The 144,179-nt window shown below is 37.4% G+C and overlaps 3 protein-coding genes across 3 annotated transcripts; 1 reads left to right on the plus strand and 2 right to left on the minus strand.

Annotated features, from left to right (window-relative positions):
- Positions 1 to 12,519: 12,519 nt before the first annotated feature.
- On the minus strand, positions 12,520 to 14,268 carry LOC149821120 (Pentatricopeptide repeat (PPR) superfamily protein). Its single transcript, XM_089981903.1, has one exon. It carries the CDS (start codon positions 14,266 to 14,268, stop codon positions 12,520 to 12,522), a length of 1,749 nt encoding a protein of 582 aa, XP_089838029.1.
- Positions 14,269 to 18,636: 4,368 nt separating this feature from the next.
- LOC149821121 (uncharacterized) lies at positions 18,637 to 34,857 on the minus strand. The gene is made up of 3 exons (XM_089981904.1): positions 34,746 to 34,857; positions 30,688 to 31,343; positions 18,637 to 18,698 (listed from the first exon to the last, which is right to left on the minus strand). The coding sequence occupies exons 1-2, from the start codon at positions 34,855 to 34,857 to the stop codon at positions 30,700 to 30,702; spliced, it is 756 nt and encodes a 251-aa protein (XP_089838030.1). The 3' UTR covers positions 18,637 to 18,698; positions 30,688 to 30,699.
- Positions 34,858 to 46,262: 11,405 nt separating this feature from the next.
- Positions 46,263 to 100,144, plus strand: ABC1 (ABC transporter 1). The gene is made up of 8 exons (XM_089982568.1): positions 46,263 to 47,029; positions 48,609 to 48,834; positions 49,560 to 49,712; positions 76,678 to 76,836; positions 89,766 to 89,925; positions 96,558 to 96,667; positions 98,673 to 98,789; positions 99,358 to 100,144. Exons 1-8 carry the CDS (start codon positions 46,416 to 46,418, stop codon positions 99,760 to 99,762), a joined length of 1,944 nt encoding a protein of 647 aa, XP_089838694.1. The 5' UTR covers positions 46,263 to 46,415; the 3' UTR covers positions 99,763 to 100,144.
- The last annotated feature ends 44,035 nt before the right edge of the window (positions 100,145 to 144,179 follow it).

Consider the following 144,179-nt stretch of genomic DNA (forward strand, 5'->3'; position numbering starts at 1 on the left):
TTGAACAAATTGATTATGAAGAACAAGTATCTACTTTATTTGATCTTTAACTTATTTAATCAACTAGGTAAAGCTTGTGTTTTCTCGAAGTTGGATCTGCGATCAAGCTATTGACACGTTAGAATTATTGAAGGGGATGAAGCCAAGACCACTTGTGTAATACGATATGGAGCATTCGAGTTCCTTATGTCATTCTGCTTAACGAACGCCCCTACAACCTAGTGACTTGACCAAGTCAATCAAAATTTGGACAGATCCAATACCTAGGCGACCTATATATCTGAATAGAGCAGATCTAGTACCAATTAACATTAATTCTGCTCTTTAGACCAACTTGGTTTTCAAACCATGAAACTAGAGCCTCCAGTTCAATCTGAGAATATGGCATATGATGAGCATCTATCATATGCCAATCCTGACCATTCTTACCAATTCCCAAAGTGAGCCATGTGGACTTCACTCTTGGAAATTTTGTAACATGGCAAAATAGGCATGTGGTGTGTGATGGGGGCTTTGATACTGACGAATCAGAATTAGCATATGCCATATGCCCTGCCGGCACAATGCACCTCCCAAATGATAGAGCGCAAATCAGGTGATGCCCCACTGCACATTCCAAAGTGAGTCTCATATTGTATATAATCGATCGTTGGTAATATTTAATCCCAGTTCAAACAGTGAGAGTGGGGCCCACACACATCTCCATCGGGTGTAGGAGTGTCAACGGGTTGGGTTGGGTTCGGACCTAGGTGGAACCAGACTTGGACCAGATTTTTGGGTATGGCATTGGTTTGGGACCCGAGTCTAATCAGGTCCACTATAAGAAAAGCCATACCCGAACCCGATAAGAACTACATGAACCAAATCCATACCATACCTGGTAAAACCATATTTTTTTATCATTTTTATATTGAAAATTTGTGGCTCTTAATTGGAACTCGGGTCAAGTCCAAGTCTGGTATAAAATTTTACAAACTATACCTAGATCCATATATTAATCGGACCTTGAAGTTCGGACCTAAGTCTTAATCGAGTCTTCTTATTTATCACCATATCCGGACCCTATAGGGTTTGGTTTGGATTGGGTCCGGGTAAACCAGGCCCATTGACACCCCTAATCGGGTGGAATATGTGGTGGGAATTGAATATAATTGATGAATTGATTATGTACAATATGACATGACCCTGCTTTCAAGTGAGCTGCACAATATGACTTTTTTTACAGGCAAGGTAAGGGATAGAACCCCCCATGGCATTCGAACCCGAAGCCGCTCAAACATGATAGTGTCACCCAACCATCCAGCTATCTTAGTGAGGTGCATAATATAATCTGATCTGCAATAAACAATCCAATTTACTTTCCACCCTCATAGAATGGGTGACGATCGAATTGTTTTGCCACCCAGAAAAGATGTTTGTTGTTCAGTTTAAGTTAAGATAAATCATGAGCAAGGGTTGTGTTTCGGACCGCCAAGCTTTTTGCTTTTGTTGCTTCATTTAGTTCCTCTTTTGTTTTCTTTAAGTGCATGTAATAGCTTTTGGCCTAAGAACCTTTGGGTACAAGGTAATTTCAGAGTTCCTCTGTACTCATTAACTTGCTAATAGAAGTCTTTGCTTTTTTGCCTTCTAGTATGCTCTCTTGCCTCCCACTCTCTTTATGTGATTGTGTGTGCGCATGCATGTGCTATTGCGCTCATGTGCTTCATAAGCAACATTTATCTCAATTTTCGGTGTACGCTTGAAAGGTCATTCTGGCATTGGTGTACACCAAGGCACGACACAAGAGCCTTCTCTTTTAGCCCATCACAAGTTGGTACCAGAGCCTTGTTGAAGTTTGGGACAAGGATTCAACATTCTTCATTGAGAATGCCTTTGAAGAAGCATAAGGATATTCATTCGGGTAGTCAGTTTTCTCTTGAAGACGAGTTCATGGCTGATGACCGTGTGACAACTCTCATGCGGGATGTCGTCGAGTTGACAAAGACTGTGACCAACGTGAAAAGGTTGGTTAATGATACTAATATATGGTCCAGGGAATTGAGATAACCACGAGCCTAGAGCTGCGAATGTCGTCCAAGCTGAAGTCGGGCATGCCACCACAAAGCAGTCGATTGTTGGGGCTTTAAAGATGAACATAGTGAACGTGACACCTGTGAGCAAAGAGTTGATGTACTTGGAAGTCTTTCTAAACCGGTGACTCACCAAAGCATTGGTTGACATGGGCGCCACACCCAACTTCATTTCTCTTGAAGAGGCAGAGCGATTGCGCCTACAATGGTAAAAGAAATAGATTTGGATGAAGGTGGTCAACTACAAAGCCAAGCCTATTTGTGAGGTTGTTTGCGATGCACCAGTGAGAATCCTAAGCTGGTCTAGAAGGGCCACATTTTATGTAGCACCAATGGATGATTTCAGGGTCATCCTAGGTATAGAATTCCTTTCAACCAATAAGGTTATATCGATGCCTCATTTGAATGTTGTTAGTTTTTAAGACAAGAAGCAGTGTTGCACGATTATCGCACTACTTGTGGTGAAGCCTTGAGAGTGCTTGGTTTCCGCGCTTCAATTGAAAAAGGGTCTCAAGAAAGGGGATGAGATCTTCCTCCTGACGATCTGCCAGATTGAGAAAGAGGTGAGCATTGTTGACGTCCCAATTGCCTTAGGGTCAATATTGAAAGAGTTTAGTGATGTTATGCAAGGCCACCTACTATAGCACCATACCGCGTGACGACTGTTGAGCTAGTAGAGTTGCAAAAATAGTTAGAAGGCATATTAGAAGTTAGGATCATTCGACCATCCAAAGTACCCTTTGGAGAGCGTGTGTTATTCCAGGCAAATGGGTTGAAGTGCTTGTGTGTAGATTATTGTGCTTTGAACAAATTGATTATGAAGAACAAGTATCTACTTTATTTGATCTTTAACTTATTTAATCAACTAGGTAAAGCTTGTGTTTTCTCGAAGTTGGATCTGCGATCAAGCTATTGACACGTTAGAATTATTGAAGGGGATGAAGCCAAGACCACTTGTGTAATACGATATGGAGCATTCGAGTTCCTTATGTCATTCTGCTTAACGAACGCCCCTACAACCTAGTGACTTGACCAAGTCAATCAAAATTTGGACAGATCCAATACCTAGGCGACCTATATATCTGAATAGAGCAGATCTAGTACCAATTAACATTAATTCTGCTCTTTAGACCAACTTGGTTTTCAAACCATGAAACTAGAGCCTCCAGTTCAATCTGAGAATATGGCATATGATGAGCATCTATCATATGCCAATCCTGACCATTCTTACCAATTCCCAAAGTGAGCCATGTGGACTTCACTCTTGGAAATTTTGTAACATGGCAAAATAGGCATGTGGTGTGTGATGGGGGCTTTGATACTGACGAATCAGAATTAGCATATGCCATATGCCCTGCCGGCACAATGCACCTCCCAAATGATAGAGCGCAAATCAGGTGATGCCCCACTGCACATTCCAAAGTGAGTCTCATATTGTATATAATCGATCGTTGGTAATATTTAATCCCAGTTCAAACAGTGAGAGTGGGGCCCACACACATCTCCATCGGGTGTAGGAGTGTCAACGGGTTGGGTTGGGTTCGGACCTAGGTGGAACCAGACTTGGACCAGATTTTTGGGTATGGCATTGGTTTGGGACCCGAGTCTAATCAGGTCCACTATAAGAAAAGCCATACCCGAACCCGATAAGAACTACATGAACCAAATCCATACCATACCTGGTAAAACCATATTTTTTTATCATTTTTATATTGAAAATTTGTGGCTCTTAATTGGAACTCGGGTCAAGTCCAAGTCTGGTATAAAATTTTACAAACTATACCTAGATCCATATATTAATCGGACCTTGAAGTTCGGACCTAAGTCTTAATCGAGTCTTCTTATTTATCACCATATCCGGACCCTATAGGGTTTGGTTTGGATTGGGTCCGGGTAAACCAGGCCCATTGACACCCCTAATCGGGTGGAATATGTGGTGGGAATTGAATATAATTGATGAATTGATTATGTACAATATGACATGACCCTGCTTTCAAGTGAGCTGCACAATATGACTTTTTTTACAGGCAAGGTAAGGGATAGAACCCCCCATGGCATTCGAACCCGAAGCCGCTCAAACATGATAGTGTCACCCAACCATCCAGCTATCTTAGTGAGGTGCATAATATAATCTGATCTGCAATAAACAATCCAATTTACTTTCCACCCTCATAGAATGGGTGACGATCGAATTGTTTTGCCACCCAGAAAAGATGTTTGTTGTTCAGTTTAAGTTAAGATAAATCATGAGCAAGGGTTGTGTTTCGGACCGCCAAGCTTTTTGCTTTTGTTGCTTCATTTAGTTCCTCTTTTGTTTTCTTTAAGTGCATGTAATAGCTTTTGGCCTAAGAACCTTTGGGTACAAGGTAATTTCAGAGTTCCTCTGTACTCATTAACTTGCTAATAGAAGTCTTTGCTTTTTTGCCTTCTAGTATGCTCTCTTGCCTCCCACTCTCTTTATGTGATTGTGTGTGCGCATGCATGTGCTATTGCGCTCATGTGCTTCATAAGCAACATTTATCTCAATTTTCGGTGTACGCTTGAAAGGTCATTCTGGCATTGGTGTACACCAAGGCACGACACAAGAGCCTTCTCTTTTAGCCCATCACAAGTTGGTACCAGAGCCTTGTTGAAGTTTGGGACAAGGATTCAACATTCTTCATTGAGAATGCCTTTGAAGAAGCATAAGGATATTCATTCGGGTAGTCAGTTTTCTCTTGAAGACGAGTTCATGGCTGATGACCGTGTGACAACTCTCATGCGGGATGTCGTCGAGTTGACAAAGACTGTGACCAACGTGAAAAGGTTGGTTAATGATACTAATATATGGTCCAGGGAATTGAGATAACCACGAGCCTAGAGCTGCGAATGTCGTCCAAGCTGAAGTCGGGCATGCCACCACAAAGCAGTCGATTGTTGGGGCTTTAAAGATGAACATAGTGAACGTGACACCTGTGAGCAAAGAGTTGATGTACTTGGAAGTCTTTCTAAACCGGTGACTCACCAAAGCATTGGTTGACATGGGCGCCACACCCAACTTCATTTCTCTTGAAGAGGCAGAGCGATTGCGCCTACAATGGTAAAAGAAATAGATTTGGATGAAGGTGGTCAACTACAAAGCCAAGCCTATTTGTGAGGTTGTTTGCGATGCACCAGTGAGAATCCTAAGCTGGTCTAGAAGGGCCACATTTTATGTAGCACCAATGGATGATTTCAGGGTCATCCTAGGTATAGAATTCCTTTCAACCAATAAGGTTATATCGATGCCTCATTTGAATGTTGTTAGTTTTTAAGACAAAAAGCAGTGTTGCACGATTATCGCACTACTTGTGGTGAAGCCTTGTGAGTGCTTGGTTTCCGCGCTTCAATTGAAAAAGGGTCTCAAGAAAGGGGATGAGATCTTCCTCCTGACGATCTGCCAGATTGAGAAAGAGGTGAGCATTGTTGACGTCCCAATTGCCTTAGGGTCAATATTGAAAGAGTTTAGTGATGTTATGCAAGGCCACCTACTATAGCACCATACCGCGTGACGACTGTTGAGCTAGTAGAGTTGCAAAAATAGTTAGAAGGCATATTAGAAGTTAGGATCATTCGACCATCCAAAGTACCCTTTGGAGAGCGTGTGTTATTCCAGGCAAATGGGTTGAAGTGCTTGTGTGTAGATTATTGTGCTTTGAACAAATTGATTATGAAGAACAAGTATCTACTTTATTTGATCTTTAACTTATTTAATCAACTAGGTAAAGCTTGTGTTTTCTCGAAGTTGGATCTGCGATCAAGCTATTGACACGTTAGAATTATTGAAGGGGATGAAGCCAAGACCACTTGTGTAATACGATATGGAGCATTCGAGTTCCTTATGTCATTCTGCTTAACGAACGCCCCTACAACCTAGTGACTTGACCAAGTCAATCAAAATTTGGACAGATCCAATACCTAGGCGACCTATATATCTGAATAGAGCAGATCTAGTACCAATTAACATTAATTCTGCTCTTTAGACCAACTTGGTTTTCAAACCATGAAACTAGAGCCTCCAGTTCAATCTGAGAATATGGCATATGATGAGCATCTATCATATGCCAATCCTGACCATTCTTACCAATTCCCAAAGTGAGCCATGTGGACTTCACTCTTGGAAATTTTGTAACATGGCAAAATAGGCATGTGGTGTGTGATGGGGGCTTTGATACTGACGAATCAGAATTAGCATATGCCATATGCCCTGCCGGCACAATGCACCTCCCAAATGATAGAGCGCAAATCAGGTGATGCCCCACTGCACATTCCAAAGTGAGTCTCATATTGTATATAATCGATCGTTGGTAATATTTAATCCCAGTTCAAACAGTGAGAGTGGGGCCCACACACATCTCCATCGGGTGTAGGAGTGTCAACGGGTTGGGTTGGGTTCGGACCTAGGTGGAACCAGACTTGGACCAGATTTTTGGGTATGGCATTGGTTTGGGACCCGAGTCTAATCAGGTCCACTATAAGAAAAGCCATACCCAAACCCGATAAGAACTACATGAACCAAATCCATACCATACCTGGTAAAACCATATTTTTTTATCATTTTTATATTGAAAATTTGTGGCTCTTAATTGGAACTCGGGTCAAGTCCAAGTCTGGTATAAAATTTTACAAACTATACCTAGATCCATATATTAATCGGACCTTGAAGTTCGGACCTAAGTCTTAATCGAGTCTTCTTATTTATCACCATACCCGGACCCTATAGGGTTTGGTTTGGATTGGGTCCGAGTAAACCAGGCCCATTGACACCCCTAATCGGGTGGAATATGTGGTGGGAATTGAATATAATTGATGAATTGATTATGTACAATATGACATGACCCTGCTTTCAAGTGAGCTGCACAATATGACTTTTTTTACAGGCAAGGTAAGGGATAGAACCCCCCATGGCATTCGAACCCGAAGCCGCTCAAACATGATAGTGTCACCCAACCATCCAGCTATCTTAGTGAGGTGCATAATATAATCTGATCTGCAATAAACAATCCAATTTACTTTCCACCCTCATAGAATGGGTGACGATCGAATTGTTTTGCCACCTAGAAAAGATGTTTGTTGTTCAGTTTAAGTTAAGATAAATCATGAGCAAGGGTTGTGTTTCGGACTGCCAAGCTTTTTGCTTTTGTTGCTTCATTTAGTTCCTCTTTTGTTTTCTTTAAGTGCATGTAATAGCTTTTGGCCTAAGAACCTTTGGGTACAAGGTAATTTCAGAGTTCCTCTGTACTCATTAACTTGCTAATAGAAGTCTTTGCTTTTTTGCCTTCTAGTATGCTCTCTTGCCTCCCACTCTCTTTATGTGATTGTGTGTGTGCATGCATGTGCTATTGCGCTCATGTGCTTCATAAGCAACATTTATCTCAATTTTCGGTGTACGCTTGAAAGGTCATTCTGGCATTGGTGTACACCAAGGCACGACACAAGAGCCTTCCCTTTTAGCCCATCACAAGTTGGTACCAGAGCCTTGTTGAAGTTTGGGACAAGGATTCAACGTTCTTCATTGAGAATGCCTTTGAAGAAGCATAAGGATATTCATTCGGGTAGTCAGTTTTCTCTTGAAGACGAGTTCATGGCTGATGACCGTGTGACAACTCTCATGCGGGATGTCGTCGAGTTGACAAAGACTGTGACCAACGTGAAAAGGTTGGTTAATGATACTAATATATGGTCCAGGGAATTGAGATAACCACGAGCCTAGAGCTGCGAATGTCGTCCAAGCTGAAGTCGGGCATGCCACCACAAAGCAGTCGATTGTTGGGGCTTTAAAGATGAACATAGTGAACGTGACACCTGTGAGCAAAGAGTTGATGTACTTGGAAGTCTTTCTAAACCGGTGACTCACCAAAGCATTGGTTGACATGGGCGCCACACCCAACTTCATTTCTCTTGAAGAGGCAGAGCGATTGCGCCTACAATGGTAAAAGAAATAGATTTGGATGAAGGTGGTCAACTACGAAGCCAAGCCTATTTGTGAGGTTGTTTGCGATGCACCAGTGAGAATCCTAAGCTGGTCTAGAAGGGCCACATTTTATGTAGCACCAATGGATGATTTCAGGGTCATCCTAGGTATAGAATTCCTTTCAACCAATAAGGTTATATCGATGCCTCATTTGAATGTTGTTAGTTTTTAAGACAAGAAGCAGTGTTGCACGATTATCGCACTACTTGTGGTGAAGCCTTGTGAGTGCTTGGTTTCCGCGCTTCAATTGAAAAAGGGTCTCAAGAAAGGGGATGAGATCTTCCTCCTGACGATCTGCCAGATTGAGAAAGAGGTGAGCATTGTTGACGTCCCAATTGCCTTAGGGTCAATATTGAAAGAGTTTAGTGATGTTATGCAAGGCCACCTACTATAGCACCATACCGCGTGACGACTGTTGAGCTAGTAGAGTTGCAAAAATAGTTAGAAGGCAGATTAGAAGTTAGGATCATTCGACCATCCAAAGTACCCTTTGGAGAGCGTGTGTTATTCCAGGCAAATGGGTTGAAGTGCTTGTGTGTAGATTATTGTGCTTTGAACAAATTGATTATGAAGAACAAGTATCTACTTTATTTGATCTTTAACTTATTTAATCAACTAGGTAAAGCTTGTGTTTTCTCGAAGTTGGATATGCGATCAAGCTATTGACACGTTAGAATTATTGAAGGGGATGAAGCCAAGACCACTTGTGTAATACGATATGGAGCATTCGAGTTCCTTATGTCATTCTGCTTAACGAACGCCCCTACAACTTTCTCTATACTGATGAGTAAGATATTCTACCTGCACCATGACAAGTTCATCATGGTTTACCTAGACGACATAGTGGTGTACAATAATTCTATGAAAGAGCATGTTCAACACCTTCAGGTTGTGTTACAAATTCTTAAGGATAATGAGTTGTGTATGAAATAGGAGAAGTGCATATATATTTGGTTAGAAGAAAGTGCATTTTTTTTGCCATATTGTGGCAGGAGGTATGTTGAGGATGGTTCACTAGAAGGTTAGGGAAATTCAAGAATGGGAGCCACCTGCCAAAGCCCCGGAGTTGTGTTCTTTCTTGGGACTTGTCAATTATTATCGCCAATTCATTCAGGGATATTCTTTGATCGCCATGCTGCTCACTGATCTGCTAAAGAAGAATAGGCCATGGGGTGTGGTTTTATTCTTGTCAAGAAGCTTTTGACAAGCTACATCGTGTATTAACTAAGGAGCCTGTACTGAAGTTGTCTGACTGTCACTAGTCGTACGAAGTGTAGACCGATGTATCTAATTTCGCGATTAGAGGGATGTTACTGCAAGAAGGATATCCTATTGTCTTTGAGAGCTGTAAGCTAAAGGATGTCGAGCAACACCATATTGTGCACGAGCAGGAAATGTTGGCTATTATACATTGCCTCCGTGTGTGGAGACATTATCTTATGGTGTCATAGTTCGTTATTTCTAGACTCAGAAGAAGTTGAGTATGAAGCAAGCTCATTGGAAAGAATTTCTTGCAGAATTTGACATAGTCCATGAGTATAAGCCTGACAGGACCAATGTCGTTGTTGATGTCCTAAGTCGGATGGCAGAACTCGCAACATTGCACGAGGAAGAAGGTAGCGTCAGTCAACCGACAAGTGATTTTCTCGAGCAGGTTCAAGAAGGATTAAAGAATGATCTAATGACCCAACAAGTTATCACGTTGGCAAAGGAAGGGAAGACTCAGAGATTTTGGTTCGAGGATGATTTGCTTTGCACCACTGGGGATCATCTGTATATCCCACGGTTGGGAACTCTACGAAGGCGCTTGATGCAAGAGTGCCATGATACTTGTTGGGTTGGTCACCTAGGGCAGCAGAGGACATTGGCATTGCTGGAGTGTGCGTATTATTGACCACAGATGCAGAACAATGTAGATGCCTATGTGCAGACCTGCTTGATTTGCTAGCAGGATAAAGCTGTGAACCAGAGACTAGGAGGATTGTTGGAGCATTTGCCTGTGTCGAGCCATTCACAGGAGTGTATCTCCATGGACTTCATTGTTAGTCTGCCAAAGGCACTAGGTTGCATTTTAATTCTTATGGTTGTGGACAGGTTCTCAAAGTATGTTATCTTCGTACTTTCTCCTACCACTTGTTCAACTGTCGACACTACAAAGTTGTTCATGCAAAATATGATGAAATATTGGGGAATCCTAGAGAGCATTATCAGTGATCGAGATGCTTGCTTCACTGGGAAGTTCTGGTGTGAGGTATTTTGATTGTTGGGGACGGATTTGCATTTCAACACTAGTTTTCATCCCCAGACTAATGGGCAGACAGAGTGAATCAATGGCATCCTTGAGAAGTATCTTTGGCACTTTGTGAGTGCTAACCAGAGGGATTGGGTGGACTTGCTTAATGTCACCCAATTCTACTATAACCTCCAGAAGAATAAGTCATCCGACCATAGTCTATTTGAAGTTGTAATGAGGCAACAGTCGCAGACTCCTCATTCTCTTGTTGCACGTGGACGTGAAAAAATGTCATATGCATACCAATTTGTTAGAAACTGACAGGACCAAGCGGAGTTGACGAAGGTCTATCTGAAAAAGGTTGTGAAGCGTACGAAGAAATGGGCAGATAAGAAGCGTCAATCTGCAAAGTTTAACGTTGCAGATAAGGTGTTAGTAAAGCTCTACCCTGAGTGCACTGCTATCTTTCGGGGTCACCACTGAGGCCTCATTCATAAATATGATGGCTCCTTTACCATCACGAGGTGAGTTGGGAGCTTGGCTTATAATTTAGATTTGCCAATAGACTTTCAAGTGCATCCAGTCTTCCATGTGTCCAACTTGAAGTTGTTCCAAGAAGATGAAGGAGATCCGCAACATAACACATCTCAGCGTGCTCCGATCCCGCAGCGCACACCTTCAACAGTCAATATCCCAAGTAGAAAACCAGAAATCATCCCCAACCACTCTAACAATTATCTTGGCAATATGAAAAAGTACTTGGTACAGTGGAAAGGTCTCTCAGAGAGTTAAGCTACTTGGGAGAAAGCAATCAGTATATGGAATCACCATCAACTTGTGGAGGAGTACCACTCATGTTTGTTGCCGATGACTGCACCAACGTAGGCGGAGAGAGTGTTCCAGACCACCAAGCTTTTTGTTTTTGTTGCTTGATATAGTTTCTTTTTTGCTTTCTTTAAGTGCATGTAATGGTCTTTGGCCTAAGAAGCCCCAGGTACAAGGTGATTTTGGAGTCCCTCCGTACTCGTTGACTTGCTAATAGAAGTCTTTACTTTCTTGCCTTCTTCTATGCTCTCTTGCTTCTCCGCTCTCTGTATATGATTGTCTGCATGCAAGATTGTTCTATTGCGCCCACGTGCTTGATGAGCGATGCTTAGCCTGATTTCCTTTGTGCGCTTGAAAGGTTTTTCTGGTGTTGGGGTATACCGGGGCACGTCACGTGGGTCTTTGCTTTTAGCCTGTGATAGGTTGTACCATGGAAGAGCTGGATGTCCCTGAACTCTCTTACTTGCAGGCAGTCATGAAAAAGACCATGAGATTACACCCATCGGCTCCACCTTTGCTCCCAAAAAGAAGAGATGCAACCATAGAGGTTGGCATGAATTTCCAGGGCAAGGATTTCCAGTTCATCCCATTCGGGGCGGGGAGGAGAATCTGTCCTAGCATGCCTTTGGCCATCCTCATGGTTTATCTCATTCTAGCCTCTCTCATCCACCCTTTTGCATGGAAGCTACCCGACAGAATGGCACCAGAGCAACTCGATTTGAAAAAAAAGTTTGGCATAACTATGCATAAAGCAATGCTTTCACGACCAACTCGGGCTCCGGTTGTCTGGTAGGAGTAGATAGTGCACGTCACCCTGCATTGGGACGTTGCAGGTTCAAAACCCAATGGTACAGTTGTATAACTGGTAAAGGTCTGCCTAACCCCAGCTTGCCTTCAAAAAAAAAAGCAGTACCTTTGTGAGTGGTTCCCCTCTCCTTTATTGGAGATGTAAAATATATTTTGGTGCAAGGAGAAACTAGTCATCTATGCCCATGGATTCAATGTATATCATTCAATGTAACAACTTTGTTTTTATCAAAAAATATTAACTTTGTTTAAATACAATTCATACATCACCACTCTCTAACACAAAATTTAGACTTTCAAATGTGTAGCTACAAACTCAAATCTGTTGGTAAGGGTCTGCCTAACCCCAGCTTGCCTTTCAAAAAACGAAAAAGCAGTGCGTGCAAGGAGAAACTACAGTCATCTATGCCCATGGATTCAATGTATATTATTCAATGTAATAACTTTGTTTTATCAAAAAAATATTAACTTTTTTTAAATACAATTCATACATCTCCACCACTCTCTAACACAAAATTTAGATTTTCAAATGTGTAGCTACAAACTCAAATGTGTTGGTCATGTGCTACAAACTACAACAATTTCAAGCATTTTCACCAGTAATCATTACAAGAACATAATCCATCACTGAAGTGATGAAATCTGAGCCTATCCCTTACTATTATTTCTCTATTGTAAGCACTGGAGATGAGCTTTGTCTTGGAGTGGCATTCCCTACAGACCCTCAAATTCTTCACTATTCGAAGTGTCATGTTTCCTGGTGTCTTTAACAAACCAAAGGCAATGGCCAACATCTCACTGTGATAATAGCCCATACTTCCTAACCATTCTTCGGAGTCCAACAATGAAGCAGAATATTTTTGTTCACTATAGCCTATTGTGTTCATGATCTCCTTCGCTTTCTCATGGATCTCCTTATAATCAGTGTGTGAATGATCCCCCACCACAAATTTGTGAACACCACCATCAGCTTCTATCCAACTCCAGCCAGGTTTTGTCTTGATCCCCTGGTCTTTAATCATTTTCCGCATTTTAACTACACCCGGCATGTTCCCGGTATCAGTGTAGATTCCGGCAAGGAGCATGTAGTCACCTGCATTATACTCACCCAACTGCACTAGATTTTGCATTGCAATTTCACCGAATTTCGAATTTTTGTGGGTCTTGCAGGCACCAAGCAAAGTCCTCCAGATTATTGAATCAGCACCAACCAGAATCCCTTGAGCAACCTCAAATGCCTTTTCCAGTTCACCTGCACGGCCATAGAGATCCACCATGCATCCATAATGCTTAGCATCAGGTTGTACATAAAATTCACTGCTCATCCTCATAAAATACTCCTTCCCTTCACTAACTAAGCCTTGGTGGCTGCATCCACACAACACCCCAACAAAAGTAATGGAATTAGGCTTGAATCCAGCCATGCACATCTGCCTAAAGACTGCAATTGCCTCATCACCACGACCATGAATACCCAAACAAGCAATCAGGGAGTTCCATGTATAAATGTCTCGGTACCACATGCTTCCGAAAACATGTTTAGCTCCATCAATGCACCCGCATTTAGCATACATGTCAATCAAAGCATTGCCCACATAAACATTGTCAAGAAACCCATTTCGCCGGGCAAAGTGATGAAGTCGTTCACCAAGCCCCAGAGCTCCAACATGAGCACATGACGAAAGCAAGCTGACGAGCGTAAATTCATCGACACCCACATCAGAGTTGATCATCCGAGCATAAATCTGCAACGTTTCTTCATGAAGTCCAGCCTGAGAATAGCAGGCCAGCATGGCGTTCCAACAAATCATGTCCCTGTGAGTCATTTCATCAAACAGTTGGCGACAACATTGTATAAGAGAATTTCCAGCATAAGCACGGAGCACATTCGTCTGAACGATGATGTCGGAGGCGAACCCACGTTTCAGGATCGATGCGTGGACCTCCTTGCACTTCTGCTGCACCAACCCAGCTCTCGTGCAAGCTTTCAGCAAAAAGGAGAAGGTGTACGTATCTGGTGGAAACGAGGCTGCCACCATTGTGTTGTAATAAAAGATTGCTTTCAAGGGGAAGGATGGGCTCTGGGAGAAGGCTCGGATGATGGTATTCCAAATGTGGACGCTTGGCTTGCGGATGTGGTGCAGAACCAAGCAAGCCCAGTGAAGGTTACCGAAGACAGAGAGGGCGTAGAAGTTTACCAACACGGTTGCTATGGATACATTGTGCTGGTAGCCGTTCAAGAGAACTTGGGCATGGATTTTCTGAAGAGTTTGGAAGGTGGTGCATCTTTTGAGGAGAGAGAGAATAGTGTTGATTCGATGCAGGGGAACCACAACACCCATTGTTGGTCTGGTAGCTACTATGCCTTTTTACTCACTAGTAATGTGCTGGTGCTCTGCACCAAAACAAAAAAAAGTTGAGAGAGATGTTCATGTTCAAATTGACAACTCACAGGAGGATTAAGAGTCACAAAACACCAAAAATAAAAATCTGTTAATTAACTATGTTTTGTAATATATCAGTGGAAAGGTTTTACATCCTTATATTAGTTTATAACCCAAATCCATTTGTTAGTTTACGTGAAGAGTACCAACAAAATAACAAGCCCTTCCACCAAATATTACCTTTCTTTAAATCACATTGGTTCACAACAACTCAAATATTTGTCAAAACAAAATTTGGAAATCCCATATAAGAAAGGAACTTCGTTTTCTTCAAGTTGTCCAAAAAGCATAGCAGGAACTTTTCTTATTCTCACACTTTTGAAAACCTGAATAAAAAAGGTATGTACATGTCAAAAATATGTTACATATGAAACGTATTTACGAAGTCAACATGAATAGAAGAGATTAAGAGAAGGCGAAACAGAGAAAAACAGGTAAAACAACATAAATGAATGAATTAATAACGTGGATAATGGGAAGTGAAAGAGATGGAAGCAACTTCTTTGGGGATAATGAGAGAGAGAGTGGGGGAATGGTTTCAAAGAGGGAGGAGGGGAATTAAATGTCCACGTTGGAGAGAGAGAGAGAGAGAGGTGGTTTTGATAAATACATTTTTGAAAAGGTTTGTGAACTATGGAGATTATTGCCATATTTAGTGGGAGGATGGGGAAAAGGGTCAAAAGAGATAGTTAAGAAGATAAGGGGGAAAGAATTGGGTGAAAAAGTTTAGAGAGAGAGAAAGGTTTAAAATAATGGTAATAAAATTAGTGTATTGGTAAATAAAATCTTAAAAGTTGATGTAGCAACTGTTTTAGCAAGGTTGTAAGTATGGTATCCCTAATGGTCAGGCCCAAAATAAGATATGCATCATATTGTATCTTAAAATTCATATTTTTTAATAAAAAATTCAAAAAAATTAAAAAATCAAAAATCAAAATAATAACAAAAATTCTAAAAAAATCATAACACATGAAACAATAATGAATTGCGCAAAACATAACCATAAAATCATATATGAAGCATTTATGTCTCTATGAGCTGCATAAGACATGATCAAACATCAATTATCTCACAAAAACAATGCAAAATATTAAATATCTTACAATTAAAAATATATCGTAAGACTCATATTTTTATATTACATAAACAAAAATATTATGAAAATAGTTGCACTCATTTTTCAATCGATTTTCACTCATTACTTGAGTGCCCCATTGCCATGTAGGGATGGCAGAGGACCGGGGCAGAGAAGGGATACAAGGTCTCCACCCTCGCCCTGTCTCAAAATTTCGCCCTCCATCCCCACATAGGTTTTGATTTTAACCTCTATCTTTGTTTCATGTCTTCCATCCCCAATCCAAATGAGGTGAGGCGAGGCGAGGATCCGATTTCTCTCTGGGTCACTGTCATCCCTAAAGGTATTTTAGTTATTTTACTAACGAGAATCAGGGATGGGGCGGGGTAGGGGAAAGTGTAAGTTCATCCCCCCTTTCATCCCTATATGGGTTTTGATTTTAACCTTCATCCCCGCCTTCATCCCTGTTTCATGTCCTCCATCCTCGGTCCAAATGGGAAGAGGTGGGGCGAAACCTTATTTTTCCCCGGTGACTGTCATCCTTATTGTCATGCTGGATCATCTAATGTCATCTTTGTTGGAGGAGTGTAGAGCCTAATTTCTACCTTAATATAAATCTCTAATTTCTCCCGTAAGATGGAGGCTTTGGGGCATCAGACTCTAAGACAAAAAAAAAATTTAAGGTTAGTTTTATAATTTTACTCATAATAAAGATTTTTTATTTTAACCCACTTTTTTTAGTGAAAAAATGATGAAAATGCACTCTTACTTGAGCAAACCGTAAAAACCTTTTATTTGCGTACGGATCGACCCTCAAATCGCTCTCACGATTCTTAAGGTGCGTGAATACTCCTCTAATGACCTCTACACAAATGAAGAAGTCGACCTTCAAGAGGCCTTTAAAACCTAAAAAAATAAAAACAAGTTTCGACATTTTTTAAAGTGTGTCAAAGGTGTATTGTATGATACACCCTATATCGTACGATATGGCACGATACAAGGTTGTATCATACGATACAGATACGATAAATGTTCATATCGCGATATAAGTGTTTATCGTATCTTTTTTTCCCATAGTAACAATATGTATCATACTGTATCTTACGATACTTATAAACATTGTGGTTTAGAGAGAACATGAAATGAGGCATCTCTAGGAAAAGAGAGAGAGTGAGAGAGAGTAGAATGTTCCCATTTTTTAGGGGGCTTGTCTGAATCAGTTTATGGTGCTTTCTTCTTCTTGTGATAAAAAGCACAACAAAAATGACATCCATGGTGAAAATGGCATGTGATCTGCAAAAAGTAGTAATGAGAAATGTCACATCTGATCTAAGATCTCAACAAAAATGTACATAGCTGATCACAAGATTAACTTCATGGAGCTTTTTAAATATAGTTTGGTTATTTGACACTCAGTAGACCAATTTCCTTTGTTTCTGTGAACAATTCTGAGTGCACTTTTAATTTGAAGATGAAAGACACTACTGTCAATGGCTTACCATGAGATTTTTCTTGAGTTGTCTATTATTGTTATATCACTAGTATTTTAATAAATTTCTGGTATGCTTCGAGAATGGCTACTGTCAATTGTTTTTTCCATTGTAGAATTGCACGCCATGGATGGAACACCACAATTTGTCTATGTCAAATGCTTAAGAGGTTGATCATGTTTTATGTTTGTGTTGCACCTCAGTGCTTACAAATGTTGAATGGTTTTGTATCTACCTGAAAATTTATGCCTTTTATGAAATGACCACATGCAACAGGAATAGCCTATTGATTGAGGAGAATTTGAAAACTTAGAACTTCAGGTTTCAACAGTTGGTAAGCTTTTCTATATACCATTTAGCAAAGAAGTTATGCAAACTCTTTTGCAGGTAAGTGTGTTTGAATCACTTAAAACATCACACAAAAATATTTTGAAATATTGCTACATTGGTTATTTATTTGTACAAGTGCGCAACGAGCATGTTTTCAAATCCCTATAGAATCTGTCAAAGTTAAAGAGCACATGTACTTTAGCGTAATATTCAGGAAATCTGTCAACTAACTGCTCATGTTGTTTACTATAGCTATGCGCCTATCCATTTGTTAGAGGCATTTCAGGCATGCCACAAGAAAATAGTAGGTATGACAAAGAGGACCATTTTTCTTCTAAAAAAGAAGTAAAGCATAAGACCCTTTTTTTTATGATCAAGCTGAGGGATTAAGGCCCTTCTCCTTCCCAGTAGACAAGCCCTACTGGTGGCTATACAACCATCCATACCAGTGGGGTTCAAACTTGCAACGTCCCATCACATGGTGACTTGCACAAACTGCTCCTACCAAACAGATGGAGCCCACGTAAGACCATTTAAAAATGCAAACAGTTTCATATAGAAATGCCTAGACTTGTTTCTTAACTTTTAAATCTTTTAATTGATCAGTTCAGGATTAAACTTTGTTACACAGTCAGAACTTTAAAATAAGACACTAACTTGCTATATCTATGAGCTACTCGATGCTTCTCAATATTCAATTTACAGAACTATTAAAAAGTAAATATCAAGGAAACATTATGCTTTTTCAGTTTTTTCTAAAAATCAAAAAATAATTTCTCAGTTTTTTCATGCTCTTGTCTTGTTAGTAATATAATTACACCAAGTCTCAAACGAAGGAAGAAAACTTCAAATCTTTCACCATAGTTCAGAATGACCACAAAAAATCCCACTTTGCCTGTTTTCATAGGTGAACAAAGAGAATACATACTATATAGATAATAGTACATATATTAACTCAATAATCACAATGGATGAATTCACAAGCAGTTACCAGCCGCAAATATCATCAAACAGTTGTCAGGTGCTTTATTTTGCAACAAATATTGAAAATCAAGCATCGGAATTGCTAAATTTGTAAGAATTTGTCACACAACCGAGAGTGATCTTATTCCTACTCATTATTTAGATGCAGCTTTTTTAGTGTAACGACCCAAACAGGGGCCTCTCGAGCACGGGTTCATGTACATTAGTTTTTAAAGAAAAAATATCAAAATAACTTCAAATCATGGCAAAATTTTATTTATTTATTTATTTTTATAATAAGGTCCATATATCCATCAATAGTAATAATTATTATCCTAATAAAAGTATTCAAATTACATATTTTGAATTAAAAAATGCAAAGATTAAAAATACTTCAAGTACTTAGATGTCTGATAGTAGCCGAGTCTGAGTCCAAGGTCAAATTCTTCAGTCGACAGCAGTCCTTCAACCTACAGTTGTAACCAAGAGAAGGGGTGAGTCTACAACTCAATAAGTTTACATTTATAAATAAGACATCACCGTTACAATTGTAGTGAGATTTAAACTCTTAATCTTAGTTTAGTTTGCTAACTAAACACATGTAAATTATGGATTTTACCTCATTTTATTGTTTTTCTTTCATCATTCTCAAAGTAGACATTTAAATTCTACTCTAATCAGCTATTCTGGAAATAACCTCCTTGAGCATAGCAACCCATGTAAACAACTTAAGAGTCTATGATGTTAGCCAGACATATGAACCACTCATAACAACATAGTTCTAACTGACCCAAACTATAGACTCACAATCGTTGCAGCTTGCTCATCAACTTTAATGCATGAGCCTCAAAATGCTCATCGGTAGCTAGCCGAAAAGCCTGAGAGGCTATACCTGCCTTCAAGGTGTTCAGGGAGATATACCTGCCCCCAAGGTTTATGGTTCATATTGCATCCTACATGTTTCTATTAGGCAATGTTTTTAACTCTTAATGATTAACTAGGAATTTTTGAGCAAATTTGAAGGTACTAATGAGGTGCACATACCTCAACCAATGTCTTAAACCATGTCTCGCCTAGTAGAGTTCATTATCATGCTCTGTATTGTTGTACATTATTCTTTCAACTTTCATTTTTTGGCATTAGTGCATTATACAACCATCGAGGTATTTTCACTAACTACTCTTAACATATATTAATAGACACATGTCACATTTCTAAGGATAACAACCCGTCATAGACTCAACTCATTACATTACAATGTTCCTCCCAAGGCATAAGTGTGACATTCTTAGGACAAATCCTATCCTGAAACTCTAAAACTCTGAAAGTCTACTCTCATTTCTCAAAGACAAAAATCTTCATTTAGCAACATTTTACATGCATTAATGTCATGATTTTCTTCATACAGGATACATTCATAATCTAAATCATGTCATAAGTTAAAGAATATATAATATGTGTCAACATTTTTAAGCATCATATTGAACATCAAAATTATAGATTCTTAAGCACGCTACTCGATTATTCTATTCAAAACATGATAACATTATCTTATTTATAACACATGGAATCACATTGCAAGATGCATAAACTAATCATAATGTATTTTATTTAACTAAGGAGGAATTTGCAAATGTTCAATTATCTAGAATGCTTAAATTCCAAATTTAAGGAATAACCTTAGTTTTCTAGTAAATTATGATATGAAATTAACATAAAATCCCATATCATCATTTAGAGTCTCGTCTTTATAAAAATTATAAAAATACCCCTAACTTTCATACCAAACTCTGACTCTATTTTTTTAGAATTTGTCATTATGTCTCTTGCCATGGATCATACTATAAAAAAAGAATCCAAGGATCTAAAAATCACTTTGAATTTGATGTCGAGGTGAAAAGTTATGCCTAATCTACTAATCGAACATAACAAGGGTAAAATGATCTTTTTACTTTTTGACTATCCTTGAACTTATAGAACTTTATCCCAGACTCATTCTGGGCTAAGTCCAGCATTTCCTGTATACTACACCTAGTTCACACTCATTCTGGTTCAGATTTAGTTCAACTGGATCTGTTGATTGAGTATCAGATCTAGATCTAATGTTACTCTAATGTAAGTTAAGTTTTCAAACATAAACCCGACAGGATCTAGTATGATCGATTCAAACCTTGTTCATAATGGGTTTGGTACAAGTGTGGTGTCAATGATGGAATGAGTTTGGGTTTGAATTCAACTCAACTGGATCCAAATTTGTTTTGGATCTACTGTATGTGGAAGAGATTCGATCTGAGTTTAGATCCAAACCCATATCTGACTCGTATTGGAAACTGAAACTTTCATAGTCTCATGTTTCACCCTGTTCAATATATATTCATATATATATATATATATATATATATATATATATATATATATATATATATATATATATATATATATATATATATATATATATATTATTTTTATTTTATTTGTTTTTTTTAAGCTTGGCCGACTCGGTCTGGAGTACATCTAGACCTAATCGGTCTAGTATATATATTCTTTATTTATTTATTTATTTTATTTTTATTTATTTTTTAACTTGATTAGCTTGGTCTAGACCGAGTCGGTTGGCCGACATGCTTTGACTCAGTCTCGAACTCGCCCAGACTGAGTCAATCTGGGTTAATACCGATCGAGTCGGTCCGTTGTTAACCCGAGACCCATGCAGTCTCTTTTTTTTTCTTTTTGGGTTGAAATAGTGAGTAAAAACTTTGTCTCCCCCCCCCCCCCCCCCCTCTTTGTTATTGTAGCCTCTGGCAACCATACTGTTGTTTGCAACTGAGGCAGAGCAACCCCCTTGCCTCCTTCCATTAACATGGCAGCACCACCGACAATTGTCTACCCCCTCCACCTTTCATTTTTTTTTGCAATAGCAGGCCGTCGGCAACGCAATTGCCGACAGTGAGGGCAGAGGAACTATCCCTTCTATGCCTCTCCAACGAGAGCGTCAAGGATAGGTTTGATCTCTATCCCCACCTCTCTCTCTCTTTTATATGGGAGAAAGAAAATTGACTTACCTCACTCTGTCAATGGTGACGCTTTCCTCGTGCCCTCTTCTTCTTCTCCTCTCCTCCTCTTCCCTCACTATCTCAGTCCCTCAATTCCTCTTTCTTTCTCACGAAAATGAAATTGAGAGAGAGAAAGAGGGCCCATGGCTTTTATAGCCATGGGTGAGGGGTGTTACCCCTCTCCCATTTTCTCTCATCTTTAAGAGGAGCTTCCCCCTCTCTCCCCACTATCCATGTGTGGGAGAGAGAGAGTGGGGTTACTCTCATTATTTGAGAAGGTTTGGCCCTTCCTCTTTCCCGTTACCCATTTAATAGGAGAGAGAGAGAGGGGTCCTTCCCTCTCTACTTCCTATAACTGAACTGAATGGGTTTAATCCTAATTGGTGGCATTACATTTAGGAAATAATCCAACTTTATAGGTAAATGCTAAATTCCAATAATTTTTTTATTTCGCTCAGCAAGTGCTTAAGACTAATGTAGTATGATTATAGAGTTCTCAATCATGTCCAGATGATCAGGAAACCGTAGAGAACTTATAAACTTTCTTTACAAGTTAAGAGGCATAAGGAAATGCATGAATACTAAAATGTCACATATGTAGATGACAGTGTTCTACATACTGATTTATATACATCTCCTCAGATGTCAATAAACTTATATTAATTATTTTAACTCAAAAGGATATGAGAAATAGACAAAGATACCATTAAGAGATGCTTGAGATCTGAAATCACTTCAAAAAAGCACGACAAGCACAATTTCACTAGAATCAACCAAGGATAAATCTAAAAAAAATCAACATCTAACAAAACCACTGCATTCATTTAGAAACCCTATGAATTTCCCATCCAAAAAGCCAAGACTCAGTTGTTGCATTACTTCTCTCCCAAAAACCAGAAGCAACTAAAGAAAAGAAAAAAAACTAAGAAATTACAACTTACCTACTTTTGCTTGTACATCCGAATATCCACTCCATAATCCACCTTCCCTTCTAGCAAACACGAGCGATAAGGCATAGAGTCTCATAAAATGAAGGAGAGGAAGAAGACGGGGAAGAGAGGATAAGAAGAAGAACATCATCGATGGTGTGAACAAAAGCGGTATGCCTAGAACCCAACCCGAGTCTCCCTCCCTAAAAAAATTTAAGGAAAGAAATAAACTACACCCATTAAATGAATAGGTTGGGTACTTTGATACAAGTTCAAATATGGTTGTCAATTCGTGCCTAAACATTTCTTGTTTGATTCTCATGCGGACCCTATAAAAATACTTGAACCAGATCTGGCCCATAGCCCCTCTAAAATAATGTTTTTTAATGGAAACTTTGTTTGGACTTGGGTCTGATATGAAATTTCACAAACTATATAACTCATATACTAATAGGACCCTTTAGACCAGAGGCAGACTCTAATCGAACCTCAATTTTTATCATCATACCCTAACCCTATAGGGTCCATGTAAAACCTGAGATTTTTTCTTGATAATTAAAATAAATAAATTATGAATTATTGGTGTATTCATGACTATAATCATGAATTCTTGATTTTCTTGAAATTTTTGGTTTTCTTGATTTTCTTGATTTGCTTGATTTTCTTGATTTGCTTGATTTCGATTAATCATGAACCTTTGTCTCAAGTTATGAATATTATTTCAAGAATAATTGAAAAAGCTAAAATATGTGGACTAAACAAGAAAGTAAATGATTTGTATATTTTTAGGTTATAGATTTTGGAATTGAATTTGAATTTGAATTTAATAAATATGTCTAAAATGTTATAATGAGATTTGAGTTTGATTCAAATCTAAATTAAGACTTAATTGAGTGTTAAATTAAGGTTGAAAAAAATATAATAAATTATATTTTTTTTAAAATTAAATCTATAATTTTAAATTTAGTTCAAAAGTCATACATGTGATTCTTTAGGGCATTTCTAATAAATAAATAATATTTTTTATAAGAAAGAAGCTTAAAAATATAAATTAGCCAATGGATTTAACTAATGATATTTAAATCAAACTCAATTAAGTTGAATATAATCCATAATATTTAGATTAATTAAAGGATAGATTATATAAGATATAACTCAGGATATCTTGAATCATATATCATTGGATTTGACCCATAGAGTTAGATGCTCTAAAAAAATGTTATTATTGTTTTGGACAAAAAAAATTTAACTAATCAGTGACTCATTTATTAAATAAAAGTTGACCTTAATGTTCCTCATTTTAAGGGCATTGAAATCTATCATTTATATGCCCAAATTGGTGTTGATTTGAGCATTTTATCAGTGACCGAAGTTCGTGCCTAATTATAAGTTAAAAAATAACGTTTTTCGATGTCGACTAAATTTTCTTGCCAATCTATATATGTATGATTAAATCTAATACCACCTTAATGACCTACATTTCAAGGGCTATCAAATCGACTATTTAAACGTCCAATTCTGATGAGTCTTTGGGTTTGTAGGCCTCTCGAAAGGTTACCTTGTCACTAGAGCCCAAAACAGGGTAAAAAGTCTTTAATTTCTGTTTTTAGGTTAAGTAATTTTGAAATTTATTGAATTAGGTATTATAATTTATTGTCTTATTTTATTAATAAAATAAATTAATAAATATTAACTTCTTATATTAAAGATGAGACTCTTGTCTAAGTTCATCTATAAATAGAAGTCCTCATGAGAATGATTAATAAGGTTAGTTTTCTCTTCTTTCTTCCTCTCTTTCCCACGCCTCTTAGAGCTTTCCTTCTTCTTTCTTAGGTTTAAGAAAGGTCTTCACGTGATTATAGAGGATGTCTAAGGCCCTTATCTAGCTGGTAGAAGGTATGGATCGATCAGATCGTGCAAAAAGAATCGTCGGATCCTATAAAAAATGTTGTTGCGATAAGAGGTAGGTGATTTATGCTTTTCTTTCAAGAACGGAATTCTTGGCATAAATTTTAATAACTTTTCATGAGTTTAGACCATGATCAGACCCTTCTAACCATGAGTTTGACTCATATCTAAATATCCATGAAAAAAGAATGTTTTCCTCCAAAAGAAAACCCTCTTTGAAATAGGGTTTTTCATAAAAACCAGTTTCTCAGAAAAGAAATCTATAAAATTCATAAATATTCAATTTATACCATAATTTTTTTACAAGTATCAATTTGTATTTGTATAATATGTTATTGTAGATCTGATGTAAAAAACTTAAGAATTTTTATGGTCAAAATCTTAAGATATTGCGATTTTAGCAATATCGGGTTTCTCAGAAAAGAAATCGGTAAATTTAGAAAGAAAGTGGATTTCGTTGTTGGATTCATAAAAGATTTGATGGTTTTTGATAGATTATGATTTTTTAGATATTTTATAAATTTTGTGGATTTTCTAAATTTTATTTCATGAATATTACATATTTTAGTTAATTTATTGTGTATTCTTCTGAATTAATTTTTGAGAAAATAAAGCATATGCGAGATGGGCATAATTTTCTGGCTAAAAGGCTGAGAAAAAATATAATTTATCTCAGATAGAATATGTCAGATCTACCTGTGTATTTTATTATAGTTTTTATTTAAAATAAACAAGAAAAATCACGGGTGTACAGATTTTGGTCACTCAGTTTGGTCCAACCTGAATGCATAGACCCAGAATTTCAGGTTTTCGGCTTGACCTCCAACCAGTAAAACATTTGTATCTCCCTCATCCATAGAAGTTTTGATGAACGATTTATTGTGTTGGAAAGCTAACAAAATTTTGTATCTACTGTGAAATTTTGGGCTTTGTTCATTGTTTGAGCATGACCCTGTAACAGTCGAAACAAAATATAGTATGTCTACAATAAAACGTTCATAACTCCCTCATACGGAAGAATTTTCATGAACGGTTTACAGCTACAAAAAGCTAATGAAATTTTCTTTATACTGTGAAAATATTATCTTTGTTCACTAAACATAAAAAATTTTGTGTTCTCTGTAACAGTCTGGCAAAGTTATTAGTTTCATAAATCAAGACCGGTCTTTAGACTGATGGTCGACCTATGCATAATTCACATATCTTTGTGTAAATTTATTCATTTTGAATATCATGCAATATGTAAATAAGTATGCAGGTCTGATCTTATGCAAAAGCTTATATGAATATGCCTATGACCTGAATAGTTAATAAAGCCTTCACATTAAGATCAAGGATCAAAGGGTCCAATGAATGCAAGTTTATATTTTAAATTCTAAATATGTGTTAACTGCAAGTATGCTTGTGTTATAATGATGATATGAATGTTTCACTGAAATGGATGCTCATATTCATATTCTTTATTTCATTGGCCATGAACATGCATATGTGTTAGTTGAAGTATGAAAATGAATAAGATTTTTATTTACGCATATGTTCAATTTTATGCTACAAGTATGATTAAGTGAAATTTTCAATGCTTTATAAGAATGCATCCATTGCCCGTAAAGTAGCCAAAAGTTTTGGTATTGCATAAAAAAATAAGTATGTAATCAAGTAATCATGTGACATTAGAACTCAAGATACTTGCTCAGAGAGTAGCAGGTGGTACAAAACTTCGTGTGGTAAGTCTGTTTCGAGTACGAAGGGTTGCTCCTCCTCTCCCACGATTTTATAGAGAAACCTCTGCATTAGACTGCAGCGTAGAGAATATAAGGTACTCATAAGAAAAACTAATGCATCAGGTTGAAAGGTGTTGGGAATCTCTCTCATATTAACGTTCATCACCCCGTCCTGGTATGTAAAACACGTCCTGAGCCATAGTTCTAATATGAAACTATAAGCTTGTGTCATATCAGCAGAGATAAGAAGTGATAATTTAAGATGTATGTACATTAGTTGTGCATTGCATGCATCATTTAAGAAAGAAAATATAATTAAATATAAGAATATATAACCGCATTGAAGAGTTTCTGCATATGATAAGTCATGCATATTAACTGCTCATGTATTTTATTTCTTAAATGTATGAATTGATGCTCTCTTGTTAAATTTGTAAATTTTGAACATGCAGGATTATTTGTATAATTGTTTCAATTAATTTCAAATGCTAAACTATGAAATTTCTATTGAAATTTCTGCTTTAAATTTTTGTTTTACAAACTTAGCATATTTCACTCTACTGAGACATGTTTTGTTTGACCCTATATGGTTTACATATTGCAGGATAGAGGTACAACTGAATGAGAATCATATTGTGCCACTGTGGATGAAGCTACCTAACTTGTTTATAGAACTATGGAATGAGAAATTCTTCTACAAATTAGCCAAGCATGTGGGAGCCTATTGAGGGGAGTGGACACCCATACACACACTTAGAATTTTGCCCACTCCATTGATTGAGGTGCTAATTGAGAAAGGAAGGTCCTCTCAAGAAATTATCTACAAGGAGTGAATCCAACATTACACCTTATGTGGCTCAATCCACCACTCTCAACACGCATGCCCTTCTAAGCAAATGAGTCTCCAAATGTAGAGAACGGGTGGACGAGGGTCAAGGTTGCTCGTCGAACAGGTAAACCAAAGTCAAAAGCCACTTCTCAAGTTCTGACCGATCATTTGTAATGCCTTACAAGCAAAACAATCTCCCAATAGTGTAAGAATCTCTATACCAAGTAATCTAGGTATCCCTGCTAGTCAACCTCACAAGGAACAAGCCCTCTTACCCAATTTTTCCTTCATCAGCTACCCATCTCACCTTAAGGCCTTCCCTCTAACAAAACCCCCTTCCGTGCACATCCCAACCACATGAACATGTTCTAACAGACTCTAGTGTTATTGTGCCTCACCAAGAATTGGAATCTAGTAGCCTATCCCTAGGACCGAGTCTCACCACCCCCACTAGTGAATCTTCTCAACCTAGCTTCATCTCTCTAATTACTCCTTCAATTGTTTAGGAGACAATACAGACCTTTCCTTTTTCAGAAGTTCAAAGTCCATCCACCTTGAGCCTGATTAAGATTGATATTTCTCTGGGATTTGAATTTGCAGCTTCAAAGTCATTTTCCTTATAACCTCATAACAAAGGAGGACTGATGCAATCCGAGTCTCTATCAAAGTCTAAAGAAGACCCAATGGATCTCTTTGGCATGGTAGGGGGAGGTATGGCTCATCCTAAAACCAAAAAAAAAAAAACCAAGAGTCATAAACCTCTTATGCCGCGATCCCCATTGAGGGACATCTCGAATTGACAACCTAAACTAAGTTATCCTCAACCTTACAAAGTCACAAAATGAGAAGAAACGAGACTTTGGAACAATGCCAGTTGCCTGTAGTGTGAGAGAACCTTCATCAGGCTCTCAAGATGGGGAAGGTCCTTCAATTCCTCAATGAGAATCCTAGTGTAGAACACGTGTGGCTTGGGCCATGCCTGGGCTAGACGTAAGATCAGTGTGCCCACCTAGCAGGCATGGACCCCTCACACTACAGTTAGGGCTGTCAAGTTAGTGTCATCTAAACCCGCATGTATAACTAATAACTGAATTGGGGTAGGGTTTTGTCTGATCAAGAAAATGAAATCTTAAATCGAACCTACATAATTTTAGAAATTTATTTTTATTATATATATGAGTAATGTGTAGGTGCTAAATGAAATATGCTAAATGATGTGTTAAATGGGGTTTTTTGCTCTTTCAGTAATTTTTTCCGCAGTTTCAACCCCATAAATGTGTTGGGCATGGTCGATTTATAAGGAATCCACACCTGCAGCATGTGTTTAGATAAAGAAAATAATATTTGGAGCTTTGAAAATTTACAAAGATTTTTTACCGTTGATTTTTTGAACCTTATAAAAACCCACTCATGTGTCAGAATCGAACACTTGAAGAACTGATCCCTATAAAATCAAGTACATAGATCACATTTGTATGGTCAAAATTTAAAAAAAAAAATCTTGAAAACCCATTTAACACGCATCATTTAGCATATTTCATTTAGTACCAACCCATTACTCTCTCTCTCTCTCTCTCTCTATATATATATATATATATATATATATATATATATATATATATATATATATATATATATATATATATATATATATATAAGAAAATGGGAAGCTACCCAATGCCATCCATGCCCGACCCATAATAGATGGTATTTTTTTTTTAATGTTTGTTTTTTTTAAATTCTAAACTTACAGATGTGTTCTAGATACTTGTTTTCATAAAAATCGGGTCTTGGATCATTTGATTTCGATTATGGATAGCAGTGGATTGGGGAAATGAGGCCCCACCCCACCTCGCTCTGTTTGGACCAAGGGTGGAGGACATAAAACGAGGATGGAGGTTAACATCAAAACCTGTGTAGAGATGAAGGCAGGGGTGGAGTTACGCTTTCACTCATCCTGCCCCATCCTCGATCCTCGCCTTGCCCTGCCCCTGCCCATCCCCGATCCTTCTTTAGAGATGGCAGTGTACCAAGGGAAAACAGGGCCTTTCCCCGTTTGGACCAGGGATGGAGGACATGAAACGATGATGGAGGTTAAAATCAAAACATGTGCAAGAATGGAAGGTAGGATTTTGAGATGGGTAGGGGGTGGAGACCTTGTCCCCCGTCCCCGCCTCAGTTCAGTGTCATCTCTAATTTCAATGCATGGATAGGTTTTTATAAGGTTTCAAAATCAGCTATCTATACAAAAATTTTAACTTTTGATGCTTCAAAAACCATTTTTCATCCAAAATGCATGATCTAAGAGTCAATTAAATCGATCATGCATAACACATTCCTAAGTTCATATTCTAAAATAAACCTATTTGGTATGGGTGGGTTATATATATAGTGATGTGTAGGTGCCTAATGCTTGTTTGTGCCTACTGAGCTTTGGAATTTTGTTTCTATTTTTTTTTAAATCTGACCATACAAATGTGATCTACATGCTTGATTTTATGGTAATCAGCTTTTGGATCGTCCGGTTCCAACACCAAGTTAGGTTTTCATAAGATTCAAAAATCAAAGACTTCCCATTTTAAAAAATATTTAATGCTTAGAAATAAAAAAATTTCTCAAAAAACATGATCCAAGTGTGATTTTCTTGTAAATAGATCATGCCGTTGTAGGGTCAGATTTTTTAAAAACAACCTGAAAACCCTTATCCAAGCTCGGTAGTCATGGCATTAGCATAAAAAGCGTTTATTTATATATATATATATATATATATATATATATATATATATATATATATATATATATATATATATATATATATATATATATATATATATATATATATGTGAGTAGGTGCTGCTAAATGGGTTTTTCTACCCTTTTGATATTTTTTTTGCTGTTTTGACCACATAAATGTGTTGGGCATGGTCGATTTACCAGGAATCCACACATGTGTTTTTTATGCAAAAATAATATTTGGAGCCTAAAAATTTTACAAAGATTTTGGACCATTGATTTTTTTTTAACCTTATAAAAACTCACTCATGTGTGGGAAAAGAACACTTCAAGAGCTAATACGTATAAAATCAAGTACATAGATCACATTTGTGCGACAAGAATTTAAAAATAAAACAAAAAACCCTAAAAAACTCATTTAACATGTATCATTTAGCACCTCATATAAAATCAAGTACATACATCATATATGTGCGATCAGAATTTAAAAGTAAAACAAAAAAACCCTGAAAAACTCATTTAGCACCTGCCCATTACTCTATATAATATATATAGTATAGCGTAGGTGCTTAATGATATGTGCTTAATAGGGTTTTTTGCTGTTTCGGAATTTTGTTGTTTCGACCCCATCAAGGGCATGGTCAATTTATGAGGAATTCATACTTGGATCATGTGTTTTTTATGAAAATTTGACATTTGGAGCTTTGAAAATTTACAAAGATTTTGTATTGTTGTTTTCTGGAATCCTATAAAAACTCACCCATATGTCCAATCGAATACTTCAAGAGCTTATCCTTATAAAACAGTAGTTCACATTTGTACAGTCAAAATTTAAAAATAAAATAATAAAACTTGAAAAAACCCATTAAGCATGTATCATTAGGCATCTAGGCTATACTATGTATATATAAAGAGAGTAGAATGTAAGTGCTTTGCTTGATGGGTTTTTTTAGTTTTTATTTATTTATTTTTAAATTTAGATCATATAGACGTGATTTTAGGGATTAGCTCGATTTCAACACATGGGTCAGTTTTTACAAGGTTTGAAAAATCAACTGTGTAAAATCTTTATAAATTTTTGAGACTTTAAATATCATTTTTTTTCATCGAAAATACATGATCGACTATGCCCAACACATTTACAGGATGAGAATTAAAAAAAAACACTGAAAGAAAAACCCATCAAGTACCTTTTTATAAATATATATATATATAACGCTAACATAACGTTTTTTACCCTTGAATCCAAATAAGATCTAATGGCCAGGAAAAAGGCCCTTTCATACCCGGCCACGACCTCATTTGTGAATCCCTCCCCCGCTCTCCCTCTCCTTCCCTGCAACGAGCGAACCGCCGCCGTCTCCCTTGACCTCCTCCTCGCCACTGGTTCTCCACCGTCTTATCCGGTGGCGGCAACCGGCAACACTGATAGCACCAACTGAAGCAATGGGAGGGCAGCCCTCGCTTCTTCCCCTGGCATCCTGACTAGAGCTCCGGCGACGGAGCTGATCCTCTGCCGTCGGGCCCTTCGGGCTGACCGCCGCCCCTGGTGGCGTTGGCGGGAAGGCGGAGGAGCAGCTCTCGTTGAGGCACATCATGTTCGGGATCGCCGGCACCGCGCAGCTGTTGAGCAAGAGGAAGGAGTTCGTGAGGCGGTGTGGCGGCCCGGCGAGATGATCTGCCACGTCTGGCTGGAGGAGGAACTCTCCTCCGATGAGGGTTTGCTGCTGTTTAAGGTCTCGGAGGACATCTCCAGGTTGAGCTACACAAATCTGACAGGCCACCCTTCTGGTCTGAGGATCTCGCGGATTGTCAAGGAGAGCTTCTGGCTCGGGTTGCCCGGAGTCAGATGGTTCGTGTTCGGGGACGACGATACGATCTTCAATCCGGATAATTTGGTTAGGGTTCTGGCAAAGTATGAGCACAGAGAGATGTTCTACATCTGGGGACCATCAGAGAATCATTCGTCGAACACCTACTTCAGCCATTTGATGGTTTTTGGGGGTGGTGGGATTGCCATCAGCAACCCGTTGTTTGACCTGATTCATGGCTATGCGAGCTAAACCAAGAGCGTTATGAGGTCAGGGAGAAGAAGACTTTCAAGAAGGTAAATGATAGAACCTTAGTAGGGAGATGGTTGGGAGTCTGCATGAAAGAAAATTGGGAAAACATCAATACGAATCAAGTTCTCTAATGGTGTTCTGCTGCATAACATTGCATAAAGGGTGTGGAATAGCAATGGCTAGTAGAGGTGTTTTTTTCTTAAAATGCTTGCTTTTTGCTGCGTGTGGCAGGGCAATCAGCATTTTTGTGATAAATACTTAGATAAAATGATAACAGATCCATGAAACTGATGCCCATGTATGATTTCAAGTAGCTCAGAGAGGAAGAGAAAAGAAATAACATTAGCCTTTCAACATTTTTTGAAAATGCAAAGATGTTGACATTTCAACAGTTTTTTTTTTAAAGAAATTAGTTTTCCCCAGTATGACAGATAAATTAAATGATGAACCCTGCAACCTCACGAAGCCAAGGTCTATGTTTATAATGCTTGTCAACAAACAATCTAGACCTTTACAATAGGCTTTTGCAAAAAAACTTGATATTGCAGCAGTAGAATCACCAAAAGAAAACTGTTCTTTCACTAGACAAGGGAATTGAGTCTGCAATAAAACAGATGTAAATAACGTAACGAGCCTATACAAGTGCCTGTAAGATAGATGATTTCAATATCAGTGAACAATTCCAGACCTTTTCTTAAAAGGAAGATTGAGATGATGGTTGTTATGAATCTCATAAAAGTAACATGGCAATTTATGCCTATGATGCCATATCAACCAGCAATTGAAGCTTTGAAGTGGAACCTCTACACATGCTTTCTCACTTTCTCTCATCTGTTCTTATCCTTCATGAAATTGGAGTAGCAAGATAATCTTAGCAACCATTTTCTTGCAATCTGCATTTTATGTCTATGCACGTCATACTCATGCTGCTTTTCCATATCGATAATCTACCATACATTTGGTTGGAGGTTTGCATGTACACAGGTCAAGTATTCACCCAATACACTTGCTTTTGTCAGCTTGCCTACTAAACCAGTGGCATCGACATTTACTACCATCGGATAAATACCTACAGTTGGCTTTCTTCTTTGTTTCCTCCCATGATACCCATCAGGTGACAAGTTGAAATAGTAACCTTTCAATCCTATTTGTCACTTTTTCCCACAACTAAAAGGAATTATCATCGAACTAAGATTTTTTTTGCCACAGCGAAAATGTATGATTATGCCAACATCTGCTGTATTCTGAAAAATGACGTTGAACCATATGTACTGTATAAAAATGATGTTGAACCACTGCTTGCAGGTTCTGGATATGTATTTTTGAAAATGATGTTGAACCAGAGCTTCTGAAAATGTATGATAGGTTTTGTATGATTATGCCAACATTTAATTATTGATTTGGATTTGGATTTTATTTTAGGGCATTGGGAGGAATTTATGCTATGCACATTTTCGGTTGGATAAGATACCATAAAACACTTTGGTTTTTGTTTGTTGGAAGTGCAGATGTTTTCCCAGGACTACTCTATGGCAACTGCTGATGTTGTTGATCATAGGTCAGGGAGCTCGTGGACCCATTTAGACATTCTTCACAAACTTACACCACTTTTAATAGAAAAAGAGATGGTTGATAGGGAGGAATTCATGAGCCTCTTCATTAATGGCATTAAGGGAACAAACATCCTCGTCTATACATTCTTTCAGAAATTTAATTTCCAATGACAATATGGCTGATAATTGCAAAATGATAAGTTACACTGGAGCGGAAAGAGAAACAATGGTTATTGCTGTTGGCTACGTGAACTTCTACTCTTTTCTAGGCCATCAGCTTCATTGAGCATATCTACTGCATCTTCAAATCTTTTCTAGGCCATCTGCTTCATTGAGCATATCTACTGCATCCTTGTACATAAGGGAACTGCTTACATGTAGAAAGCAGTGGGCCACTATGGGTATTGCACCCTGGAGAGAAGCATTAGGGTTTTGTTGCCAAGATAAACGTTTTAGCAATGTGTAATCTTGCAAGTTATTTGGCAAGCTCTAGTGAGTGGATGTCACTAGATGCTCGAAAACACATCACCTGAAAAAGCCATGTGTTCTACTGCATCATCATGTGCTGCAAGAAGTGCCAACTTGTTGTCAAATATTTGGCCACAATTGAGAATGTTCCTGCTATAATGACTGGAAGACTAAAGGCAAAAAAGCCAAAGCTTGCTCAAAGTGTTCTGGTTGCATCATTCAAGTGGCATACTGTCCATTTTATTTGTAAAGGATATGGATTTTTTTTTAATCAAATTTCAGATAAATAGTACATGAATTAGATTACCTCTTACTATAATTTTAAATAACAGAGCAATTAAGCTTTCTTTTAAAAATGAATTTTACAACCTTACAAAGAAAAAAGAATTTAGCCCTTAGGCTCCGTTAAATACTAATGCCACTCAAATACTCGAACATGAGGGTAAAAAGAAGTCAATCTACAATCAAAATGGCTTCTTATATTCTGTATACAGAAATAACTGCGGACACTGTGACCAACTGGGCCTAAAAAAGGAAAAAAAAGAAAGATATTGATGGCATTAATCAAAACCTCTCACAATCTAATATGAACACCTCTTTTGGGAAGAGCTTCTATGATGCCGACCCAAACTGTCATTTAGAGATTGCCTCACGAGGGAAACGTGAAACATCTCGATAAACATGCATGATCTGGCCCTGTTGCATGTTTAGCAGAGGAACCACAAATCCAGCTTTCCATTTAAATATGGTGCAGTTCTAAAAACTCACCATCACATGCAAAAATAAGATCACATGAAAAGATAATTCAATCAAATTTGTTTGGTTTCAGATTCCCTTTGGGTATTTTGCTCAGAACACCTACATCCAACTTCTTGTAATTGCGCTGAAGCTCTCCCAATGCACTGTAAACAAACCTATCAACTTGATCTTCATATCTTTCATACAGCACCGGCAAGGAGCAGCAACAAACCCTGCTCAATTCACGACATGGTTTAATTGTTGGGATAAGCCACCGTGAGTGGCAGTTACCCGTGACCTCCCACAAAAGGTGTTCCTTCTGGTATACATGTGCAGACAGGGGGGAACGGTTATGCAAAACGTTCATTTTTTGTGCCTTTAAAGGGGGTATCATGGGCGACCCCAAATATAGAGAAATACAGAAAATCAAAGGAAAAAATAGGAAAGAGAGAGGATAGTAATCCTTCCCTTTCCATCCAGTGTTTTTCCCATTCAGAGGGAACGTTGATCCTACTCACTAACTGGGTTTAGTAGCCTGCGCTCGTGGAGGGCAGCAGTCCGACTGAGGAGTGAAGCTTTCTCCTGCACCAGCCACCACCTGCAGCTTTCCCCTGCTCCAACCACTGCCAGCCATCGAACACAGCTCTCTGATGGCGGCCTCAGGTATACCCTGCAATTGCATGTTTGTTTTTTTGCATTTGTTGTTTGTTGTCTTTGTACGCAGGCCGTCGATCCCAACATTGGGTTATGGGCCCACGCCTTAGCCGTTGCGCCTATGCTCGTCATACCGGAAATTTTTTTGGCAAGATCGCCAGCTGAAAGCTACCCGACAATCCCTTTTTTCTTCCCCTTTTTTGTCGACCTTGACAGGGTCGATTTTTAAGGGCTGAAAGGGGGCAATGCCTCCGGATGGGTCCAGGCCGACGATCTGCCGCCTTTCTCTCTGGTGATGCCGGTTGTTCCTTCCTTCTTTTCTCCGTCAAGGCACTATAGAGACGTCGAGGCGGTCGTCGACGACTGTCGAGTCGCCGAACCTTTGCAGCGGGCCGGTCGCGGTTGTTGTCGCCCCACCGTCGAAAGCAGGTGACCATTGGGCCACTGACGGTGGTGGTTACCACCTCCTTGCCGTCGGGGTCGCCGGCGATCATCTGATTGCCGGACCACCAGAGCCGACGACGGCGACCAACATCAAGGGAGAAAACGAGAAGAGGCGAAATAGGGTTTTTGAAAACTCTATTTCGCGATTTGGGTTCTTTTAAACTGATTCGGGTTGGGTCTAAGTTTGGATCCGAACCCACTCCACCCGAACCGATCCGTAAAGCTATCTGGATCGGATCCAGGATTCAGGTGGGGACCCAGTTTTGTAAGAATCCATGACCCGCAGTGATTTGGGTCCAGATCGGGTCCATAACTGGATTTTATCCATATTACTCGTTTTGATCCATAAAAGTCATTTTGGATCGGATCTGGCTCTCAGATAATGGATCCAAGCCGGACTCGATTCTTTCAATGGCAGATCCAGAATCTGGTTAAAACCATATTATACAGTTCTGGATCCGTCAGCCAGACAGAACCAGATCTGAATGGTCTATAACAGTGCCCGAACCGTCTCAGTCGGTTCGCCTTGTTTCTGAACCGATTTGGGTATCTCTAGAACCGGTTCTCAGACAACTGAGACCAGTTCACTGTAACAGAGACCAGTTCAGACGGTTACAGACCCGGTTCAGTGAATTCTGAACTGATTCAGAGCTTGTTTTGACTGATTTATCCAGTGTTGGGATCGTTTTGGGAGTCATTTGACTGGTTTATCCATTTTTGGGACTGGTTTGAGGATTATTTGACCAGTTCATCCATTTTGGGGACCGGTTTATCCATTTTTTGGACTGGTTGAGGGGTCCTTTTGATCGATTCTTTGTGTTTTGAGACCGGTTCAAGGGATTATGTCACCAGTTCAGAGGTTTTATCATCGATTCATAAGGTTTGAGAACCGATTCAATAAATTGGTGACCATTTTAAGGTTTTATTTCATCGGTTTATCAATTTTTTTTATATGGATATTGATTTTTTCTTTGGTCTATGGGCATAAGCATTAAGTTATAGCATGATTAAAGCATTATTTCATTGTTTTATGAATATTCAATATTGACATTAAGGATAGTTAGATGATTTAGTGTATTTGCGTCACCAAAGTGATTGAATACACGTATGTTGTCAAAAATTTTAATACTATCATACAACTTTAGCTAATATAAACATTGTACTTAGATTCGTGAAACGATAAACGACTCAAAGAAAGTTTTATCATATTTGAAATTTAGGTAGGGTAAAATAAAGTAAATATATTGAGATACATTACATATGTGTATCCAAAGGTACCTTGTGTTGATGGTCTAACTTCACACGAACCTTAGTTTTATCAAATATGGTCGGTAGGCGAAGTGGTTTCGCGTGTTGGAGCTCTTACCAAAGTAAGGCTTCAATGACCCCCTACACTCGCCTGGAAATAAGCATATTAAGAGCCTTCATTCAATTGTTTTTTTTCATTAAGTTTTGTCTTGTACGAATGCCTTTTGATATATGTCTTTGTCGTGCAGTTTCTAGTCCTGTGATTCTAGATGGCTCTAGTTGTATTTTCTTTTTAGATGGATCAAACTTTAGTGATTGGAAAGAGACTCTTCTTTTTACATTAGGGTATATGAATTTAGATATGGCCCTAAGGATAGATGAACTCGCTGCCCTGACTGATCAAAGCACTGCTGAACAAAAAAGTGCTTTTAAGAAGTGGGAGCACTCGAATAGACTTAGCTTATTGCTTCTGCAATTTAAGGTGGCTAAGAATATTCGCAGTGTTATCCCGCAATGTAGGACAGTGAGAGAATTTCTGAGTGCTATTGAAGCAAAATTCGTGAGTTCAAATAAGGCCAGAGCCAGTACCCTGATGTCAAAGCTCATATTTATGAAATATACTATAGGAGAAAACATTTGTCAGCACATTTTAGAAATGAGGAACATAGTGTCTCAGCTGAATGACATGAAGCTGACAATTTTTTATTCTTTCCTAGTGCATTTAGTTTTAGTATCCTTACCCTTGGAATACGGACCTTTCAAAATCTCTTACAATACGCATAGTGATGAATGGATATTCAATAAACTTATGTCCAAGTGTGTTGAAGAATAAAAGAGATTGAAATGAGAGAATGTGCAAAGTGCACATATGACTTCTTATGGACCCAAGATAGGACCTAAGAAGAATGCATTCAAGAAAAATGCTAGGAAGAAGCCAATAGGAGATAAGATATCTCAAGGCAAGCAATCTGACTCTGCTCCCATAAAGTATTTTTTTTGCAAGAAGAAGGGACATAGGAAGGCAAATTACATAAAGTACAAGAAGTGATTAAAAAAGAAAGGTAATTTGTCATTTGTTTCTCATGAATGTAATTTATTACAAATTCCTGAAAATAGTTGGTGGATTGATTCTAGTGCTACTGTTCATATTGCCAACTATCTACAATTGTTCCTGAGCAAAAGGAAACCAACAATGCATGAGAAGAGCATTTATTCAAGAAACAAGATGTGTTCGCATGTGAATGATGTTGAGACCTGCAGGATCACTTTAGATACAGGCATAGATTTGGATCTTCGTAATGTCTTTTATGTTTCATCATATAGTAGAAACTTAATTTCAATTTCAATATTGGATAAATTTGGATATTGTTTTGCGTTTAAAAATTTTAAATTGTTCATTTATAGAAATTCAATTGAAATTAGTTTTGCATCAGTTTATGATGGTTTGTATAAATTAAATGTGAATATCTAAACTCATGAGTCTTTGACTTCTGAATACACATTGGTTGGAAATAAACGTAGCTTGATAAATGATAAATTCTACATGCTTTGACATTGAAGGTTGGGTCATATATCTAAAAAGACAATAAAGAGACTTGTAAATGAAGAGATCTTGAAATCTCTAGATTTTACCGACAATGACCCATGTGTTGATTGCATAAAGGCTAAGCATACAAACACATATAAAGAAGGTTTCAAACGTAGTAGTGAGATATTAGAGATAGTCATACAAAAATATATGGACCTTTTACCCTTGTTACACAAGCAAAAAATATTTTGTCACCTTTATTGATGACTATTCATGGTATATATATCTCTACTTGATCTTTGAAAAATCTGATATTTTTCATATATTCAAGAAATTTAAGAAAGAAGTAGAGAAGCAAATCGATAAAGTTATTAAAATAGTCATGTCTGATAGAGGTGACAAATATTATGGTAGGTTTACTGAGATGAGACAAAGGGAAGGACCATTAACGCAATTTCTCAAAGAATAAGGCATTGTGCATCAATATACTATGCCTAGTAGTGCCTATCAGAATGATGTAGCTGAAAGGAGAAATCAAATGCTTAAAGAAATGGTCAAAGCTATGTTGAATTATTCAACACCTCCCATTAAGTTGTAGGGTGAAACCTTACTGACAACTGTGCATATTTTAAATAAGGTACCCACAAAATTTGTGCCTAAAACTTTCTACAAGTTGTGGACAGGTAGGATACCATCTTTATCTTATATGCACATATGGGGATGTCTTGCAGAGGCTAAGTTGTATAATCTCTACATTAAAGCCTTTGATGCAAGAACAATCAGTGGATATTTCATTGGTTATCCAGAAAGATCAAAATGATACAAGTTTTATTGTCCATCTCACTCACCATAGGTTGTTGAAACGGATAAGGCAAAATTCCTTGACGATGATTCAGTAGGATTAAGTGCACTTCAAAACCTTGGTTTTTAGAAAGTACATGATTCAATTTCACCACCTATTAAAGAAAATACCGATAGATACCATATTATTATTCCTAATAATGATGTGGTTGATCCCCCTGTTGTTGATGCACAAATTCAAAGTGAACCTATTGTAGACAATACAGAAGAGCATGAATAGGATGTTCAGGTTCAATTTGAGCCTGAAGAACGACCTGTTTAAAGATCCACAAGAATTAGGAGATCTGCCATACATCCTGATTATGTAGTGTACCTTTCGGAGCTTGATGATTTCATAGATATAGACGATGAGTCGTTAACCTTTATGAAAGCTGTGAAAAGCAAACAATCTTCACACTTGATAGAAGTCATAAAAGAAGAGTTAGACTCTATGGCTAAGAATCAAGTATGGGATCTTGTCAAGTTACCTAAAGGAGTAAAACCCATAAGGTGTAAATGGGTCTTTAAGACCAAAATGGACTTCAAAGGTGTCATAGAGAGACATAAGACAAGATTGGTTGCTAAATGATTCACCTAGATGAAGGGCATTGACTATAATGTGATATTTTCTTCTGTCTCAACTAAGGAGTCAATGAGGATAATTTTAGCCTTCGTAGCTCATTATGACTTAAAGCTATATCAGATGGATGTGAAAACAATGTTCCTCAACGGGGATTTTAATGAAGAGGTATACATGGAATAACCTCTTGGTTTCTCTGAAGATGATCATTTGGTTTTCAAGCTTAACAAATCAATATATGGACTTAAACAGACCTCTCAACAGTGATATATTAAATTTTCCCAAGTCATTATAACTTTTGGGTTTACAGAAAATATTATTGATCAATATATATACCTTAAGGAAAGTGTGAGTAAGTTCATTATATTGATGTTGTATGCGGATGACATTTTGCTTGCAACCAACAATATAAAGTTACTTTCAGAGACAAAACCCTTTCTTGCATCATATTTTGATATGAAAAATATGGGTGAGGTTGCTTATGTACTTGGCATTGAGATCCGTCGAGACAGAGCAAAAGGTTTTCTAGACCTCTCCCAAAGATTCTATATAAATAAGGTGTTAAAGCGATATGAGATGGAGAATTGTTCTCCTAGTTCAACACCCGTATCAAAAGGTGACAAGCTGAGTTTAAAGGATTATCCACATGATGATATTGACAAAGCACAAATGAGTGTTTATCCATATGCATCAGTTGTTGGCAGCTTTCAATACGTGCAGACTTGTTCTCGTGCAGATATCTCTTTTGCAGTGGGGGTACTTGGCAAATTTCAGTCTAACCCAAGCATACCCCATTAGAAAACTGTCAAGAAAGTCTTGCGGTATTTACAAGGAACAAAAGATTATATGTTGACGTATCATAAAGTTGATCACCTCGAGGTCATTGGCTACTCAGATGTAGACTTAGGAGGATGCTTTTATAGTAGAGAGTCTACTACTGGGTACGTCTTCTTACTTGATGGGGGCGCGATCTCTTGGAGGAGTGAGAAGCATACGACCACTATTGCTCACATCATGAAGGCAGAATTCATAGCATTGTACGAGACTACCTCGCATGCCATATGGTTGAAGAACTTCATATCACAGTTAAAGGTGGTCGATTCCATTGAGAAGCCACTAAAGGACTACTGTGATAATGAAGCTGCAATATCCTTTTCGAACAACAATAAAAGTACTACGTCATGCAAGCATATAGAGCTAAAATATTTTGTTGTTAAAAAAAGGACAGAGAATCATCTAGTGCATATTGCTAATATTGGTTCCAAATAGACGATTGTTGATCCTCTTACTAAAGGGCTAGCACCGGGATTATATTTCAAACATGTATTGAGGATGAGCTTGTTAAACTCTTTTTGACATATGCATATAAAGATAAAGTGATCACATTTAGTTCATTGATTCTCGTTATTACTTGTTTGTTGTTAATCTCATAAGGATTAGCGATTCAACTAAGGATCCATAAAATAGATTATAAAGGCCAATCTATTCATCAAGTTATTCCCATAAAGTTTTCTAGTTAAAGGTTTGTCGTCGGAACAAGTGGGAGAATGTAATATCTACGAATTTTAAGGTTTTGGGTTTGGGATTCGTTATCCGGTTCGAAAAGGATATATAATAAAAGTTTTGGTTTATTTGGGTTTGGGCCCACATTGGAGCCAAATGGACCCAGCCAGTGGATCCTACAGTTCAATGCCGACCCGGATCCACTTGGATCCCTCATTTTAGGCTGACCCGAATCCATATTTTTAAACATACGGATCCAGATCACTCGGATCCAGCGTCGTGGGTCACGGGACCCAGACCCGGACCCGGACCCGACATCTTTTTATTTTAAGGGACTCGATTACAAGAATCGTGCAGAGCTTCAAGAAGGGAAGGGGAGGGGGTTACAGAGGAGAGAGAAGGTGGGGTTCGGTTCGACAAAGGGAGAAGGAGGGTGAGGTCTTACCCACTCACTTCTCATCTCTCTCTCATCGTCGCTTGTAAATGGCGTACAGTGCTCCTCTCGAATCTAGGTGAGGGATCGAACATGGGTTCGATCCCGTGTAATCTTTTAAGATGAGGGTCCCTGGGAACCCTCTGGATGGCCAATTTCTGCAAGAACCATGGGGGCGAACCATGAATCGTTTCCCCATGGCTCGATTTTTGTTCTTGCTCGTTTGTCTACCTTCGCCTTTATCTTTTCTTGAAAAAAAAGAAGGAAATTCTATGTATAATAACAAATCTAAAAGAACTGATTTATTGGGATCTTAGTTTCTGTGTAGATTAATTTCATAGTTCAATTTGGGCATTGTGTCTTGGGTCAGATTCTCACGTTCTTGGTTTGGATTCGTGTTCTTGGACTGGACTTACGTCAGGGCACAAATCTTTAGTCGTGGGGGTTCATGCTGATTTTTTTTGTTTTCCCCAAGTAACGGGTGAACATGTACCTGAGTTGGACTGCCATTACACAGTCCAACTCGTGTTCTGTGTAAGATGTAAACGGGGTATATCTGCCTGCATGTTTCTTTGTTTTCTCGGGCTAAGATCACACTGGACTGATAGTTATAGTCTGTGTCCTTTTCATAATAAAGTTTCACATTGAGTGAAGCTTGATTCGGGTGGAACGACAACCATGATCATAATAAGACTGTTTTACACATCATCGATGGTCATAATAAGATTGATGTACACATTAAGAAGCGACACTACAATTGAGACTAATTCTGTGTAACTGCTTTTCTTAACAAAATTGACTTCTCTGTCCAGAATTAAGAAAAGGGAAATCAGTTCCGGAATGGAAAATAAAATTTCCTGTTATAAAACTGTGTGTGCGTGGGCTGTTTCAGTGCGGAACAAAAAATAAATCTTTTGTTATAAAACTATGTACGTGGGTTGTATTGACGCTGTAATCGTGAGATAAACAGCTTGAATGCATGTTGGGACACGTGCATTAAGCTAACTATGTTTGTGATGGTTAGTGCTGTCCATAATGCTAATTCTATTCATACATGATAGATTAAAATATTTGCTTATGCATGAGATTTATCAGTTCTGTCTCTGTAGCATGTATGTTGTTGATTCTGTTAGACAGGTTTATCATATAAGTTATGCACAAGTCCCATATAAAGGCTACTTGAAATCATATGCTCTGGGTCATGATTAGTCGATCCTTGTGTTTTCAAATGGGAATGTTGTTCGTGGTACCGGTTTTTGGTATTATGTAAACTACATTCTTCTTTCATGGAAGTCCATGTAAATTCATATGATTGGGTGATACGTAGTTGGCTGAATTGAATGGACTGTTTAGTTAGGAGGATGGGGTTCCGGGATTTGTAAGCCCGACCATCTTACCTAGAATATGTCAAAGCTTACACTTCTGCCTGGTAATTTTGTAAATATTGTTTTTTTTGCATTTCACGATACTGGTTGTGTAGTCATGAATGTGAGTGTGCTTCAGTTATCGATAATTCTTTTGGAGCATGTGTGCTTTATGGATATGTGAAATTTTACATGTACACTCACACACTCAAATGAGATATGCATCGGTTAATATTCGTATGTGATGTAAGTAACACACATAATGAAGATGCATTTGATTGAGAAATGACATGCTTATAATTGGGTTTATTTTTGCATGACTACACATGCTTTTGGCACTTTGGCCTAGTGTTATGAATGAAATACTGCTTTGGTTTGGTTATGTGATGCATCGATGGCCTAAATGGACCATCATCGGCCTGGAGAGCCGTAGGTTGATTCCTTTTCACATATGTTTGGATTTCATCACTTAAACCATACAAGTTGTTATAACACATTACTACATTGTTCTAGTTGTTTATATAGGTTGGAGTCCCGTAAGGGTCCCCGCAAGGGAGGATGCGGGTTTTCACTTTACCTTTGCATATGGTGTTGCAAACTTAAAGAATTGACTTTAATAAAAAAAAATTATAAGAAATAAGAACAGTGTAATATATGTTCTGGGATCTTCCATTTGGAGAATGGAGATCTTAGAGATACGGTCTTGGAGAGACTCTGAGGATACAAAAACTTCGTGTGCTGTAATTTTGTCCCCTGAACCCGATATTGAGGTTCCTTCTCCTGGCCACGGTTTTAGGGAGAGTCCTCCACTTTACCCGGGAGTGGTGTGTTGGTCATAGTTGTGAGTTTGTTTAGTACCAAAGAAGTGACATTTGTGGGCGTGGGGTGTCCCTTGTATCTCCGACATTAGATGTACAGGTCTAATGTTCTGAAGGTGATTCGGTCGAGGGCTAAGTTTGAAACCCAATAATAAAATACAAATTGTGTGTTAAGCTACCCTGGGAACCTAACTTGACCTCGGGCTTTGTACCCGTTTGGTGTATCCGCGGACAACGATAATTAAAAAGATGAACTTAAATTATATGCATTTAATAGAGCATGCATATGGAAAGGAAAACTTAAGGAAAGATAATAAGAAGATTCATGCATTACACATAAGTCATGCATTTTCCTGCTATGCATTAGAATATGCATATGTTATTTGTTTCCTTAATTGTTATATGTTTGGTGGATGCGTGATGTTTAACTTTCAATGTATGTTAAATGTCTTGTTGTACTAACATTATGCATCATGGTATGGTTTAATGTTTCTTTATGCATAATGGATGTACCTTGTGGTATGAATGCGTACCTGAATTATGAATTGTCATAAATGCATTTTTCTGAATAATTGTGTGGATTTATATTGTGGTTGTGAAATATATAAATGCTGCTATTAATGTTACGTGCCAGTTAACTTCTGATAAATTGTTGATAGTTGTAGCATAGATCTTTACCTATCCTTATATGTGCCAAAAATCATACATGACACCCATATCACATACTGAATTCATGATATACCACATTAAAAGTTACAGATTTCCTACTTAGACAGTTGTAGTCTAATTCCTATAAATTTTCAGGTGAAGAATTAGAGTTAGGAGCGGATGCAGGATGAGGCTTTGATCGAGATTTTGGATTTGCTCTTCCAAGGATAGTGTGAGAACTCTGATCTTAATTTTCATTGATATTGAAATGAAAAGAATGTTTTGGTCTTGCTCCACCTGTAATGTTCTGGAATGCTTAGCCTTATGGTATGATTGGTTTCCGCTGTATTAAAAAAAAATCTTCAAAAATTTGGGTTAAGATTTTGGGGCGTTATAGAGAATGTTAGGATCAGCCACCGTGAGTGGCAGTTACCGACGTTGTGGATAACCTCCCGCAGAAGGTGTTCCTTTCGATATACATGCGCAGAATCAGAGGGAACAATTACGCAAAACGTTCTTTTTCTATGCCTTTAAAAGGGGTATCATGGGCGACCCCAAATATAGAGAAATACAGAAAATCAAAGAAAAAAACAGGAAAGAGAGAGGATCGTGATCCTTACCTTTCCATCTGACATTTTTCCCATTTAGAGGGAACAATGATCCTGCTCATCGATTGCATTTAGTAGCTTGCACTCGTGGAGGGCAGCAATCTAGTTGAGGAGTGAAGCTTTCCCCTGCTGCAGCCACCACCTGCGGCTTTCCCCTGCTCCAGCCACCGCCAACCATTGATCCCAGCTCTCCGATGGCAGCCTCAGGTATACCCTGCAACTGCATGCTTGTTTTTTGCATTTGTTGTTTGCTGTCTTTGTGTGTAGGCTGCCGATCCCAACATTAATTGGCAGCCAACCCTCCTCGGCGGAGAGCTCCTCCTCTAGACAGACATGGTCGATCATCTTGTCGGGCCTCCACCACAGCCTCACGAATTTCTTCATCTTGCTCTACAGCTGCACATAGACGACAATCCCGAACATGATGTGCCTCAACGAGAGCTCCTCCTCCTTCACCTCTCCGCCACCATCGCTGTGGCCGCCAACACCACCATGGGCGGCAGTCCGCTGGAAGGGCCCGACGGCAGAGGCATTAGCCCCGTTGCTGGAGCCCTCGTCGGGATGCCAAGGGAAGAAGTGAGGGCTGCCCTCCCATTGCTTTAGCTGGTGTCAGTGTCGTCGGTTTCCACCATCAGAGAAGACGAGGGAGAGCCAGGCACCGGTGGCGAGGAGGAGGAGGAGGGCGTGGGAGATGAAGACGACGACAGTCGGCTCATTGCGGGAAGGAGAGGAAGAGGGAGAGGTGGGGAGGGATTAACAAATGAGGTTCTGTCTGGGTACGAAAGTTTTGATTCAAGGGCCAGAAACGTTATGTTAGCCTATATATATATATATATATATATATATGTCAAACACTCGTAGCATTGGGTACTCGACAAAAAAGCCGAGTCAGGTTGGGTATCTGGCAAAAATTATGATCCAAACCTAGCTTGAATATCGCTTAGGTCGACTCAAATGTTATTTGGGTCAACACTTTCTAAGCTCATACTCGAGAATTTGAGTTTGGATCGAATCAGGTACCTTACACTGTTACTAAAACCGAGCTCGTTGACAGCCTTAGTCTACACCAAGCCTCAAGGGCTTAATTCCCTTTTACACTTGACCAAACAGTTATGCGATTTGTGTTCAAATCGATTTAAACCCCGGCCAGTTTACATCCACACTCGTCTCATTTTGGGTCCGAACCTAAACCACCACTTGAATTTATACAAATTACCTAACCTGATATTAACATTAGTAGGCGCATCTCTAACGGGTAAGAGCTGAACCATTAACATGTGACATGTCTACGAAACGAAGCAGGTTCGGTCCATTTGGATTTCGGACCCGCTATGTGCGATAACCATCGCTCCACGACTCTCGTTCCGTTCTGGCGGCCACCGGAGCGTCCACGCCTTCGCACGTCAAACTCCCGCCTCCCAAACGCGCGCGTGAATAAGGCGGACTGGCGGAGAACCACCCCCGTCCTTCTCTCTCTCTCTCTCTGTGTGTGTGTGTGTGTACGGCTCCACCGATCGCACGATCATGGCTCGCTTTCGGGACCTGCAGAGGGTCGTCGATGGCGCAGCGCTCGTCGCCCTCGAGATGGCCAAGCGCTCCCGAGCCTTCGATTCCCTCCGGACCGGCGGCGGCATCGGCGACGCCGTGTCGTCCTCCCTCGCGCGAGCCGTCCTCGCAGCCACCGACCTCGCCGGGCTCACCCGGGGGACCCTCCGCCCCTTCTCCCGGCCAAGGCCGAAAGAGTCCGTCGTCTTCTTCTCCTCCCCCGAACCCTCTCCCGCCGCTGATCCTGCAACTGCAATCATTGAGGATGTCAAAACTCCCGATCCGCCCGATTCTAGTGTTTCAGATGCGGCCAAGCGCCGCGACGAATTGCTGGAAGATGACACTGGACGAGCTTCGGATTCTGGCAATGCTGGTGGATCGGACGCGTTTTGCGGGAGCCAAGACGGAAGGCAGCGGGACGCTGCGGAAATTCAGGGAGTTGGGGTGGTGATCGGCCCTGGGGAAGAGAAATTTGGTCAGGTTTTGGAGACGGTGGCGGTTCGTGGAGGCGGCGGCGAGTCCGGTACGTCGGGGATCAGGCGGAAGGCGCGGGAGAGAAGGGTGCCTTCGACGCCGTTTAGCAGGGCGCTGGGGTGAGCGAAATTCTGCTTGTTTGGATTTTTTTTTTCTTTTTATCTGCTGGATAAACTAGAATCATTATCGAATTTGAATGCGTTATTTCATTATGAGTTTCTAGGCTTATATATGGTTTAGTTTGTGATTGAATTTCACACTGTGTTGGGAATTTCTGCTTTCGCTTTTAGTCATTGAATCTGCATCCTGGAATGGGTTCGATGGGATGCACTTCATAGGAATTACCGGAATTTGCTTCGTGGCTGGAGGCCTATCAGACACCAATCCTCCCAGGCGTAGCTAGGGGGGGGGGGGGGGGGGGGGGCAGGACTGGGCTCGAAACAGTTAATTTTTTTTTTAAAAGCCCAGTCCTAGCCCAGCCCTGATTCCATATGAAATAGATTTTTATCCATTTTTTAGCCCAGACCTGACTGCAGCAAATAGTTTGATTTGTCCATATGAAATAGATTTTTATTAATAATTGTAGCCATTTTTTATTTTATCTCAATTTTTTTTTTTTCGGGGGCGCTGCCACCGAACCCCCGACTATCACACAAATTTTTTTTCTACACCCCTCTTTGCCCCCCCCTCGCATGAATCCTAGCTACGCCCCTGCTCCCACTTGACTCAGGTTTCGGAATGGTATTCGGTGGAGAGGAGTCTGTCTGATGCAGTACGATCACAACGATGGAGAGAATTGATTTGATTAAAATTATTCGCAAGATACTATATGGCTTAATTGATACCTTATATATACGAATTCTGGTTGAGGAGAGAGTAGATGGAAAGAAATTGGTATTCTTCAAGTGTGCTGATTTTGTTGTATTCGTAGTTGCTGCACAGAAATGAGGTTTTTCTTATAACATCTAGCATCCATATTCCACCATAATGAAGCTGTTGTCAACTAACATTGCCCTTCCGTCAGTTATGATTTATGGAACATGGTTTCCACGTTCCATTTAATTCAAAATCAAAACGCAGTTATTGATTCCACGGATGAGCTTTTAAATAGCAAAAATAACATGGTATCAGGAAAGAAAGATAAAGAAAAACAGTTTTCTATTTTTGTTTTGGTTGACTTTTTCCTCATAGGATAGGATAACGATGACCCATGTTGTAGAAACCACTGTCCTGTTGTTTATGAAACACATGCTACTCTGCTTTTGGGGATTGGTTCAGATAGGACCATTAGAATGTTCTTACTACATATAACATATGTCGTCAGTTCTCTTCTCCGACTCAATTACAGGGAATTCATTGCACTTAATGTCCATGGTGATTTTTAGGAGATTCTTATACTTGAAACTGTCATGCTCGAAGTTGTATTGGCTTCTGGTTTCAAAACTCTGTGAATAGTCGTTCTTGTAATTGCTTTTCCAAAGAAAGAAAAAATCTTCAAAGAGTAGAGGGTTATGCTTGTAAAGATGCATTATATAACTCTTACCAAGAACATAAAATAAAATTACTCTTGGCTGTAGTAAGCGGCACTTTGGACTTGGATGAAGCCCTAGTGGAAATGTTGCTCTGACATGTATAGGAAATTCTATCTATCAAGGCTGTCTATCGATTCTCTTTCCATTTTTGTGTGCATTTTTGAAGGTTTGCTGGACTTGGAGCTGGACTTGCATGGGGCACAATGCAAGAATCGGCAAGGAGGATTATATTTGGTAGGCCAAATCCACAAGATGGCCAATCTGCACTTTCACCTTTCTTGTCTGAGCAAAATGCAGAACGTCTGGCCCTTGCATTGTGCAGGATGCGTGGTGCTGCACTCAAACTAGGGCAGATGTTGAGCATCCAGGATGAGACCCTCATACCAGCACCGGTATTTTTTTGCTTATCTAATCTTTTGGCTCAAGTACTTGGTTTTTACTAGAAAAACTGATCAGTTCCCTTGGTGATATGTCATCAGTGTAAGGTTATATTTCCGTTGGGTCCACAAATAACTATAACAATACTACACATGTCAATAATATTGCAGCACATAGCAACTCCATGGAGAACTAACTTCCTCCTTTTCACAAAAAGAATCTTCAATAAAATTCTCATTTTCTTTCCAACCAATATATTTTGCTCATTCAATTCATAATCTATGCAACCAATGGAAAAACATGGCAAGTTTTTTAGAGCAAAAGATTTTTTAGCATGCCTTTAGAAAAAAAACTATGACAAGTGAGTTTGATATATTTGTGGATGAGCTGTATTCTTTGACCTGACAGTTAGACTGATCATCCACTAACGTGGTATTATGGAAAGAATTTTAGCTAGATTTTGGATATTGAAATGTTGGCTTTTATGCATTATATTGAATTTATTTATTGTGATGTTGTGGTTGAAATCTGGCTTAGCATTTTCCCTGAATGGAACATGTTTCTGGCTTTACTTTAGTTTGGAGTTCTCTCTTTTATCCCACACTGGTAAGCAATTGTGTTCATCGCTATAGCCTGTGTTCATTTTCTTGGTTAAACAACATAATACCTACAGGTATTTGCATAAGATGTATCATATCCTTGGAGTGCCAATGTTTTATTGTTTATACCTTTTTTGTAGATTTTATCTGCTCTGGAGATTGTTCGTCAAGGTGCTGATATCATGCCAAGGAGTCAGTTAAACCATGTTCTCGACAGCGAACTAGGACCTGATTGGTCCTCAAAGCTTAGGAGTTTTGATTATGAGCCAATGGCTGCTGCAAGCATAGGCCAGGTAATTTTGCACTTATAGCTAATGCTTCTCCTTTCTCAATATCTAACTGGCACCTCTCATTCTATTTCCCTTCTGTTGGGCACTTTTTACTAGCTAAATGGCAAAGGATGGATATATGATGGCTTTAACTTGCATCCAAATAATCTTACAACAACAACAACAACTACGCCTTCATCCCAAAACAATTGGGGTCGGCGATATGAACCAAAAAAGAAAATCATTCTGGGTCTTCCACATGAATCCTTCTCCTCCAATCATTTCTATCCAATGCCATGTCCTCGGTGAGGTTCAAAGCATTCATATCCTTTCCTATCACCTCCATCCATGTCTTCCTAGGCCTACCCCGACCTCTTTTAACTAATATATTTTCCCATTTCTCCATCCTTCTAACTGGAGCATCATTAGGCCTTCGCCGAATATGTCCAAACCACCGCAAACGATTCTCTCTCATCTTATTTTCAATGGGTGCAACGCCTACCTTCTTACGTATCTCCTCGTTCCAAATCTTATCTTTTATTGTATTTCCACACATCCATCTAAGCATACGCATCTCAGCTACACTCATTTTTTGAATATGATGTCTCTTGGCAGCCCAATATTCCGTACCATATAGTAAAGCGAGCCTAATAGTCGTCCTATAATACTTTCCCTTCAACCGTAATGACATTCTACGATCGCACAACACTCCAGTTGCACTTTTCCATTTCATCCACCCAACCTTTATTCTATAATTTACATCTCCATCAATTTCTCCATACTTTTGAATGATAGATCCCAAATATTTGAAACAATCATGCACCGGTATTTCTTGCTCACCAAGCTTCACTACACTCTCATCACTACTTCGTTGCTTACTAAACCGACATTCCATATATTCTGTCTTACTCTTACTCAACTTAAAACCTCTTGCTTCCAATGTCTGTCTCCATAATTCTAACTTAGCATTAACCCCACTTCTAGACTCATCAATCAAAACAATATCATCAGCAAACAACATACACCATGGCACATTTTCTTGAATTGATCTCGTAAGCTCATCCATCACTATAGCAAATAGGAAAGGGCTTAAAACAGATCCAAATAATCTTAGTTTGCAATATTATGCTGCATGTGCTATCAAGAAATAATGTCACCTGGGTCTGGATATTGGATCCAGATCCAAATCCAGATCTGAATCAGATCCAACATGAATAGGACATCACGTTTCCTAGTTTGTGCGGTATCCTTATTATTGTTGTTTCCTAGTTTGTATAGTTTCCTGATTATTAATAATTCCTTTATTTTTCAGTTTCCTTCTTGTATAAGGAAATATACCTTTGTATTTTAGTTTTCTTATTGTATAAGAAAATAGGTATTGTTGTAAAGAAAGGACTGTATGTCATACTCTATAAATAAGACCATCATATCTCATGGTTCCTTATTGGGAATCGGTTCAGCAGCAGCTTCTTTTCTCTTCTTACTTCTTGAGAATGTTCTGAACATTGAGAGGTGACATATTTATTATGGTATTAGAGCTGGAGATCGATTTGATCTATTGAGGTATGTTCTAAGAGATCTTGGGTTTCATACCTTGTTTCTCCAAGTTTTTATCTCTTTCTTCTTCTTCCTCGTTTTCTTCCATTGTCCTGATTATATTTTGTTTCCAATCTTCTTTATGCTGCTGTCATATGATTAAACATATATTACTAGTTCTTCATTGATGTCAATATATACGTTTACACCAGGAGGGTAAGTTGGAGTATCCATATGACATAGGTTTGTAGGTTATGGTGGTAGGTTTTTTTTATTAGTAGTTTGTTGATGTACCTTTAATTATTTTTCTCTTTGGACAGCCCCTTTGTTCTGTTGGCCTTTAAACGTATCAATCACATCGTTTATGGATAGTCCCTTGCTGTATTTGAAAGAAAGTGATGCATGTGGTACCTGCAACAAGAAATGAGAAAGAGGAGGAAGAAGACGACGTGAGGAATAGAGGAGCAGAGGAGCAGTCCATGATTTCTCTCTTGTTTCGTTACCTTTTAATATGTTTATATTAGGGTATGATAGTTTACTTGAATACCCTTAATACAGAAATATTTTACATATGCAATAATATCAAGATGATATGGAACGGGATTGCGGATCTATCCTGACCCGATCCAAAACAAGGGAAAAAACATCATTTTCTAACAGCCCCCCTCAAGTTGTACACACGGATTAAATCATGGACAACTTGCTCTTTAGGAACCAGAACCTTGTACTTGTAAACCCTTTGGTAAAGATATCAGCAACTTGATTATTGGAGTTAACATATTTCGCTTCAATCTCCTTGTCCTCAATTTTCTCTCGAATAAAGTGTTGATCTATTTGAATATGCTTGGTCCTGTCATGATGTATATGATTCAACGAGATCTTGATGGCACTTTGGCTATTACAATATATAATAGAACATCCAATCCTCTCATTAAGGTCCGATAAAATGTATCTTATCCAATTGACTTCGACAGCAAGAGTAGCCATAGAACGATACTCCTCTTCCACACTCGATTGGGCCATAGTACGTTGCTTCTTGTTGCTACAGGATAATAAGTTGTTTCTCAAAAATACACAATATCCTGAAATGGACCTTCGCATATCTGGATCTCCTGCCCAATCAACATCTGTGAACCCAAAAATGATTAAAGGATCCCACTTATTTAGAATATACCGTAAACCATCATTGAGAGTACCCTTAATGTATCTTAGGATACACTTCACAACCTTCATATGCCCTTCTCTTAGATCATTCATAAATTGTGACACCTGGCCAACTGCATACGCAATATCTGGGCCAGTGAAACTCAAATACTGTAAGGCTCCCACTATACTTCTGTAAGTAGTTCCATCTTGGATGGGCTGACCTTTATCAACTCTCAGTTTCTCATTAACAGACATGGGTGAAAATCTGCTTGCAATCCTTCATTCCAGTCCTATTTACTAAATCTATGGCATATTTTTGTTGAGGAACATTCGGTCTGTTGTTGGATCTACTTCAACACCCAAGAAAAACTTAAGGTCGCCCAAAATCTTTCATCTGAAAACACCCTTTCAAGTATTCTTTCAACTAAGCTATATGTTGGTTGGAACTCCCACTCATCACAATGACATCCACATATATCAACAAAACGGTAATTCCATGCTTAGCAATGCAAGTAAAAAGGGAGTAGTCTTCTACCTAACTTTGTTGAAAGCCATATATGTGAATGTCATCAGAAAACCTTTAGAACCAAGCCCTTAAAGCTTGCTTTAATCCATACAATAATCTCTGTAAAAGACATACCTTAGTCTCTGGATCTCCTTCAGCAAAGCTCGGAGGTTGTTCCATATAGACCTCTTCTTTGAGTTCTTTGTGTAGGAAAGCATTTTTTATATCCATCTGGTGCATTCCCCGATTATGCATCATGGCGAGACAGAACACTAATCGAATAGTTCCCATCAATCTTTTGTCATAATCTAATTCGTATTCCTATGTTATCCCCTTTGCTACAAGACGGGTCTTAAATTGCTCTATGCTGCCATCTGCCTTTTGCTTTATCTTGTATACCCACTTGCTGTTAACAACATTTTTTTCAACAGGTCTCTCTACTATTTTCCATGTCTGTATTCAGTGCATACATTTCATCATTCATGGCCTTAATCCATCGATGACCCTTTGCCACTTATGAGTAATGTTTGGGTTCTTGGATCCCCATCATTACATGAAAGTAAACCTGGTAATCATGACTAAAGGTATTGTAGCTCACCCACTTGTCAATGGGATGACTCTCTTGTGGATCTGCACACTTCAGTTGCTGCCTCTGGTTCCACTGAGTCCTGGCCCGTATCATAAGTCTCCTCAATATTACCACGCTGATTTGTATCCTGTTGGACAACACTGGTCATCTGTTCTTTAGCTCTTCTATGATAAACCTGAACAAACCTTTTATCTTCACCGGTGGGTTCAAATCTTTCATGGCTTATGTCTATGCAGAGACTCTTATCCCTGCATAATCATCATGATGGTTCTGACATTCCACCTCAACATCATGCATCATGGACATATTTATCCAATCTTGCATATCATAATTATAGGAGTATTTTTCCATACTAGGGTCCTTTTCTAGAAAAACAAAAATTTTCTCATAAAAAATGACATGCCTCGATACAAGAATGCAACGCTTTACTAGATTCCAGCAACGATACCCTTTGTGTTCATCATCATACCCAACATACGTGCATATTAAGGCCTTAGGGAGGAACTTGTTACGTTGAGAATCATCAACATGCACATAGCAAACACATCCCCAAACTTTTAGTTTAGCCATATAGGGATCCTTCTTAAAAAGAACTGAATAAGGAGTCTGATTATCCAGAATCTTCATAGTAACCTATTTATAATGTGAACAGCAGTATGAAAAGCCTCACTCCATAAGACCAAACAAGTATGGCTCGCATGAATCCTCATCTTCACACTTTCAATGATGTGTCGATGCTTCCTCTCAACTATACCATTTTGTTCAGGGGTATGAGGGCGTGATTTCTGATGCAATATGCCATGGTTTGGCAAGTACTCTTTGAAAGCATTAGAACTATATTCATCCCCTCCATCACTATGTAGACAGGTAATGGATTGACCAAACTGATTTTCGACAAACTTGTGAAAGCGACAAAACAGGCCGAACACTTCAGATTTTTGTTTCATGAAAAATATCCATGTGTAATGACTATACCCATCTATGAATGTCACATAATATTTGGTTGAAGAGTAAGAAGCAATATGAGCTTGGCCCCAAACATCGGAATAAACAATTTCAAAAGGAAAAAAAGCTCTTTTATTTATAATTGGAAAGGGAAGATGATGACTTTTATAAACATGACAACTAGAACATCGACTCTTTGTCATCAACTTTTTATTACAAAAGGAGCCAGACACTAAACCAAAACTAACTAATGACTGCAAAAAGGGATGACCACAGTGAGCCAGCCGACGGTGCCAAAGATCAATCGATGAGCTTGAAGGAGAGTTTGATTCAGAAAATAGTCGAAAGTTTGTTTAAAAGGAAATGAAATCTAGGAGCGGCCAGAGGTTTGGTGAAGAAATATGCTAATTAGTATTCTGATGTAACATAAGGCAGATCAATGGTCCCATGTAGATACTCTTCTCTGACAAAGTGACAATCCATTTCGATATGTTTGGTGCATTCATGAAATGTTCGGTTGCTTGCAATGTAGATTGCACTCTTGTTGCTACAGCACGTGTGAGACTTTTGTCATTTCAACTCCCATGTCAGCCAACAGTCTTCTGAGCCAGACTACCTCCATTATTTTGGTGGCCATGACTCGGTATTCAGCTTCGGTTGACGAAAGAGAAACCTTCTGCTGCTTCTTGCATCGCTACAAAATCAAGGATTCACCTAAGAAAATGCAAAAACCAGTGGTTGAGTGCATGTTATTGAGATTGTGAAAATATCTCAAAAAGGAGATAAAGTGTGCTACAAGTACACCACCACCAATGTGCACAAATGCACAAGAACACTTAGAACAAATGTACACAAAGGTACAATAAAGAAACGCAAATGCACAAAGGCATACAAAATATAAAGAATTTTTATTGAGAAGAATGGAGAACAAAAGCTCCAAGAAGTGAGAAATACAAAGGGGGATCTCCCCTATTTATAAGAGGAAATGAGCCTTGGAAGGGCTCCAATAGCTGTTGGAGCCCCTCCAACGGTTAGAATTCTAACCGATGGAGGGGCCCAACAGCTAGTGTTGAGCCCCCTCCAAGTTGACCTAAGTCAACGAAAAATAAAAGAACAAAAAAGAAAATGAAAAGAAAAGAAAAACAAAAAATATTACAACATATTCGTAATTATGAATATGCGCAAAAAGGGGGAGAAATAACTATAATACCCTTGTGGGCTTTACAAAAAGATATTTACATATATCTAAAGATGTATATATATATATATATATATATATATATATATATATATATATATAAGAGATACATTTTAACACCCTCCCTCAAACTTAGGACGTAATGACCGAAAGTTTGCCAAGGAGAAAGTTGAATCTGGGTGAGCAAAGTGCTTTGGTGAAGAAATTTGCAATTGATATTCTGAAGTCACATAAGGAAGGTCGATGACTTTTTGTAGATATGCTTCTCTAACATAATGGTAGTCCATCTCAATATGCTTTGTTCGCTCATGAAAATCAATATAGATTGCACTCTTATTATCACAACACAGCTTTGTGGGTCCTTGGATTTGAATTCCCATGTCTTGCAGCAACTGATGAATCCAAACAATCTCCATAGTTGTAGAAGCCATGGCTCGACATTCTGCTTCAGTGGATGATAAAGACACCTTCTGTTGTTTCTTGCATCTCCATGAGACCAGTGATTCTCCTAAAAAAATACAAAAACCTGTGGCGGAGTGACGGTTATTTGGGTCACCTCCCCAATCTTCCTGTGCAGCATTGGCTTGCCCGTCGTCCTTTACGAGGCGCTTTGGGCACTGCCTGACGATATGTCTATCACCGTAAAACCAACATGTCACAACCGCACCCTTGTTGCTGTTGTTATGCTTTGTGAAGTTCTGTTTCTTTTCGGATTGATGGCGTGTCGACGCCTCACCTTTATCATTGCGCTGCTCATCCTTCTTGCCTCCGTGCCGACTTTGGTTGATGGGGTGAAAGGCTTACGCTGAGTGTCAACTAAGCGCTCGGCCGCCACATATATATCTTCCAAAATACGGGGGTTGTTAATTTCCACTTCAGACTGTGCCCATGACTGAAGTCCCACAATGAACCAGTTGGGCATGTCGTCTTTTGGCATGTTAGGTATCTCCAACATAAGCTTCTGGAACGTTCTGACATAGTCTTGCAACGAACCAGAGTGTTTGAGCTCACGAACCATCCGGTATGCCTGTCTCTACGCATTTCTTGGCATGAAGTAGTTGCGCAACTCCATTTTGAAGTCATCAAAGGTGTCTATCACACATTGACCCCTCTCCATGTCATTGCGTTCCGCCTCCACCAAGCGATAGCATCTCCATCAAGTAAGGCCGCTGCAGCCTTAATCCTCAGATCTTCAAGGGTCACATTCTGGATATCCAAGTAGTCTTCTACTTGGAACAAGAAGTTCTCAATGACCTTGCTGTCACGAGAACTATTGAATTTTGCGGGTCTTGACACATCAATCCTTGATGGCCTCTCACCATTTCTGCCATTTAGGGTCACCGTCCGCTGCAACGTACGGTTCTTCAACTGAAGCTCCCCTACTTCAGTCTGCAAGTCAGCCACTGTAGTCGTCAACGAAGTGACCTGCCCCATTAATAAGGTTACCTGCTCTTGCAGGCTCGCCACCACATCATTCAGTCCATTGAATGATTAACATGCGCGTGAAATCGCTTCCTCATGCGAAGTCACCTCTTCCACCAGCTTGTTAACAGTTGCAGCCAACTCTTCTTGGCCCCGAGGTGAACCCATCTCCTCAGCTTCGACAACTGCCTTGCCTTTGGTGTTGCGCAAGTTTTGATAATGCGCCACGATGTCTTGCTCACAAATCGCAGCCTGTCGGCGTGTCTGTCGACACCGACTCCGGAGTCCCTTCTCCAACACGAGAACGGGCTCTGGTACCACTTGTTACAGGCCTATTTCCTTCAATGGGCCAGCGCGGCGCGACGGTCCTTCCCCACCGCCGCAAGCCTATTTGTCAACTCGCTTGCCGATCGCGGAAGCTTGTAATCAGAGTGCAAGAGAGCAAGAGAGCAAGAGAGCAAGAGAGAGAATATAGAGAGAAATTGCTTTCACAAGAAGCAATCACAACGAGGGTGAACAAAAGAAAGCTCATCGCATTTACTTTATTCACAATTTTGCCCGCAGGCTATTACAGTTCAAGTATACGGGCTGCCCCTTTGGGGTATTGATTCACCTGAACCGGGCAACTTACATCAGACTCAACAAAAGCAAAACAGACTCTAAGCGCAACTGTACAATGTAAGTCGCAAGGGAACAATGAGAGTATTTTGTAATTTTTCATTTCCCACTCTTCATGCTTCTTATTGTAATCTTCAAAAGCCTTTTCTCTTTCTTCTCCCTCAAGAACCTTGATCTCCCCTTTCTCAAAGATAGTAAATTTAGGTTTGGGTTCAGGAATAGTTCCTTGAACATATCCCCAAAGACTCTTTCCTTTTATATGGGCCTCCATATTCCCGGCCCATACATGATAATTCACTCCATTTAATTTGAAGCCAAGAGAGAAGTGCGAATCCTTTTCGCCCATTAGAGAGGATACAAAGAGAAATAAATGCGTACCACAATGTGAAATGAGTTCCTACTTGATGTAGGAGGCTTCTAAAATATTGAATAAAGAACCGAGTCTTCACTCCAACCACCACAACTTAATGACATGCTTTTCGAGGTAATCTAACGAAGAGAGAAAAATGCACGATCTTCTTTTCCTTTGAGCCTAGCTTTGCTACCATGTGAAAATATCTCAAAAAGGAGATAAAGTGTGCTACAAGAACACCACCACCAATGTGCACAAATGCACAAGAACACTTAGAACAAATGTACACAAAAGTACAATAAAGAAACGCAAATGCACAAAGGCATACAAAATATAAATAATTTTTATTGAGAAGAATAGAGAATAAAAGCTCCAAGAAGTGAGAAATACAAAGTGGGATCTCCCCTATTTATAAGAGGAAATGAGCCTTGGAGGGGCTCCACTAGCTGTTGGAGCCCCTCCAACGGTTAGAATTCTAACCGTTGGAGGGGCCTAACAGGTAGTGTTGAGCCCCCTTCAAGTTGACTGTGATCATCGCAAATTTTTTTCTCTCGTGATATTCTCTCTTTTCCTTCTCTTTCCTTTCCAGCCTCTATTTCCTCTTTTTTGAAGGGAGAAAACAAAAGGACCGAAAGAAAGAGAGAAGAGAAAAGAAAAGAAAAGAGAAGAGGAATTACTTTGCGGGTCTTACTTGACTTTAATTTTGAAAAAAAAATTGAAATAACTCGCCTCCGTTTTTGAAATATTTGCGGGAAAATTGAAAGACGGGATCCGCTCGTCGGTACGAGGTTCGACCGTTCCTGGCGCCTTTACCAGGGGTAATCGAACCAAGGGTCGAATTCATGCCTTTTGTTTTGCTGAGAATTTATCTAAGAAATTATTCTAAGTCTAAATGCACAAAGAATCATGCTTGTGCAAATGCAAAGATGTATGCTCTTTTTGAAAAATGTTTTGAAGAATTTCCAAGTGTTTCTGAGATGAATCTGATAAAGTGAAGAAATGATTTCTAACTTAGAACTTAAGATTAAAGTTCTAAGTTTTTAGAATAATTAAGAGCTTGGGAAAATAAATCTAGATTTTGGAAAGAGATGATTTTTGAAGTTTGAGATGAAAAGAAGAAGAAAGGAATTTTCAAAGCTATAAATAGACTTTGAATCAGAATAGAAATGAAAATGGAATTGAATCAGAAGGAAAGATAGAATTGGGAAATCTGAATAAAATTGAGAAAATGGAATTGATTTTAAAAGTTGGAATGAAATCTGAATCCAAGATCTGGATTCTGAGTAGAGTTCAAAGTTGAATTTTGAATTTAGGATCTGAAATAAGAACTTGATTTGAAATCTGGAATGAAATGGAATTGGTTTTAAGGATTGGAATTAAAGTGGAATTTGGATTTGAAATTTTGAATGGAATTGGATTCAAGATTTGGAATCCAAGATGGTATTTGGATTTGAAATCTGAGATCCAAGATAGGGTTGGACTCTGGATCTTAAGATGGAATTGGATCTGAAGTCTGTGATCCAAAGTAGAATTGAATTCTGGATCCTAGAATGGATTTGGATCTAAAGTCTAAGATCCGATGTGAATTGGGTTCTGGATCCTAAAGAATGGATTTTTGGATCTGAAATCTGAGATCCAAAAGGGGAATTGAGTTCTGGATCCTAGAATAGAATTGGATCTGAAGTCTGAGATCCAAAGTAGAGTTGGATTCTGGATCCTAAGAATTGGAATTTGGATCTGAATCTGAGACCCAATGTAGAATGGGGATCTAGATCCTAAGTGGAATTTTGGATCTGTAATCCAAGATCCAAAGGTGGATTTGAACTCTGGAACCTAAAATGGAATTGGATCTGAAGTCTGAGATCCAAAGTAGAATTGGATTCTGGATCCTAGAATGGATTTGGATCTAAAGTCTAAGATCCGAGGTGAATTGGGTTCTGGATCCTAAAGAATGAATTTTGGATCTGTAATCTGAGATCCAAAGTGGAGTTGTACTTGGAAATCCGGATCCAAGTTGGGATTTAGGGTCTAATTTTAGATTTGGATTCTGAAGGCCCAAAGTGGGACCTTTAATGATGGATCTGGGTTTTGAAAACCCAGATTTAAAATTTCAAGTCTTGAGATTCAAATCCAAACCTTGATTGAAGATGAGAGGATCAGAAGATAACTTCAAAGTTAAGTTGGACTTTGAAATTGAATTTTGAATTTGGGTTGGAATTTTGGAGTTTGAATATAAAATGATTTTGGAATTTCAAAGTCAAATTGGACTTTGAAATTGAATTTTTGAATCTTGAAATGAGATAGAATTGGATTTGAATAAGATTTGATCTGAGAAAGGAAGAAGAAGAATCACTTGGAATTTTGAAAATGAAATTTTGAAAATATGATGCAATTCTATCTAAATGATGAATGAATTTAAAGAATTTGAAATTGGATTTTTGAAAAGCTATCTTATTCTTTAAATGAATTAAAAATGAGGTTGAAGATATAATATATCCCTGACTATGGTCATTGGATATATTATATAATAACCATATTTAAATTCAAGTGAAGAATAAAATACATTTTTGGTGCTTTTATAGAATTTAAAATGAAATTAACTCTCAATATACCCTGACTATGGCCATTGGTATATATATTGAGTTAATTTTAGGTTAAATTATGATAAAAGAAGAAAATATTTAAGGACATATGATGAATTTTGAAAATGGATCCAGTGTGGATCCAGTGTTATTTTGGAAAAGATAAAAATGCTAAGTTTTGTCCGCACCCTGACTATGGCCATTGATGTGGATCGTCAACTTAGTATCTGTTACCTCCTACGAAATGGTGCACGTGCCATTCGTGTTTTGCCATTGTGAGAATTTTTGAGAAATAAAGAAAAATGCATGAAAACAAACAATTCATGATATTCTACAATGCTCATTCATTCTACCTAAAGCAGGAAATATAAATTTTCATTAAGGTCTAGCTATTACAACAGGTAGAATCAAATTTACGACCCCAAATAATGATTTCTTTCGTACATTTCCTGCAAAACGGAGTTAGTATGAGGCCAAGATGAAGATAATGGAAAATATCAAGAGTCCAAATGCTTATAGTTAGATAGGGTATATACAAGATAATATAGGGATGTGAAGCTAGATAGGGTACCTAAGCAAGAGTAAAATTATATCAAATGTATGAACAAAGTTAGTATTAATGGGAAATGATAGATGCATACAATGAGAAAGCTTTTTATTTTATTTTATTACAACTAATCTATATAAGTGGGTTCACCAATGAGTGATGCTTGCTTACTTAACTGCCTATGGTCTAATTGTCATGAAATGCAATACATGATTTCTAAATATATGGAGGCCCGGCCACCTTGATCCTAAATGTAGGATATTCCCACATTTGAACGCCAAATGATAGGAATACGATACAAGATGTGATGGTAGTGTTGCAGCTGGGCATTACTGCTGCTTAAGACAGTGACATGGTGCCACAATGTGGCTGTATGAAAGTATGAGATGGGGAGCAGAGTGGCGATGGGTGTTGCAACAATGTCACCGAAGAGGTAGCTATGCTGGGATGAATGAGTGGGATATGAATCTGCTGCAAACACAGCAACAGAAAATGCATATGATAGCTGGGCTACCATGTAATATGTTCAAAAGGCTGTAAGTGTACTGTGCATAAAGTATCATGAAGATACAGGGGAGGGTAAATGCAGCAAATGCAAAGGGGGCTCTAGCAAGTGCAAAATAGCGCACAGTTGAAATGAATGAAGGTCTCAGCCTAAATATTGGAGGTGATTAGCACTTCTACAGGTGCCTAGGACAGGATTGCAGCAATGCCAAAACACTGTCGTGAGTATTGACAGGTGAAAACACGATAGTGCAGAGGTTAACTAAGCAGCTGTATGGATATTGCCTTTACTGTAGGCAGGTAAATGGGTGACTGTGTAACAGTGTGGAAGCTGTGCCAAATAATGGATACATGAAGCTGTATGTGCCATTTGAACCACACACGCAGAAAGGAGGTGGTATGCTAAATGGCAGGCCTAACATGTGATGTTACAAAACTGTAGTATTTCTTTAACTACCAAATCAATGAACGTGAATGATTTTGATGCAGGAAAATGTAGCTCTCCTTCGAAATGATGCAGCCATCTATCTCTGTCTAACTTTCATGTTATGCTTCCTGCAACATTTGGTAAAAGGCCATTGGGCAAGGGGCTGTTTGGTTGAACCCAACCTTCATTGTCACCCATGCAACTTCCTGTAACTATCCTGTGTTGTCGACTTGTCCCTCCCTCTAATGAGGGAGCACCTTCAAAATCCCCATGAGAGCTATGAAAGATATAAACCGAGTAAAAAAAATGACTCAACCATAAGATTTTCCTCTTGTAAGAGCTTCTGTCCAGAATTTCAGGCAATGCTCAATCAACTATTAAGCCCATCCATCACATTACATATACACAGTCCCCATTACAACCATTATTAACATATAGCATACAGGAGTCTATCAGAATGAACACTACAGGAATGCACAAATTCTAAACCAAAACCATTGATCCACATTAGTCACAAAAGTTTGTTAGTTTAAAAAAAATGCTGATCATGCCAGCCACAGACAGAGATAATTGGTGATGCTGGTTGAAAGAAGTGAATGAATGCTATTTCATCGACCAATGATGTGATCAAACCTCGGTTTTCACATGCTCCGAATTCAAAGCCTATGTTTTGCACTTTCAACAGGAAATTAACATAAAACTTGATCTTCTTGCTGCAATATCAATACTCAGAACAGTAGACAGATTTCAGCATATACCCTCCAAGGCACATATTTGAATATGTTCATCAAAATGAAACCTTCTTAAGAAAACTTTCCGATTTTATGCATTTCAGGAAGCATTGACGGATGAAAGGTTTAAGCACCAGGCTCAAGACTTATTGAATTCCTGAACATCTTAGATATGCACTGCTGATTTGATCTCAAGGATAAGGACTGTATTGCTATTAAGGATCTCTGGAACCTCCACAGTCTTAAATTACATGGCAGTATGAGAAATGAGATGAACTATCATTATAATGCTGCTATGAGGGAACTAACAGTTGACATCATGAAATGAACCAGCAATGAAATGCTGGTAACAGTTTTTTTTTTTTATGGAACTAGAATTGAACCAGCCACTAAATGGGGATATTCTGATAATAGCAAAAGCATACATAGACCTATGTACGATATATAGACCTTATAAAGACTATCATACAATGATTTATAACCAAAACGTAATGATCATGATGTAAAATGAAAATCAAGATACAACATGGCAAAATTATTCCCTGTTAATATCTGATAGTCTGAGTTTAAGTAGATATGTAAGACTCAATGAAACATTAAAGGAATCAACGAGGGTAAATGTTGGAAAAACTCATGATAAGAAGGTAAGAGGACAGATAACCCAAGTCGAGGGAAAATAAAGAGGGTAAATATGTGTTACAAGCATTGAACCGGAGTAGCCATCCTCGCCAAGCCTCTGATCTTCAGGAGTATATGCTAATAACGGTCCAGGCAAATGACTTCAATAGCAAATGCATAGATGGCAAAAATGATTCGAAATCGAAAATGCTGTGGGAAATGTCATCCCTGAGCAACTGGGTTGCTGAATGACCCAACAAAATACCGAATCCTCTCTTACGAAGATACGATCTTAGGTATAATACAAAAGCTATTTTCATCATTCTCAAACATAAATTGCTGGAGTAACAATAATACGTAGCAAATGATGGACTGCAAAATGTTATGAACAGGAAATAACGAAAGGAGATTAAAAGGGTGAATGAGAAATCGACCAAAGAGCAAATATAAACAGGATCTTACTCATGCATAGAATGAGGAGATCCGATGAAATGAGTCATGAAAATGAGTGTGGGGATTTATGAGATCCCTTTGCTGTTGCACGAGATGGGCCAGAGTTGCTGTAAGCAATCTGACACCATCTATGGTGCGTAAAAGGGAGATTAAAACGGAATAATGAAAATGGTTTAAGGTAACAAATACGAATAATCAAAATAAAGCGATGATGAAGACCAGAAATCTGGCGTAAAAGAAAAGGACATCATATGAAATAGAAAATCAAAAGAAAGGATAACATGGTTACTTGCCTGTAGCTTCGTAGAGATAGCCGTCCTCCTTTGGGTTAAGATGATCGATGGAGAGGATTAACGAATGTCCGGTTGATCCTTTTGATTCCACTTGCAGATGTTGCTTGATGATGAGTTTAATGTATGTCGATAACAGCTCAGAGGGAGGAAATTCGGTGAAGGTCGATTGTAATGGATGCCTCCAGGAAGGACAACTGATGGATGCTCGATGAGAAGAGATATCGATTGAAGACCTGATGCGTGAAGGTAGGGGATCGGCACCAGAGGAGAAAAAGGAGATGATCAAAGTATGCTCAAGAAAAGTTGCTGCGTGAAGATGGGTTGCAGTGGATTTTTGTCGAGAAGCTCGATGATTGGGGTGAAAAGATGCAGATAATGGGTATCAAATGAAACTGGGTGATCAACAATGGTGGGTATTGACTCTCGACCCCTTGAGAGTCGCTGGGAGCCTCTTCTTAAAGGGCTAATGGATGTTTCTAGCGGAGGTTCGTTGCGGATGTGGGGTGAAGAATGGGGGAGTCGGTTTTGAGATCGACGATGGAGAGAGGAGAAGAGGGAAGTGCGGGAAAGGTTTGTTGGAATTTTTGTGATATTTCCTAAAAGAGGCTACCCTTTAAAGAAGCTTTTGTAAGAAAATGTTTTTCAAGTGAGGTTTTCGGCAAAATGGCTTCAAAAAGCTTGAAAACCATTCATTTTCCTTATAGTTTTTTTCTAATTTTTTTTTATGTTATTTTTCAATTTTTTTGTATTTTTAGATTAAAATCCTAAAGTTTTACGAGAAACCAGAGATTAAAACTAATTTTTGTGTTTTTGTAAAATATTTACAAAAGGGAATTTTTCTGAGTTATTTTGAGAAAAATTTCTTCAGAAAATGGATTTGTGTCCGAATTTTGAGAAATATTCGAGGTTTATAACTTCGAACTGAGAAATATAGGGTCGAGGATCCAACAGAGTGCCGGATGAGCTGCCCGAGCCTTTCAAAAACATTTTTTTGGTATTTTTGTGATTTTATTTTGGAAATCGGACAACGGGGCTCAGATTTGAATTTAACATACTAAGTTCAGACCCAGAGTTGAATTTGAATATATCAATGTGGAATTTAATCCAGAAATCTGAAGAAAGACTGAAATTTAGCTTTGAAATCACTTTGATTTTCTCAAAAATAGAGTCAGGGGCAAAAGGGTCATTTTTATAAAACTTTGAAAAATTTGGGATGTTTAGATTGACCTAAGTCAACGAAAAATAAAAGAACAAAAAAGAAAATGAAAAGAAAAGAAAAAGAGTAAAAATATTACAACATATTCATAATTATGAATATGCGCAAAAAGGGGGGAAATGACTATAATACCCTTGTGGGCTTTACAAAAAGATATTTACATATATCTAAAGATGTATACATATACATATACATAACATATATATATGTATATGTATCCCTTTGTAGGTATATATATATATATATAAAAGAGAGATACATTTTAACAGGGATCACCTTCCCAGTTAGAATCAATATAAGCAATCAAGTCTAATAATGATGAAGCAGACAAGAAGAGGCTTTGAGAAAGAGAGGACTTAATGTATCTAATAATATGCAAAACTGCTCCCATGTAACAAAAGTGGGAGCATGCTGAAATTAACTACTTGTGTGTACAACGCGTGCTATATCAGGTCCAGTAATTGAGAGATAAGAAAGTGCTCCAATAAGCTGTATGTAAGGAGTGTGATCTTCAAGAGCTTCTTCATCATCAATTCGCATTTTGGTGTTCACAACCTCTGGAGTATCAACGTTTTTATCATATGTGATTCCGACCTGAAAACAATATCAAAAGCAAACTTAGATTGAGATAATAAATAACCTCGAGGGGAATAAACAACTTCAATTCCTAAAAGATATCTCAATAAATTTAGATTAGTCATTTCAAAATGATTTTTAAGAAGCTTTTTAATGTTTTCAACTCCCCGCCACATAAAGAAGAAAAAAAATAATACCTACATAAGAAATCTTAACAAATAAACCAGTGTCAGTCAGGCAAGTTCTGAATCCAATATCGAGCATAACATAACTAAACCTGTCATCTATGTCACATGGGTGCGGGTGCGACACGGGTGCAACTCAATTTCAAAAAATTTGGACACGGGGACACATGTATATATATATATATATATATATATATATATATAAATATCTAAGACCAAGACTGTACTGAGCACAGTCTGGTAAAGACTGTACTGAGCTTGGTAAAGACAGTCTTGGTAAAGACTGTGCTCAACACAGTATGGTAAAGACACAGTCTTGGTAAAGACTGTGCAGAGCACAGTCTGGTAAAGACTGTGCAGTCTGGGTTCTAAAAGTATATATATTTTTAAAAAAATATATAAAAGATAATTTTTTTAGTTTTTATATATTTTTTGTCCTAAAAAATGGACAAAAATAGACTCGGTCAAAGTTGACCGAGTCCAAAAAGTGGACGGACTCGGCCTCGACTCGTTGACCGAGTCCGACTCAGCGTTGACCGAGTCCGAGCCGAGTCCGAATCCGCACCCGTGTCCGCACCCGTGTCGGGGTGTGTCAACTCGGGTGCGACGCCTCCTTAGCCGAGTCCGTGTGACATAGCCTGTCATACCAGGCTTTTGATGCCTGTTTAAGACCATAAAAAACTTTTTCTAAACGAAGAGCTTTACCCTTAGGAATACTTATACTAGGTGATGCCTCCATATATACTTCTTCAACTAGGTTTTCATTGAGAAAAATATTTTTGACATTAATTTGAAATATAGGTTATTTTCTAACAGAAGTTAAGGCTATTAAGGTCCTAACTGTGGTCATCCGGACAACTGGAGCAAAAGTTTCTTCGTAATCTATACCATACTCTTAGGAATATCCCTTGGTCACTAATCTGACCTTATATTTTTTCAAGAGTTTCATCACTTTTGGTTTTAATCTTATAAACCCACCTACAACCTATAGGTTTCTTTTCTTGTGAAATATCTTGAATAGTCCAAGTGTTAGCTTTTTCTAAAGCTTCTAATTCTGCCTTCATGGCTTCTACCCATTCAATATGTTTTTTGGCTTGAGCATAGGACAAAGGTTCTATATACGAGTGTATTAATGCAATAAATTTCTTATATTTGGGAGAAAAAGATTCGTAGGACATAAATTTACTAGGAGGTTTAGAGTCTCTAGATGACCTGTTTTGTACTTCTAAATATTTTTCTAGTGCACATGGAAGATTGGATTCCCTATGTCTGGAATATTATAAACAATTGATGTCCCTATGGGTTTGCTCTTCATTAATTACATTCTGTTATATATCTATAATATCTTGACCATCATCAAGGTCACATTCATAGTCACAACTATCAGACTTTGAAGTCAAATCTATCAGAAAGGAATACTCGGTAATTTTCTTGGCCTTTTCAAAATAAAAAAAACTTTCCTTTTCCAAGAAGGATACATTTCTTGACACACAATTTTTCATTTTTAATATCAGAACACCTATAGCCTTTTTGGTTATCTACATTAACCTAAGAAAGCACAAGGAATGGCACGGCAAAAGAGTTTATCATTCTGGTTAGTGAAGACAAAACATTTGCATAAAAAAACTCTTAATCTAGAATAATCAAGAGTTAATTTAACAAGTTTTTCAATTGGGGTTATATTTGTCAAAGAAGATGGCATTCGGTTAATGAGATGGGTAGCAGTTAGGGCTTCTTCAGGCCAAAATTCTTTTGGTATTTGGTTTGTTATCAATAAGGTCCTAGTAGTTTCTATAATGTGTCTGTGTTTTCGTTCGGCCAAACCATTTTGTTGTGGTGTGTGAGGGCAAGATCTTTGATGTGTGATGTCATATAAATTGAGATAATTCATAAATTCTTTTGACAAAAATTCTCCCCCTGAGTCTGTGTGGAAAATAGAAATATCATTTTGAAATTTATTTTTAACTATTTTGTGAAATGTTTGAAAATGCAAAAAGACCTCCAATTTATGTTTAAGTAGATCCAAGTATGCCTAGAGAAATCGTCAAAAAAATTACATAATATGTGTATCTGCCTTTTGATATGACTGATGCAAAACCCCAAACATCCGAATGTATTAACTCAAGTGACCTAGATGAAACAAAAGTTCTATCATGAAATGATAATCTCTTTATTTTACCAAGAATACAATCTTTACAAACAAAATTTTCATAATTACAAAATTTTCCTAAATTTAGAAAATGTTGGATTTTGGATATATGAGGATGACCAAGTCTTTTGTGCCACAGATCCAAGTTCAATTTCTGAACACTATAACAAAAAAGATTTTTGGGTAATTCCAAAAAATTCATATAATAGAGTCCTCCTTCTCTATGGCCTTCCCTGACTGGTGATCCTGTACCCATCAATCATGAGAAGAGAAAGAGATGCTACACCCATAATCAGATATTTGAGAGACAGACAAAATGTTTAAATTTAATTTGGGAATATATCTAACTTTTGGGATAAAGAATTTTTTGGGGTTTTGAAAATTTTTGAAATTTCCTATTCCTTTTATTTCAAGAGATGTACCATCGACTGTGAAAACATGACACATTTGAGTTGTTATGACATTCAGACAAACTATTACTATTTGGGGTCATATGAAAAGAAGCACTAGAGTCAAGAAGCCTAGGAGAGTTGTTGAGATTGAAAAAGGATGAAACAATTGCTCTGGCTGAGGCTTTAGTTGAGGAAGATGCTCATTTGAGAAGAGATTGAAGAATTTTCATTACTTGTGCCATAGATACGGGTGCATCTTGATTGCCTTGGTCTTTTGATTCTTGTGATGAACCGACTGATGCAACTTTCTTTTCATCTCTTCTTTTTAATTTGGGGGCATTGAGGCCTATAATGTCCTGGTTTATGACAATAGTGACAAATCACTCTCTTTTTGTTATAATCACTGCCTTGTCTACCGAAATGAAGCGGCATATAAGTGCGCATATAATTTCCCGATATAGATACGGCTAGAACAAAATCCTCTTCATTCTTTAGAGCATGTTTTTTTAGCCTATTCTCCTCCATAGTTAATTTCTCATTCGTGTCGACAATAGAGAGAACTTTTCCTCTATGTAGAATGGCTGATTTAGTGGTTTTAAATTGTGACCTCAAACCATTTACAAATTGGTAAAAATGTTCCATATCAAGTTGTTTTTTGCGAAGCTCGATATCTTCATGACAATGCCACTTTGGCTCAAGAAGAGCCAACTCTTCTCAAAGTTCGGACAATTCATTATAGTATTCTTTAATACTTTTGTCCCTTTGGGTCATAGTTCGCACTTTGTCTTGTAAATTGCACACATGTGCAATATCTTTTAAGAGAATACATATTTCTAAGGTATTCTCAAGCCTTATTGGCATGCTCAAACTTTGCAAGGTTAGAGCATTTCTTGATATTTACGCTATTAATTAGCCAATACATGATCTTGGCATGCCCCTGTTAAATTATGTAATCTATTTCATGTTCTTCAATATATATTATATATATATAAGGTAATACATATACATATATTATATATATATGTATATGTATCTACTTATTATATATATAAAATATATATTTATGTATTAATAGCCATAGGGGTAGTTTTGTTTTTTTCACGCATATTCTTTTTCGTGAATATGCTTGTAATTCTTTTTTTGTTAAATTCTTTATCTTTTTATTAAATAAGTTGTACTTACCTTGGGAGGGGCCAACACACTAGTCGTTGGACCCCTCCAACGGTCACATTTGTGACCGTTGGAGGGGCTCCAACGACTATGTGTGGAGCCCCTTCCAAGGCCCCCTAATGCCCTATAAATAAGGGCCCTCATTCTTGTATTAGGTATGGCTTTGGGTCAAAGCCCAAGCATTCAATAAAAGCTTTTTATTCTTTTAGTGCATTTGTGAGATTGATTTGTGCTTTTGTGCACAAGTGTTCTAAGTGTTCTTATTGTGCATGTGTGCACGTATTTGTTATAAAAAATATTAAGGTCTTGATCTTAGTATCTTGTTGAAGATACTTTCACATGGTATCAGAGCCCCGTTGAAGAAGGAGGATCGTACGTTTCTTCATTTTTTTGAGTGCCTCGAAAAACGTGCCTTCAAGCTATTGGAGTTTGAAGTGGATCATCTTCTTTGGGCAATATTTTAGAAGCCTCTTTTGTTAAGAAAGACTTGAAAATCTCTTGAGGTACGTGTTATTTTTCATCTTCTATCCTCTCTAATGGGCGAAAAGGACTCCCACTTTTCCCTTGGGTTTAAACTTAATGGTTCAAATTATCATGTTTGGGCCGGAAATATGAAAGCCCATATTAAAGGAAAAGGGTTTTGAGGGTATGTTCAAGGTTCGATATCGGAACCCGAACCAAAAATTACAATCGTTGAAAAGGGGGATATTAAGATCCTTGAAGGGGAAGAAAGACAAAGGGCTCTTGAAGATTACTCAAGAAAGCATGACGAATGGGAGATGAAGAACTTCAAGATCTTGTCTTGGATTTTTTCATCCGTTGAAACCAAGATCAATGCCAACATTGTTAAGTTCAAAAAAGCTTCTGAAGCTTGGATATATCTTGAAAAAATGTATACTTCAAGACTTGTCACACAAATATTATCTCCAAAAGAGGGGCATTGACCCTCCGACAAAATGAGATGACTATTCGGGAATACTTTGTCGAGTTATCTTCCATTTGGGACGAGCTTGCTATGATTGAACCAAAGTGGAGTGGTGAAGCGATCGAATTAAGACATAAACAACTTGAGGAAGATCGTTTCTTTAATTTCTTAAATGGACTTAGACCCGAATTTGAACAAATTCGGTCCTCTCTTCTCTCTGCTTTCACATCTCCCTCAATTGAAGATGTTATCATTGAATTAAGTGGGGAGGAAACCCGTATGGGAATTAGTAAGAGTAATCCTAGCGTTCTTGCTACCTCTTCTACTCAAGAAGACTGTGAAGGGGTGAATGCCGTGTCAAGACCAGGGAATAATGTGAAGGCCTACAAACCTCTTCATTTCAAGAATCAAGGTCAATGAGGAAATGATCGTTATGGAAAAAGAGACTATAGCAAGTTAAATTGTCATTTTTGTAAAGAACCAGGGCATATTAAGCCTATTTGTCCAAAATAAAAGAAATTTCTTGCAATGACTATGTTATCTCAACCAGAGGAACGACCATCATCATCAAATGAGTCTCTTTCTCTTCAACAAATCGTAGAAGCTTTATAACCTCTTCTCAAGGGAGGCATTTTTGGAGCCGCTGTCTACCTCCTCACCTCTCGGTAAGACATCTTGGCTTTTAGATTCCGACGCATCTTTTCATATGACCCCAAGTGTTTGTTCTCTTTCTGAATTTTCTAAAAAACTCTCTTCCATTTTTTGTCTCAACGGTGGATGAAACACCTCTTGAAATTAAAGGAATAGGCGATTTTGAAAAACAAGATTTTTTTATTTCAAAAATTCGTCTTATATCAAAACTAAATTTAAATTTACTTTCGGTCTCAACTCTCGGACCATGGTTACGATATAAAATTCTCTTCTAATAAATGTTGGATTCAGGATCACCGGTTCGGGAGATTGATTGGGGAAGGCTCTAGGAGAGGAGACCTCTATTACATTGATTGTCTCCAATTTCTTAAGAATCAATTTTGTAATGTTGTTCAAAACAAAGATATTCATGTATGGCATAAGAGACTGGGACATCCCAACATTGTTAAAATCTCTTATTTGCCTTTTATTAAACATCTTTGTAAAGGAAATTTTGTATGTAATGAATGTATTCTTGGGAAGATGAAAAGTCTTCCCTTTTTTCAAAGATCCATGTTTTCAACAAAACCCTTTAAAATCATTCATTCTCATGTATGGGGTCCCGCACCTGTGATATCTAAAGGAGGATTCTCATATTATGTAATTTTCGTGGATGATTATACTAGGTTTTGTGTTATATACTTTCTTAAACATAAACATGAAGTTTTTTCAATGTTTGAAACATTTCATATGATGATTTTAAATCAATTCAATGGAAGTTTAAAAATTCTTAGATCCGACTCTGGAGGTGAATACCTTTCAAATGAATTCAATAGTTATCTTGAAAATTACGGTATTCTCCATAAAAAATCTTGTCCGAAAACCCCACAATAGAATGGTTTAGCCGAACGAAAACATAGGCATATTATTGAAACAACTAAAACTTTTCTCATTTCGCAAAACATCCCAAAAAAACTCTGGGCTGAGGCAGCCCTTACTTCAATCTATCTCATAAATAGACTTCCATCAAAAAATTTAAATAAAATTTCTCCCTTTGAAAAATTATACGAATTAGAACATGATTATAGCAGGTTAAGGGTTTTTAGATGTAAATGTTTTGTCCTTACCGATAAAAATGATAAGCTTTCCCCAAAAGACATTCCTTGTGCCTTTCTTGGTTATTCGGAATCCCAAAAGGGTTTTCGATGTTATTATGTTAAAAATGACAAATTGTATGTTTCCAGAAATGTGAGTTTTTTGGAAAATCTTAGTGGTTTTGAAAGCCCAGAATCACATAATGAGAATGTAGACTATTCTTTTCTATTTGAACTGTTAGCCAAAGATGATGATACTAGTGATAATGAGTCAAGTCAGAATGACTCAAGTGATAATGAAATTGAGGAAATCATTCCTCTGCTCTCCTCCTCTGATCAACATATCGATGAGGGACCATCTAGAGATCCCATCACCTATGTTCATAGAGATAGAAACACCTTCCGAAGTGCTCTTGAAAAATATGATGTTAGTCAGACTGTTCCTCAAGGTGAGGAGAACCTACGTAGGACCGAAAGACATAGGAAAGCTCCCTCTAGGTTCATATCGTATGACTCTTTTTCACCCAAATATAGAGCCTGTCTTAGTGCTATCCATTCTTACGTAGAAGCTAAAAACTTTGAGAAAGCACGAAAAAGTTCTGAATGGATAGTTGCGATGAAAAATGAACTCGGAGCTCTGAAAAGAGCCAAGACGTGGGAATTTCAAGACCTTCCTAAGAATAAGAAAACAATAGGGTGTAGATGGGTATTTAAGGTTAAAACTAAGAGTGATGAATCCCTTGAGAGATATAAGGCTCGATTAGTTGCAAAGGGGTATAGTCAATAATATGGGATTGACTATGAGGAGAAACCTTTGCCCCTGTGGCTCGAATAGTCACTGTCCAGTGTCTCATAACTGTTGCTTCAATCAACAAGTGAAACATCTATTAAATGGACGTTAAAAATGCTTTTCTAAATGGCTATCTGAATGAAGAAGTTTATATGGATGCCCCACCCGGAAAGGAAGCCCCCAAAGGGAAAGTGCTTCGCCTTCGGAAAGCACTTTATGGTTTGAAACAAGCCCCCAAGGCTTGGTATGATAGGTTTAATTCTGTAATGTTAGAAAATGGTTTTTCATCCTATTTTACTGATACTGCTTTGTTTGTTAGAAAATCCAATGCAGGAATTGTGATCTTACTGTTATATGTGGATGATATGCTCATCTCTGGTAGTGATTCTAATGGAGTTAAGAACATAAAATAAAATTTGAAAGATAAATTTGAAATGTCTGATTTGGGTTTTCTAACTTATTTTTTGGGTATTGAAGTAGCATACTCTCATAGAGGGTATTTCTTATCTCAAACTAAGCTTGCTTCTGAGATCATTTACAGGTCAGATATTACGGATGAAAAGGTTTGCGAAACTCCTGCTATAGTAGGAGCTAAAATGAAGATTGATGATGGTGTTTCTCTTTCTGATCCTACTCTCTACAGACAACTTGTAGGATCGTTGATGTATCTGAGTATTACCAGACCAAATATCTCTCATGCAGTTCATACTGCAAGTCAGTTTCAGCATGCACCAACATCAGTCCACATGAGTGCCATCTTGTGAGTCGTAAGATACATAAAGGGTACTCTAAATAAGGGAGTTTTTCTGCCATCTTCTTCTGATTTAAAATTAATTGTTTATACTGACTCTGATTGGGGAGGTGACCCAAATAACCGTCACTCCACCACTGGTTTTTATGTGTTCTTAGGAGACTCACTGATTTCGTGGAGATGTAAGAAGCAGCAAAAAGTGTCTCTATCATCAACTGAAGCCGAATATCGTGCCATGGCGACTACTACCATGAAAATTATGTGGATCCATCAGTTGCTAGAAGACATGGGGTCACAATAGAAGAGCTCACCTGTGACAACAAAAGTACGATTTATATTGCTAAAAATCACACTTTTCATGAACGGACTAGACACAGAGATGGATTGTCACTATGTTCGTAAGGCGTATCTAAAAGGTGTCATTGACCTTCCATGTGTCACGTCAGAATATCAGCTGGTAGATTTCTTCACTAAAGCTTTGTGTGCTCTGCGATTCAACTTCCTCCTTGGCAAACTCTCGGTCATCGTGCCCTAAGTTTGAGGGGGAGTGTTAAATTATGTAATCCATTTCATGTTCTTCAATATATATTTTTTATATATAAGGTAATACATATACATATATTATATATATGTATCTACTTATTATATATATAAAATATATATTTATGTATTGATAGCCATAGGGGTAGTTTAGTCGTTTTACGCATATTCTTTTTCGTGAATATGCTTGTAATTCTTTTTTGTATTTTCTTTTTTGTTAATTTTTTTTTTATTAAATAAGTTGTACTTACCTTGGGAGGGGCCAACAAACTAGTCGTTGGACCCCTCCAACGGTCACATTTGTGACCGTTGGAGGGGCTCCAACGACTATGTGTGGAGCCCCTTCCAAGCCCCCCTAATGCCCTATAAATAAGGGCCCTCATTCTTGTATTAGGTATGGCTTTGGGTCAAAGCCCAAACATTCAATAAAAGCTTTTTATTCTTTTAGTGCATTTGTGAGATTGAGTTGTGCTTTTGTGCACAAGTGTTCTAAGTGTTCTTATTGTGCATGTGTGCACGTATTTGTTATCAAGAATATTAAGGTTTTGATCTTAGTATCTTGTTGAAGATACTTTCACAGCCCCATCCTCCATTCTTTTCATTTTTTATCATATGCAGCTAATACCTTAATTTTCTCTCTTTCCATGAGAGGTACCTCTTTCTCATTTTCAATTTTTGTGAGAATTAGTTTTGGTTTCAAATCGGCACCATCTACTAACCTCCAGAACCCCTTGCTCAAATGTTGTGCTTCATAATTGAAGCCCACATCACATAATTAGTATCATTTAGTTTTACGGGCATGATGGTGACTCTATCATTGTCATCCATTCTTACAAGGGTGAGGGAGAGAGAAAGGAGATGAGAGATAAAAAGAAAGAGGAAAAAAATACGAGAGAAAGGAGAAAAAACAATAACACAATCACGATTCCACGATCTTTCAAACCACTTCTTTCTTCAACTATGTAAGCACAGAAATACTTGAATCACGAACAAGGAGACAAATCAACTTCTTGCTAAAATGACACCAAAAATGAGGCAAAAACTTTCTAAGATCTAGAAGCTTCCAAATTCTGATACTATGTAATGAAATGAAGATCTTCTACAAGAGCACAAATGCTCATAAGTGTCTATTAAAGACACCTTAATCATAACCCACAAAAGGGCACAAATGAGAGAACTCAAGAAGAAATTAATAAATTTATTTCATTCACATAAAATGCTTAAAAAGCATTGTTACAATGAGAGGGGAGTTACCCCTATTTATACACATAAAAGAGAGGGAGATAAATTCCTTTAAGGGGCTCTAAAGGAGTGGTTGGAGCTAGTCCAACGGTTTTAATTCTAACCGTTGGACTAGCTCCAACGGCTCTTCCAACTGTCAACATGAAAATGTTGACTAGTTTGAGTCTAGTTCAAAAAGAACTAGACAACCTAAAAAGACAAAATAAATAAAGAAAAAGAAAAAAATATAAATAATATATAAATATACATGTATTATATATAATTATATATACCTATACATTTATGTATATACTCTTTTTAACAACTTAGGTATACTTTGGTATGTACAAGACAAATACAACATAGGGAAATGCTACATATATCTTAACAGTGGATAACCTTAAAATTCTCTACATATTCTCATTTTTGGTAAGTCTGTATATGGTGGGTTGCCTAAAAGGATTGGGTTTCCTAAATTTAGATCTTGAAAAGCTTAGTGTTGCTTATTTCATCATTATGGTCTTTGTGAATATATAATGCATATGGCAATCGATGTGTAAAAGAGCAGTCTTCTATGTACTCTTGAAGAAGGAACTCTTGGCAGCATGTTGATTTAAACAATATTGGATCTTGTTCAAAATAGTATTTCTTGTAGTGCTAGGAGTGCTTGTCTTTTCTCATATGCCTTTATCTTTTTTTTTTCCTCTCCTGTTGTTTGGATCCTATAAAAGTTATCTATTATCTTTTACAGTGATATTTCCTGCACGATTAAGCATTTATTAGCTATTCAAGCCTCAACAAATATATTCTCCTGATTGTATTGTTACAACTTTATATGCTTGTGCCATATTTTCCAGCATCTTACATTGTCTAGAATTTTTCAGGTACACCGAGCTGTAACAAGGGATGGTATGGAGGTTGCAATGAAAATACAATATCCTGGTGTTGCAGATAGCATTGATAGTGACATTGAGAATGTCAGACGTCTTCTTGATTATACAAATCTTATCCCAAAGGGGCTTTATCTTGACAGAGCTATGAAGGTACAAGTCTTTTCCAGCACAGAAGATTGTATGATCAAATGGTTTGTTTAAGGCCTTCTACCATTTGTGTTATCTTGAAAGCATTTTACTTGTGCAATAGCTGTACATTCCAGTCATTTAAACTGGTTTAGCAGAATGACAATGGAAAGCTGAAAATGTAGGATATGCTTCATGTTTTGAATCTCAGAACTAAAAACTGGAAAAATGCTCTTTCAAATACTCATTCTTTTGTTTGATAATCTTAAAAATTGGTTTTGTACGTTGTGGTGAAACATGAGTTTCAGAACATAAGCCTCTCCCCTGCCCCTTCTCTAGGTGTATGATACAAAATCTCCCGTATCTGTAGGTGATGCAAAACCTGGAATCTTTCACTGGATAGAGTAATATCAAACAATGTCCTTATGGACTCTGTTATTTATGCTCCTTAGATCAGAGTTACCGGAAGCTTCTTAGATAAGTGGGAAGCTCACTTCCCGGAAACTCGCTTACTAACTTCCGAAACTTGATGAGAATCTCAATTCTCCCACGCTTTTCCTATGCTTTTGACACGCTTTATCTATTCTTCTTATATGTTCTCTCACTCTACTTTTCATGTTTTTTGTGTTTTCACTCACACTTCTCACTCACTTCCATGTGCTTTCTCTAAATTGTCAGTCATTGTTTTTAGATTTTGTTAAAAATTTACACTAAAAATCATGAAATTTAAGAATAATCACTTTTATTTTAGTTTTTATTTGCATTCCATTTCGATTCTCATTCAATTCGTATATTGCTTTTTTTATTCCTCACTTCCCGCTTCCTATGCATTTTAAAATGCATTGCTTCTCACTTCTGCTTCCCGCTTCGTAGTCTGGTAACCTTGCTTTAGATAATACAAAGATTGATTTCTAAAGACTGAATTTTAATCGATAGTACATTTTGAATGAATAATTCATGATTTATATAGAAAATAAATTTTATATTTATGAATTTAGTTAATGTAATAGTGGGCGAGCAAATTCAATGAAAGGTCACGTGACATGATTATTTGACTTTTAACAGGACAAAATGGGACTTTATCCTACTTATATCTTATGATTGATCTAACCAATCTTGACTTCCAAACTCAAATAGTTATTGTGTGGTTTGTGGTTCTCCTGGTTTCCATCACAATGCCCTTAGTAATTTCCAACTGAAGTTCTGAAATGGGATTTGTTGGACAGCAAATGGTTGAATTGTATAAGAATAATGAAGTACAGCTAGCTTCTAGGAGTATGATTAAGGGTGTTGATGTGCCTCACATTAGGCATCTTAAGGATTCTCTATTCTTTCTTTCTGAAACTTGTCGAATAAAAGCAAGATATGTGCAGAGTATAGGCTAAGTGCCTGTAATGAAGTATGCGGAAAAATCAAGAATGCAAATGCATTCACAAGGTCCAACAATGGACTTAGCACAAAGGCACACAAAGAGGCAATCCACTAAGGGATAATACGAGAAGGCCTTACAAGAAGGCTACACATAAAAAAGATAGACCCTTTTTATTAAAGGAGGAGCTCAAAAGAACTTAGAAAGCACAAGGGGGAGTCCCCCTATTTATACACTCAAGGGACCACAAGGGGGCTCCCCCAACGACTCTATGGTGGCCCCCCCTATGTGGCTTAAAATAAAGAAAATAAAAAAGAAAAAGAAATACATAAAAAAGAAGAAGAAAATAAATACCCCTATCAGGTATTATGTGAAAAGACCATAATACCCCTATCGGGTATTATGATATATTAGAAGGAATACACACACACACACACACACACACACACACACATATATATATATATATATATATATATATAAACACCCTCCCTCAAACTTTACGGGGAGATGACTGAAAGTTTTCCAAGGAGAAACAAAAAGCGGGGAGCAGAAAGCGCTTTAGTAAAAAAGTTTGCAAGCTGATATTCGAATGTGACATATGAGAGTGTAACTGTCCCACGGAGATACTCATCACGAACATAGTGACAGTCCATTTTTATATGTTTGGTCCGCTCATGAAAGGTGTGATTGCTGGCAATATAGATGACACTTTTGTTGTCACAGCAAAGCTTCGAGGCATCAGAAATTTCAACTCCCATATCTTGAAAAAGACTTCGAAGCCACACAAGTTCCATTGTAGTAATTTCCATAGCCCGATACTCAGTCTCAGTAGAAGATAACGAGACTTTCTGCTGTTTCTTGCATCTCCAAGCAATTAAAGAATCTCCTAAAAAAACACAAAAACTAGTAGTTGAGATTCTGTCATTTGGGTTTTCTCCCCGGTCAGCATTAGTATAAGCAAACAAATTTAATGAAGAGAGTGAGGATAGAAATAGCCCTTTAGTTAGAGTGTTTTTTATGTAGCGAATGATCCGAAGAACGACACTCATATGCACAGTTGTAGGAGCATGCTAAAATTGGCTGGCAGAGTGAACAACATGAGCGATGTCTGGTCTGGTGATAGTCAGATAGGTGAGAGATCCAATGAGTTGTCTGTAGGGTGTAGGATCTTCCAGTAGAACCCCATCCTCCAACCGTAGTTTAGCATTGATAACCTCTGGAGTCTCCACCTTTTTATCTCTGAAATTCCAGATTTTGAACATATATCTGCAGCAAACTTCATCTGTGATAATATATACTCTCGGAGAGATTATGCAACTTCAATGCCAAGAAAATATCTGAGAAAACCTAAATCAGACATATCAAAATTATCTTTTAACATATTTTTAACATTAATAATACCTATTTCATCATTGCCTATGATGATCATATCATCAACATAAAGTAAGAGAATTACAATACTATTACCTGCACTTTTAACAAAGAGAGCAGTGTCAGTATAACATGAACGAAATCCCAACTTAATCATGATAGCACTAAATCTATCATACCAAGCCTTAGGGGCTTGTTTAAGACCATATACAACTTTTAATAGTTTAAGAGTTTGACCTTGTTCAAGAGTAATTCCCGACGGAGGATCCATATATACTTCTTCATTTAATTGACCATTAAGAAAGGCATTTTTAACATCTAATTGAAATATAGGCCATTTCTTAGATGATGCTACAACAATTAGGGTTCTGACACTAGTCATTCGAGCCACTGGGGTAAAAGTTTTCTCATAGTCAATGCCATATTCTTGTGAGTATCCCTTAGCTACTAATCTTGCTTTATAGCATTCTAAGGAACCATCACTTTTTGTCTTAACTTTGTAAACCCAACGACATCCATTATCTTTTTTATTTGGAGGAAGTTGAACTATTTTCCAAGTTTTAGCCTTTTTTCAAGCATCTAGTTTTACCCTTATTGCTTCAATCCAATGAGATATAGTTTTTGCTTGATTATAATGAGAGGGCTCATAGTAAGAATGTAAGGCTATTAAACAAGCTCTATAATTAGGTGAGAGAGATTTATATGAGACAAACCTATTAGGTGGAATTGATTCTCTAGAGGATCGCCTAAGGGAAGTTCCTTCTAGAGGTTCGTTAAGTCGCGAGAATTTTTCTAAAGCACTAATAGGTTTCTCGTGCTCGCGCCGGGTGTAAGCATGGAGATTGTTATTAGAATATGGAGTATGGATTGGATATGGATCCGATAAATGATCCATATCCAATCACGTGTTTTGTTTCCTTTGTACTCTAATGTAACATGTGTTACTAATGAGGGGCATTTTTGTCCTTGTAAGGTTATTGTAACCCTATTAAGAGTAATGTAGCATTACTGCAGCTGCCAAGGGAAAACAGGGGCAGCCGATTCCCAAATATCGAGTTCTCTCTTCTCTCTCTCTCACACCGATTCCTTGATTATTTTAAGAGTTCTTTCAATTGTCACCATGAGTTGGTGATACTTCAATATTATGTGTATCTTCACTATTATGTGCATTTTCTAATATTTTTGGATGACTTAACGAGTCATTATTTATATCTTCTAAAAGATCATTTAGAAACATATATTCAATTTCATTTTGTTTGTCTAATACTTCAAATCCGTTCTCATCTTCTAAAAAAGTCACATCTTTTGAGACATATAACTTATTGTTTTTATAGTCAAAGCATCTATAGCTCTTTTGATTTTCACCATATCCTAAAAATACACATTCAATTGCCTTTGGTGATAATTTATCTCTTGTATGTAAAAGAACAAAGCATTTACATCCAAAAATACAAAGACGATTGAAATCGGGTGTCATTTTAAAAAGTTTTTCATAAGGAGAGATGTTATTTGATTTTGAGGACGACATTCGATTGAAAGTAAGTGGAGGTTAACACAACTTCGACTAAAAAATTTTTAGAAATATTTTTAGAAATAAGTAATGATCTAGTGGTTTCTAAAATATGCCTATGTTTTCTTTGCGCTAGACCGTTTTGTTGAGGAGTTCTTGGGCATGATCTTTGATGACAAATACCATGTTGTTTTAAATATGTTTGAAGTTCATTTGATAAGTATTCTCCACCGGAGTTGGATTTAAGAATGGATATGTGACTTTGAAATTGGTTTTGAATTTTTGCACAAAATTCTTTAAAAAAGTTAAAGACTTCTGATTTAAGATTAAAAAAATAGATCCGTACATATCTAGTATAATCATCAATAAACGTCACATAGTATGAATAACCACCTTTAGATAGAACCAGAGATGGTCCCCACACATCCGAATGCACCAATTCAAAAGGTCTTGTTGAAATAAAGGTTCTCGTAGGAAATGAAATAAACTTTATTTTTTCAAAAATACAATTTTTGCAATTGATATCTTTTTCTTTACAAAATTTGTTTCCAAAAGAAAAAAGATACATTTTAGAGTAACTTGGATGTTCAAGTCTTTTATGTCGTATTTCAATACTTTTATCTTGGACATAAGTACAAAAAAAGTTTATAGGGAGCGTCAAGTGATCCATATAATAAAGATCTCTTTTTCTATGGCCTTGCCCACTCCGCTTCCCAGACTGGAGATCCTGCACAAAGCACCCTTGAGATGAGAAAGATATTTCACATCCATGGCCAGCAATTTGGAAAACGGAGAAAAGGTTGAGGTTTAGTTTAGGAACAATTCTTACTTTTGGAACAAAGAAATTTTGAAAATTTTTAGGATCTAGAGTTCCAATGCCATTTATTTTGAGAAAAGTTTCATCGGCCGTAGAGACACAAGATATTTTTGAGTTGATGCATACATTGGTTAAAGCACATTCATGGGGAGTCATGTGAAAAGAAGCTTCAGAATCTAAAATCCAAGAATACGTACCGGGAGGTGACGAAGAAGCAATGGCGGCACCGGAGGTGGAGGAAGTAGCCTTAAGGATTTGTTGGAGAGCTATGGATATTTGTCCAAGTGTGTCCTTGAGATCCACACTTTTGCCTTCATCTTCTTTAGTGGAGGATTCCTCAACGGAAGCCACCTTAAGCTTGAAAGTGAAAGTTCGATAGGAACCTGTGAAAGAGGAAAGAAAGGAGAACAAAAGATGCGGCTGTCACGATTTCAATAAAAAATGAAATCGTGACCTAAACATTCTATTAATAAGTGTAAATCAGTATGGGTTCGGGTCTGGTGTAATGTCCAGACCCGAAAGACCCAAAATGAATAAAACATACAGACTCGGGTCCTAATATTCAGACTGTACATACAATGGATCCGGTACATACAATGGATCCGGGTCTTACTATCCAGAATACACTTTTTCACCCCCCCTCAAGTTGATCATGGTTTTGGACCATGAACAACTTGCCTTTAAGCATCCAAAAACGATCTTTTGTCAAACCCTTTGTAAATATGTCTGCAACTTGTCTTTCAGTATTGACGAACTCAGGCTCGATCTCTTTTTCTTCAACCTTTTGTCTCACAAAATGTTGGTCGATCTCAATATGCTTAGCACGACTGTGATGTACAGGATTGAATGACATGTTGAGAGCGCTTTGATTGTCACACAGCAAGGTAGAGTGAGATATCTTTTCTCCCACTTCAGTTAGTAGATGCCTGATCCATGTGGCTTCGGCAGTAGCGACAGCCATGGATCGATACTCAGCCTCAGTGCGTGATCTAGCGACAACTTTTTGTTTTCTACTACTCCAAGAGACTAAATTTCTACCAATGAAGACACAATATCCTGATGTAGATCTTCGTTCATCAGGATCTCCTGCCCAGTCTGCATCACAATATACAGTAAGTTCATGCTCATCCTTGCTGCCAGATGACTGTGGTGAATATATCAATCCGTCCCCAATGGTTCCTTTCAGATATCGAAGGATCCTCTTAACCGCTTCCATATGTCCAGTACGTGGTGCATGCATAAACTGAGACACTTGATTGACTGAATAAACAATATCAGGACGAGTGAATGTGAGATACTGTAACATCCCTATTAGACTGCGATATCTGGTAGGGTCCTCATACAGGTCTCCATCATGAATGCTAAGTTTTTGGTGAAGCACAGTTGGAGTTCCTAGAGGCTTGCAGTCTTTCATACCTGCCTTATTGAGAACATCTACTGTATACTTGTGCTGAGTGAGAGTCAAACCATGAGCCTGGCTGTCAACTTCTACACCAAGAAAGTAACGCAAGACACCAAGATCTTTCATTTTGAACCTCTGGCCTAGCAAGTTTTTTACTTCTTTGATGTGAGCTTCAGAGTTTCCTGTGATGACAATATCGTCAACATAGATTAACAGAAGGGTGGTCACATTCTGACTTCTAAAAATGAATAATGAGTGGTCCAGTAGAGAACGTGAAAATCCATGCTTTTGAATCTCAAGCGAGAAGCTGTCAAACCAAGAACGAGATGCTTGTTTTAGACCATAAATAACTCTCTTTAGCCTGCATACATGGGTTTTGCAGTTTTGTTCTTGATATCCAGGAGGTTGTTCCATATAGACTTCCTCCTTCAAATCCCCATGCAGAAACACATTTTTTACATCAAGCTGACTCATCTTCCATCCATGTTCAACGGCTAGGGAAAGAATGATTCGAATCGTTCCCATTCTCACCACCGGGCTGAAGGTCTCATCATAATCTTGCCCTGCTTCTTGGGTGAACCCTTTTGCCACCAGTCTTGCCTTGTATCGTTCAATGGCTCCATCTGGTTTATACTTTATTTTGTAGACCCATTTGCATCCAACAACATTTTTGTCAGGTGGTCTGAGAACAATTTCCCAGGTTCCACATTCATGTAATGATTGCATTTCATCATTCATGGCTTCGACCCATTTGGTAGAAGTAGCTGCCTGACAGTACATAATAGGTTCATCTTCCTTATTGAGGGCTGTTAAAAATAGCTGAAAATCCAAGGAAAAGTTGTTGTAACTTACCCACCTATCAATAGGATGTCGTATGCGATTTGATCAACTAACGTCAAGGGTACGAGAGGGAGTAGGGTCGGTTGCTGATACGGGATTTAGATAACTTGATGTTCTCGTTCTCTGTCTAGAATAGGAAATGCCCTTGTATCTGCCTGGTACGGATGATGATATTTCTTCCTCATTCTGTGATCTCGATGTCCCGGTGGTTTCAAACACTTCTTCTTCTTGCTGCACACAATCTGGAGGACAGACTTCATTGGAGCTAGTAAAAAGTTTTGAATTCAGCCAAGGATAATAAACTTCAGTTGCATTAGGGGACATGTCCGTTGTGTCGACTCTGTGATCAAAATTTTGCTCGTCAAAGACGACATTCCTTGAGATTCTGATGCGCCTGTTGGTTGAATCATAACACCTATATCATTTGTAGTCGTCTGCATATCCCACAAATCTACACTTTTGAGCCTTGTCCTGGAATTTATTTCTCAAGGTCCGATCAATGTGCACATGACAAACACATCCGAAGGCACGCAAATCATGATAATTAGGATGAGCTCCAAAAAGACAGTAATAAGGGGACTTATTTTCCAGAACAACCATAGGCAGTCTATTTATCACATGTACGACAGAATGAAAAGCTTATGTCCACAGATTGATGGGAAGATTACTGTTATGAAGCATACTCATGGCACTTTCAACGATATGTCTATGTTTTCGCTCAGCAATCCTATTTTGTTGAGGGGTGTGTGGACAGGACACCCTTCTTCCTATCCCATTATTTTGAAGAAAGTAAATAAAGTCACTAGAGCTGAACTCCCCACTTCCATCACATTGGAAAAATTGGATAGACTCAGAAAATTGAATTTTTACTAAGGAAAGAAAATTTTGAAACAAAGAGAAAACTTCCGACTTATTTTTTATGAAATATATCCAGGTGTATTGAGAATAACTGTTAACAAAGATTAGGTAGTATCTGCTTCCAGATCCAGAGGCAACTGGGGCGGGTCCCCATACATCAAAACAAATTATCTCAAAAGGTTTTGAAGCTCTCTTATTAATGAAACAAAAAGGTAATACATGACTTTTGCATAAAAGACAACTGAAACACTTCTGACTGTTCTCATCCCCATTGAGACTTTCTTTTGGGATGAGATTATTCGAGACAAGTTTCTCAATAAAATGACTCCCACAATGTCCTAATCGACTATGCCATAAGAAAGGCTTATTACATTCAGAAATACTAAAAACATTTGCAGAAGAGGAAGAACACGACTCTAATGAAGACTTCGAATCCAGATGAGCAGGGGAGACAGAATGACATGGAGCTTCTTCAAAGACATACATATTGCCTCGTCTCTTTCCTTCAACGAATGTTTCCCTCGTGCGAAGGTCCTTGACCTGCACAGAGAAGAGAGTGAATTCAACTGAAGCATGATTATCATCAATAAGTTTGAAAACAGAGACAATATTTTTCTTGATGTTGGGAGCATGAAGAACATCAGAAAGTTCAAGGGTGGAATGTGACATGGGAATGACAGTTTTTTCAACATGAGAAACAGGATGGTGGGATCCATCGCCAGTGACAATTTTACTTTTGCCAAAATAAGGAATAGAGTTGGAGAGTTTACCTGCATCACCAGTCACGTGAGTTGCTGCCTCTGAGTCAACAAACCAAGCACCTTGATCATTCTGCTTCAATTTCAATTCTGACAAGGCGGATATCAACAGATCTTTAATCTCTCCATTGTCTCTGATATTGGTGAAATTTCTTTTGTGTTCTGTCTGTGAAGCCTTTCCTTTATTTTCTGGATTGTGCCAACAATTCGCCTTGATATGCCCCCTTTTGTTACAAAGGAAGCAAGTGGGGATGGATCTTTGTCCCTGTGCATGAGTCATCATGTTCGGAGTGGGGAGCAAACCACGTCCTCCGTGTCCACTTCGCCCTTGCCCCCCTCGTCCTTTTCCTCAACTGTAAGTCACCCCTGTGGCAAGAATTTCTTGGGAATTTGTATGAACATGAGTTTCTTCAGAAAAACCTTTCAGAGTCATTTCATACTGAATTAATTTAGCTCGTAACTCATCAAAGGTAGGAAGGGCAGGTAGACACAATAGTGAAGTAACAATCATGTGGTAGTCAGATCCCAATCCACTCAGAGTTTGTTGCACCATATCACTGTCACTTACGGCACATCCTATAACTCAAGTTGGTCTGTGATAGTCTTCATCTTGTTCAGATATTCCATGATGGTCATGGAATCCTTTTTTAGCGACTGAAATTCTCTCTTGAGAAAAACCATTATCGCCTGTGAAACCTGTGAATACGTCTGAACCAATCTTTCCCAGAGTTGCAGGGCTATACAATTGTCGGGAATGGCAACAAGAACCTCTTGGGACAGGGTAGAAGTGATATATGCAACTACTGACTGATCTTTCTTTTCCCAGTTGAGATACTCCACATTTTTAACATACACAATTGAACTTACCCCTTTGTCATCTTTCTCTTCTCTCGTAACAAACTCTAGTGGTACTGGAGTGGTTCCATCCAGGTGGCCTAAGAGTCCTTGGCTCCTTATAAAAGGGATGATTTGTCTCTTCCAGATCAAGAAGTTTGAGGTGTTTAGCTTTTCGGAGACAAGCTGATTTAGAAAACTCGAAGAGATGCTCGATTGAGAGGAATGAGAATCCATGAAGAGAAAGGAGGGAGGAGAAAATTAGCAATAATAATCACGAAGTGAAATGCTCAATTTGTTGCCGAGAAGGGTACTGGTCACCCTCCTTTTTTTTTTTCTCGGCTGTCACTTTTCAAGAGATTGACGATCCGAGTCTGTCAGATCAAAAAAAAAATCTTTTCTTCCTTTTTTTTATAAGGCTTATGTTTGAAGTAATAAAAAAAATGAACAAATAGCCGACTGTTTTCTGAATACCAAACGAGACAGCGTGAATAGAAAGATAGAGACGCTGGTTAGGAATGAAAAAAAAAACTCAGATCTGCTGTAAAGGTGAGATTAGATCTGGATATATCAGACGAAAAAGGAGGAGAACTGAATATTTGAGATATTTCCAAGTACAAACGATCAGACCAAAATAGATCAACTTTAGGGACTCACGTGAAACGTGAGTCCACCACAAAATCAGGGAGAGAAACGAGGTATGAGGGAGAAAAATCAAAATTTCACGTTACCGTGATGGAATTAGGGATTTCACGTGAAACGTGAATCCACAGAGAGGAGATAGAAGAGGGAGACACGGTTCACGTTACCGTTATGAGATTAGGGATTTCACGTGAAGTGTGAATCCACAGAGAGGAGAAAAATACGAGAAATGAAGAACACGAGAGAGATAAAACCTCAAACCTCTAGTTCTGGTTGAACCCTTCTTTGAAGCCCCTTCGACCTTCGATCCTGGATCTCGGCTCTGATACCATGAAAGTTCGATAGGCACCTGTGAAAGAGGAAAGAAAGGAGAACAAAAGATGCGGCTGTCACGATTTCAATCAAAAATGAAATCGTGACCTAAACATTCTATTAATAAGTGTAAATCAGTATGGGTCCGGGTCTGGTGTAATGTCCAGACCCGAAAGACCCAAAATGAATAAAACATACAGACTCGGGTCCTAATATTTAGACTGTACATACAATGGATCCGGTACATACAATGGATCCGGGTCTTACTATCCAGAATACACTTTTTCAGAAAGTCCCCATTCAATTTTGGGCATGCGGGTTTGATATGTCCCGGCTCATAACAATGATGACATATAATCATCTTCCTTCCACCATTCCCTTGTTTTCCAAAATGGGGAGGTTTGTATGTCTTAACATGATTGCCGAGTTTAGATACATCAAGAACTTCATCCACACTTTTACTCATGCCATGTAGAGTCTCTTCTTGAGTAATTTCGGCAATGACATCCTCTAATGGAGGAAGAGTTGATCTATGAAGGAGTGAGGATCTTGTTCAAATTCGGGACGAAGCCCAAATAAAAATTGAAACAATCTATCTTGTTACATTTGTTTTTGTCTAAGCTCCCCATCCTCCATAGCCACCCATTTAGGCTCTAAAAGAGTCAATTTATCCCACAAAGGGTTTAAAGCAGTATAGTAATCTTGGATGCTCATATCCCCTTGTTTCGTAGTTCTAACTTTCTCTTGCAAAAAATAGGCTCTTGCAAGATCTTTTTGGATATACATACCCTTCATAAAAAACCAAGCTTCATTGGCTCGGCAAAATTTTGCAATATTTGCATATACATTGAGTTCAACGTTGTTCATAAACCATGCTAGGATTTTTGCATGGTTGTTTTCCCAATCCTCCATTTGTCGTTGATGGTCTTCAATTGCTTTGAAGCGAGCATCTCCCTCAACAACTTTTTCTTGACCTCCTTCAATTTTGGTGAGCTCAAGTTGAGGTTTCAGAACGGACCCCATTACATAACCTCAAAGTTTTTTTCCTTTGAGGTTATTCTCCATTGCAGATGCCCACATCATGTAATTTTTGCCATTTAGCTTGAAAGATAGGTTGATCTTGACTCCCATTGCTGCAATAAGAAAATATGAGAATAAAGAAGAGAGAGGGTTATGACTTCACCTTACAAGAGTCGAGTGGCTTTGATACCATGTAATGAAGTATGCGGAAGAATCAAGAATGCAAATGCATTCACAAGGTTCGACAATGGACTTGGCACAAAGGCACACAAAGAGGCAATCCACTAAGGGATAATACGAGAAGGCCTTACAAAAAGGCTACACATAAAAAAGATAAGACCCTTTTTATTAAAGGAGGAGCTCAAAAGAACTTAGAAAGCACAAGGGGGAGTGCCCCCTATTTATACACTCAAGGGACCACAAGGGGGCTCCCAATAGAGTCGTTGGGAGCCCATAACGGTCACATTTCTGACCGTTGGGGGCCCCAACGACTCTATTGGGAGCCCCCCTATGTTGCTTAAAATAAAGAAAATAAAAAAGAAAAAGAAAAAGAAATACAGAAAAAAGAAAAGAAAATAAATACCCCTATCGGGTATTATGTGAAAAGACCATAATACCTCTATCAGGTATTATGGTGTATTAGAAGGAATATATATGTTAACAGTGCCTACATAAGCAGTAGGAAGCCACATGCTCAAGGTAATGCTTGGATACATTTTTACAATGTTTAATTTATAAATTTGCCTAGCTAAAACTGTATAATATAATGTTTTTACAATGCAAAAACTTTCTTTGGTGTTGACAAAGAACATTCCCGTTGGCAGATGTCAGAAAAGTATAACTTTAAGATGTTTTTATTTCCTTTTGTAAATTTCTGTTAATGTTTTGTTGTGCCGTGACATCTGCGATTCTATGCACTCTACATTTTTGTGCTTCACATGCTGCAGGCCATTTAGATGGCATTTTGTTCTCTTTCGTAATACTTCGTGGTTATTTTCCTTTACCACCTCCTCTGGTGCACCTGTCCTTCCATGACTTCATATTTGTGGATATTAGTTTGTCTCTAAATCATTAATTTGCTTTAACTTGCTGCTTATCGATCTATGCATGTTCCTTGATACTTCAAGAAGTTCTGCTCGATCTCTCTTTTAGTGCTTAATTGAACTTTGTTACTTCTTAATGAGTTACCATAAATATGTTCCTCAATTATTTGTCAGGTAGCAAAAGATGAGTTGTCACGTGAGTGTGACTATGAGCTAGAAGCAGCAAACCAGAAACGTTTCCGTGAGCTTTTATCTAATGTAGAAGCGTTCTATGTTCCCCTTGTTGTTGATAATATCTCTAGTAGGAGAGTCCTTACAACAGAACTTGTCACTGGTATGTAATTTCTGATCTTTATTTTTCTCTGAGTATTGTAGTTATTTATGTTTCTCTCTCTTTATAAAACTCTTGATATGTATTTTTTGTCTTTGCCAATTGTCCTTGGGCACCTTTGCACAGCAAAAGTTCTAATATGCAAGCGAAGTAAAAGCAGCACAGCTTATTTATTTATAGTAGAGAATGTTGGATGTATTCTCTGTATCATGCCTTCTTATGTACATGTCAGAAGTGTTTCTGTAACATATTTACATAATGACTTGTATGTGGTTGCTGGATATGATTCATCTATAAGATTTCAAATCGTGAGTCATTATAGTTTATTTATTGTTTTAGTTTGGAATTTTGGGCTGAAATTGAAGCATTGTTATGCCAGTTCTGTTATATAATTTAAAGTTGATAATAATGCTTCGGCAATACATAGATGTATCTAAATGTTACAGGCCCTTTTCTATATCTTTTGTCAAATGTTATATCGTTGCGATATATTTGATTTTCACGAGTGGTTTCATGCAATAAACGTTTGTTTATCTAGTATTATTGTATTTGTTTGATGATTGTATAATCACACAGCTTATGGGTGTTAGTTACATAGCCTAATACAAAACCTATAGTAATCAGATCCAAAAAATGAAAATAACGACTAGGATTAACTGGAATGCTATATTGAAGGCTAGCATTCAGAAAGCTTGACATCCAGAACCAAGTGATGCGGTGACAATGATTTAAACAGATGATGTATGTAAGTTTACCAAAGGTCCATCCAATGGATTATTTGATCCATATTGATGCAATGTGGCCAGATGAAGAAGATTGGCTCCTACTAAAAGAAAGGGAAGTAACTGATGGAGCGGTATTGTCCACAGAGAAACCACCCCAAAGCCAAGTCACTATAGGCTATCCTACTATAGAGTTTAGACACCTTTATGCTGTATAAATTGTAATATTGTCTTTTTCTCCTGGATTGAAAATATTGTATAAATTTTCCATTTTAGTTCATTTTGTTGAAAGGGAGTGTTGTGGGTTGGGGTGTGGAGTGGATTGAGCCAAGGGGAAGGGTGGTGGTGATTGTAAGTTGTCTATTTGGGGATTCTATAGAGTGAGTGGTTCATGCATTTATGTACGGTAGTTTATGAACTTGAATATTCATATCTTTCAACAAGCTGCGAATCCAAACAATCTCCATGGTGGTAGATGTCATGGCTCTATACTCAACTTCGATGGATGAAAGCGATACTTTCTGTTGCTTTTTGCATCTCCAAGAAATTAATGATTCACCTAAAAAAATACAAAAACCAGTGGTGGAGTGACGGTTGTTTGGGTTACCTCCCCAATCAGAGTCAGTATAAGCAATTAAATTTAATTTAGAAGAAGAAGATAGAAATACTCACTTGTTTACTGTACCCTTTATCTATCTGATGATGCAAAGAATGACGCTCATATGGACTGAAGTAGGTGCATATTGAAATTGACTGGCAACATGTGCTGCATGAGAAATGTCCGGCCTACAAATGCTGAGATACGTTAGGGATCCAACCAATTGCCTGTAAGGTGTGGAATCTTTTAGAAGAATGCCGTCATCAATTTTCATCTTTGAACCCACTATTTCAGGAGTTTCACATACCTTATCATCTGTGATTTCTGATCTGTCAAAAATCTCACAAGCAAGTTTAGTTTGAAACAAAAAGTAACTTCCATGAGAATAAGCAACCTCAATTCCCAAAAAATGTCAAAAAACCTAAATCTGACATCTCAAATTTTGAAGTCAAGATAAATTTAATACTTTTGATTCCTTTAGTATCATCTCTTGTTATCAACATATCATCAACATATAGCAGTAATATAACAATTCCTGCATCAGATTTCTTAACAAACAATGCAGTGTCAGTATAACATGAAGAAAATCTATTTTCAGTCATTACATTGTTAAACCTATCGTGCCAAGTTTTGGGAGCTTGTTTTAGGCCATAAAGAGCTTTACGAAGACGAATAACTTTATTTTTAGGAATTTCCATACCAGGTGGAGCATCCATGTATACTTCTTCATTAAGGTCACCATTTAAAAAGACATTTTTGACATCCATTTGATAAATATTTCATTTTCTAATAGAAGCAATAGTGATGAGACATCTGACAGTAACCATACGAGCTACTGGAGCAAATGTCTCTTCATAGTCAATCCTGTATTCTTGACTATACCCTTTAGCTACTAGGCGAGCTTTATACCTCTCAAGAGATCCATCGCTTTTGGTTTTGACTTTGAACACCCATCGGCATCCTATAGTTTTCTTACCACTGGAGAGCGTTTGAAATTCCCAAGTGTTGGTTTTCCTAAGTGCTTGAGTTCACTCTCCATGGCTTCTCTCCATTCAATACATTGTTTGGCATCTTCAAAATTATTTGGTTCAAAATATGAGTGAATGGCACTTAAGCAAGCTTGATATTTAGGGGAGAATGAATCAAAGGATATGAATCTAGAGGGAGTTCTTCTAGGATTTGAATCATGTGTGGAGATAGATTTGTTAGGTTCATTATATTGCTCAACAGTACTTCTAAAGGTGCTTCTATCTCTACGTGAATAGGTGATAGGATCTCTAGTTATATTTTCTTCTTGAGAGGTAGTAGGGTTAGAATTATTGTTGATTTCAACCACTTCATTATCACTGTTATATGTTGATTCATCATCACTAGAGATATCATCATCCTTAGATAATAAATCAAAAAGAAAGGAATAGTCGGTATTTTCTAAATGAGATTCATTCTTTTCAAAACCACTATCATTTTAAAAAAATGTTACATTCCTTAAGACATATAACTTATCATTCCTAGTATCATAACATCGAAATCATTTTTGTGTTTCGGAATAGCTAAGAAAAGCACAAAGGATGACTTTTGGTGAGAGTTTATCATTTTTATCTATAAGGACAAAGCACTTACAACAAAAAACTCTTTACCTATTGTAATCAGGTTCTTTTTCATATAGAGTCTCAAACAAAAAGATTTTATCTAAATTTTTGGATGGAAGACGATTAATAAGATAAATAGAAGCAAGAGCCGCCTCGGCCCAAATTTTTTTTGGAATACTTTGGGAAATAAGAAGGGTTCTAGTGGTTTCAATGATATGCCTATGTTTCCTTTCGGCCAAACCATTTTGTTGTGGTGTTTTAGGACAAGATCTTTGATGGACTATACCATAGTCTTCAAGATATTTCTTAAACTCATTAAAGAGATACTCACCTCCGGAATCGGTCCTAAATATTTTTAAATTACTATTAAATTGATTTTTGATCATTATATGATATGATTTAAAACATGAAAAGACTTCATGCTTATGTTTGAGAAAATGTATCCAACAATACCATGAAAAATCATCCACAAAAATCACATAATAATCAAAACCTTCCTTGGATATGACGAGTGTCGGTCCCCAAACATCCGAATGAATAATTTCAAAAGGTTTAATGGAAAACATAAATCTTTGTTCAAAAGGCATACTTCTCATTTTTTCAAGAATGCAATCATTACAAAAGAAAATACTTTTACAAAGATTTTTAACAAAATGCAAATAGGACAACTTGGTAATGTTGGGATGACCAAGTCTTTTGTGCCAAACATTTATGTATTTATGTTGAGCCACATTACAAGAGATGGTTTTAGGAATTTGAAGAGAGTCCACATGGTACAAGTCTCCCTTCCTAGAGCCTTCTCCAATCAACCTCCAGGACCGGTGATCCTGTATTAAACATTTATTAGATGAGAATTGAATGTCACACCCAAGGTCCGAGAGTTGAGAGACAGAAAATAAATTTAAATTCAATTTTGGTATAAATCTAATTTTAGGAATAAAGAAGTTTTGGGTTTTAAAATTTCCAATTCCCTTAATTTCAAGAGAAGTGCCATCTGCGGTTGAAACAAAAGATGGTGACAAACTTTTAGAATATTCGGAAAGAGAAGAAATGTTTGGGGTCATATGAAATGATGCACCCGAATCTAAAAGCCAAGAGGTTTTACCTGGAGGGGAAGGAGTGGACACGACGACATCGAAAATAACTCCCTTAAGAAGAGGTTGAAGAGCTTCCATAATTTGATTTAAAGAGAGAGCTCCATTTGTCGATTCCTCTTTTTGTGGTTGAGATGTGGTTGCCATTGCTAGTAATTTCTTTCATTTGGGACAAACCGGTTTGATATGACTCGGTTCCTTACAAAAGTGACACAATTTTGCTATAGTCCCTTCTTCCGCCTTGACAACCATTGGATCCTTGATTTTGGTTTTTGAAGTGAGGAGGTTTATATGTCCTCAAGTTGTTACTGGGCCTAGAAACGACATTTGCACCATCACACTCCTCTTGATTTGTGGTCATTGAAAGAACACTTGGATTTTGCTTGCTAATGCCCATACGAGTTTCATCTCCACTTAATTTAGTAATGACATCTTCAAGAGAGGGAGAAGTGAAGGAGGATATGAGAGAATATCTTATTTGCTCAAACTTGGGCCTTAGCCCATTCAAAAAATTAAAAAAATGATCTTCTTCTAGTTGTTTATGTCGAAGCTCTATTGCTTCTCCACTCCACTTGGGTTCGAGCATAGCAAGCTCATCCTAAATAGAGGAGAGTTCGGCAAAGTATTCTCTTATAGTCATCTCCCCTTGAAGAAGGGTTAGCGCCCTTTTTTGGAGATAATACTTGTGGGATAAATCCCTAGAAGTGTACATCTTCTCAAGGTACTCCCACGCTTGAGAAGCCTTTTTAAACTTTATAATGTTGGCGTTGATTCTTGTCTCAACTGAGGAAAAGATCCATGACAAGATCTTGAAGTTCTTCATTTTCCACTCATGTTTTCTACTATACTCCTCAAGAGCCTTAGTTCTTTCATCTCCTTCAAGAATTTTGATTTTTCCTTCATTAATAAGTAATTTTAGGCTTCGGTTCGGGAATCGAGCCTTGCACATAACCCCAAAGCCCTTTTCCTTTAATGTGAGCTTCCATATTTTCGGCCCACACGTGATAATTGGAGCCATTTAGCTTGAAACCAAGAGAAAAATGAGAATCTCTTTCACCCATTAGAGAGGTAAAATGAGAGAAAGAATGCGTACCACAATAAGATTTTAAATCTTACTTGTAGTAATCTTCTAAAATACTGGATGAAAAAGATTCTTCACGCCAATCACCAAAAAATTGATGGCACGCTTTTCGAGGCACTCGATATTGTGAAGAACCGCACAAATTTCTCTCTCCAAGCGACCTTGCTCTGATACCATGTAAAAGTCTCTATAAAAAGAGACTTTGTGTATAAACACAAAGCTTGAAACACAAAGAGTGCACGAAGGCACAAAGGAGAACACTCACAAGTGCACAAAAGCACGGATACACATGCACAAAGGCATGAAAAAATATAATCTTCAATATATGAAATCCCAAAAGGGGCTTTACAAAAGCATGAGAAATGCTCAAGGGGGTCACCCCTATTTATACTACAATGGAGCAATGGGGGGGCTCCAATACATATGTTGGAGCCCCTCCAACAGTTAGAAAAGTAACCGTTGGAGGGTGCTCCAACATATGTGTTGGAGCCCCCCCATGTGACATCTCATTAAATGAGAAGAAAAGGACAAAAAATAAAAAAAGGAGAAATAAAAAAGTAAATAAAAAAACAAATACAACATATTCTCAAATGAGAATATGTGTAAAACATGTGAATTTACATAAATACCCTTACCGGGTTTGAGATATATTTATATATATATACCTAGATATATATATATATATTATATGTATATGTATCTTTCTCTCTATATATATGAATATATATATAAAAGGGACACAATATTTTAACAACTATTACAACATTATTGCAGTATTGGATGAAAGATGCCCATAAGCTAATTGCTTATCAAGGTTAAGGAATTGTAGGCACGAAAATGATATGAACCTCTCTGCCACGGATAGGGAAGGTTCGTCATTATAATTCCTAATATGTATCTTAAGGGAGGATTTCTGCTTTTGACTTGATTCTATTGGATTTCTGTTTCTTGACTTATTGATTACAGTATGCTTACCCTTTGTTAAATGTTATGTGTATATAGGGAATCTTTATACAAGGGGGATATATGCTGATGAGGCAGAAAGAAGAAATCTCTGCTAGTTCATTACTGCCTGATGTTTATCTGTTGTCTTTCATTTAATTCCCATTTTAATTTGTGATTGGTCTTTGTCATTGCTTTCGGTTCAGTGCATGCTATTCAAAGATTTATCACATTCTTTATCACTCATTATCAAAAGTATTGTGATTCCTAAAATTTATACAGTTCTGTTTACTGTACAAATAAAAAAGCTTCCTTCTTGTTAAGCTTATCCACTTTCAGTAACAAGAACCTGTCATCAATTACCGCCTGTGCATCAAGTTGAAAAAAATGCCCTTGCTTGTGCACATGACTTTCCATATGTGGGTTACGTGTTGGGAAATGATGCACTTGCTTGAGTTTTGTTGTTTCAAATGGTTTAAACTTGCAAAAGATAACTTACACTAGTGACTTGTAAATGTCTTGAAATTTCAAGGTGGATATCTAGTCTTATTTCCTCCTACATTATCCTCTCATTTTTCTGACGATTCCAGATTCGTATTCATCTTGCAGGCATTCCAATTGACAAAGTGGCAGGCTTAAGCCAGGATGTTCGTAACTATGTTGGGAGAAAGCTGCTGGAACTCACCTTAAAAGAGTTGTTTGTTTATCGATTTATGCAGGCAAATTATCTTTCACTTTTTCATTTTTGGTTCTTTTTCTTCTTCTTTGTCACTGTCCTCTTCTCTTGCTGCTTTGGCCTCTTTGGCATCAGTCCTCTTCAAAATTACTAGTTTTGTTTTTAACTGCTAACTTTCATTTTAGCAAACATGATATGGTGGTGGCAAGTTAACTTATAAAGATGACAAGAGACTAGCATAAGTGTATATACTTGATATCTCAAACAGATTGGTGCATTCTCACTTAGATGCATTTGAGTGGGTTGTATTTGAAAATTTCCATAGAATCAAATGAATAAAAGGCAAACACGTAAGAACAACTGAAAGGGGCCTTATACTTTTCAATTTAGCATCTTTACAGTGGTTCAGTTCCAACTCGAGTGTCATTTTTAATCATTGGTTGTAACTATTCTCTTTTCTCCGTCTTCCTTGAAACTTTTCAAGCTTTAGTCCTGCTTGGCAGTCAATGTTCTGACAGCGCTCACTTGGGATTGCAAACTGCAAAGTAAAGTATAAATTTGTATGCTTGAAAAACGCAATTGCATGAGGCTATCAAAACCTCAAAATGCAGCAATTGAAGTTCTAAAGGTCGTGTTCTTAAGAAGACGCCTCTTAAGTGCTTGATCTCAAACTTATAAAATCTTGTTTTAGGTCTCTTTGTTCTTCTGCTTGTCAAATGATTGATCTCAAACCTACAAAATCTTGTTTTAGGCCAAGTGAATCGTAACTTGGTTCGTGATACACTTCCCATCTTCATGAACTTCAAATTTATCGTTTTCTTAAAACACTTCATTCAAAAGCCGAAAAACGTGAAAAGATCGCGATAACTGAAGATTTAAAAAAGAGTAAAACAGAAACAAAGCAAGAAATGCAAGTGTCAATTCAAAACTTTTCAAATTTCAACTCTTTTATCGTTTTTTAAAAAACACGCAAGAGAACACTTCTTAAATTGTCCCTAAAAAATTAAAATCACTGCCAACATTATCGTGATATTGGTAAACTTTATTGCAATTTCATAATCAGCCAAACGGCATAATCAAGAACCATAAATCCAAAATAAAGGCAACCGTACCGAATTGACACTGTAAAAACCTTGCAAAAAAAAAGAAACTCAAAACTAAAAGTTTTTGCCAGGTAGGGCACTGATTTTCATGTTTGCAGCTTAAGGATATGCAGCAGTACCACTTTTAGGCACATTTTGATTTATTAATGACTTATTGATGTTTGTTTGATCCATGTACCCTAAATGTATTTACTGTAGTTTTGCTGCTAGTTTTAAGTAAGTTTCATGGTCTGTTTTTTCACCTATGCTAGCAGGTAAGATTAGATAATCACTTTATGATTTAAGACTCTGTAGCATAGCATGCATGAACATATTTACGAGCATGCACTGCTGATGAAATTCACAATCTGCTTAATAGCATTGTCTTTGTCCACCTCTCCATCTGCTTTTCTCATGCAAGTCTATATCTTGTTCTTGTATCTCCTTGATGTTGGCATATAGTCACATATATCTGCTACTATTACTGTTGTAATTTTTAGGCATCTCTGTACATGTTTTAAATGTGTGTTATTGGAAACAAATCTGAACAAAGCATGCTTTCTGCTTTTTATCACATTCAGCGAAAAATAATATAAACACATAAACTGTTAATTAGCTTAAATATACAACTCATAACATGCATCCTAGGGTGTGTTTTAACCTGCAATTGTTTATATGCTTCATTCTTTGTGTACTAGATGTTGAAATGCATTCCTTACTGGTGATTTAAATTGTAATTTTAAATGCATCAAGATCATACTAACTCATGTTTTAACTTCAAGGTGTGTGTGTGGCTTTTTTTTATCATGTGATGTCTCAGGCCATCCTTATTGGATTGTGCATCTTTTCTTTGCCATTACATGTTTTCTGGTTGGAAATTCTTTTTTGATGCTTTCATCCTGTAAACATACATGTGGTTTTGCCATGGTAATGCTTTGTTACTTGAACTTTGGATATCTTTGGCAGACTGATCCTAATTGGAGCAATTTCCTATATGATGAAGCTACCAAAACAGTTAATCTCATTGACTTTGGGGCAGCTAGAGAATATCCGCAGGTCTTTGTGGATGACTACTTGAGAATGGTATATCCTTTTTCTCGCACTATTCAACCTCAAAGGAAATACTTTTTCTAATGCAAAATGAGTACAAAATATGCATTTCAAAAAATTCTAATAATTTGATAATAATAGACAAGCTTATCAAGCTCTTATTGATCTTAAGATCAGATTAGCTTGACTCATTTATTGAAAGAATAGACCCTGACTGAGCCGGAGCTTATCACAAGAAGCTCAGCTTGTTGCTTACCTTTCTCTGAGCTGACAAATTTTGTAACTTGGTGCATAGTAGTGACCTGGGGGTTCGTAGTTCCTGTTTGGCGTTTGATAGATACTGTATCTACTTTTGCATGATGTTTAACACCCAAATGGGAAATGGCTTGGGTGAACCACATCGTTGTTTTGGAACTCAATTATGTTGTTAAGCTTGTGTTGGTCCATGATGTAAGTGATTTTCATGGTCCACCATCATAATTGAAGATTCTCTGGTTTTTTAATCCCGCAGGGGTTATATTAAAAAAAAAAGAAAAAAGGTTTTACGCTCCATTCTTGTGCATTGGTAACATACTGCTTCGGATGTTGAACATATGAGCAGGTTCTTGCCTGTGCGAATGGCGATAGGGATGTTGTCATTGATACGTCTAGAAGACTTGGGTTCCTTACAGAGATGGAGTCGGAGATAATGCTGGAAGCACACGTTCAGGCTGCTTTTATTGTTGGCTTGCCATTTTCACAACCTGGTGGCTATGATTTCCGGTCTTCGAACATTACACAGAGTATATCTAGCCTTGGGGCCACGATGCTAAAGCATCGGCTTACTCCTCCACCTGATGAGGCATACAGCCTGCACCGGAAGTTATCCGGTGCCTTCTTGGCATGCATCAAGCTGGGAGCAGTTGTGCCTTGCAGAGAGTTGTTATATGAAATGTACGAGCAGTATGAGTTGGGAGATGATGAATATGGAGGGAATACTAGAATTTTACATCATTCAACTGCATGATTAACTCTGATTTCATTTATCAATTAGAAAATAAAAATTCGCCGGCGTTGTAGTTTTGATTTCTTGTGTCCAAGCGCTGGCAGAGTTAACCTAGTCTTGGAGCCAGATTGTTTAAGCATTTGCATATCCACGTTATGAGGCCAGTCAGTGCAGGAAGAGCTCCATAATATATTTTCTTTTCCCCAAAATCAAGCTGGGGGCAGTTCTTCCCTGAGGAGGGTTATACCAAATGTAAGAATTATAGGCTTTGGTGCTGGTGAATGTAGGAAAGTTTGTTAACTTAATTGCATTGTTAATTGTAACTTTATTTATTGTGTTGTAAAATAAAACTCCCTTGCTTCGAAAGCAAAGCGTGGGGGGCTTCGTTGGGATTCAAACCAAATATGTTAGTTCAGTTGACACCCTTCACTCATCTAATGGGTACTGAATGATTCGTCAACAAAGTAGATTTCTCTGTATCATTTTTTTGCTCTTTTGTTGAGTTAAAGAGTCCTAGGACTAATTTCTTTTTCAGATAGGTGGTTTGATCATGGGCATATGCAAGATTTCTATTGTATACGGGCCATACAAAATCAACAAGTATGATCCACCGGCATTTCTGATTGAAAAGTAAATGTTTTACGTTAGAAACTGATCGATCCAATTTGCTGTATTTCCATGTTGAACGCATCTATGGGGTCAGATCAAACAAATAAGGTTAATAAGGTTCACATCTATGGTTTTCCACTCAATTGTAAAAATACTCTCTCTCTCTCTCTCTCTCACGCACACAGGTACGGAGCTTTTCTCTGTTACCTATGATACAATATTATCTAATAAAAACTAACCGTGATTTACTTTCTCAATTAGATCTTGTAGATGCATGTATAATGGTTTGTTACAAAAACACACTTTGGGTATAATTGATTGATTTAATGTGTAATTTTGGTTTTTTAGTAAATTAGTGCATTGCGGGATCTTACAAACATAAGAATCACGATTTAATACATATGCCCCACTAAAAAACATGGTCATATTTGTGTTATTAAATCCAGAAAACACAGTATACATATTAAAAAATCAATTAAGTCCCGGGATAGTTTGTACATCACACTGATACACACCCACTTACTAGAAACCCACATAGATGCATTTAACATAATTTGTTTGATATGAAGCATACCTTGGATCATGTTTTTTTAACATTACATTACTATTTTTCAGTTCATGAAGATTTGGTATATTGTGAGCAATTGATATTTGAAAAATTTAAACAACCTACATGCAGATCCCGATCACTTGATCCAAAACTTGTTTTCTACATAGTGAAAGTTTTCCTCTGCACCTGCATTGAGAAGGAGAACCTCTGCACCTGCGTTGAGAAGGAGAAGAGAGAGAGAGGGAGAGAGAGGTCGATTACTGCTGTCATGATTTCAGTAAAAAGAAATCGTGACCTAACTTGTGTATTTAAGTTTACATTACAGTATGGGTCCGGGTCTTGTGTATGCAGACCCGATAAATGTAAAAGAAGTTACATGGTCATTACATGGATATTACATGGATCGGGTCAGACCCTTTGCACCTTTTTCACCCCCCCCTCAAGTTGATTATGGTTTTGAACCATGAACAACTTGCTTTTAAGCATCCAAAAGCGGTCCTTGGTTAACCCTTTGGTAAATATGTCTGCAACCTGTCTTTCAATGCTGACAAACTCAGGCTCAATCTCTTTTTCTTCAACCTTCTGTCTCATAAAGTGTTGGTCGATCTCAATGTGCTTGGCACGACTGTGATGTACTGGATTGAATGACATGTTAATGGTACTTTGATTGTCACAGAGCAATGTAGTGTGGGAGATCTTTTCTCCTACTTCAGTTAGAAGATGCCTGATCCATGTGACTTCGGCAGTGGCAGCAGCCATGGATCTATATTCAGCCTCAACGCTTGATCTAGCGATAGCTTTTTGTTTTCTACTGCTCCAAGAGACTAAATTTCTTCCAATGAAGGCATAATATCCTGATGTAGATCTTCGTTCGTCAGGATCTCCTGCCCAGTCTGCATCACAATATACAGTAATTTCGTGCTCATCTTGGCCATATGACTGTGGTAAATACATCAATCCATCCCCAATAGTTCCTTTCAGATATCTAAGGATCCTCTTGACTGCTTTCATATGTCCAGTACGTGGCACATGCATAAATTGAGACACTTGATTGACTGAATAAACAATATCAGGTCTAGTGAATGTGAGGTATTGTAACATTCCTATTATGCTACGATACCTGGTGGGGTCATCACAGAGATCTCCATCATGAGCGCTAAGTTTTTGATGAAGTACACTCGAAGTTCCCAGAGGTTTGCAGTCTTTCATGCCTGCCTTGCTGAGAACATCTATGGTGTACTTGTGTTGAGTGAGTGTCAAGCCATGAGCCTGGTTATCAACTTCTACACCAAGGAAATAACGTAGAACTCCAAGATCTTTCATTTTAAACCTTTGACCTAATAAGTCTTTTATTTCTTGGATATGGTCCGCAGAGTTTCTTGTGATGATAATATCATCGACATAAATTAATAATAGAGTGGTCACAGGTGGGCTTTTAAAAATAAATAATGAGTGGTCCAGCATGGAACGTGAAAATCCATGTTTCTGAATCTCTAGCGAGAAGCTATCAAACCAAGAGTGAGATGCTTGCTTCAGGCCGTAGATGGCTCTTTTTAGCTTGCATACATGGGTTTTACAATTTTGTTCTTGATATCCAGGGGGTTGTTCCATGTATACTTCCTCCTTCAAATTCCCATGTAAAAATGCATTTTTTACATCAAGCTTACTCAACTTCCATCCATGTTCAACAACCAAGGAGATGATGATTCAAATCGTTCCCATTCTTACAACCGGACTAAAAGTCTCATCATAGTCTTGCCCTGCTTCTTGAGTGAATCCTTTTGCTACAAGCCTGTCCTTATATCGTTCAATGGTTCCATCTGGCTTGTACTTGATTTTGTAGACCCATTTGCATCCGACAACATTTTTATCAGGTGGTCTGGGAACAACTTCCCATGTTCCACATTCATGCAAGGCTCGCATTTCATCATTCATGGCTTCTACCCATTTCATAGAAGCAGTTGCCTGATAATACATGATGGGCTCTTCGTCCTTATTGATGGCAGTTAAAAACAGTTGAAGATCCAAGGAGAAGCTGTTATAACTAACCCACTTGTCAATAGGATGTCGTATGTGGTTTGATTTTCTGGCTGCAAGAGTATGAGAAGGCGCAGGATTGGCGACTGAGACATGATCTGAATGGCTTTATGTTGTCGGTCTTTGTCTAGAATAGACAATGCATTTGTATATGCCCGATACTTCATCTGCATTCTGTGACCCCGACGTCCCAGTGTTCTCAAACACCTCTCCTTCTTGTTGCACACAATCTGAGGAACATGCTTCATTGGAGCCAACAAAAAGTTCTGAGCTCAGCTAAGGATAATAAATTTCAGTTGGCATATTCGTTGTGTCAGCTCCGTGATCAAAATTTTGTTCATCAAAGACAATGTTTCTTGAGGTTCTGATGTGTTTGTTGGTGGGATCATAACACCTATATCCTTTGTAGTCATCTGCATATCCCACAAATCTGCACTTTTGGGCCTTGTCTTGAAACTTGTTTCTCAGAGACTGATCGATATGCACATAGCAGATACATCCAAAAACACGCAGATCATAATAACTAGGATGAGTTCCAAAAAGACAGTGATAAGGAGACTTATTTTCCAGAACAACCATAGGCAGTCTATTTATCACATGCACGGTAGAATGGAAAGCTTGTCCATAGGTTGATGGGAAGATTGCTGTCATGAAGCATACTCATGGCACTTTCAACGATATGTCTGTGTTTTCGTTCAACAATTCCATTTTGTTGAGGGGTGTGAGGACAGGACACCCTTCTTCCTATTCCGTTATTTTGAAGAAAAGAAATAAAATCACGGGATAAGAATTCCCCACCTCCATCACATTGAAAAAATTGAATGGACTTAGAAAATTGATTTTTGACAAGGGAAAGAAAATTTTGAAACAAAGAGAAGACTTTCAACTTATTTTTTATGAAATATATCCAAGTGTATCGAGAATAGTTATCAACAAATATTAGATAGTATTTGCTTTCAGATCTAGAGGCAATTGGGGCGGGTCCCCATACATCAGAATAGATTATCTCAAAAGGTTTTGAAGCTCTCTTATTAATGGAATGAAAAGGCAATACATGACTCTTGAAGGAAAGACAACTGGAACATTTGTGACTGTTCTCATCCCTATTGAGACTTTCTTTTGGAATGAGATTATTGGATACAAGTTTCTCAATAAAATGACTCCCACAATGTGCTAACCGACTATGCCATAAGAATGGCTTATTACATTCAGAAATACTAAAAACATTAGCAGAAGAGGATGAATGCGACTCTAATGAGGGCTTTGAATTCAGGTGGATAGGGCAAACAACATGACAAGGAGCTTCTTCAAAGATATAGATATTGCCTCGTCTCTTTCCTTCAACGAATGTTTTCCTCGCGCGTAGGTCCTTGACCTGCACAGAGAAGGGAGTGAATTCAACTGAAGCATTATTATCATCAATAAGTTTGGAAACAGAGACAATATTTTTCTTAATGTCAGTGGCATGAAGAACATCTGAAAGAGTAAGAGTGGAATATGACACGGGAATGACAATTTGTCCAACATGAGAAACAGGATGGTGGGATCCATCTCCAGTGACAATCTTACTTTTTCCAAAATAAGGAATGAGATTAGAAATCTTACCTGCATCACCTGTCACATGAGTCGTTGCCTCTGAGTCGACAAACCAAGTGCCTTCATCACTCTGTTTCAATAACTCTGACAAGGCAGATATCAGCAAATCTTTAATCTCTCCACTATTTGAGAACTTTCTTTTGTTTTCTGTCTGTGGACCCTTTCCTTTATTCTCTGGATTATGCCAACAATTCACCTTGATATGCCCCTTTTTGTTACAAAGGAAGCAAGTAGGAATGGATCTTGATCTCTACGCATGAGCTAACGTATTTGGAGTGGGAAGCAGACCATGCCCTCCGTGTCCACTTCGCCCTTGTCCTCCTTGTCCTCGTCCTCTACCATAAGTCACTCCTGTGACAAAAACTTCCTGAGAATTTGTGTGAATGTGAGATTCCTCAAAGAACCCTATGTGCGAACCTCCACTTAAAATGAACATTGCAAAATTGTAAATATTTGTGAATTTATTATATATGCGACTTTTCTTATTATTTATAGAGTTTGCAAATCATATATAAACTCATTTTTGTACCTAGAGTTTTTTCCTTTTATTTTTGTCTGCAAAGAACTTTCTTGTAGAACCATCGACATTGTTTCTCTCTCCTTGTAACGATTCTCGTGTAATTTGGCACTGCATTACGAGGAGGTTGTGGTATCATAATTGTTATCGACTTCTCCATCTACAGGTTCGAAAGGTGAGTTTTATACAAATAATATATGTGTGTGTGCAGAAATGTTGCATGTATAAAAGCAAATGAAGCGATAGATACAATGAATTTTTATTTAGTTTGTGCAACCAAACAGTTAATTAGCCGTATTAGCGCTCATATTGACACTGAAAAATTAGATGATATTGATGATGATGAGTATACCATGTGGATAGGAGAGTACAAAAATAGTGATAACATGAGACAAATAATGACGAGTGAAAACAATGCACCAATGACATTTGAGAAGTCGAACTCTTGGTATGTTATGAACATTTATTCAGACTGATCAAAAAGATCGATTTTAGTATTTAATTTTATCCTTTCATCCAAGCATTGATGGATTTTTAAAAAGATGCTCTCTGATTCTTATGTTATGTGGCATGTTTCTAAAAGAAAGATATGTGTAACACACCAAAATTTTAACTCGAAAAAAAAATAATGATTTTTTTTTTAAATCAACAGAAACAACATTTTTCTTTGGTTAAACATTCTGGGTGGGTTGCATAATGAACAATCATCATAACTGAATTAAAATACAAATAACATTCAACATTAAAATTTAATTCAGTCTCAATAATTTAAAATTTATATAAGAGTATTTTTAATCCAAAATAATAATAAATATTTTTCCAAAACTATCTCTGAAAAAGAAAAAGACTAGCTCTCAATGTCGTCTCAGCATTCTGTATCCGCTCCACAGCTATACAACATACTTTACATGAAAACCTATAAAATAGGTCAGACTCATGAAATCTTGGTAGAGAATATCAATACAGGTAAACCGAATCAATATACATGAACATGCTTCATTCATTTTACAACCAATCATTTAAGTCGACAATAATTTTACCCATGCTTTCAACACATATTGAATATCATGAATTGATTCTGAAACGAATGCTAAATTGATGCATGATCACAATTTCATAGCACAAATCAATTCATAGGCAATTACCAACCTTATCCATGAACATATAGATAATGCATGCATTTATCATTGCAAAACAGAAGATCTTTCATGTATGAGTGACTTTAATTACCTTTATTTAAATATTTTTTACGTAATGCATGTCATGAATTTATAAATGCATATACACTTAGGGTTTTACTTTTTAGCCCCATGAGTATTATACAGGCTTAACCTGGATCAAGACCACGACTCAGGAGGGGTATAATAAAACATGTTGTGGCTTAAACCTGGTCGAGCACCTTTCACTAGTCCCAAGTGAAAGATGGCCTAGTAGAGAGAGAGAGATCCTAATACTTTCAACCTGATGCATCAGTTTTCACTCGTAAGTTCTTTAACTTGCCACTCTGCAACTAATGTAGAAGCTTCCCCTAACTCCCTGGTTAGGGAGGAGCAACATTTCGTGCTAAAAAACTTGGTTTTACAAAGCTTAGAGTACTACTAACCCTCTCATTGTAAGCCTCAATAATATTAATGTTCACAATATAATGTTTCAATTACATTAACTTTATTATATTTTCATGCAAACACATAATAAATCTATCACTAAGATTTATGCCTCCAGTTTGGGCACCCAGATGCATGATTCAATGCTAATAATGCTTTCATGTCACGCATGCAAATTATAATACATTCACTTTTTATTCATTTATAGGCATTGAATATGATTAATAACATGCATCCACACATAGTCGCATGCCACACTACAATGCATATGCAATTCAATAGTAGTGTTCATTCATTCATTGGCATGAAATAACAATTCATCTGCCATGCATTTTAGGAGTCTAAAACATGCATTTACATAGTACTACAAGTCATAATTGCATGTTTATTTAACATTCAAATTCATGCATTAACATAAAAAATTTATATTTTGCATTGCTTAACCGACTCGTACTTGGTTCAGGACTCGGTTAGGCAAAATTTACCATGCTGTTACAACAATCACCATTTTGTACACCAACTGAGACTTGAGCTTATTGTGTATTATACATGCATGTTTTTGTCAGCTTTCATACGTTGTAAAACATTCATAAAAACTCCTCAGGATGAAGGAGTAACGATCATTTTACCGGGTAGTGGTCGGTTCACATTTACATAGGCAATTTAAGTGCATGTTAACAAGTGCATATACAAATCTTTTTTCTTGTTGGGACTGCAGCCGAGCTGCGACTGGCCTGTGGCAGACCTGTGATTTGTTGCAGTCATACCACAGTGCACCAACAAATCTCTCCATGCTGGTCTCTCACTGCTTATTAGCAAGTTGGGGTCGGGCTGACCTTAGCTGGTTGCCACCAAGGAGGTGCAGCAGCTGCTGCCCTTCGACCATCGACTTGTTGTATTGTCAAGGCAGCAGTACTCTGTGATATTTCAAGAGTAGCCGTTTGGGTATCAGCATTATTCTTTTTGGAAAAAAATAAAGAAAAATTATACTATGATGAGAAAACATATTATGAGCACAATTTTTGTTTATGATAGAAAACCCAAATTATAGAACATAACCAACATAAGAAATTTACTAGCATGTGCCTTACAACATCAACGAAATGAAAAGACAAAATAAGTCAAGATTTGTTTAATTAAGATGATATTTACCATATACTAAAACCCCCAAAACTCACGCTTGTTTTGTGTAGTGTGTTTGTGCAAGGTATAAGCCTATTAATTTAACCTATTGATGTCTCTAGCGTGACTTAGTTTAGCTTCTATAAAACTCATTCAATGATGTCGAATAGGCTTAGTATGTCCCACCATGAACAACTCGCTAGTATGAAAAATTTCAGCATAACTAAAGTGTATTTGAATATGCTCGCATAAGTTCATTTAGATAGATATATAAATTATTTAGGTACTATTTATATTAAGATGATATAATAAATCAGTGAATTGGATAGTAATATGGAATGCTTGCAACCAATCAAGTCATGAGTTGTTACCATTGAGACTAAATACAAATTTATTTTATTTATTTAAAAGAGCCCATAATATATATTTTTATATATTTTTTTCTTTGAAACCGAACTGATCCATCCCACCTTATGACTGGTCTGATTCATTTCTAAGGGTTGTTCAGAACTGATCCATAAATGGACCCGTTCTTTGATACTCTCAAATCGATTATTTCAATAAACCGGCTAGGGCGCATACCCGATTCCTATACCCGGTGCCCAAATGATTTAAGTTTGCACCATTTTTTTTTTGAAATACCTCAAAGATCGATCAATCCCAACCATGGCAGGGACTGATCTAGGTTTGACAAACCTTGGTCAATTCTGGTCTGATCACGAATCAGTGCTTCATCATGATTTCGCATGCACACGAAGCCACACACACCCAAACCCAATTTTCCATACACAAAATAAATTCTCCTAAAAAAAATGATCAGTCCAAGGGACTGTTATGGTTCAAATAATAAGGTTTAGGTCTATTGATTTACCCTGATTTGGTTTTGGGAAGAACCTCATCTCTATACCGAAATTGAGTTTTTTCTCAAAACCAATTTCAGGTAGTTGCGGGATCACAACCTATATCAGTCCCAATGATGTTAAGACTGATATAAGGTTCTAATGTAAACCTTAAATCCCAAAAATATGCTCGTGCATACCGACCCTAGTCTACATGTATTGGATTAGAGCCTCCTACCTCGATTTGTCGAAATCGTTGAATCAAAACACCAAAGCGAGAGAGTTGTTGGTTTGAACCAGGTACCACCTCTGAACTGTGGTTGTACCACCTTGTCCAGCCACTTCTTAAATTAAATCCCAAATCTCCAAAGATGTGTGGAGGAAGAAGGAGAGATAAGAGATAAGATTGAGAGAAGAGAGAACTTAAGAGGGAGAGAGAGCAAATGAAAAGTGTGTGAATCATGAGAGGGGCCTTGTATAGGCCTCTCAACTTTCCAAGGCAAATCTCTATTGCCTTATTTCTTTTCTTTCTTTATTTTTTAATTTATTTTCTTTATATTTTTTTTATTTTATTTAAATATGGCAATGATGGGGGCCATGTCAATGGGACAACTCTCTCTATTTTATAAAAGTATTGACTTTTCCTACCTATGTAAAAGAAATTTCCTTTGCAATTCTTTAAAACCTCTTCTCATCGTTATATCTTCCTAATTAGGTAAGCAAGTTGGTTCTCATTGTTCTCTAGAGTTTCTTTTTTTATTTTCTACATAAAATTAGATATGGTTAGATAGTTCATAATACTGATAGATTTTTCACGTAAGTCCAAGATCGGGTTTATGCCACAGTCATAATGCCATATATAAAGAAGTCATTCTGTCATGCCAAATAAATCCATTGACAATGTTATCCTCCTATTTTTGGGCCATCAAGATTCAACTGGATAAGCAAACTTACTCGTTCATGACCCAATTCGTTGACTAATTCTAACCTAAACAAAGCACTTGGGATGTAAATTTTGGTGAGATAATATGCTATCTAGCCTACCGTTCATTAACTAGGTTGCACCAATACCAACCAACCAAAAATCATATATCCCCACTAGTGTAATTATATTAGGGTTTATTTAATATTAACCAAAATAATATAAAATTATTTGGAATCAGTTTTTTTCCCTACCAAGACATTTTACCGAAAGTCTTGTTGAAAGCTATCTAAATATTCAAATTGGTTGACTAAAGAATGCCACTTCTTAATTAATTTTTACATAAGTTTTCCTATGAACATTTTTCAGACTTCTCTTTCTTTTTAGGCAATATAGAATATTTTATTAGGTTGGACCCACATAGGGGAATGTCCAACCTATTGGACCTCTACAATTTTATAATTTATAATTAATTCTAACTTTTTCATTCCATAAATTAATTTAGAATAAATTTTCATATGGGTTTCTCTCTTGGGTTTCAAATCCAATTAAGATCCAAACCCATTTAAGAAACCTCGAATCATTCTTATAACTATCCAAACTTTGAATTAATGCTAAATTACATTTAAAAATTTTAAGTGTAATCTAATGCCTGAATAAATTTTGAATCTAAATCAAATTTTAAACCCTACTTCGCAAATGATTTAATTTAACATAAAAATTATATTTTAGATCGACATTAAATGAAATCCTAATTTTACTCAAATCAAATATTAAAAATCTAGTTTTAATTATTTATTTATTATAAAAAAGTGCAAGTATTAAAATTAAAATTCAATTCCTATTTAAAATTCAAATACGATTTAGATTAACGTGTAATTCAAATTCAAATTGATATTCCATTAAATCCTAATTTAGATGAAAATCTGAATCAAATCTGAATCCGAATTAAAATTGCCAAATTAAAATCCAAATAACACTCTAATTTCAAATGTACACTTAATTCAAATCTTGACTAAATTGAAACTCATATTAAATTTTGATTAATTCTAACTTAAATTCAGATTAAATTTGATTAAAAATTAAAACCCAGTTCAAAATAAATTCTTAGTTTGAGATTCATTTCAAATCCAAATTAAAGCTTGAATTACAATCAAATCAAATTTTAAGTTTAAATAATATTTTCACATTAAATTTGCCTTTATTCCTCATAAAAATATCTAAAATTCATGGGTTTTACAATATATGAATATAAAATTATTGTCATAATATTCATCCTTGTAGTGAGATATTTTTGGTAGCATTTGCAGTTGTTGATGAGGAGTCCAATGAATCATGAACATAGTTTTTAGAGCTTTACAAGTATAAATTCATACACTTCGATGCGTTTATAGATAGAGAAGAGTATTGACAATTATCTCAAATAGGCATCAAGATTTAAAATATATTGTCCCCCACACATGACTTGCATGTCATGTTGGATTTTGCATGAAGTATTTGACATAAAACTTTTTGAAAAAAATTGGTTAACCACTCGGTGCACTTTAGTGGAGTGCAACTCAAGCAGCTAAGAAAGAACAAAGCACTTATTTTCTCCAAAAAAATTGAGAGCAAAACAAAGACACATACAATTATGTTCCCAATAACATTCATCTGAAACATTAAACTAATAATTACTTTTGAGCAAAAAGATATGGGCGCTTATTGTCTAATATATCAAAGAGCTTCAATTCGTGGATTCTCGCCATACATGATAAGTCCCTAATTCCTCTTATTGAAAAGCTTCATCTCATGATGATAAAATTTTATGAGAAAAAAAAATGTCGGGCAGTATATGACAAGCGTTACGAAGGTAAAAGAAAAACTAGAGAAATTGAAGAAAAAAGTACAACAAATACATGTGCAGGTAGTGAATTGCTTCTGACATCGATACGAAGCCCACGATCGATCTCATGATTACAATGTTGATCTTCAGAAGCACTTGTACTCTTGTGAAGAGTGGCATGTTAGTGGGATTCCTTACGAACATGCAATCATATGCATTTTGTATGAAGGCAACCTACTAGAGGATTACTGTGACAAGTTCTTCACAGTTGAATTGTATCGAGTTGCATATAATCAATATCCATTCTTCTTGATGACGGATAATGTCCCACATATTGCTCTATCTAGTCTTACTATTGTCTATCCACTAAAAGTAGTTCATAAAGCAAGTGACCTAAGGTTAACAAATGAAAAACAAAATACAAGTATGTTGTTCCATACAAGTGCAGTGTATATGGCGAGGTTGGCCACAACAGGTGAAAATATAAATAACATTATGTTAGAGTACAAATGCTTTGCAAAATATAGGATTTGTTGATCATTGTTTAATGAATTGCTTATTTGTATGTATATCTAGTATTTTTAATGAATTACGCAAAAGTCTTCTATGTATATCTGTGAAACTTGATATTCTACATAAAATATTTGCGAAACTTGATATTTCGCATAAAATAGTTGCAAAAATTGACAAATTATGCATATTTCCTCATTCTAGTAAATATTTGCATAAATTTATTAGCATCCATTTATGAAAATGAACCTGCTTGTACATGATACATTCATTCATTTATTTATGTTCGCACATATATTCATTCATACATGTGTGCATGTACAAACCATAAAAATTGAATCTAAACAATACAAATGATAACAAAAGAATAGCAATAGTGTCCACAACTCATATATGTGTAGGCATTTACATCCTTAATGTTTGAAGTTTACAGTATATCCTTCATATCCGAACCTTAATGTTTGAAGTTTGCAATACAAATTTACAGAGACCAAATTTTGTCACATGAAGTTAATGGTGTGGATGTTGTCAATGGCACGATCGTAGCTCCTTGATGACCTTGTTTACGTTATCGAGAAGGCCAACTTTACTCTACATCATTTTCTTCAACACACAATTTTCTTCAAGTGCAAGAGCCATCTCTGCTTCTAGTCCATTTAAGGTCCTTCTGTGCTTCACCCTAACTTTCTCCTCCTCCTAGAAGGCCCTCTTTGCGGAAGGAGAACATGCAACTTACTGGGCAACTATAAAATCGTCATTGATGGCACATACCATAGATAACAAGCAGTTGTCTTTGCCTCTCTCACGCCAGTCTTGAATTTTGGAGAGGAATACCGCAGAGTAGTCATTCGTTTGATCATTTACAAAAAATGATAGAAATTTGCTAATTGCGAGAGGGTGAGTGGGTGGTTACTAAACAAACCCAAACTACCAAATGATTCAGCTTGCCATTTGGCACTCAACTTCATTCATATTGTATAACCAAATGTTCTTCCTTGCAATTTTCTTCGCTTCCACAACCATAACAACATTCTTCTCTTCTTCCGCACCTTCATAGGGCTACTTGTTTACCTATATTTCCTTCATGGTTAGGCCTACATACATACATATATATATAGGAAATATCAACAACAATACTTATGCTTGCCTTAATTAGCTTGTGCAGCGATACAACACATTCAACATGTCTCATGTGAGGACCCACCAATTTTTTATCATGGCCCTCTTCGCTGCATGATCGACTCTAGATTATGTCACATAGAAATTCATGGCCAAAGTCATGCATCTGGGGTCTTGCAATAGATATGGGCTCCCGTATCCAAACCTACAAGGATTAATACAATGCTTAACAAGAATTAATACATAATATATATCTATAAATCAAAACTTTAGGACTAATAAATACTATGTAAATATAGTACAATATTAAATAATGGATAAGTATAAATCAAAAGTTTAGGTACAATGAAAGAATAAATACCTCCAACAACACTAACATCCTAACAATATTTTTTCCACTCCTTGCGCTACTCAAACTTGCATACAGATATGCAAGTGAGGCTTCTCCCCATGCGTATTGATCGATGCAATTTAGGTCTTGCAATAGTTCAATATCGATGAAGAAGCATGAGCCAAAGAAGTAGAGCAAGAATGCACTCACCTCCTTGTCCACCCTACTACTGCCCTTCCCTCCAACACATGGTAGCTTCACCTTCATCTTCCTCGCCCTATTGGGGTCATAGTAGCTCCTAAGCCATAAAAACTTGATCCTTTTGCCTTTGAACATATCATCCTTTGCTTATAAGTAATGATCACATAAGTGCTTGAAATCTTCATATCGATGTCCACTCACTGGCACTACAAGAAAAATGCAGATTAGCGATGGACGCTATCCATCGCTAAATATGTTAAGCGATGGATTGACGATGGCTTAGCGACGGATAACATCAGTTGCATAATCCTGGTCGCTAAATAGCGACAAAATTGATATGTCGCTAATCCGTCCCTAATCCATCACTAAACACACATATTTGATTTTACGACGGAATGCAATATGTTGTTAATCCATCGCTATTTTAGCGTCGGATTACATTACGTCACAAAACCAAATATTAGCGGCGGATATTATCCGTCGCTAATCTGTTGCAAAATTTTAAAAAAAATAAAAAAATAATTGTTTAAAATATAACTATGGATATTATTCATATATACCAAACATAAGCCCGAGAAAAAAATTTCTTCTGGGGGACCCGCACTAGGGGAAACTCTCGGAGCCCCCCCTTCCCTCTAGTAAGGGCAAAAACACTGAATCATGTTCCACAACTCAGCTTCCAGTGACAATTAGTGGCCTCATGTAGAGCACAAGCAGATTACTGAGCACAATATTTGAATTTCACAATGGAGTGAACAATATATCATCAAATTATCCAGACCTACCTTCAGACTGCAATGATTCGAGCTGCCACCTGTTGCAAGCAGGCACCTTTTGAAAATGAAAACATCATAAAAGTTTATTAAGTAAAAACTTGGTAATGAAGGATACTCACCATCGCCTAGAAACTTGCGGATTCTTATATGTTATCTGTTGATATTCAGCATTTCACTACTAAAGCCAAAATTCCTATATCTGAATGAAAAAAGAAACAAACACTCATACCTTTTTAATGAAAAATATTAATATGTGGAGACTGTACTTTATATATAATACAATGCATGGACTTGGCTATGAAGCTTTTGTCAAATATGTGGTCTATTTTTCTTTTGTACATATCTTTCTGCATTTAATTTTTTTTTGTTCATTTTGGTCATTGTAGGATCTGATCATATGTAACTGAAAGATCTTTTTATAAGATCTGGTCAGATTTTGACATGGGCCCACCTACATTTTTACTTGGATTTTTTCTATTTAGAGCCATATTTCAGAAAATTTGCTTCCAACCGATTTTGCCTTAAAGCAAGGAAGCAAAATTTGCCATATGTCAAATCACGCAGAATAATAACACCAGTAGCTACTTCTGTCTGATGTTTATAATGCAAAAGTTTAAGGGGAAGCAATGAAATCACCACACAACACGTCAAACATGGTCATAGACACACCACCATTTAGCATATGATAGGGAAAAATGAAGAAGAATTACCTTAACTTCATCAGACTTTCATGAACATGCCAATCCTCCAATTACAAGCATGTCACCTTTATCAGTGCCCTCATTTCAAGCTCTCAGAGTTGTTCTAGATTGCCAATATATTTCATTCCCATGTCTGTAATCTCTATGCAGTAGCAGATGTTGATCCTATTGAGTTTCCTACAGCCAGTTGCCAATGCCGCTAAACCATCATCACAATTTCCCACACACCTGAGAAAAAATGCAAAAATTAACAACAATGAGGTTTCTGATATCCATAATGAGTGGAGGTCGCATAATTGTGTAGTGGATATTCTATTCAAATTTACCTATAAAGATCGAGTTCTCACAGCTCCTTGCAGTTTGAACCAATATAGGTGATCCCTTTATTGAAAATATTGATGCAGAGCCCCAGTTTTAGAATCTGCATTTCTGTGCATTTAGAAGTATGCATGAGCCCTACATCATCTACGTTACAGTCGGTGAGGTCAATTTCATGGAGTAAGGAGCAGTCTGTTCCAATTCTCTCTAGACCCTTCTCTATGAACAAACTGCAGGACTCCATCTTAAGGCACTTTAGGTGTTTACAAGAAGAGGCAATGGCAACAAGAGCAGCATCCGTAAGTTGGTGGCAGCAAGTGATGTCCAGCACTCTCAATTCCATACAGTTTTTAGCAAGACTAGTAATTCCTTCATCTGTTACACCAAAGCATTTGCTCAGCTCTATCTCATTAAGACCCCGACAATTCCTGCTTATGATTTCGAGTGTTGCTGGGAATAGCTCACATGCATCCAATCTAATTGTCATCAAATTCTTGAGGTCGGTTATCTTTCCCAACAATGGAACTGTGAACTCCTGCATCATTGATTAGTTAAGACATTTCAGTGTTTATTTTCTTTAGGATGCTTCAAACAACCATTAAAAAACACATACGTATACATTGAGCATATATTTAATTGTCCACTGAAGAGATCCGTGTGATCATCGCAAAATTTTTCCTCTCGTAATATTCTCTCTCTTCCTTCTCTTTTCCTTTTCTAACCTCTTATTTTCCTCCTTTTTGAAGGGAGAAAATAAAAAGGCAGAAAGAAAGAGAGAAGAGAAAAGAAAAGAAAAGAAAAGAAAAGAAGAGAAGAGAAGAGGAATTCTTTTGCAAGATCTCACTTGACCTTAATTTTGAAAAGATTTAAAAGATTACTCGCCTCCGTTTTGAAATATTTGCGGGAAAACTGGGGAGACGGGATCCGCTCATCGGTACGAGGTTCGACCGTTCCTGGCGCCTTTACCAGTGATAATCGAACCAAGGGTCGAATTTATACCTTTTGCTTTGCTAAAATATAATCTAAGAATTTATTCTAAGTCTAAATGCACAAAGAATCATGCTTGTGCAAATGCAAGAATGTATGCTCTTTTTGAAACATTGATTTTGGAAATCTCTAAGTGCTTTTGATAAAAATAGAGTGAAGAAATAGTTTCTAACTTAGAACTTAAGATTAAAGTTCTAAGTTTTTGAAATAATCAGAGCTTTGGGGAAAATAAATCTAGATTTTGAAAGGAATGATTTTGAATTTGAGATAAAAGGAGAAGAAAGGAAATTTCAAAGTCATAAATGGACTTTGAATTAGAATAAAGATGAAATGTAATTGAATTCTAACTTTTGAAGTTTGAAATCAGAATGAAATATGAGAAATCTAGATAGAATTTGAGAAATAGAATTTGAGAAATAGAATTTGATTTTAAAGTTGGAATTGAAAGATGAAATCTGAAGTCTGGATTCTAAATAAAGTTCAAAATTGAATTCTGGATTTAAAACCTGAAAATAGAAATTGGATCTGAAATGAAAATGGAATTGGATTTGAAATTTTGGAATGAAATGAAATTGGTTTTAAGAGTTGGAATTGGGAATAGAAATTGATTTGAAATCTGAAATTTAAGATGGAATTTGAATCCAAAGTTTTGGATTCTAAAATAGAGTTGAGATTTAAAATCGAATCCTGGATTTAGAATCCGAAGTGGGAGTTGAACCTGAAATTTGAGATAAAAATGGAATTGGATTTAAGAATTGGAATCAAGATTTGAATCTGAAATTTTGAATGGAATTGGATTCAAGATTTGGAATCCAAGATGAAATTGGGATCTGAAGTCTGAGATCCAAAGTAAAGTTGGGTTCTAGATCCTAAATGAAATCCGGATCTGCATTTTGAGATCCAAGATGAAGTTGGATTATGGATCATAGAATGAAATTGGATCTGAAGTCTGAGATCCAAAGTGGAATTGGGTTTTGGATCCTAAAATGGAATTCGGATCTGCAATTTGAGATCCAAGATGAAGTTTGATTCTGGATCCTAGAATGGATTTGGATCTGAAATCTAAGATCCAAAGTAGAATTGGGTTCTGGATCCTAGAATGGATTTGAATATGAAGTCTGAGATCCAATATGGAGTCGGAGTTTGATACTTGGAAATCTGGATCCAAGTTGAGCTTAGGATCTAACTTTGGATTTTTGGAATTTCAAAATTGATTTTAAGAATGAATTTCAAAGTAAAATTGGACTTTGAACTTGAATTTGGAATTCATAAAATGAATCAAGTTGATTTTTAAACTTTGAATTTGATTTGAAGGTTTTGGAAATGAGATAGAATTGAAATAGGAATTTGAAGAAGGGATATTCACAATCACTTGGATTTTTAAAAGGAAATTTTGAAAATATGATGCGATTCTATCCTAAATGATGAATGAATTTGAATAAGTTTGAAATTGGATTTGAAAATCATGTTTCATTCTTTACATGAATTAAAATAAGATGAAAAATATAATACATCCTTGACTATGGTCATTGAATGCATTATATAATAATCTATATTCAAATTCAGGTGAAGAATAAAACATGTTTTTGTGCTTTTATAGAGTTTAAAGTAAAATTAATTCTCAACATACCCTGACTATGGCCATTGGTATATATATTGAATTAATTTTAAATTAAACTCTAATAAAAGAAATAAATATTTGAAAATATGATGATTTTGAAAAAGGATCCAGTGTTATTTTATAAAAGATAAAAATACCAAGTCTTGTTTACATCCCGACTATGGCCATTGATGTAAATCATCAACTTGTTACGACAATGAAGCCATACATGATACTTCAAGTACAAGGTTTTGATGATGAGCAAGTAGAATCAACTGCATTTCAGCTAAGGCTATGAAGAAATTAAAGAATTCGATGAAGAATCTTTGAAGACTAGTGTGCAAATGTTTAATTCATTAAAAATCTTAAATTCTTGTAAGAGCCTTACTTATAGTGCATATTTAGGTTGCATATCACCTTAAAAGTCTTTAGAAAAACTTTTCTAAAAAGAACCCTCATGAAAATCTTTTTAGAAAACTCTTTTCTTAAAATTTCATGTTTATTAGTCGACCAATAGACTTATCAGTCGACTAATCCTTTCGCGCCATTTTTTCTAAAAAGTCATTTTTGTCAAATTAGTCGACCGAAGGTTTTATAAGTCGACTGGACAGAATGTCTGTTTTCTGGAAAATTAGCAGCAGTCGACTAATGGTTTTATCAGTCGACTGAACAGAACATGTGTTTTCTGAAAATTTAGCAGCAGTCGACTAATGCCTTTTATCAGTCGACCGAACAGAATGTTTGTTTTTTAGAAGATTTTAGCAGCAGTCGACTAGAAGGTTTTTCAGTCTACTGATGATATTATCAGTCGACTAACTTTTCTCAAGTCGACTAAGTTTCAAAAGTTCAGATTTTCAAACGGCTCAATTAATAGATCAGTCGACCGACGATAACGGTCAGTCTACTAATAACTAACTATTAGTCGACTAACTGATGTTTCAGTCGACTAATTTTGCCGTTTTCCTGAAACTTCAAAAAGGCGTATCTTTTAATTTTTTCAACGTTTTGATCGTTCGAAATGAACAGTTTTGATACCCTTTCATACTCTCAACGTATGGAATCTTTGAACTATAAATATGAGTGCATTTTACACTCAAAATAAACAAGAATTCAATCGATTTGAATCATTTACTTATTGCTTTTCACTCCTATTCATTCAAGTATTTGTTTTCTCACTCACGTGATATTTTCACTTCAGTTTTTCACTCAAATCACTTTGAGAGATAGTGAATTCGTGAGTAGAGTATTTCAACAACCTCAATAGCCAATTTCATCTCATTTGCATTCAAAAGGAAATCTCATAGGTTGTATTGTAAGTTGTTACTTATTTTCTGTAAAAAGAAGAACTCCTTGGTGTAAAGGAGTTGTTTGCTTTCAGTAGGGTTGTTACTGAAAGTGGGACCGGTTATTGTCTGTGTGATCTTGTAAGTTTACAAGGTTGATAGTGGAAATCTCAAGCTGGTTTTTGCTTGGGGACTGGATGTAGGTCGGGTTTGACCGAACCAGGATAAAATCTTGTGTTCTTTGTGTGTTTGTTTTGAGATTTGCAAAATCATTCAATATTCTGCAGAAAGTTTATAAAAGCACTATTCACCCCCCCTCTAGTGCTCGTTGCCTCGATCCTAGTGCACTTTCACAACTTAGGATTAATTTACCTCCTACGAAATGGTGCATGTGTCATTCGTGTTTCACCATTGTGCGAATTTGAGAAATAAAGGCAAAAAGCATGAAAATGAGCCATTTATGACATTTACAATGCTCATTCATTCTATCTAAGACAGGAAAATGTAATTTCTCATCAGAGTCTAGCTATTACAAGGTTTACATTTGAAAATACAAATCTCAAGTGATGATGCTCTCCTCATATTCTCTGCAAAACACTTGATAAAAATAGAAAGAAATTGCATATATCACATAGATATCTCAAAAAAAAAATGTTCATATATCAAGATATAAATGATGGAAAGATAGAAGATATGGTATATATGCTTATATGTACATATACATGTATATATTATATATATAGGTGTATATACACACACACACACATATATATATATAGATATATATATATATAGATATATATATGGCATGAGAGAGGAGATGAGCTAATGGGTTGTAGGCTTGTTATGACATGATGTCAATGTGGATGGCTGGAAATTGAAGTGATAGACGCAGCTGAATGTTGCAATAGTGCGATGAAATGAAGGAATATGGGGATGGGAAAACGAGAAATGCAAAAATATAACATAAGGATATTTGGAAAACTAACTGATGGATCTTTAGTGGGTTCCTTAATCACTAACTTCCTTGGACTACACATGTAGGAGACTTACTACTCCATGTATATTTAAAGAATCAAAATCGAACCTCTGTGAAACAGGAAATACAACACATATAGTATATACTTTGTTTCTGCACAACTCCACAGAATCACATTCCCCAAACCATGCAATGTTTTTCAGTGAAAATCGATATAGAGGTTTACTGCATATTGATAAGTGCATACACATAAAATGGTCCAAAACTTGTGACTGAATATTGACATATTCAAGTGAGAACATGGCTCAAAATCAAAACTGCATTCCTGTGAAAGGAACATTTTACCCATTATGTGGTTTTTACCAAAGTTTTGTTAATTATGCCCATTTCTCCTTGATTTCTAATGGCAAACCTTTGTTTATGCCCAAGTGTGAAAATTTATCTTCAAAACAGAGCCTCTTCAATTCCACTCCTGATGCAACTGGTCACTTCAAATAACTCCAGGATATCTATGAGTATTAGGTAGGGGATGGACCTTCCCCTATTACTATCCCTGGGATTACTATCCAACAGTTTTGACATCTGACTGTATGTGGCTGACATCATTGCTCTCTCAAGTTGGTGACTGTCTGAATTGAGCAAAGCTGATGGTAAGACAAGCCTTAGATGGATGACTCACTGATAACCTAATCACTATCTAAAGGCAATGGTGTGGATATTGGCGATTCAGAAGATATGTAAGTGTAATTTTGGATAGTGGCTAATGAGCATGACCAAGCACATATATGAGGTGAAAACAACATGGAAACCCAAGATTTCCAACAATGCAGGAGGATCTTAATGGCCAGACCCAAGAAGGTGATACCGGGTGATTTATGCAAGACAGGAATTACGTAAATGCTGGGAAAGGCTGAGGTTTGTGGAGATACAAACAAATGATCCATATCCAAAATATATAAAAAAAAATGCAATATTAATGTCTAACAGTGACCAAAGAATTGATGAAGACGTGAATCAACAAAGGAGTTATGTTGATGATGCTAAAGTTCAGAACATTAGACTTATGTTTGGGCAATAGACCTGCTGAGTAAAATGTGCAGATAGACAAGAAGGTGTGTGTTGTAAGTGATAGGCACAAATAAACTGTATATTGTGAGGATGTAAAACACAAGTGAGCAGAATAAACTTACCTGAACAAACATACATATGATTAATTCAACCACTCAAAACCTACGTTGGGTTAATTTATCAGACAATCTTTCCTCAGATGGAATCCATCGTCCCACAAACCAGAGATTTTCCTTTTGAGGAGTTTTAGTTATATGGTTGAACAGGGGCAGACAAAGGTATGCAACCATAGGCATAGATGCATAGGTTTTCTTCCTGCTCAAAAAAAAAAAGAAAAAATCTTTTCAAATTAGTATCACTAAGTCAAAATTTAGACAACATTCTATATCTCTCAAAACACTATGGTGCTGAGAAAGAGAAAAAGCTAGTCAGAATTCTGTTTTTTCTTTTTTTTTTATATGAACTATCTAGAACCTGGAGCATCATCCAGATGGAAATTTGCTGTGTGATGCAACGAGACACTGGATCCTGAGGTTCCAGCTCTGTACATATTGCATTGATAATCTGAAGATCGGATGTTATACCACCTCTTCCACCGCAGTTGATTCCAGAAAATCTGCCATAATTCTACTGAATGGTGGTTGTATGGCTTCGATATTAGGAAGATGTCAATTACAACTATATTATGATGGATGATCGCAAATCGAATTTACAGAGGAATAGATATAACTTATTACTGGAACATAGCATTCTTACTGACTATATTAATGGAAGATGGTACAAAGAATACTAAAAAGAATGTAAACCAAGCCTATGGTATTAACAAATATGAATCAAACAGGAACAATACAGTGAAGGCATGTTGTAATAGGGGGGGGGGGGGGAAGCTATAAAACATGCAATCAGATTAATTAGCACTGAGATGAGAGTAAAAAAAAAATGCAGGATGATCTAATACCACAAAACAAGATAAGTAAAGGCTACAGGAGATCAAAAAGCTCGATTAGGGAACTGGCACATATTCCAAATGTAAATCTGAAAGCACGATGAAGATAACTCAGGTAATAGATGTTGAACTTAAAACCCATTAACGAAATGATAAATGATCAAGTCAGGAAGCAACGATCATGTAAAACTAAGGTGCGTAAATGGATTTTATCAAAAAGGAAAAAAAAAAAAAGATCAAATGAAGATCGATGCAGACCCATTTGTCCAGTGAACCCATAGTTAGATGTCGGGTCTCAAAGTCACCCTGATCTGAGTTTCAGATCACTAACCGCTGCAGTGGGCTGCTGGTATGATGTTCATATGAGGTCTTAAGTATCACAAAATAATAATAATAAAAAAAATACTAAAAAAAGGAATAGAGACGATGCTCTACACAGGAACGCAACGAAACAAACTGGTAATAATGCTGACCAAAGTAACGGAAATGGGTTAGGAAATAAAAAAAAAGTAAAAGAAAAGAACAAAAAAAAGGAAGATATAACATAAATCAATGTTGCGATGATAAAAAATGGTGACAGAGAACCAAATAGCAAGAGGAATGGGTAGGCTGTAAACTGGAACTTTGGATCAATGTAATAGAACAAGATCAATGGATGATTGGTATAAAAAAAAAAGAGATAGAATGATAAAATAAAAAAGGGGTCGATGCACTACCTGATTATCAGGAGGAAACAGGTCATCATTAAAGTTAAAGATCAACCGAAAGTGTGATAAAATAAAAAAAATGTAACATCTAAGCTGGTGTTGGGCTAATCCCATTTCTGTTGCACAGGGATATTTCGAAGTTGCTAAAGGCAACTTAGGCACTACCCATGGTGCATCAATAGGGTAAAACAAATGGACAGGAAAACTTCGATGCGATTTCTATAAAAAAAATTAAACGAAAGAGAATTTAGCTAAGAGAAAATGAAGAGGGAGAAGGGTGTTGGCCTTACCAGAAGTGCTGAGGATTGACTCTCTTACAGATGATTGCAGAGAAGATGTCTTGCGGAGATGCTCTTCTTCTCGTTCTTGCAGGGATTCTAATAATGAATAACAACGGATGGTGGATTAGCCGAGACTTCCTTGATCAAGTGAGGGATGGATGTCAGCAACGGATCCTTCAGCAAAACAGCGTGAAGATGAGTCTAATGGATGCCTGATGAAGGGAAGTCGATGAAGGTGGATTATAATGGATGCCTCAGAAAGGATGGGGGGTCTCCTCTTAAAGGGTGAAGGATGGTTCGAGAAGAGGAAGTTCGTTGAAGATTGAGGGCGGATGGGATATGCAGGCTGTTGCAGATCGAACGACGGAGAGAGGAGAAGAAGGAAGCGCGGGAGGAGTCCGTTGGAGCTTTTCCCTATTTCAAAAGGGTGGTTCCCTTTTAGGAAAATTTTTGAAAAATGGTTTGAATGTGAGGTTTTCAGAAAAATTATCTTAAAAGGTTTCAAAAGTTCGAAAACCATTCGTTTTTCTTGTAGCTTTTCTCATTTTTTTTGGTTTTTTTATGTTATTTTTCTATTTTTTTGTATTTTTAGAATAAAATCCTAAAGTTTTACGAGAAATCAAAGGTTAAAACTAATTTTTTGGTGTTTTGTAAAATATTTACAAAAGGGAGTTTTTCTGAGAATTAAAAGCTATTTTTGGGGAAATATCTTCAGAAAAATGCGTTTGGATCCGGATTTTAAAGAAATATGGTTTTAAAGCACTGGATTCGGATCCAGAATTGATTTTGAATATATCAATGTGAAATTTAATCCAAAAAATTTGAAGAATAATTGAAATTTAGCCTCGGTTTTCTAAAAAATGAGACCGGGGGCAAAAAGGGTCATTTTTACAAAACTTTGAAGAATTTGGGGTGTTCACAAATGCCCCTCTTTGTTACTAAGCCGGTTGAAATCCGAGCTTAGTGGCAAAGATAACACTCCAAATTTTGAAAATGTCCCAGTCAGCAGATCTGAACTGGGTGTGGAAGAATTATTTTAGAAACATGGCTTCTCAGGCTTGAAACCTTATCCTGAATGGTTTTGGGGAGACGAAATTTTCAAAGATGGTGTAATCAAATAATAGAAATGAGGAAATCGTGATGGGACTTTGGGTTGAACATCCCGAAATGGTGGAATAAGAATTTTGATCAAGTCTCATGGGTGAGACAAGATATGCTTTTGGAATGATTCAGGTTTAACCCTTATCCTGGATGGGACGAAGATATATCAAAATGAACTGAATGAGGAGAGGATTATGTGAAGACCTTGATGGGACATTTTTGAAAAATGTCTTGTAAAATGAAGCTGAAGTAGAATCCTATCCTGGATGGATATACAAAACATGGGTTCCTTGATGGGAAGAACCATGATGGGATCGGAAGAAAACATCTCGTTAGAACGAAGAATCTCGTTGGAACGAGTCTCAAGTTTAACCCAAACCTGAAAGGAAGATACCTCGCGAAGAGAGGTTCTGGGTTAACTCTTAGTTGGAATAGGAAATCTACCATACGGGTTTCTCAAATGGAGAAACCATAATGGGACCTTCAAAATTTGGACGAACAAATCCGAAAGGGGTTTTTTGCGAAAGGAGAAATATAGGGTTCTCTAAAGCTTTGAAAAGGGGAAGAAATTGGGCGTCTCTTTGCTGAGACTGAAATACCTTTTGAAATCAAATGATCTTTCACAGAAGGTTCAGGTTTGACCCTTATCCTGAGTGGGAACACCATACGGAATATTTGACTGAAGAAACCGCGATGGGACAAGAAGAGATACTTCAACTGAATGAGGCAACTATTCTGAAAAACAACTCTAGGTTACATCAGAATGAATATTGAATATTTATTTCATTTTTGGAATAGCTAGAAAATTTTGCCAATAAGATAAAATTATAGCTGATTCAAACGTTTGGAAATGTGCACGTATGTGCAAAAGATATTTCCTCTTTTACTTAGAGTATTTCCTCCAAATGAGGTTAACTCCTCAGTTCTAAGAGTCAGATTCAAATTTTTAGCGCTGATGATTTTCTTCAAGGAAGCTATCCATTTCCCTGATATGAGAATAGAAGAAATATTCTTAATTTCATAAAAGCAAGTAATGAAAAGATATTAATAAAAAAATTTTGCATGAGAAAAGATGACTTCTGGCAACTTTGGCAGTTTGATATCTGGGTGTTTTCTCACGATGATCCTTTTGCACTCTTTTTGAGTCATTGAACTTCCTCAGGGTTTTTTACGTCATCCTTCATTTGGATGTATTCTGACTTTTCTCTCTTTTTCAGGGAAGGGTACATCACAAACTCCTTCATCTTGGAGATGTTCTGATCCTTCTTTTATCTCAGGGATTTTATTGATCCTACTGGCTCAAAAGGTCTTTAGATGATAGCTGGAATCAAATATCTTTTAGGGTTTGTCGGTAGGTTCATCGCACTCGCCTTCATCTCGACGGTGATCTGAACTTTCCCTGGAAGGATCCTTCATAAACTCCATCTCGGAGATGATCCAAATCTTCTTTGGCCCCGGGGGTCTGCTCGCCTATTCGTCTTCATCTTGACGACAATTGAGAGATCCCTTTTGCAGATATTTGATTGCAACTTTTAAATGAATGTGAAGACATAGGTTGAGTGAATTCTTTTTATAGCTCAAGATATTTCCACTGCCTGATTGCCAAAAAGTCGTCTTAAAACATGCGTCATAGCCAAGAACAATATCAATTCGCTTTTGGCTTTTCAACATCATTGAATATTTCTTTCACTGATCATATCGAGGACATTTCTTACATCCTTTTGGTTGATCAACAGGAAAAGATTTGAATTTTACCTCTTTTTTGCAAAAAGTTTCACCTTTTGGAAGGAAATACTGGAGGTAATCTGAGAAAATTCATTTTGTTCAGTAAGAATATTTAGAATCAACAAATGCTTTTAGCAAATTGGCAAAGTTTTCATGAATTCTTTGTGAAATAATTATTCAATATAGATTTTGAGGAGACCTTTAGCTGTAATTTAAAGAAATGGTATAAGAATCAGACTTTAGAAAACTTGACTGATGAAATACATTAGGTTTTGGAAATCCCGATCAGTTATGAGGAACTGGATTTTGATAATCCCGACCAGTTATAGAAACTGGATTTGATAATACCGACCAGTGAAAAACACTGGATTTCAAATCCCGACCAGTTATAGAAACTGGATTTAAAAATCCCGACTAGTTATAGAAATTGGATTTTGATAATCCCGACCAGTGAAAAACACTGGATTTCAAATATCGACCAGTTATAGAAACTGGATTTGAAAATCCCAACCAGTTATAGAAACTGGATTTTGATAATCCCGACCAGTGAAAAACACTGGATTTCAAATCCCGACCAGTTATAGAAACTGGATTTGAAAATCCCGACCAGTTATAGAAACTGGATTTGATAATCCCGACTAGTGAAAAACACTGGATTTCAAATCCCAACCAGTTATAGAAACTGGATTTGAAAATTCCGACCAGTTCTAGAAACTGGATTTGATAATCCCGACCAGTGAAAAACACTGGATTTCAAATCCAGACCAGTTATAGAAACTAGATTTGAAAATCCCGATCAGTTATAGAAACTGTATTTGAAAAAGGTTTTTATCTGAAGGGTTGAGAGTGATGGAATTTTGGGAGATTATAACCCGAGGGCTGAGAAAATGATAAGATTTTAAAGATATTACAACCAGAGGTTGGGAAACTGATAGAATTTTGTGAGATTGAAGAACTTGAAAATGATAGAATTGAGGAGTCGCACCCTAAGGGTTTGATCTTTTGGAATACACGACCAGCGGGAGCTGGATCTATTGGAATACAGAACCAACGAGATGCTAGATCCTTTGGAAATACATGATCAGCGAGATGTTAGATATTTTGAAAATACATGACCAGCGAGATGCTGGATCCTTTGGAAATACATGACTAATGAGTATTGGATCCTTTTGGAAATACATGACCAGCGAGATGCTGGATCCTTTAGAAATACATGACCAACGATTGTTGGATCTTTTTGGAAATGCATGACCAGCGAGATGCTGGATCCTTTGGAAATACATGACCAACGAGTGTTGGATTCTTTGAAAATACATGACCAACGATTGTTGGATCTTTTTGGAAATGCATGACCATCGAGATGCTGGATCCTTTGGAAATACATGACCAACGAGTGTTGGATCCTTTGGAAATACATGACCGGCAAAAGCTGGATCTTATGAAAAGAAATATTCTCAGATGAGATTTAAGTCAGAACTTGAAATTAGAAGGAGAAAAGTCTTTGGTCAGAAGACTAATTTTAGAAGGTTACCAGTGTGAGAACCGGATTTTCCAAATGAGCTCTCAATATATGATTGAAAAGTTTGAGAAATAACCAGTGCGAGAACTGGGTTTTTGAAGATAAGCTAGATTTTTAAAATGAGTTTTTAGAAGATAATTCAGGATTTATCCCCTTATCCGGAACGGGGGAAATAACAAAAGAATACCTCATTGAAAAGGAGGTATCAGGTTTATCCCTTAACCTGAAAGGGTATTTTTAAAGATAAAGGTAGAGGAAATTTTAATAAGATTGAAAAATTTGTTAAAACTTGACATAAATGAGCATTAGCTTGATGTAAATTTGATCAAACCAAAATGAATCAAATGAAATGGAAAATAAAGACCACAAGATAAATTGAGAATTAACAAAATTTGAGGAAAAGAGCTTTCGTCTAAGCCTGCCTGCATATGATGGAAGAAGATGATTATAGATCAAAATAAAAATGCCCCAGTATCATGGAGAAGAATGTAAGAATTGATAGAAGATCATTGTTTTATTGAAATGGCTCTTTGAATAGTACAAAAGGCTTTAGAATGAAAATTCTAAGTATAAAATTTCTTTAAATGCAGAGCATTGATGGGATTTGGCATCTCCACTCCATCTGCGTTGATTAGACGATATGAATTGAGAGGAAGCGCTTCCTTAACCACATAAGGGCCTTCCCAATTGGGTGACCACTTGCCCCGTGGTCGATGCTTGAGATGGGCTGTTGATCTGAGTACCAAATCATTAACTCGAAATTTTCTTTCAATGACAAACTTGGCATAGTGTCAAGCTATCCTCTGTCGATAAGCTTGAGCGTGTTCTGCTGCCTTGAGCCTTTTTTCATCTAGCAGATCCAGCTGCACCAATCTCTGCTGCTGATACTGATCGAGTGACAATTCTATAAGGGAAGCAAATTTGAGAGCGGGTTTTTGGATATGGAGTGGCAATACCACTTCCGTTCCGTAGACAAGCTCTGAAGGAGTGGCATTAGTCGGGGTTTGAATGGTGGTCTGGTATGCCCAAAGCACGTCATGAATCTTCTCATGCCAGTCTCGACCTGTTTTCACAGTCCTTTCCAGAATACGGATCAAGATTTTATTGGTGGCTTCTGCTTGGCCATTCCCTTGAGGATAATAGGGAGCTGAGAAATGATGGGAAATTCTGAATTTAGAACAGAAGGTTTTCATCCTCTCATTTTTAAAATGAGTTCCATTGTCTGAAACAATGTCATATGGTATGCCGAAGCGGCAAAGAATGTTCTTATGAATGAAAGAAACCACATGGCGGCCTTCTACCGTGCGTAGAGTAACAACTTCAACCCATTTTGTGAAATACTTTGTCGCAGCCAGAAAGTATTTGTGGTCGTTGGAAGCAGAATGGGTAATCGGGCCGACAACGTCGAATGCCCACATAGAGAATGGCCAAGGAGAAACAACTGATTGTAGATATGTGGCCGGAGCATGAATGTAAGGCGCGTGCATTTGGCACTTGACACACTTCTTCACAAATCTATGACAGTCCTGCTGTATGGTATTCCAATAGTACCCTGCTCGAACGATCTGCTTGACGAGAGTCTGATAGCCAACATGGCCACCACAAATCCCTTCATGTGCCTCTTGGATAACTTCCATAGCTTCTTTTTTGTCTAAGCATCTTGAATACTCAGAACTGAACCCACGGCGGTAGATGACATTGGCCAGAATGAAATAACGGGTAGACATGCGCTAAATTTCACGCTGCTCCCTTTTTGACATTTCTGGTGGAAATTTACCAGTCTTAATGAAATTTTTGATATTTTGATACCAAGGTTTCTCCTTCTGATTGACCTGGTTTACTTGCATATTTGAATCAAAGGCAGGTTGCTCAAGTCTGCCAACTTCAAAAGAGCGACATGATTTACTGCCCTTGAAGGATAAAATGGAGCCCAGACTGGCTAAACCATCAGCTATCTGATTGTGCTCCCTTCTTATGTGACTGAGCTGAAATTCTTCGAAGTTGTACACAAGAGCTAGGACGATCTTCTGATACGAAATTAATTTGGAATCTTTTACTTGCCATTCAGTGTTAACTTGACTGACAACAAGTAAAGAGTCGCCAAAGGCAAGCACTCTCTTGACATTAAAATTTTGCAGAATTTTGAGGCCTTGTATTAGAGCTTCATACTCGGCCATATTATGAGTGCATTGAAAATCAAGCTTAAGGGAATAAGGGATCATTTCTTTTTCTGGAGTGATTAACAAGACTCCAATTCCAATGCCAGACATATTTTTAGAGCCATCGAAGAACAGGTTCCAAATTGGAGGCTGTTGGATATTACAGATGTGCTCATCAGGAAAATCATCCTCTGCTTTGATTTCTTCTGTCAAAGGGAAATCTGCCAACTGATCTGCGATCGCTTGCCTTTAATCGACTTTTGAGAGACATACTCTAAGTCATATTGCATTAGGACTTGCCATTTTGCAATCCGTCCAGTGAGAAATGGTTGTTCCCAAATGTATCTGAGAGGGTTAAGCTTTGATAGGAACTTAATTTCAGAAGCCAACAAGTAATGTCTCAATTTCTGGCACATCCAGACCAGAGCTAGACAAGTTTTCTCCATCTGAGAATACTTCTTTTCGTAATCAATGAATGTTTTGCTCACATAGTAGATGGCGTGCTCTATCAGGCTGCCATCTTCATACTGCGCGAGGAATCCACCACAGGCATTCTGATTGACAGAGATGTATAGTAGGAGAGGTTTTCCCAACTTTGGTGGCTTCAAAACTGGTGGATTAAGGAGATACCGTTTGATGCGTTCAAACAAGAGCTGACATTCTGATCCCCATTCAAATTTGACTCATTTTCTAAGCAAATGGTTGAAAGGCTCGCATCTCATGGCCAAATTAGAGATGAATCTGCGAATAGACTGAATACGTCCTTAAAGGCTTCGCAGTTCTCTCAGATTAGTTGGAGGCGACATATCAATAATGGCTTTTGCCTTGGTCGGATCCACCTCGATTCCTTTTTTGCTGATAATGAAGCTAAGTAATTTGCCATACTCCACTCCAAAAACACATTTTTGAGGGTTAAGTCTCAACTTGTAGAGGATAAGTCTTTCAAAAACTTGACTAAGAGCATCAAGGTGATCATCTTTTTCTTTAGATTTAACCAAAATGTCATCCACATATGCATCCATATTTTTGTTCATTTGATCGTGGAAAATGATGGCCATTGCCCTTTGATAAGTTGCCCCAGCATTTTTTAGCCCAAATGGCATCACAGCGTAGCAAAAGGTTCCCCATGGGGTAGTAAATGAAGTCTTCGACTGATCACGAACGGCCAGCTTGATCTGATTATAACCTGAATATCCGTCCATGAAAGAAAACATGGCATGACCCGCTGTGCTATCGATCAACAGGTCAATATTAGGAAGTGGATAATCATCTTTCGGGATGGCCTTATTGAGATCCCTGAAATCAATGCAAATCTGAACTTTTCCGTTCTTTTTAGGGACTGCCACGATATTTGCTAACCAGTCTGGATAATCAATGGCCCGGATGAAGCCTGCTTTTAATAAGTCTTCAAGTCCTTCCTTGACTTGCTGCTCAATTCGAGGGTCTAACTTTCTCAATTTTTGCTTGATTGGTCTGGCTTCTGGTTTCAACCTGAGTCGATGCTCAACCATCTTGGTATCCAATCCTAGCATATATTCATAAGTCCAGGCAAATACTTCCTGATGCTTTTCAAGGAATTGGATGAGTCTTGCTTTTTCAACTTCGCTTAGACTCGACCCGATTTTGAGAATTTTTGGATCATCTTCCGACCCAATGTTGATATCTTCAGTTGGATCTTGAACCAAAGATGATGGTTCATCCTGCTTCTGAATGTGAGCAAATTCTGGCAATTCCTGAATGGTGGAATCAAATTTTGCTAGCTCTTCAGTCTGTTCTGCTGCCTGACTGACTTCTGCTCTGTCTCTCATCTCAGGGAACCTTGCCAATCTTAGATATTTGGGATTGATGACGAATTTCATCATTGATTCAGGAGTTAATGGTCCTGAAAATGCCAAGAAGAGGTTTTTTAAGAGAAAATATAAGTCAAAAAGTGAGCCTTTTATACTAAGCAAGGAATAATGGCATAGACAATATATAAGATAAGAATGATAGATGCTCAAGTGTGAAAAGAAAATTGATCTTTCATTGATTGAAAATGAAGTATTTACAAGACATTGACAAAAGATGGGATTGTGTTGTCCCTACAAGATTAACAAAAGATAAGAAAAGAAAGCAGGAAAACTAAGGCATCATCTTCACTTGTTTCCCCTGACAAAAATTGTCCTTTTGCTGGAATCCTGACCAGTGAACCCCAACCCTGAACTGTCTGCATGTTGGACTGGAATGATAGGCTCTATCATGCCGTCTTCATCTTTCCCCATGCCCCGGAACGGCTGGTATTCGTGTTTGATCAACAGATCGAATCCCTTTCTTGCTTTAGAAAATTGTGGAAATAAAGGATGCTCTTTGAAGGAGGTGTAATTGATCCGTCCTCCTAGTTTGAAGAAACAAGGTCCTTGCCATTGGACCGTGGCTGCAACGTTCTCTTCTTCCATGACATCTTTTAACTTTAACATTTTTAAGTTGTCACTAAGATTGATTTCATCCGCTTCTCGGATGCTTGGAATATCAGCTGTGAATGTTGGACGAGGAATCATAGGCTGTGGCAGCCTTTCTTCAGGGTCTTCGCCCAAAATGGTGGTAATCATTCCGCCCTTGGACCACTTAATGCATTGGTGGAGGGTTGATGGAACGACATTGGCGTTATGGATCCATGTTCGCCCCAACAAAAGATTGTAAGTTGGCGGCACGTTGACAACATGGAATAGAACCGTGTGCACTGAATAGTTGATGAAGATTTCCAAAAAGATCTTGCCTTTGGCAGTCTGCCCGTGATTATCAAAGCCATAGATGGTGATAGGATCAGGCACGTATTCTTCTTCCTTCAATCCCAGGGCTTTTGCTGTCATTTCTGGGCAAATGTTTAAACTGATGCCCTCATCAACAAGTACGTGTGGGACAGTCATGCCTCTGGTCCTGACCACGATATATAGCGCATTGTTATGGAATGAATGAGGTTTTGGCAGGTCCTCATCTGAAAAGGTAATAGGCGCATTAGTCATCGCCTGATTCACTATTTGTGCCATGTCTTCGGGCGTGGTGCCCGGCTTCACTTTGATCTTCCTTAGTAGATCATCTAGCTTTTCCCGATGCTGGGGAGAATCGTGAGTTAACTAAAAAATGCAGATGTTAGAAAGTGCGGTAATTGGCTTATAAAGGTTTTTGGCCCGCTCTTCAGCTGCCTCGGAGGTTTCTGTATCCTCTGTGGAGGCTTCCTTCTTCAAAAATCTCTTTGGAAAAACTTGGGTTTTTCCACTCTCAATTGACATGTTTCTTATGTTAAAAAATGAGAGGATATTCCCTCTCTGAAACGCAAGCTGATCCTGATATAGAACCATCACCTGATGTTGTAAACTCATTTCTTTGCTGAAACATGGACGTATGTGACTCTGTGGAAGGAAAGAATGCTCGGAAATAGTTGATGCTGAATGCTTTGGGAATGGGGCGGACAGGATGTCCATTTTGACTTCTTCTTCATCCTCGATGAGGATGCTCTTATCGATGCAATCCTGGATCAGATGCTTCAGGATGAAGCAGCATTCAGTGTCGTGGCCCATTGCTCTGTGGAACTTGCAATACTGTTCCTTAAATCTTCCCATGATCACTGGCGGATCTGCAACTTTGGAAAGTTTCACCATTCTGTGAGACAAGTATTCCAGAATTTTTTCTAGAGGCTGGTCGAGGGGAGTGAATTTTCGATCCCTGCTCCAGTTTATATGCTTGGGTTTTTCTTGAAGATCCCCTTTTTGTTGAGGACCGGTCGGGAGAGGCTTGTCATTGTTCTTGAAGAACTTCCCTTTCCTTCCTCTGTTCTGTTCGGGCTTCGTGCCACTGCCGCTGCCCTGCTTGCTGCTGCTGCCCTGATTATCTTCGGGAACATCAGCTGAGTAAGTAAAGTGTGCCTTCTTCTTTGGATCCTGTATATTCTTGGCCAGAGTGACACATTCGTACATTCCATTTTCCACCCCCATCTCGAGCCATTCTGCTCGCTCCGTCAGTTCAATAAATATCTTGGAAGGATATGGGAAGAGGAGGCTTTTTAGGGGCTCGGAGAAGTTGTTGAGAATGACTTGGAGGGCATGTTCCTCAGAAATAGGGTTCCTCATTTTGTTGCAAAGGCTCCTCCACTTGTGGATGAAATCTTTGGCCTTCTCATTGGGCTCTTGTTTGAGGTTGCATAAATGGTTCAGAGTAGGTAGGGCTTCCGTGTTGAACAGAAAGCGTTCAACAAACATGTTGACAACTTTGTCAAAATCCCTTAACTCGATGGGATTGACATGCTCAACGTACCATTTGGCAGCTATCCCCTCCAGACTGCGGGGAAAACAGAGAAATAGGGCACGGTTGTCTTCACTGAATCGGGCACATTCGGCGAAGAACATTTCCAAATGGGCTTTGGGATCTCCGGATCCATCAAATTTAATGAATTTCTGGGGGAGGTTCTCCAGATTGATGTCCCCTTCCAAGCCGAGGTAGAAATCTTGCCTAGTGTATGACCTCTTTTCTTTGTCCCGAATTTGCAGGTCTTTAACTATTTTGGTCAAGGCTTGAATTAAATCCTCTGCAGGGGCCCCATACTTGGGCTTGTTTACTGACACTGGCTCTTCTACTGGCCTCTTGGATGATCGCAGATGCTTTGGGATGTAAATCAGCTGCTCTTCTTCATAATTCTCTTCTGCTGACTCGGAATCTTTAGAGGTACTGTCACGCTGTACTTTCTGCTTGCTGATTTTAACGGGTTTCTTCATGGGCTTCTTCTTGGCTTTGCTCTTAGAAGTTGCCTTCTTGGGAACAGCCTTAGCCTGCTCTGCCATCATCTTGGTCATCATTTTTTGAAAGACCCGGTACATGGCCGGATCAACATCGCTTTCATCCCCTGAGTCATGCTTCTTGGATAATCTAGGAGAATTCATCTCCTCTGGTTCGCTGTCACTGTGCCGTTGAGCAGCCTGCTTACCAGCCCTTGTCTGAACCATCTTCAGATGCCAAAGTTTTCCTGTAGGAGAGGGGGAATGGTTAGTGTATGGAGAAGTTTTTTTTTGAAAATCATAACTTTTTGAAAAAGAATGAAGGATTTCGACAGACAATTTCAAGAGATTATCCCATTACCCGGGATTGGGTCATCACAAGATTTGTGATAATTGCGTTACCATTTGCTGATAACAGGGAAATGTGCCTTGTTACCTAGGCGAGGTCGTCAACCATGATAAAATATCTTGAAGAAAATGTGGGAGGAATGTCCCTTTTTCCCGGGATGAGGTCGTCACCAAAATTGTGACTATTTGTACTATAAAACAAAATACAAGAAACACAGTTTTTTGGCCAAAAAGTAATTTTTATTGATAATTTTAATATTCAAAGACAAAGAGAGGGTGGGCAGACAGTTTGCCACCACTCTCGATATTCAGATGATACATTTGGTCCAAGAAATATAGACAGAGAAACAAAGGATTCCCAAGTATATTTGGTGACATGGTATGCCCCAGACCACTGATCCGACTGCAGGTTGAATTCTGGCATGTTACCCGTCGGGAAGCGGGTGTTGGCATGAACCTGCCGCTATGAAAACTGCCTCAGACATCGTTCCGGCTGATAATCAACACAAAAGAAAGGGTCAAGCAATCTGTAGCGCTTGTCGCGAGCATAGGTGTATCAAGGAACGGTCTCTCTTCTGTCAAAGAAGTACCAAGTAATCTCCTCCTGATGTAGTTTCTCGATCAAAGCTCGGCACTGAATGACTGACTTCGGCTGCTTACTGTTGAATCTGAAAGAACTGGCCTTCGAGGGAACGTGTCGCAGGAACCATGACTGTAGGGCGTAAGTGCATCCTTCTACCAGAATGGTCTCCTCAAGAGCAAATCGAGCCAAGCCTCTGTAAAGAAAGGCTAATGCAGCCATGGAGACTGAAAGCTGACGGGTCTGCTTGCTTCCCCATCTTCGAAAGAGCTGAGCAACTTTGATATCTATGAAATTCTGACCATCTTGGAAGAAAGCTAATCCTACTGTGCACAGGATCATGGCATGCTGAATTCTGTCTTTCGCTGCTCGAGACAAGGTGTCAACCTCCTCGTAGGCCCCATACTTGTGGTAGAGTCCAAACAGGTCAATGAATTGGTTCCCACTAATCTCAGTGAGAGGCCAGGATCTGCTCCCTGTTGCTCTGGCCAAGGCTTCTCGAACATCCACCCCTTTGATGTTGATCAAAAACTGCTGCTCGACAGGATCATCTGGCTGGCCAGCTGGTTCAGGCAATCCCATAATATCATTGAACTCATCCATCAGTAGAGTCATCTCTCCCCAAGGAAACCAGAATGTGCAGGTACGTGGATTTCACCGTTCTGCCATAGCCTAAATCAGAGCTCCATTGATGGTTTGCTTGCCTGTTGCCGATGCCATCTCCAACCCACAGTCATCCAAGTGGTCTGGGAACATACGTGAGAAGGTGGCGAACCAAGAATAATACCACCGAGGGAAGAAAGGACGAGATTGGATGACCCGTTGATCCGGGGATCCATCTTGAATCTGATAGAAGACATGATCTCGGGGAAAGACCGCATCGAGGGAGTCAGATGCCATCGAAATGATACTGAGGCAAAGAAGAAATGAGGAGAATCTGATAGAATGCAGGACTTACAAATAAACTCTTTAAAGAATCAAACCTGAAAATTTTGAAAGATTGAGAAAATTTTAAAGGAATTTTTTAGGGTTTTTTAAAGAAAATTTGATCTAAAAGGAGAAAAGAAATGTAGGTGGAGAAAAAAATATACACCTGGGGTTTTTGAAAATAAGGGGAAGTTTTGAATAATACACCCAGGGTTTTGAAAAGGGTTTGATACATATATATGAGATAATAAGAGAAATATCACAAAAGTTGCACAAACAAGGATGCACACACAACACTACCTAAAGACTGACTCTAAATGCAATATTTGAAATGGCTTGTAGGACCTTAATTCTAACTCTAGGGTTCAGATCATCTGATTCCAATCAAGATATGCCGATATACTCAAGCCGAGGCTCGAAGTACATGGCATAGAAATATTTCTCTGGTTCTAAGGTAATGGCTTCCCAACATCCTTGAGCACCTATCGATATACCTCAGACTATGGCCCTTAGGTACGTGGTAGGGGGGTGCGAACCCAAATAAGTGGCCCAGTTGTGAGGCTCTCTCCCGAACTATGGTTCAGTGAGACAGCCCATCAACGTGGAGACCGGGACAATATTAGGTAAGGAGGTTTTCAAAATATGCTAAACATGCAAGAAATCAGATGGCGCTAATGCAAGTCCTAAAGAGATAGATTAAAATGAAGAGAAGCATACACTTGTATACATTGTTTGCATTCAATCCCTAGAATTGAGGAGAGTTGTATTTCAGACCTAAGTCTAATGTGAGCATGGAATAATCTCCTCAATATGGTCCTACCAAACCATACTTAAATCCTATATGCAAATGATGTCAGCTTTTAGGACATAATCTAGGCTTCCTAAGGTTTGCATGGAAATGAAGCTGACATCTGTTAGAATAAAGACTTAGATTATATAAAAGCAAAGCAAAGGCATAGATTCAACCGGACGAAGATGGGTCCCATCACGGTCGCCAAAGCTGTGATTATCGCAAAATTTTTCCTCTCGTAATATTCTCTCTCTTCCTTCTCTTTTCCTTTTCTAACCTCTTATTTTCCTCCTTTTTGAAGGGAGAAAATAAAAGGGCAGAAAGAAAGAGAGAAGAGAAAAGAAAAGAAAATAAGAGAAGAGGAATTCTTTTGCGGGGTCTCACTTGACCTTAATTTTGAAAAGATTTAAAAGATTACTCGCCTCCGTTTTGAAATATTTGCGGGAAAACTGGGGAGACAGGATCCGCTCGTCGGTACGAGGTTCGACCGTTCCTATCGCCTTTACCAGAGGTAATCGAACCAAGGGTCGAATTTATACCTTTTGCTTTGCTAAAATATAATCTAAGAATTTATTCTAAGTCTAAATGCACAAAGAATCATGCTTGTGCAAATGCAAGAATGTATGCTCTTTTTGAAACATTGATTTTGGAAATCTCCAAGTGTTTCTGATAAAAATAGAGTGAAGAAATGGTTTCTAACTTAGAACTTAAGATTAAAGTTCTAAGTTTTTGAAATAATCAAAGCTTTGGGGAAAATAAATCTGGATTTTGAAAGGAATGATTTTGAATTTGAGATAAAAGGAGAAGAAAGGAAATTTCAAAGTCATAAATGGACTTTGAATTAGAATAAAGATGAAATGGAATTGAATTCTAACTTTTGAAGTTTGAAATCAGAATGAAATGTGGGAAATCTAGATAGAATTTGAGAAATAGAATTTGATTTTAAAGTTGGAATTGAAAGATGAAATCTGAATCTGAAGTCTGGATTCTAAATAAAGTTCAAAATTGAATTCTGGATTTAAAATCTGAAAATAGAAATTGGATCTGAAATGAAAATGGAATTGGATTTGAAATTTGGGAATGAAATGGAATTGGTTTTAAGAGTTGGAATTGGGAATAGAAATTGATTTGAAATATGAAATTCAAGATGGAATTTGAATCCAAAGTTTTGGATTCTAAAATAGAGTTGAGATTTAAAATCTAATCCTGGATTTAGAATCCGAAGTGGGAGTTGAACCTGAAATTTGAGATAAAAATGGAATTGGATTTAAGAATTGGAATCAAGATTTGAATCTGAAATTTTGAATGGAATTGGATTCAAGATTTGGAATCCAAGATGAAATTGGGATCTGAAGTCTGAGATCCAAAGTAAAGTTGGGTTCTAGATCCTAAATGGAATCCGCATCTGCATTTTGAGATCCAAGATGAAGTTGGATTATGGATCATAGAATGAAATTGGATCTGAAGTCTGAGATCCAAAGTGGAATTGGGTTTTGGATCCTAAATTGGAATTCGGATCTGCAATTTGAGATCCAAGATGAAGTTTGATTCTGGATCCTAGAATGGATTTGGATCTGAAATCTAAGATCCAAAGTAGAATTGGGTTCTGGATCCTAGAATGGATTTGAATCTGAAGTCTGAGATCCAATATGGAGTCAGAGTTTGATACTTGGAAATCTGGATCCAAGTTGAGCTTAGGATCTAACTTTGGATTTTTGGAATTTCAAAATTGATTTTAAGAATGAATTTCAAAGTAAAATTGGACTTTGAACTTGAATTTGGAATTCATAAAATGAATCAAGTTGATTTTTAAACTTTGAATTTGATTTGAAGGTTTTGGAAATGAGATAGAATTGAAATAGGAATTTGAAGAAGGGATATTCACAATCACTTGGATTTTTAAAAGGAAATTTTGAAAATATGATGCGATTCTATCCTAAATGATGAATGAATTTGAATAAGTTTGAAATTGGATTTGAAAATCATGTTTCATTCTTTACATGAATTGAAATAAGATGAAAAATATAATACATCCTTGACTATGGTCATTGAATGCATTATATAATAATCTATATTCAAATTCAGGTGAAGAATAAAACATGTTTTTGTGCTTTTATAGAGTTTAAAGTAAAATTAATTCTCAACATACCCTGACTATGGCCATTGGTATATATATTGAATTAATTTTAAATTAAACTCTAATAAAAGAAAGAAATATTTGAAAATATGATGATTTTGAAAAAGGATCCAGTGTTATTTTATAAAAGATAAAAATACTAAGTCTTGTTTACATCTCGACTATGGTCGTTGATGTAAATCATCAACTTAGGATTAATTTACCTCTTACGAAATGGTGCATGTGCCATTCGTGTTTCACCATTGTGCGAATTTGAGAAATAAAGGCAAAAAGCATGAAAATGAGCCATTTATGATATTTACAATGCTCATTCATTCTATCTAAGACAGGAAAATGTAATTTCTCATTAGAGTCTAGCTATTACAAGGTTTACATTTGAAAATACAAATCTCAAGTGATGATGCTCTCCTCATATTCTCTGCAAAACACTTGATAAAAATAGAAAGAAATTGCATATATCACATAGATATCTCAAAAAAAAAATGTTCATATATCAAGATATAAATGATGGAAAGATAGAAGATATGGTATATATGCTTATACGTACATATACATGTATATATTATATATATAGGTGTATACACACACACACATATATATATATATATATAGATATATATAGCATGAGAGAGGAGATGAGCTAATGGGCTGTAGGCTTGTTATGACATGATGTCAATGTGGATGGCTGGGAATTGAAGTGATAGACGCAGCTGAATGTTGCAATAGTGCGATGAAATGAAGGAATATGGGGATGGGAAAACGAGAAATGCAAAAATATAACATAAGGATATTTGGAAAACCAACTGATGGATCTTTAGTGGGTTCCTTAATCACTAACTTCCTTGGACTACACGTGTAGGAGACTTACTACTCCATGTATATTTAAAGAATCAAAATCGAACCTCCGTGAAACAGGAAATACAACACATATAGTATATACTTTGTTTCTGCACAACTCCACAGAATCACATTCCCCAAACCATGCAATGTTTTTCAGTGAAAATCGATATAGAGGTTTACTGCATATTGATAAGCGCATACACAGAAAATGGTCCGAAACTTGTGACTGAATATTGACATATTCAAGTGAGAACGTGGCTCAAAATCAAAACTGCATTCCTGTGAAAGGAACATTTTACCCATTATGTGGTTTTTACCAAAGTTTTGTTAATTATGCACATTTCTCCTTGATTTCTAATGGCAAACCTTTGTTTATGCCCAAGTCTGAAAATTGATCTTCAAAATAGAGCCTCTTCAATTCCACTCCTGATGCAACTGGTCACTTCAAATAACTCCAGGATATCTATGAGTATTAGGTAGGGGATGGACCTTCCCCTATTACTATCCCTGAGATTACTATCCAACAGTTTTGACATCTGACTGTATGTGGCTGACATCATTGCTCTCTCAAGCTGGTGACTGTCTGAATTGAGCAAAGCTAATGGTAAGACAGGCCTTAGATGGATGACTCACTGATAACCTAATCACTATCTAATGGCAATGGTGTGGATATTGACGATTCAGAAGATATGTAAGTGTAATTTTGGATAGTGGCTAATGAGCATGGCCAAGCATATATGAGGTGAAAACAGCATGGAAATCCAAGATTTCCAACAATGCAGGAGGATCTTAATGGCCAGACCCAAGAAGGTGATACCGGGTGATTTATGCAAGACAGGAATTACGTAAATGCTGGGAAAGGCTGAGGCTTGTGGAGATACAAACAAATGATCCATATCCAAAATATTAAAAAAAAAAGCAATATTAATGTCTATCAGTGACCAAAGAATTGATGAAGACGTGAATCAACAAAGGAGTTATGCTGATGATGCTAAAGTTCAGAACATTAGACTTATGTTTGGGCAATGGACCTGCTGAGTAAAATGTGCAGATAGACAAGAAGGTGTGTGCTATAAGTGATAGGCACAAATAAACTGTATATTGTGAGGATGTAAAACACAAGTGAGCAGAATAAACTTACCTGAACAAACATACATATGATTAATTCAATCACTCAAAACCTACGTTGGGTTAATTTATCAGACAATCTTTCCTCAAATGGAATCCATCGTCCCACAAACCAGAGATTTTCCTTTTGAGGAGTTTTAGTTATATGGTTGAACAGGGTTAGACAAAGGTATGCAACCATAGGCATAGATGCATAGGTTTTCTTCCTGCTCAAAAAGAAAGAAAAAATCTTTTCAAATTAGTATCACTAAGTCAAAATTTAGACAACATTCTATATCTCTCAAAACACTATGGTGCTGAGAAAGAGAAAAAGCTAGTCAGAATTCTGTTTTTTCTTTTCTTTTTTTATATGAACTGTCTAGAACCTGGAGCATCATCCAGATGGAAATTTGTTGTGTGATGCAACGAGACACTGGATCCTGAGGTTCCAGCTCTGTACATATTGCGTTGATAATCTGAAGATCATATGTTATACCACCTCTTCCACCACAGTTGATTCTAGAAAATCTGCCATAATTCTACTGAATGGTGGTTGTATGGCTTAGATATTAGGAAGATGTCAATTACAACTATATTATGATGGATGATCGCAAATCGAATTTACAGAGGAATAGATATAACTTATTACTGGAACATAGCATTCTTACTGACTATATTAATGGAAGATGGTACAAAGAATACTAAAAAGAATGTAAACCAAGCCTATGGTATTAACAAATATGAATCAAACAGGAACAATACAGTGAAGGCATGTTGTAATAGGGGGGGGGGGAAGCTATAAAACATGCAATCAGATTAATTAGCACTGAGATGAGAGTAAAAAAAAAATGCAGGATGATCTAATACCACAAAACAAGATAAGTAAAGGCTACAGGAGATCAAAAAGCTCGATTAGGGAACTGGCACATATTCCAAATGTAAATCTGAAAGCACGATGAAGATAACTCAGGTAATAGATGTTGAACTTAAAACCCATTAACGAAATGATAAATGATCAAGTCAGGAAGCAACGATCATGTAAAACTAAGGTGCGTAAATGGATTTTATCAAAAAGGAAAAAAAAAAAAAGATCAAATGAAGATCGATGCAGACCCATTTGTCCAGTGAACCCATAGTTAGATGTCGGGTCTCAAAGTCACCCTGATCTGAGTTTCAGATCACTAACCGCTGCAGTGGGCTGCTGGTATGATGTTCATATGAGGTCTTAAGTATCACAAAATAATAATAATAAAAAAAATACTAAAAAAAGGAATAGAGACGATGCTCTACACAGGAACGCAACGAAACAAACTGGTAATAATGCTGACCAAAGTAATGGAAATGGGTTAGGAAATAAAAAAAAAGTAAAAGAAAAGAACAAAAAAAAAGGAAGATATAACAGAAATCAATGTTGCGATGATAAAAAAAATGGTGACAGAGAACCAAATAGCAAGAGGAATGGGTAGGCTGTAAACTGGAACTTTGGATCAATGTAATAGAACAAGATCAATGGATGATTGGTATAAAAAAAAAGAGATAGAATGATAAAATAAAAAAGGGGTCGATGCACTACCTGATTATCAGGAGGAAACATGGCATCATTAAAGTAAAAGATCAACCAAAAGTGTGATAAAATAAAAAAAAATGTAACATCTGAGCTGGTGTTGGGCTAATCCCATTTCTGTTGCACAGGGATATTTCGAAGTTGCTAAAGGCAACTTAGGCACTACCCATGGTGCGTCAATAGGGTAAAACAAATGGACAGGAAAACTTCGATGCGATTTCTATAAAAAGAAATTAAACGAAAGAGAATTTAGCTAAGAGGAAATAAAGAGGGAGAAGGGTGTTGGCTTTACCGGAAGTGCTGAGGATTGACTCTCTTACAGATGATTGCAGAGAAGATGTCTTGCGGAGATGCTCTTCTTCTCGTTCTTGCAGGGATTCTGATAATGAATAACAACAGATGGTGGATTAGCCGAGACTTCCTTGATCAAGTGAGGGATGGATGTCAGCAACGGATCCTTCAGCAAAACAGCGTGAAGATGAGTCTAATGGATGCCTGATGAAGGGAAGTCGATGAAGGTGGATTATAATGGATGCCTCAGAAAGGATGGGGGGTCTTCTCTTAAAGGGTGAAGGATGGTTCAAGAAGAGGAAGTTCGTTGAAGATTGAGGGCGGAGGGGATATGAAGGTTGTTGCAGATCGGACGGCGGAGAGAGGAGAAGAAGGGAGCGCGGGATGAGTCTGTTGGAGCTTTTCCCTATTTCAAAAGGGTGGTTCCCTTTTAGGAAAATTTTTGAAAAATGGTTTGAATGTGAGGTTTTCAGAAAAATTATCTTAAAAGGTTTCAAAAGTTCGAAAACCATTCGTTTTTCTTGTAGCTTTTCTCAATTTTTTTGGTTTTTTTATGTTATTTTTCTATTTTTTTGTATTTTTAGAATAAAATCCTAAAGTTTTACGAGAAATCAAAGGTTAAAACTAATTTTTTGGTGTTTTTGTAAAATATTTACAAAAGGGAGTTTTTCTGAGAATTAAAAGCTATTTTTATGGAAATATCTTCAGAAAAATGCGTTTGGATCCGGATTTTGAAGAAATATGGTTTTAAAGCACTGGATTCGGATCCGGAATTGATTTTGAATATATCAATGTGAAATTTAATCCAAAAAATCTGAAGAATAATATAAATTTAGCCTCGGTTTTCTCAAAAATGGGACCGGGGCAAAAGGGTCATTTTTATAAAACTTTGAAAAATTTGGGGTGTTCACAATCCGTTGAGACTAAACCACTATATTGGGGTTATATGGTCCATGGATGATTAGGATGTCCACAATTAGCTGATGTCTCAACAACATGGTGGCGGTGTCCAGTAAAAATTTCGTACATATAGCTCAACCAAAGAAGCCCTACCAATCCATTAGTTCACAAAAAGCTACGAGTCCATTTTAGTTAAGCAGAGATATCTCTTTCCTTATCTATTAAGTTGCAATGCTAACTTGTTAGATGAGTTTCATGCTCATCTTTAACAAAA

This window comes from Nuphar pumila, chromosome 12 (genome assembly GCF_984573655.1).
Source record: "Nuphar pumila chromosome 12, dmNupPumi1.hap1.1, whole genome shotgun sequence".
Lineage (NCBI taxonomy): Eukaryota > Viridiplantae > Streptophyta > Magnoliopsida > Nymphaeales > Nymphaeaceae > Nuphar > Nuphar pumila.

Coding starts and splice junctions, on each gene's coding strand:
- LOC149821120 (XM_089981903.1), bottom strand. CDS start 14,268: ATGGGTGTTGTGGTTCCCCTGCATCGAATCAACACTATTCTCTCTCTC.
- LOC149821121 (XM_089981904.1), bottom strand. CDS start 34,857: ATGGCTGGCAGTGGTTGGAGCAGGGGAAAGCTGCAGGTGGTGGCTGGT. Junction 31,344..34,745: donor AGCGCAGGCTACTAAACCCA/GTTAGTGAGTAG, acceptor GATGGTCCCCAG/ATGTAGAACATCTCTCTGTG.
- ABC1 (XM_089982568.1), top strand. CDS start 46,416: ATGGCTCGCTTTCGGGACCTGCAGAGGGTCGTCGATGGCGCAGCGCTC. Junction 48,835..49,559: donor AGACCCTCATACCAGCACCG/GTATTTTTTTGC, acceptor CCTTTTTTGTAG/ATTTTATCTGCTCTGGAGAT. Junction 96,668..98,672: donor TTGTTTATCGATTTATGCAG/GCAAATTATCTT, acceptor TATCTTTGGCAG/ACTGATCCTAATTGGAGCAA.